This window comes from Pristis pectinata, chromosome 8 (assembly GCF_009764475.1).
Source record: "Pristis pectinata isolate sPriPec2 chromosome 8, sPriPec2.1.pri, whole genome shotgun sequence".
In the NCBI taxonomy this organism is placed as follows: Eukaryota; Metazoa; Chordata; class Chondrichthyes; order Rhinopristiformes; family Pristidae; genus Pristis; species Pristis pectinata.
Genome location: NC_067412.1, coordinates 30046737 through 30156477, shown reverse-complemented (window position 1 = coordinate 30156477; position 109741 = coordinate 30046737). Strand labels below are relative to the sequence as shown.

Genomic DNA, 109741 nt, shown 5'->3' with positions numbered 1-109741 from the left:
TACGAGCAAAAACTTGGCAGTTGTTTCTGAGAGACATGATAAGATGCTACAGAGATCCAAGTTTTTTTTTCTTTATCACCTCTTTGGAAAAGCAAAGATACAGTATATCAATGTGTTTCTTACTGGCATTGCATGGAAGTGCTCTTTTTGGAATGATCTTTCTTAACATTCATTGGTGTTATAAAATAAAAACAGTTTGAAGAGATTATTCACTTTAGTGACAAAATCCTGAAATGAAATTTGGCTCATTTAAAAATAAATCACATTTTTTACAATGCTTTTTATTTACGAAACTGGTTACCATCCAGCAGTACCAGAGTGCAGGAAGTTATATGCCTGGAAATTGGAATTCCCTCTCTTCTCATGCACTTAACATATGCTGCAGATATCACTAATGCCCACTTGGATCTCCTGAAAATATTTGTTAACTTGGGTAAAAATGTTAGAAATAGCATTATGGCTATTTACCCTTAGAAACATGTGCTAAAACAGGACTTGCGCAGTTCCCATCAGGAGTTGCATGAAGATGTTATGATTATTGCGTAACTGGAGTGCTGGTTACTGGCAGGTGGTCAGACCTTAAAGAATTCTCCTCATGACTGCATGGACCAGCTAGAGAAAGGACTGTGATGGAGGTGAGGGAACACCCGAGAGTGGAGGGTACAATGCAAGGTACTGTAATGTCTACCAGATTCATCACCCTGTACCTCACGACATGTGTGGCCACCCACCATGCCCTACTCTACTCCCAAACCATGAGAGGCCCCACGCATTGTGAGGTACACGCTGATGATTCTGGTAGACATTGCAGTGGCTCGCATTGAGTTGCACAGCATAGAGATGCTGGGCTCATTGTGGGAACACAAAATGAAGCACATGCATTTGAATTTACCATTGGAAAATTGAGTCTGGTAGAGATTGTAGGTAAAATAGAGGTCACATCAAGGATGCTTTAATTCACATCTCTTTGTCGATCTGCAATGGGGTTTGCTACAAGTTCTCTTGTGACTCATAAACAAAGGTCATAGGTCCCATCTTTGAAACCAATACAGTTCAGCAATTGAAGAAATGGCCACAATGCACATGACAACATCATTAGCTGCACGACTGATGTTAGGAATCATGCATGGTAGGATCTGGGCCAATTTCCTGATGGGTGCTTAGCAACCTGGAAGTAATTGTTATGTGGAAAATGTACACAAAAGGACCCAATTTCGAGGCAATAAATCTTTAAATTTTGGTGGCATTTGTTTTATAATGGGCCCCTGCCATGCATTGGTTACATGTGCACAGTGTCTACACAGTTGTTATTTCAGTTATCATATTGTTATCTTACAACTCTCTATCATTAATGTAATTTACAACCCAGTATTATTTACATGTTATTTTGCATTGTCAATTGTATTGATCGGAGTACAACTCACATAATTGATTACTTCATGTGCAATATATATTAATTCTCACCATTTATTCATCTGATGCAAGCCACAACAGGAAATACCAAAACTTTTATAATGCAAAACAAAAAATGCACTCAGTAGTTTTATTCAGATCTTTAACTAATTGCAACTTGAAATATTAACAAGTTTACAATTTTTTGTGAGTAGTTACATGATACAATAATTGTAAATTCTAATAGCTGCCAATGGCATTTCTAACTCAAATGGCTACAAAGTTAATTCAGTTCTTCCTGCACCAAAGATCCATTCATTGGTCAATGGTTCTCAAAGGAATTGCTCTTTAAGCAGTTTGGAATTCACACTCTTTCCTTGTACAGTCCATCCACGCTTGCATCCTCTTTCATCTGTCCAGCTCACCCAACCTCAATAATACTACTTGAATTCATTTGCACGATGGATTGAAGAACGCAGAAATTAATTTATCAGTGTATTTTTTTAAATGGAAAAATGTATCAAATTAATTCCTTTGGAGTTCAGCATCAGGTCAGGCAATGTCACATTCCTGGCTTAAATTCATTTGAGGTTTGTCCTTAATCCTTGCATTTTATTTCGTATATCAGCCATAATATTGTTCAAGTGCTTCCTACTTGTGATCACTTGTTGTATCTGCTACCTCCTCTAATACGTGGGTCTGCATCTGTCATCCTGTGGGTTCTGAGAGGCAAATTACTTCCTTTTTTGAAGTTTCCAGGATGTGTTCGCAGTTGTTGTGTATTGGCAACATTATTTGGTCCTGTAATAGTAGTTGGAAAAGAAGAAGTCTGATTTATATCCCCTTGCTTTCTTCTGCATTATCACTTGTAAAGCTAAAACAATACCCCACCATTAGGTCCTTTTAGAAAAGAGCGTTATATTCTAGAGTTGAAACAGAGGCTTTTTAAAAAGAGTAAATACGCTTTTTCTCAGTTGGCTGAACAAATACGATACCATAATCTCAGCTTTTCTTAAGTATGAATGTCGCCGAACATGGTGTGCACTGAAAGGATATCAGAGACGAACAGAAAGCTTCCCTGCGTGAACTCGGAAGCAAGAAGATGATAGTTTTGCGATCAACAGGCCAATCATTTTTGGGGAATTATGAAAACACTTTATTAATTATTGGAGAGAAATAACCGATGTATGGAAATGCACAACTGTTGGTATTACTGCAGGTGCTTGTCATACACTCCTCCTAATATTTAGCTCCATTGACATCAATGAAACTGAATAACAGGCATGGAGCACAAGAAAAGCTCCCTGCTATAATATTACATTTATGCTACCACCCAAGATAAATTACAACCCTTTATAATTTTAAATTTTAGATGTTGATTGGCTGTGTCAAGTACTTGATAATTAGGAAATTTGCACGTCTCATATTCAATGTTTTTCTAAATGCAAACAATTCATTGAAAACAAGGCGGCAAATAACAGGATCCCACTCATTTACAATTGCTGTATTTAGTTAATTCTGCTTAACCCTGTATAATGCAGGATCTATTTATAAAGAGGTACTAAAGAAGCAAAAACATCTTAACATACCTATAAAACAATGGATACATAGCCACACATAAAGGGTAGATAACCAAAAACTAGGCAAGAAACATATTGAAGAAGAAAGAGACAAATAATAGCAAAGAGAGTTGGGATGGAATTCCTGAGCTTGAGCCTTAACAACTAAAGATATTGCTGCCAATGGAGGAAGAATAATGTAAAGCTAAACTCAGAGAAGCACAGATTCTTAAGGCTACAGAGCTGCAGATGATTGCAGAGAGGATCAAGCCATGGAGAGAATGGAAAATCAGCTTGAGAATTTTAAAATTGAGACATTGCTTAGCTGGAAACCATTTTAGGTCAGGAAATGCAAGGATGATGGGTGAATGGGACTTGATGCTAAGTTTAGATGTGAGATTGTTCAAAACTTTGTTGCCCGTCTTTACAGGCATTAAAATGAGGAAGGCAAGCCAGAAATACTTTAGAATAGTCAAATCTAGATGTAATGAGAGTACAGATAAATACTTCAGTAGCAGATGAGCTGAGGTAGGGGACAAGATGCACGCAGGTAAGCTAAATTTTCCCAGAGACTTAAGAAGGTTTACTAACAATCAGAAATTCTTTACTCTTCCCTCCATCCATTTCATAAGCTATTTTTAAAATGTTATATATCAAGAGGGTAAATGGGCAAAATGTGCCAACACTCCCCTTAGCTGGGTGCTTACGTAGATAGAGGATGAGTGCTCTTCTTTCAAAAAAGTGCTCTGCCTCAAGTCCATCATTACTTCAAGGTGTAGCAGAAAACTCATTCCATAGCAACACCACTTAACCTACATTTAAGTATATCAAGCCGCTGCATCACTCAATGATCTATTCTCTGACTCTGTTACATTTTCATATGTTGTATGGTGTCTCTTGTTTGCCAGATGTTTGGGATGTTATCTTAATAAAGATTTCTCATGGATTAAATAAATACCAGAAACTTTGTTAAAATAGCAATTCATTTTACTATATCAATGTACTGTTGAAAACTACTAAATGAGTAACTTTCTGAATAAAATTTCAATGAGATCAAGTAACAAAATAAAGCTGAAAGGAACTATTAACTAAGGATTGGGCATGCCAAGGGAGTAGGAGTAAAAGAAATAATAACACCTTTATTCCTTTTCTGGTGACACCTATCCCCCACTGGGCTCATTGCACCTTTAAGCTGGAATGCTGCTTAGAGTCAGGCAGAGGACCTCTTGGCATAGATACTGCTCCATGTACAGACAGCATGAGACACAGCTCTGGAAAGCAGAGCTGGCCCTAATAATTTGCTCTCATTGCTGCACTGATACAAACATCAGAACCTGAAGCCCCAGATGGGACAGGAAAAACATATTTATTTGTGGTGAGGTTTGAGTTCTGCTCAGAAAGCCTTGGCTCCAATACACTGGCCGCTGCACCAGCTTGGGAAAGCAATTACCAAATAAAACTGCTCAAATGTTAACATGTCAAGTGGAGAACTGGCAAGTTACTGTTAAAATAAACAAATCAAATCAGAACTTATGGATTTAAGACATTCGGGTCATGAATTCTGCTTTTGTTTCAGAAGGTGTGACATCCCCCAGTCACTAAGACGGAATAAATTATTTCTATTTAACCTGTGGTTACCCTCTGCTGCATTGATTCAAAGTCGATTAGAATTCAGGTAATAAAAATGAATAAGGTAACAGCCAAGACTCATCAATAACACTGAGCCATTCTTGGTCTTTCATTTTCTGCACCAGTTCCTTTGCTTTATGTTTAATATGATCAATATTTCACATTTAAATTTGCGGTAATCTAAACATTAATCTAACTTCTGGGGTCATAAAAGATTCATGGCTGTCAGTTGCCATTTGGCTGCTGTAAAGGTTATTCTGTGCCTGTGCCTCATGAAGATCTCATTAACTGAAGGAATGAAATTGCAGCACTCCTTCATATGGGAAGAAGTTTGAATGTGTGTGGCTTAGACAATATTTATGAGTAAATCCTGACAAAGGTCTGTAGGTACCATATTAAAAAAATCAAATTAAAATTCATTATTCAGTCAAATTAATGTGAGCAACCAGAAACAAATTAAAATGTGCTTTGCTTGGTATCTATTACCAGCAAGTCTGATAGCAACAGATTAAACCCAATGTAAAACAACATGGAGCCAACCATTCAGTCCTCAATTCACCAGAGCCCATGCATTCAATAGGTAATAAAGTACTGCTGTCCAGGGACCCACAATATTTTACCCCAAATGTCATCACTGAGTGATTTCTTGTGCATGCACTTTATGTAAGGACTTGAGCTTATAAGAAGTGTCAATTCCAATCCTTTTCTCTCATTAGCACACTTTAACCATGAATAATTGCTGGAATCCAATGGACCAGTACCAACAGGGCTAATTCACATCACGTTAAAAGCAGCTGATCCTTGAGTCCAACTAGTGATGGACATCATTGCACAGCTTGGGGAGCTCCAGAGACAGAAACAGAAATACAGATACAGGTAAACTGCTTCACAGTCACAACCAGAAACTCTATTTCACAGACACCAAGTGGGCACCCTGCTTTACACACATGGACCAAAACACCTTGAGAAAGGACTCAGCAAAGGCTGCGAAGAAGAACCAGTAGGAAGGTGTGGCTCAGGTTCTGTCACCTTGCCCCTGCAGAGGTTAATTTAGATGCAAGATCTGAACATTGGCAGGGTTTTGGCAAACTCATATTTGGAGCATTTTGTAGAGTTTTGGTCTTCTTACCTAAGGAAGGATATATTTGTCTTACAGAAGGTGGGATGAAGGTTTGTTATACTAATTCCAAGGCAGGATTGTCCCTTGAGGAGAAATTCAGCGAGATGGATCCATAGTCTCTGAAGGTTAGGGGAATGAGAGGTGATCATGTTAGGGGGTCTGACAGGATAGAGGTTGAGAGACACAATCTGGAACTAAAAGATGCAAGTCTCAGAATAAGCAGTGATCACTTAAGACTACAGGGGTTCCTGATCCTTTGAAATTCTCCACCTCACAGTGTGGTGGGTACTCAGTTAATGAATATATATAAGACTGAAATGAATAGATATTTAAGCACAGAGGGAATTAATGGATGGATGGACTTGGAGATTCTTGGCCCTGATTTTGTTGAATGGCAGAGGAGGTTCAAGAGCTACACAGTCTACTCCAGTCTTGAAAGATTTGGAGGCCAACTGCCAGGAAAGTCATTCTGATTTGAGCTTCCACCTCATTTTTCTTTGCACCACTGCTGAAGAACGAGTAGGTTGGGTCTTTTGCTCCAAAGTGGGAGAAGATGAACTAATAGACATCTCTAAAATTATGCAAGGACTTGATAGGTAGATGGAGAGATGATATTTCCATTGTGGTGTGTTCAAAGTTGGAAGTCATCAATGGAAGATAATTAAACAGGGAATTTGTGAGAAGCTTATTTATTCCTACGGTGCTACCACAGGGCACATTCAATAGCATGAAAACACTTAAAGAGAAGTTAGAAAAGGCCACGGGAAACCAAGCAGACAAATAAGCTAATAGGTTAAGATGAAGTGAATGGGAGATTTTTGTGGAGCAAAAATGGCAGCATTGACACCACACTGTTTATTTTCAGTTATCTAGACAACTGTTGACCTTGCTGCATTCAATTCTACCTTCACTGATACTGTAGTTCAACAATGCATTGAAATGTTTCGAAGGGATAAAATAAGCAAGTCAAAGAAGCAGCCTAATCCCTTAAGTACATTGATGGAAATTGAGCATGATGCACCCACATCATGTTTGAATTTTACAGGTCCCTTTGGAGTTGAAGCACCAGCATTAAATCTGATTTTTACTGCTTTCAGGAAAATCCCAACTATTATACATTCATTTCAAAACAGTCACCAATCCCAAATCCATTTCCTACATCATCAACTTTCTTATTGTCCCTTGGTTAAGACTGTACTTTACTAACAAAGGAGAGCTGGATTTATACTCTCTGATAGCACACTTTGGTAGTACGGCTGGCATCACATCGGACTGGTGCTTCTGCAGCCGTAGACGTGAAGCCAGGATGGTGTGTCCCTCTCTGATGCAAGGATTAGGAATGTCACAGAACAGTTGCAGAGCGTCATAAAGGGGAAGGGTAAATATTCAGAAGTCATTGTTCACAATTGTACCAATGACACACGTAAAATGATGGATGAGGTCCTGCAACTTGAATTTAGGAAGCAGATTAAAATGCAGAACCTGCTAAAGTTGTAATCTCTGGATTAATTCCAATGCCATGTTCCAGCAGGTACAGCAATAGGAAGATAGGTCAGATGAATATGTGGCTGAAGAGATGGTGTAGGAGGGAGGGCTTTAGATTTCTGAATCAATGGGACTGTTTCTGAGAAGGTGGGTCCTGTATAAGATGGACAGGTTGCACCTGAACCAGAACAGGTCCAACATCCTTGCGGGGAGGTTTGTTAGGCGCTGTGGAGGAGGGTTTAAAGTAACTGGGCAAGACAATGAGGCACAGAGTAGATGCACAGTTGTGGGGGTATGTACAGTCAAATACAGAAGAAAAACTTGGAAAACAAAGGTGGTATATGGCAATCTTAGAGAATTGAAAACAAGTGAATCTCTATAGGAGTATAGAATGTGTAGGGGGAGTACTTAAAAAAGTAATTAGGAGGGTGAAAAGGGAGCACAAAATAACATTGGGGGACTAGATTAAGGAAAATAGCAAAGTATGTTATAAGTTTATTAAGGGCAATATTATAACCAGGGTAAGAGTACAGCCTATTAGGGAGCAAACTGGCAACCCGAGTGTGGAGGTTGAGAAATAGATGAGATCTTAAATTAATGCTTTTCCTTTGTATTCACTATGGTACAGGACATGATAGATGGAGAATTCAGGGAGGGGCATGGTGAAATTGTAGATCAAATTACCATCGAAAATGAGTAGATATTAGATGTCTTAGTAGGCTTAAAGGTGGATAAATCTCCTAGGCTTGATTAGATATACCCTAGGCTGCTGTGGGAGGCAAGGGAGGAGATGGCTTAAGTTTTCACATCTCTGGCTAAAGAAGATGTGGCAGCAAATGTAGTACCTTTATCAAGAAGGGCAGCAGGGATAAGCCAGGTAATTACAAACTGGTGAGTCTAACATCAAGGTTTGGGAAATTGTTGGAAATGTTTCTAAGGGGACAGGACTAATCTGCAATTTGAAGAGGCAAAGGATTCACCAAAGATAGTCCACATGGCTTCATTAAGGACAGTACAGTTAATATAGATTAGTGGATGTCAGTAAAGCCTTTGACAAGGTCCTACATGGGAGATTGGTCCAAAAGAATCCTGGCCCATGGGATCCAGGGCAATTTAACAAATTGGATCTGAAATTGACAAGACACAGAGAGTGTTGATTGAGGGTTGCTCTTACAATTGGAATCCTGTGATTAGTAGTGCACCACAGGGATCAGAGCTGGGACTTTGTGGCTTATATATATGGATATGCATGTAGGAGCTATGATTTGTAAGTTCACAGATGATATGAAGATTGTTGGCATTGTGGACAGTGAGAAGGGTAGTCTTCAGCTACAGAATGATGGGCAGAGAAATGGCAGATACAATTTAATCCTGAGAAGTGTGAGGGGTCACATTTTGGAAGGACTAGTAAGGCTAGGAAATGCACAATGAATATTAGGACCTTAGGAACTACAAGAAACAGAAAGATCTTATTGTATATGATCCAAGAATCCCAAAAGATAACAACATAGGTAGATAAGATAATTGAGATGATGTACAGGATACTTGCTTTCATTAGCCAGGGCATAAAATACAAAAGCAGGGAGATTATGGCACATCTATATAAAACACTACATAACAACTATGTTACACCACCAATGTTGCAGAGGGGATTCACCAGGAGAGTGGAGGTTACAATCAGATCAGTCATGATCTTATTGAATGATGGAGCAGGTTTGATGGGCTGAGAGGCCTACTCCTACTCCCAATTCATATATTTCTATGTTCTGTGGATATATATTGTGCACCTGTTATTACATACAAACATGAATATCTAACCTCTGACTTGCTTCTGCAACAGTAGCCCCTTATTCCCTTCTGCATTTGTTTGGTGAATGGTACTTGGCATGGTATTACTCACTTCAATCTTCTGCAATTGGCTCTCACCTGCAAATCATCAAAGATTATTGTTAGGTTCTTTTCATTTTTTTCCATTGTATCTATGTTAGCATCTGTTTCTTTTTTAATTGTTTCAAAGGAAGAGCTGCTGATGGAAGATGTGGGCAAAGTTCTCAATGATTATTTTGAAACAGTCTTCACAAAACAGGGAGGTGATGCTGACATTGTATTTAAGTTGAATCAGTGCAAAATATCAAATATCAAAAGAGGGATTTTAAGGGATTTATCAATTCTGAAAAAGAAAATCACAAATGGAGCAAATGACATGTATCCCAGGCTGTTAAGAGAAGCATGTAAGGAAATTGCAGAGGTGCCAACTACAAGTTTTCAGTCCACACTGGCTGCAGGAGTGGTGCCAGATGATTGGAGGACTTTTGACATTGTACCAGTGTTTAAGAAGGGAGGAAGGGATAAACCGTGTAAATATAGGCCAGTTGGTTTAACTTGGTAGTGGGAGAGTTATGAGATTCCATCCTAAGGAGCAGAACAGCATTTAGAAAGGCACAGATTAAACAAGGACAGTCAGCATGAACTTGTCAAAGGAAGGTTGCGAGATTCAGTTGTTTAAGGAGAGAACAAGGAAGGTTGATGATGGCAGTGCATTTCATATAATCTACACAGAGTTTAGCAAGGCTTTCAACAAAATTCCAGAGAGTTGTTAGAAAAAAACTCATGGGATCAAAGGAAGAGTGGCAAATTAGATTCAAAACTGTCTCAATGGCTGGAAGCCATTGGCTAACAGGTTTTTTTTAAACTCTTACTTGTGGGGTTCCACAGGATTCGGTGTTCCGCCCCTTGGTTTTTTAAACACATGTATATTAATGATTCTAACCTAAATGAAGGGGACATGATAAAGAAGCTTGCAGGAGATCCACATATTGGCTGTGTGATTGATTGTGACAAGGAAAACTTTAAACAAATAGCAATTCATACACAGAAGGATGAGGGAATGCACTTGGGGAGGTTTAGCATGGCAAGAGAATATATAGTAAATGGCAGGATATTGAATGGTGTGGAGGAACAGTGGGATCTTGTGTTGCACATCTAAAGACCCTTAAGTGAAGCAGGACAAGTCAATAAACTGGGTAAAAAAGGCAGGTGAAATGCTTTCCATTTTTAGCTGAGGCATGGAAGATGAGAGCAGGAAGGTCATGATGGAACTGCATACAATGCCTGCAAGGACACAGTTCGAGTATTGCATACCGTTCTGGTCACCGAATTGCAAGAAAGACATAATTGCACTGGAGATGCTGCAGGGGAGGTTTACAAGAATGTTGCCAGGACTGGAACATTGTAGCTGTGAGGAAAGATTGAATAAGCTATGGGATTGAATAAACTATGGTTGTTTTCTTTGAAAAGGCTGAGTAGCGAATTATTCAGTTGTATAAAATTGAGGCCATAGATGGAGTAAATGTGAGGACCTTTCTCCCTCGGAAGAGGGTCAAGTACCAGGTAATTCAAAGTAATTACTAGAAGGATTAGAGAGAAGATGAGGAGACTTTTCCATGGGTCTTCTACCGGTGTTACAGTAGAGATAGCATCCAGTAGGACTATCTTCAGCCATGCTATCATGCTTGGATTGATCTCTCCATGGAGGTCTAAGATATGGTGACTCACCTTCCTTGCCACTGGATTATTCCAGACAGCAGCAGCAGATTTATGCCAAATCTCTGAATTATCTGCTTGCTGTGGTATCAGAGAAGTTCTCTATTTGTTGAAGAATGAATTCATTTGTTTTGATTTCTGTAATGTGCTGAGATTTGCCAGTGTTTTGGCTTCCTACGAATGAAGGTACTCATTGTCTGCCTTCAGGTTCCTATTAGAGCTCCCATAAACTGAACCTTGTAATCCAGAACAGTTTCCATTCCTTTAATGTACAATTGCCCGATAATCATGAGAAGAGTTTCTTGATGGTCAACCCCATGTTTCCTGGCAGCACCCACAAGTCCTTCATTCTGAGGGAGTTCACATTGGCAGATACTTTCAATGGTCACTGCTTCCCAGAAGAATGGATCCCAGGAGACAAGTGCTACTCTTTACTTCCCTGGGTTCTCACACCAATTCAGATTTCAATTCACTGGTATGAAGATAATAGTGGAAAACGATGAGATGCGATTGGCTGCATCAGTCTGAAGTGTCACAGAGTATGTGCCAATCGGGTGCATAGCCTTGTGGTGTACGGTTTGCTGCATAACCTACACAATTCGAAGACGCAGCCAGTGCCGGAGGAAGAGCAGCATGTTCTGGGCCCAATATGCAGGGTGTGAAGACCTGCTGGAGCAAGAGGAGCAGGAGGATGAGGAGGGCTATTGGAGCAGCCTCATCTCCCAGGTTAGCCAAGAAGTGGAGCAGTGTCTACACATGGTATAAGGGACTTCCTCACAGAGAAATATTTTTCACAAGGTCCCTGCTAAGTTATAGTCCCAAGTGTAAACTAAGTGACACACTTCACCACCCAGTGCTTAACACCAATAATTAAGCAAGAGGGCCCAGACGATGTATAACTTTTCATCATATCCTTTTGGGTAGGAATACACTGATTACAACACATTAATAAATTAATCCCTGATCCAATTACTTAAATGGCTTGCAATAACATCTCTGAATTTCATGATGCATGGCACCTTGCTTCAACAACTATGATTCTGCAGAAGTAGTTCTGTAGGTTTGAACATTGGTCAAGATCTTGAACCGTTTGGACCGCTTCTCAAGTTGATGCTGTCAGTCAGCATCATAACCAATGCAATTAAGAGTAATACATATCAAAATATATTGATCAGATTACCACGCAATAGGTAGGAAGCAGATTAACAGCTCACATTTCAAGTCAATGAAGTTCACATTCATTCAATGCTGAGAAATCCCTTATGGAACTCACACGTTAGATTCACTTTAAGCCATTGCACCAAATGATCATTTCAAAGTATATAAAGCAATAGAACAGATGAATTATCAGTGGTAAAAGCATAACGTTTCACTCAGCTTACGATGACTGCATGTGGTCAGTGTTGTGTCATGCTTTCTGCACAAGCAATCTCTTTAGACTAACTCTCTCTCACCAATTCCTGCTGCGTTCAAACTCAAGCATAAAGGATGGCTCCTAGGAAATGAGCAACATAGACCTGGCGTTTCATCTCATCATGACACCTCCCCATATTTTACGTGCTGTCCTAGAAGTTCCCTCTCAGAGATTGCCATTATAATAGCAGACCAACAAAGGGAGAAAAATCAGAAGACAGCAATCAATTTTGCATTGGCGGTTATATACAATCATTGTTAGGAATAACATGGCAGATATGGCATTGATGAAGTTATTTTATAATCATGTGTTCCATTGCATTAAAGCCTTTTCCCTTAATGGAAGAGAATCCCTCATTGTCCAATATATGACATGCATGAGGTGAGCAATGTGATCACTGCAGGAATACAGCAATACCAACTGTGACATCCCTACACATTCATGGGAAGGTTGGTGCCACTGCCTTGCAGTTCCTGAAACCCAGGTTGCATGCTCACCTTGGGTCATGTCTCTGTGAAGTTAGCACATTCGCCCTGTGGCAGTATGGGTTTCCTTCATGTGTTGTCACATACCAAAAACACGCTGCTTAGTAGGTTAATTGGCCATTGTAAGTTACCTCTGGTAATTGGGTGGTAGGATAAATAAGGATGAGGAGGTGGTAAGTTAATGAGGATGGGAAAAGAAAAATGGCATTAATGTAGATGGGTGCTTAATGGTTGGTGCAGACATGATGGGCCAAATGTTTCTGTACTGTCTGACTCGGTGATGTTATGTGCCAAAAATTAGTATGCAATTGTTATTGACATTGTTAAAATTGTTTGTAACAAAGCAAATGGAAATACATAAGGAGAAAACTGTTACATTTGTCTCCCAAGTTACACACCCTAGAAGATAACAATCTCGTAGCTGGGTTTTCATCTCCCAACTCTATATCTCAGCGTCTCCTCCTGGGGCTGATATCAGACTGCTGGAAGGATGCTCCCTTTCACTTTACATCTGTAGATGTGTCCTTATGACTCATGAAAAGCTTTTCCTTTGATAGACTGTCGTCAGACATATATACGCGGCCAACTGAAGGCACAGTTTGGTTGTTGGTTATGGTAAATGGGGCAGCCTGATGCCTGAGTGGCTGTGGAGGGAGATGAACTGCTTCCTCAGGAAATCACCAATATCCTGAACCTGCACTCCAGATGACCCCCGAAAAGACTGGGTAGATGACGTTGCAATGACTGTTACATCAAGCCACCAGACCAGGAACAGACCGAGCTCACGGACCCCAATTCAAAGGTGTCTTTTTCTTGCTGCCTTCACTCTTCTCCCCAAAGTAAACTCTCTGCGCTCTCTGAATAGGACACTACTCTTGATGAAGTTGGGTGGGGAGCATATCTCTGCTCCTGCCATAGTGACTGGTGTCTCTCCCCATGACACATAAAACTAGTTAACTCATCCATTGTGGTGCCAGTCTCTTAGTTGTGTACTGTGGTCATCAACAACCTCCTCCTCTTCCTCTCCTGTCTCTCTTCCCTCCTGTTCCTCCTGTTGGTGCACTGGTGAAATTGGAGGCCTCTCCTAATATGCTACAAGGACACACCAGAAGATAGTCGCAATTGCAAGATTATGGTACTGCAGCAGCACATATGGTCTACTGTTGTACAAGTCAAAGGAGATGTCGTATTCCACATTAAACAAGGTTAGTGAACACAACAAGTGAAATTCAGTTTTTAGGTTTACGTATCCATGGTAAACATGAACACACGTGTGCTTGCAGGGACATCCGCAGAGAGATCATCAGCAGCAATTTTACACCTCAAACCAAGTACGCCGATGTTTGAAAATCAGTAATTTAATCTGGGACCAGGTTAGCCACTCATTGATTCAGGCATCAGGACACCTAGGATATTTTTAACTTAAATATTAAGGATTTTTTTTTAAAGAAGGTTTAGAATGATAATCAGACAATTTTAAATAAAAAACAACTGAGCAACATTCCACTATTAATCTTTAGAAGTTTCTTTTATATAATTCTGAAATTTCTGATTTGTGTTCCTTGGGTTCCTGTGCTGTGGAGCTTTGGAAAAGAGGGGAGAACAGTAGCAACTTCTTAAAACAGAGGCAGAAAATAGGAGCGAGAGGTAGCACTAAACAAATGGAGAGTCACCTGAATGATAGCTGAGCGGGAATTTGATCTTTGCTGCAGTTGGCACATTGGCATTTGACAGATTGGCAATCCTTACTGGCACAACATTTGGCTTGAGATTGGAGTTCTGGGAGAGGTGCGGAGCAACTGAAAACCTGTGATCAGATAGACTCTTGAGATTGTGCTGCCGTGAGGGGTTTGGCCTGAGCTTAGGAATCTATGAAAGAAAAGAAAAATATTTTTAGATACAAATGATACACTAACCATTGGGATATGAATTAAAGAGAAACACTGGAGTTAGGAGAATGGGGGTCAGGGAGTGACATGGTAGAGAGGCAACATAAGTGACATCACTTTGACCACCTGTTGTACACTCTGCCCCATTTTCAGTTTCATTGTTTTTAATAGAACCAAAAATTGCATGTATTGGATAACAGGCAGAAAATTAAATACACACAGCCAGTTTTACCTCAGAGTCCACAGAAACTTACAGGTGTAGAACTTTCAAAACAGATAGCAAAAGCCACAAAGAGCAGGTAGTCAGGTGCAAAGTGGCATCTTAAAAATGGACAATAGTGAAATTATAAATGATAAAATATTGGTATGTGGAAGTAGAGGATAGCTTTCAGGAAATCCTGAGTAAATGAATAATGAATTGGAGGTAGAGACCTGCCTAAATAATAGTGATAAAGAAAGCAATGGCAAACTAGATGACAAATCCCTAAGACCAGGTGGTTTTCACCCCAGGTTTTGAAAGGAAGAGGATGAGAAAGTTTCAAATGCTCTTACTATAACCTTTCACAGTTCTCCTGGTCGAGGGCTGTTCCTTTAGATTGAACATGCTACTCAGCTGTTTAGGGGTGGTGGAAAAGGGACATCAAGGAATTCAGTTTCAGGAAATTTGAATGTTTATAATCCAGATGAGAGTGACTTGAAAATGTTAACTTAATCAGAGAGAATCAGCATGGATTTGTAAAGCATTGGTCAAGTCCAATGAACATAATAGAACTGCTGAAGATGTAAGAAAAGTAATTAAAGATGTTCCATCATCCATTACGATTTCTATGTGCTTCCAGAAGTGAATTGATAAGACCTTTCATTACAGACTGTTTGTTGAATGTGAAGCTCATGGGACTGGTTGGAGTTGTTGACCTGTATAGGATATTGGCAGACTGGCAGGAGCTAGGGTGCAGGATAATGGTGAGATACTCAAATAGGCAGGATGTTAACAGGACCCCCTAAAGATCTGTTTTGGAGCCACACCATCCACCACATTTATAAATGACTCAGTTGATGGGATAGGAAGCTACATAGCCATGTATTCCAATGACACAAAGGCAAACAATGTAGATGGAAGCATTAATTTACAAAGTGGTATTAATAGATTGAGCAAAATTAGATGAAAGGAATTCAGAGTAGGATAATGTGAGGTCATTCTCTTTGGACCTGAAAAGGAAAGGACAGAATATTTTTTAAATAGCAAACAGCTGGAAGCAGTGGCAGATCAAAGAAATGTCAATGGACCTGAATTTGGACTTGGAGTACAATGAATAGCTGTTTCTATTTTTCACATTTAGCGCAAGCAACAAGACGTATTTCTACTGCAGGATTCAGATTCGGATAATCAGCACTTGATCGCAACAATTTTGCTCATTTAATTACACTCTTGCTACAGATCTGAATCAGATTATGGATTTCAAACTTCACACAAAGATGTTGGCATATAACCCAACAATTCAGCAGAGTGCTGAAGGAATGATGGATGTGTTATCTTTCAGCTGTGGTTTGAATCAAGAGTCAGTCTACCATTTTGGCTGGTTGTTAAGTAATCCATAATACTATTAAAAGAGTAGCAAGTTATTTAAAAAAATAAACACAGAGGCTAAAAGCTGGGGAAAGACAAATTTGTTCATCAAACCAGAGAGTTCTCTAAACTTGATACATTTGTACACACTATCAGCCTGTGCCACTTAAACACACTATTAGGTAAACAATCAAAAATAATCAAGGTTAGTAGGAAAAACACTAGGAAGCTTGTCCACTAACCCAAAAGACATCCTGACCAGCTTCCTACTGAGAGGTCAGTTGACAAACACTACACACTTAGATGGCCTGCTGCAGGGAGCAACTTCCAACCTAACTCCAGAATCTGTAGTCTTTTGTGGAACCTAATGATTTTCCTTTGTATTGTTCCATGGTATTTCCATCCCTTTCTATCTCAATTGACTTTCCCTAGAGTCAATTCATATGCTTGTGGTTAATGGTTTTCTTCATTGTCTGCTTTCATTTTAGATTTCCAGCAATTAGAGATTTTTATTTGAATACAATCCAATCCTTTTATCACATCTCCATCTCCACCAAGTCTTTATTTTTCTATTGAAAATGATTCCAATTCATTTAGTCTGTTGCGAATATTAAGAATTGAAAACTGGTAAAAGAATTGAAATTTGGTTACAAAATCAAAATAGTTCAGATGCTGCAAAACTGATATATAAAGAGAAAAATCTGAAAATACTCAGCAGGTCAGGCAGCACCTGTGGAGAGAGAAACAGAAGCAATGCTTCATGTTTATCAACTAGGTATAGATAGAAAGAAAGGGATTTTAAGATGCAGAGAAAGGGGAATGGAAGTGAAAATAAAAAGAAGGGAATTCCAAAACTGAAGACATGGCTTCTCGTGATGGAATGATTACATTTTTAGTTCATTTTTTGTGACCTGGGTGTCATTGGTAAGGCTCGCAGATCTTACTCATCGCAAATTGCTCTTGAGAAGGTAGTTGTGAACTATTTTCTTGAACTGAGTGGCTTGCTAGGTGATTTCAATGTGCAGTTAGGAGTCAACCACATTTTTGTACGCCTAGAGTCACATATAGGCCAAACCAGTTAGGAAGGTCAGATTTCCACCCATGAACAGCATTAGTAAACCATTAGTAAAGGCATTAGTGTTTTTTTTACAACAATCCAGTAGTATCATAGTTATTATTAAATAGATTAGTTGTTTTGTTTTATAAATTACAGATAATTAATGGATTTTAAATTCCACAGCCGCCAGGTGGAATTTGAAACCACGTCTCTGAATTACTAATCTAGTAACCTGCTCACCACTCCACTAATTAAATTTGGAGAGAAACACAGGGATAGGAGGAGTTGCTAAATTTGGGAAAATTGTAAAGCAGGAGGAGGTTGGTTAGGAAGGACTGATAATGGAGAAATTTAAAAATAAGGTTAAGAATTATAAATTCAAGGCATTGTTTAAGTGGGGGCCAATGCATGTCAGCAAGCAAAGGGTGTTAGTTGAGTGAGATTATGTGCAAATTAGGACACAGGCAATAGGGTTGTGAATGATCTCGTTTATGTAGCTAGGCAGCAATGTGTTGGAATAATCAGCTCTAGAGATAACAAAGGCAAGAGGTAGAGGATGAGGGTTTCAGCAGATGTGGAAAGAGGCTGTCTAAGTGATGTTTGAAACTCAGCTCAGGGTTATTATCAAATCAAAGTAGTTGTCAGCCTGGTACGGTGTCAGGCAATTGCCGTGGATAGGAATGGAGTCAGTCAGATAGGGAAATGGTTTGTGATGGGAACCAAATTTGGTCTTCCCAACATTTAGCTGGAGGTCTGCTCACCCATTGCTGGAAAACAGTCCGAAATTTCAGTCAGTAGAAGGCCAAAAGAGGCACTGGAAGGACGAAACCAGATATCATTGGCTCACATGTGGAAACTGATGGATATCCCCAAAGGGGAGCATGAAGATAAGAAATAGTAGGAAGATAGGAGAACACCAGAGGTAAAATTTAAGGTGCACAGAGAGGGACCTTTCCAGTGATTCCCTGGCTACAAAATCCAAACTGTTAATGAAGTTGACAGGTATCAATGTTTCCAGTCTATATCCCTGAGGAAACTCGGGACCCATGTGGGCCTATTCACATTTATAAGGCCAACTACTGATCACAATGCAAACAATTTTCTGTTCTCTGTAATATATAACCATCTCTGTCACACAAGAAAATCTGTCTTGATGGTCACTTACTGAAGCCTTTCTGAGTATCTGCATCTGCGGCAATGCCACTAAACATCAAAGAACTTAAATCAGATTGATGAAGCCCAAACCGATACAGAAGTTCCCCAACCTCAAATGAATACCAACCTCTCTTGTTGATTAGAAGTCACACTCCATGCTTTCCAGCCTCTTACCTTATATAATTGACATTAACCTAATAAGTTTTACTTATTAGGATTAAACTTAGACTCCTTAAATAACAACGGATAATGCTGGGAAGTTTTGAGCATGTCAGGCAGCATCAATGGAAGCAGAAACCAAGTGAACATTTCAGCTCATGATCTTAGATCAGAATAGATGAAAGGCTTTATATTCTAGTTTAGAATATTGACCCAAAGTGAAAGTTTTGTTTCCCTGAATTATTTCCAGCACCTTATAGACATATACGTCTCTCCACAAGTCTATTGGAACTGGTCCAAACCTAAAGGGCTGATTAAAAATATGAGCCAACAGCATTCTTTATCTCTTTCAGTTTTGCAAGTCCTCTTGTAAAACATTGCTTCCTTTTCCAGACCCACCCAAAAGAATACAGATTAATGTTTATTCACCTCTGTTGCTTGTGGCACTTTAGTGGAGTAGATTAGCCTACACAGTGTACTCAGATGAAAAATGTGTTTCATGTGTACGCTGATGTGTTTTGATAAAATCTTGTACAAGTATAAGAAGAATTTTACTTCTGTTTTTGTTGGAGCTGTGTGGAAGTGGGAGATGGTGCAGAGTTTAATTTCTCCATTCTGGAGAAGTGCTTTTGAAGTTTCATTTAATGTGGAATGATCAGCATGTTCAAGCCATTATCATTAGCATTTCTGATGTCTACCAGTCTTACCCCCTGGGAATTTATTTCAAACAATCTGGATCGTTTCTTCCTTTCTTTTATTTCAGCTGAATCTTCCCTTTGATCTGTCTTTCTCAATCCTTTCAATTTGGACCACGACACATATGAAGTTAGGGGAGAAGGACTGCTAAATTCTGGACTGTTTCCAAAGGCACTCCTTCCTACTTTTGGTGAGAGATTGTCGATTTTGACTACAGATTTTATTTCATTGTTTAATGAGTCTTCCTTTGACTGTACTTGACCCCAATTCTCCTTCTCAGTTTCCTCAGCAGAATGCATGGACTGAATCCTTCTCCCCTTTTCTCTTGAGGGTGCTAATGCAGAGTCTGCCACATTTGCTCGTGAGCGACGCTTTGCTGCTATAACCAAGATGCTCTTTGTGCCCATGGTAATTTCTTGCAAGCTCCCTGAGCCCTGCTGCTTGTTCACAGTGAAGAACTCTGATTTGCTGCTTCCTGCTTCGGATGGTGTGTTGGACTGTCGACTCTTGCTCCAATCCTTTATGCTGATCAGATTCTGTTTCTGATAAGGACAAACAAAAAAAACAGTGCACTAAAAGATAAAATTCACCCAGAAAGTCTGCTCATATTAAATTGAATGAAAGGTTACTTGTTAAGTTGTGAAAGTAGAACTAAGAAGTTTGTACCTTTACACACTATTATACTTAGCCAAAGAACTTGATTTATCTTATCTAAAGACTTGCTGCCATTAATTAGAATAGCATTCTGTATTGGTGAGAGCTCTGGATTAACGGTGACACTGATGACTGTAAATCAAACCCTGATTTATTGAACTCTATTGTGTACTGGAAGATGCATCTTAACCAAAGATTATTTAATGGAAGATGAGAGAAAGCATCCAATCAGAATGACTTGTCTCCAACATGAAATATGATGTCAATCTGATAAAATGAATGTACTGTACAGTTAAACCACACAATATGCCTTGGCATAGGTATAAATAATCAAGACAGTGGACCAAGAATGCAGAATATAGTGTTAATATTCTGCATTCTGTTATTGATTTTCCCTTGTACTAACTCAATGTACTGATGTGGTGAAATGATCAGTATGGATGGCATGCAAAACAAAGTTTTTTTACTGTAACTTTGTACATTTGACAAAAATAGAACAATCAGAATCAGGTTTATTATCACTGACACATGTCGTGAAATTTGTTGTTTTGCAGCAGCAGTAGAGTATGAGACATAAAGATATAAAAATTACTATAAGTTATAAAAATATATAAATAGTGCAAAAGAGGAATAATGAGGTAGTGTTCATAGGTTCATGGACCATTCAGAAACCTGATGGTGGAGGGGAAGAAGCTGTTCCTGAAACATTGAGTGTGGGTCTTCAGGCTCCTGTACCACTTCCTCGATGGTAGTAACGTGAAGAGAACATGTCCCAGGTGGTGAGGGTCCTTAATGATGGATGCTGTCTTCTTGAGGCACCATCTCTTGAAGATGTCCTCAATGGCGGCAAGGGTTGTGCCCGTGATGGAGCTGGCTGAGTCTACAACCCTCTGCAGCCTCTTTTGATCCTGCACATTGGAGCCTCCATACCAGGCGGTGATGCAACCAGTCAGAATGTTCTCCACTGTACATCTGTAGAAATTTGCAAGATTCTTTGGTAACATACCAAATCTCCTCAAACTCCTAATGAAGCAGAGCCACCCGCATGCCTTCTTCATGATTGCATCAATGTGTTGGGCCCAGGATAGATCCTCTGAGATATTGAGGCTCAGGAACTTGAAGCTGCTCAGCCTTTCCACTGCTGACCCCCCCAATGAAGACTGGTGTGTGTTCTCCCGACTTCTCCTTCCTGGTCCACAATCAATTCCTTGATCTTCCTGACATTGAGTGCGAGGTTGTTCTTGTGACACCACTCAACTAGTCAATCTATCTCACTTCTATATGCATCCTCATTGCCATCTAAGATTCTGCTGACAACAGTGGTGTCATCAGCAGATTTATAGATGGCATTTGAGCTGTGCCAAGCCGCACAGTCATAAGTGCAGAGGAAGTAGAACAGTGGGCTAAGCACACATCCTTGAAGTGAGCCTGTGTTGATTGTCAGCAAGGTGGAGATGTTACTACTGTTCTGCATTGACTGTGGTCTCCCGATAAGGAAGTCGAGGGTCCAGTTGCAGAGGGAGGTACAGAGGCCCAGGTTTTGAAGCTTGTTGATTAGCACAGAGGGGATAATGATGTTGAATGCTAAGCTCTAATCTTTTTTTTATTCCAAAATAAACTTTATTCTTGTAATCGATAAACAGCAGCCTGACTTATGTTTTGCTGTTGTCTAGGTGCTCCAAAGCCGAGTGGAGAGCCAGTGCGATTTCATCCACTGTAGGCTTGTTGTGGCAGTAGGCAAATTGCAGCGGGTCCAGGTCCTTGCTCAGGCAGGAGTTAATTCTAGCCAGGACCAACCTCTCAAAGTATTTCATCACAGTAGATGTGAGTGCTACCGGGTGATAGTCATTGAGGCAACTCACCCTGCTCTTCTTGGGCACCGGTATGATTGATACCCTTTTGAAGCAGGTGGGAACCTCCGACTGCAGCAGTGAGAGGTTGAAGATGTCCTTGAACTCAAGCCAGTTGGTCAGTATAGATTTTCAGTACCCTGCCAGGTACACCGTCAGGGCCTGAGCCCTTGCGAGAGTTCACCCTCTTGAAGGATGTTCTGACGTCAGCCTCCAAGACAGAGATCACAGGCTCACCAGATGCTGTGGGGATTCGCACAGGTGTAGTGTTATTCTCCCTTTTAAAGTGTGCATAGAAGTTGTTGAGCTCATCAGGGAGTGAGGCATCCCTGCCATTTATGTCATATATTTATCACATATTTATTTAACCAATAAGAAGTAGCACATTCTATTTTCCTTACTAACTGGTAAAGGTGGCTGCAAGTTTATTTTCTGTGGCTGCCTTGTGACTATCAGGGGAAAGAATGATTCTCTCCTACTATTAATTCCCTCCTGTACCGCAGAGGATGATTGTCTCAAAACCAAGCAGGCCTTAGGTTGAACCTCTGGGCTGACTGGCATTCTGACAGGAGACCTCTCAAAGTTGGATGTTTTTTGCCAAGTATCAGCCAGGGACAAATTAAAGAACATTTAATTATGATACATGGTATCCCTTGTGCAGTTGGGTGTCTGGTCATTTACAATCCTGGTTGACTTTCCTGATTCGCAATTATTTACAAAATTTTGGTCTACTTTCCAGCCTTTACCATAAATTCCAACTAGAATGGAGGCATAGTACTAAAGAAACAAAGCTTTGAGGTCTATCAGTGAGTAGGGTTGACAACATCTTCTGAACTGCTGGTTAAGTTATGTTGGAAAGTTTAAAACTGCTTACCAATGCTAACATAGGCAATTGTGCTGTGCTATATTACATCAGCTAGTTCCAGTTAACATATGGCCGCTCCCCAGGGCTCATCCTTCCACCACCCTCCCAGCCCCACCCCCCACGATCCCATGCTTCGTCCGTCCTGCCCGTCCAAGGTCCTGTGCATCCTTCCCTGCCCCAGACCCCATATTTCCCCTTCCTCCCCCTACCCCTATCTTTCTTCATCCTGCCCTTGATCCTGTCCTTCCTCCACAACTTCCATTCCCCTCTTCCCCTCCCCATGTTTCTTCAGCACCTTCACAGCCTGATTAGCCCCCACACTCCTGCCCTGTGTTCCTTCTGCATTTGCAGATTTCAGTGCCAAAGCCCTCTGCATTCCTCCAGCTCCCTCTCCCCAGTGGAGAAAGTGTGGCTGGCAACAGTGCAATATAAATTGCAATGTGCAAGACTGGAAGGAAATGCTGAAGTTGTAAAACTAAACAAAACTGTTTTTTAAAGTAATCCTCAGATAAAAGAAAGTAACTGCCAGTCAACTTGATATTGTGATTCATGGTAAAGTGCCGCTTAATATCACTTTACAAGTTTCACTCAATAGACAGAGTTCACTGGAAAATAATTGCAGGTTATTTCTTGCCGAAACTGAACTCACAACATCTCAATTGTTGCTCAGCTTGAGAGAACATGACCTTGTGCTAATAACACAGACAGAGGAAACATGGGCAACAGATCTCTCAGCAAACATGATCTACAAAACATTCTTAAAAAGGAGGAAAACAACATATACTTTCTGAGCAGCCATGTTTCTATGCAAACATTGAACATGAATGAATTATGGGCTAGAAATTCATTCATACAACTCCAAAAAATGGAAATGTGTTTTGAAAATTGGCTTTAACTGAAGCACAGCAATTTTCTGTACATTTCTGAATGTCTTGGAACCTATTGGGAGAATTGTCACCTTATTTCTCATCAGGACTTTTGTTCTCCCTCACATATTTCTTCCACTACACAAAATGCAAAATTCATCCTCAGTGAGATTTTCAATTCTAGTCCAGACATGACAGTTTTATTTACTGACAGAGCAACCAAGTTTTACTAATGTATTTCCCCTGAAACTGAGCTATTTAAAAGTCCAACACTTAAATTGCTTTCTTTGCCCTCACTAAGATCTGTGACCTCCTGAGACCTCAAACATAGCCGTACATGTGCCTTGTCCATCAACAACAGTTGAAGGAACAGGGTCTCTCTCCCTCCTCTGGAGCTCCTTGAGTGCTGCACCTGAGAACCCTATGAAACCTTATCACTCTGTCTCTGAGCAACCCTGAGACAAGTAGCAGTTTGTCATCCAGAATACTCCTCCTTACAAAATGGCGGCAAGGACGATGCACAGAGATTTTTGAGTAAAAACTGTGTCCAGTCAACACCTACAGAAAGCTTTAGGTTTAACATTTCCAGACAAATTGGAATTATGCTAATCAACAATTGGGACTACAAGAGGAGCCTGGTTGTGGCAGTGGTATCCAATAGAAGCCTTAATGTCACTTGCATAACTTCCAATCATATCATCTATAGGGAACTCATTGAGAAGCAGATCTTCACAGTGCTTTGACTTGCTGCATGAATTACAGTGGAATAGTCTGGTGAGGTTCTGGTGATAACCCACAACCAAATCTTCATATGTGCAACAACTCTGCCCCAGTCGCAATCTCCTAAAGCCCACCAATATTGTTCCCTTTCAACAGTCAACTCAGCCTGATCCCCATTGCTACCAGACTAACCCCAGCTGACTTCACCCACCCATGACAACAGGTCCAATCCCTGTTACCAAAATCCTACCCAAAATACTGTCCATTCCACCACCACCATCCCCACCTATTCCCCCTCCTGACTACTTATCTGTACCCACCTATCAACACCACTGCAGACTATAGATCTCCTCTCAAGTACCCCTCCCACCACTCTATCTGATCTTTCCACCCAGCTGGGTGACCTCCCCCTCCCAACCCTCATCCCGATCTCTCTATTTATGATCAATGCTGATTACCCTTTATTTTTATGTTGAAAGAATTAATTGCCTCATACCAACCTGCAGTAACAGAGGTCCAGTCAGGCGGATGGGAGGTGGTGTTAGATTCGGCAGCTGTTTCATGTAGCGTGACTGTGTAGTGGCTTTGAACACCTTATTGACATCACTGTGAAAAACATGCCAATGTTTTATTTCTCATCAACAACAGCAATAAGGCAACAACTTCTATTTATGCAGCAACTTCAACATCACAAAATATCATAGCATCATAGGACTGTTATCAAACAAAAATTAATGTCGAACTTTACACAGAGATACTAGGGCAGTTGGTCACATGTCTGATCAAAGTAGTAGGTTTCAAGAAGTAGCTCAAAGGTGAAAATAGAATTAGAAAGTTTTAGCACGTGAATTCCTGAGTTCCTTTGATAATTGTGATGACCTTAAGGCACTAGGACGCCATGAATAATCTGTGTCGTAATCCTATTGTAATCAAAGCTCTCTCATGGATGAGAGGGAAAATAAGATGGTTGTCCTCCATGGGGAGGACATGGTTGCTGGTCTTATAACCATCATTGTGCTTTATGTCATTTCTGCTTGGATCCATGGAAGAATGATGTTATAGTAATTGGTCATAAAGACAAACCAGGATTTTTTTTAAAAAAGGAGTGTTTCTCACCTTTGTGAAATATTGAGTTCTCTTTCTAGGTCCGTGCATCAGCATAGTTTAGTGGGCCCAAAGTGAATCTCATTGATTTAAACTTTTGTGTTTACATCCATTGTGCTGTGGTGGAGCCAAGTCAAGATGTCCACAATTGGTATATAGATTTTTCTAATAGTTCAATTAAACCTTGGATTAATTATATAGAAGGGATTGAATATTTTTTTTCATGCAAAAGGAAAAAAGTCATCCAAGCAGGAGCTAAGACAATGCAGGAGATGAGGCATTTGAAGAATTGATTAAACTAGATGAACAGCATAAGTGCCCCACTTCTATGGTTCAAAGATACAAGTTTTACAGATGGAATCAAGATCCATACAATTTCAGACTTGTGACACATTGCCAAACACTTTATAGTGAAAATTTGGAAGAGATATTGCAAGATTACATTGCCTGTGAAAATCAAGAAGTGTGCAAAACAAAAAGGAGGCTGCTATTGGGAAGAAACTGAATTTTATTGGTATTGGTTTATTATTGTCACTTATACCGAGGTTCAGTGAAAAGCTTGTCTTACAAACTGATCGTACAGGTCAATTCATTACACAGTGCAGTTACATTGAGTTAGTACAAAGTGCATTGACGTAGTACAGGTAAAAACAGTAACAGTACAGAGTAAAGTGTCACAGCTACAGAGAAAGTGCAGTGCAATAAGGTGCAAGGTCACAACAAGGTAGATTGTGAGGTCATAGTCCATCTCATTGTATAAGGGAACCGTTCAATAGTCTTATCACAGTGGGGTAGAAGCTGTCCTTAAGTCTGGTGGTACGTGCCCTCAGGCTCCTGTATCTTCTACCCGATGGAAGAGGAGAGAAGAGAGAATGTCCTGGGTGGGTGGGGTCTTTGATCATGCTGGCTGCTACACCAAGACAACGAGGTAAAGACAGGTCTAAGGAGGGGAGGCTGGTGTCCGTGATGTGCTGGGATGTGTCCACAACTCTCTGCAGCTTCTTGTGGTCCTGGGCAGAGCAGTTGCCGTACCAAGCCGTGATACATCCAGATAGGATGCTTTCTATGGTGCATCGGCAAAAGTTGGCGAGAGTCAAAGGGGACAAACCAAATTTCTTTAGCCTCCTGAGGAAGTAGAGGCGCTGGTGAGCTTTCTTGGCTGTGGCATCTACGTGATATGACCAGGACAGGCTGTTGGTGATGTTCACTGTCAGGAACTTGAAACTCTCAACCCTCTCGACCTCAGCACCATTGATGTAGACAGGTGCATGTACACCTTTAATTTTAAACAGGCATTTGATTTTGCCCAGGCAATAAAAACACTGATCAGGCAAGAAGAGGATCAGGCATCACCCAACAAAGGCTCAGAGTGTTAACAAGTTGGAGCCTGGCTCGACAGCAAAAATTGAAGAACCATCTGAGGGGGAGTTGTTATTGTGGTAATTGCAGTATTGGGCTAATGAATTCAGATACAGAGTCTGTTTGCCATAATTCTGGTATCCAGGGACAGTTGTCAAGTTTGATTGAAAGTGAAGTAAGAACATGACAAACTCAAGTAACTGAGTATCCCCAAGTCTATTGGGAAGAATGGTAATGTTTGATTATGGTAATGGGACACAGTTTTGTGGGCCAAAGATCCTGAATTGTGCTGTAATTGTTCTATGTTCTAATAGGCATCAGACGTGTGAACTGGGTGAAGAAGATAGGGATCTAGGTGGATCATAGAGACGATTCATGTTATCTCAAAAGATTACTGAATCTTTCTTTTTATCAGTACACATGGAAGAGAGTATTAATGGAAATTGATGCAGGTGCTGCAGTACTTGTGATGTGTGAGGAGGAATTTAATCACCGTTAGACAGATGGTACAAATGAAGCTCAAGGAATCATCTGCCTTTCCTTGAATTCACTCGAGGAAAAGATGCAAAGTGATAGCAATGTGTGAAGTTAGAATGAGAACTGGTGGAAGTGAAGGAAAGCTTCTTCTGATTAATATTTCAGGGCAGGGATCCAAATTGATCGATTGCAACTGACTACCAAAGATGAGGCTAGATTTAAGAGGGATCAAGAGCATGAAGAAACTGTCTGCATAATCTGTACCTAAGTATTCCAAGGTGTTTGTGATATAATTGGCAGCATTCAGTTTGTAGGAGGATGCTACACCTGGGTTCTTGAAAGCATATCTTGGACCTGGAACTTAGTCTGAAGTAAAAGGTCTGCTGAAGAGTTGAAGAGACTACAGGAAGGAGGAATCATTGAACTATTGGGATTTCTCCAGTCATTCCTCCAATAAAGTGATGGGATTATTACAATCTGTGGAGATTATAGGATAACGATCAACAGAGCATAATGTGTGATTGGACCAGGTGTGAATTAGGAGTGTGCAGCAAAGTTTTGCAATGACTTCAAGTTTACAGCATGCAGAACAGGAAGGCTGCCCTGGATTATACTGGAAATGTGAAGACCAAAGCTTGTCGGGGCAGAGAGGAGGGTTTCACCAGCAGATATCTGTCAGCATGCTTCAAAAATTGGAAATACTCTTTTTTTTTACACACAATTTAGCTTTTCCATACAGTTCTTTAGCTCTGGCCCTAGCATTACTCATGAGCTATTATATCAGCTCCAGAGGCTGTTTGGCCTACTCCAGCTCCTACTTCTTAAGCTTTTACAGTCCTATGATAGAAATGAATGGAATATTTTGTGATTGCTGAGGAATCTTTCCTGTTTGTACAACAGGGTAGAACATGCAGCAAAAGGCAAAAACACAGCCTCAAACATGGCTTTAAACTTAAGTCTTACAATTGACTTTGACAATATTGTGTTAAGTTCCACAATGACATTTCCAGCCTTAGTTGTGCACATGATTGGAAAGTTCATTGTGAAACCTCTCACTGTGATTTAGCCACCCCCACATAGTTATCATTGGCTGGTGCACTGCTCTCCCATGCCTTGTTACCTGATTGAATTAACTTTGATGTCAGTCAGGCTTCTCCTCCAATTGCCAATATCTTTATAATTAATTTTCAAACATTCATTTATTATGATAAAAATACACCATATTTCTATATGAAGACCTTTTTGGAGATTGGTCTTCAATTTGTGAGTCTTAGGGAAAATTCTGGAGTGCTGGCAAGCCTAGCCAATCGCTTAAGAACTGCACAGGAATCTGAGACCCATCACACTCACTCAGTGTGATGGATTTGACCTAGATGTTGCAACATGCCCTGTTGTTTCTCCTCTTATCAGCAATATTCAGCAGCCAGACCCCACAGTAACCCTGACTGATAAAAACATTAGTGGCCTCAGTCACATACTAATGTTGCAATTGTTTACTTAACAAAATGAACATAGAAGATAATCCTGTAACGTAACTGCAGCAAGAGTCTGAACAGCTTTTTCTCCTGGAACACAGGAGCAATTGATTTTATTCCTTTGAGCTCACTTACTGGGAAATGTGCCACAAGATAAATTATGCAGAAGGTGAACATGTGCGATCTGGGCTGTAACATCTGCAGTATGGGCGAAAGAAAAATCACTTAACGGGGGACAACTGCTTAAATTATTTAGTAAGAGTAAACAGAAAGGTGTAGATAGAATATAGCTTGTGATTTTGAAATTTGGTTTGCTTAGCAATCTTTTCTTCAACATATTTGACAACATCAGTTTTACAGAAAATGCACAAAGCTTTGATGAAAGAAATTGGATGAAGCATCAACTGCCTGGATCAATTATCCGTCAAAGTTTGCAATCAAGTTTCCAATGAAGTAAGTGTATCAGCAAGACTATTTCTCACATCTTCATTATATGTTGCCCCAGTGTCTGCTTTTTCTGAACAGAGTCTGGTGCCAATTATCATGGGGCACATCCTGCAAATGTTACCTCTCATGTTCAGGAAGTATTGGAGGCAGCGAGTCCTTAACCCGGGCGTGAAGCAGTTGTCTGTTTTCATGAACTGTCCTTGGCCTTGCATCATCTTTCCTTCCTTCCAAGGACAACACATAGTCTTCCAGGTTCAGCTGACGAGCGACATTCAGAATTGTGCGATCCTGGAAGAAACACATTAAGGAAGCGCAGAACCTTACTGGGAAATGCACAGCTGCAGATTTGTAAACGTCAATGTCATTTGATGCAGGTACAATACAATAAGTTGGGTGTTATTTTCATCGTTTCATAAGGCTGATGTGCAACCAACAACTACACGTCCTTTTTAAGGTCACTTAACCCATCTAAAGTTCTTGACGAGAGGGAGTTCATTGTTGAAGGTCACTGTTCAATTTTTTATATAGAGGGCAGAGTGGCTCACAGTTTGGTCGGAATCGTCACAGTCACATTTCTACATAATATATCACTTGTGCATGAAGTAACTGCAGCGGCTGTGTCCAGAGTGAATTGGATTTAGCACCTTCTATATTTTATGCACCAGGTTAAAATCAGGAGGCTTTGCTTTTGGATGTTACTCTGTCCAACGGAGTGAAAGTGGCTGGTCAGATTAGCAGCTACGATTGACAGTCATGGTGGGGAGTTTGACATGTGTTGGTTGGGGAGTCAGGTCAGATCCTGCAGCAGATTCATAGGCCAAGCGAGAGTTGCAGGCTTGGGGATTGGTGGCAAGGGTGATTGCGGATGCTGGACTTGGGAGGGTTGGGTAGGTAAGTTACCAAAAGGGAATTAACCCAAATTGTTTTCAAGGCACAGGCCTGGTACCTGCTGAGGGAAGGTGGTATTTAAGTCATGCAGAAATTCTGACTTTGGCTGGCCTGTGGACAGTGTGGGCTGTTCATATGCAACTGAAAGACAGAAAAGTGCAGTCTAGATCTGTGTTACATATCATGAACACTATTATATTACCCAGAGAACTCTTAGAGTCACCCTAACTCAAAGATCACAGACTTCTTAAAATATACGGTAAGTTCTCAATTTTCAATAACATTTTATTCTTCATAGAAATTGGATCATGAAGCACACAAAACTATAGTGATTCCATTTCTAAGTATCAATCTTTCAGACATCATCAGAAGTGATTAAGCTTGGTCTTGGCACATTTAGTGGCTTTATCCCACAGTAAGGATAAAAATGCACGGAGCAACAACACCAGGCCAGAAATAAAAACAAACAACCGTGGAAATACTCAGCAGGTGAGGCTGCATGTGTGGGAAAAGAAACAAGGTGAACCTTTCAGGTTGAAGACTCTTCATCAGAAGTGAGGAAGAAGAGAAAAAAGGTGGGGTGGGAGGGGTGTCTCTCATAGGGTTAAACCAGGGTGATCATGAGGATGAACTGTAAACAAGATTATCTGGTCAATGAGTGAATTTCTGTTTTTATTTTAGATTTCTAGCATCTGTTTCTTTTTAATTTTTCATTTACCAGAAATCATCAGCTCAATTAGTACATCAATGACAAGATATTTTTATTATATGACACTAATAGCATAAAAAAGTCCAAAGTGGCTTCACAACAAATGCAATCTATCAAAACTTAAAGTCAAGCTTAATAGATGCTATAATGGCTGACTAAAATTTAGTCAAAAAAGTGGACAGAGCGCCACTGGGAGGGAATTCCCAGAACTTAAGGCCCAGACAGCTGAAGCCATGCCGCCAATGATGGGAGTGAAGAGTCTGGGAGTGCATAAGAGATCAAATGTGCAAAATTGCAGAGCTCTAGAGTTGTTCATAGGGCTGGAGAAGGTTCCAGTGAAGGAGAGCCACAAAGATATTCAAACACATTGATGACATTTACCGATTTTGAAGCAGCAAGACATGGGAGACTATGCATCATGGCAGACGGGTGCGTGGAACTTGGCGTTGGGTTGGAACAAATCTATGAGTTTTAGATGAGGGAAAGATTATATTGTGTGATGCTGGGAGCCCATGCAGAGAGCCTAGGAAATATTGGGTTTGATGAGGCAGCAATGTTTAGGCTCAGGCAGTTTGAAGACAAGAATCGCTATGGATTTAGAAGTTGATCTTGTGACAAAGAGATTATGGGGTTGAAAATTTCTCCTTGTGTAATCACACCACAGAAGGATTACACCACACTGATGAATCATGTTATTTGACTAAGACAGAAAAGAGACCAGTATCTGTTCCCTACGGAATCCTGCATGAGTTTGCTGCACAACAACATTTTTACTTTGTGTACTTAATAAAGAGCCTGGAATTATAAAATAACTAAAAAAATGACAATTGATACATATAAAATGAGTATTTTAGAGCCAGAGAGGTTGTTAAGCAGTAGTAATAATTTAGGTAGGTTGTTACAATCTCAGAAATACCACATTACTTGAGATGGGACATTTTCAATGCCTTTTATAGCGGGAATAGTTTGTAAATAGTTGTTCTCATCAGATCACTGATAACACTACAATAAAACTGCAATATCTCCACCTATGGAGGAGCAGGGAAACACCGGCAGCTGTCTCTGGATTTCCTAATTTAGCCTGTACATTACTACGGAAGTTGCCATCAGGTTTGCTCCATTGTATCATGACTACTCAGAGCCTCAGTGTTATTGTTAGTGCAAATTATGTTTTTTTTTATGACCAACATTAAAATTAGATCAATTCTAAATTTCTTCTGGACAAATGGAGACAAAATGCAGTGATGTTAATCTTCCAGTCACATTTATCCTTCGGGGTGCTGCTTTTAGGGGCCAGAATTACCCCATGAATTCCACACCATGGAGAACACCAGGTTTTTGCAGCAGCTTTCTTGCGGGTTGTGTTTCCTTTCGGGTGCTGAGAGAGCAAGAAATGAGCAAGTTTGCTCTACTCTGAATCAAATGCATATATAAAACTGCACAGAGATTTTTTTCAGCATTATAAAAACAAATTCTTCAGCTGCTATATTAATGTTATTGTTTTGGTTCTTGTAAATCTGTCCCATGAAGCTGTGGTTGCCATACCAGTTACATAATCATGCTATCGGTACAATTGATAATTTATTACTTGGAAACCTTATTAGTATCAATCACTGCAGGGTAAATGGTCAAGTACAGAATGATATAAATAAATCAGTAGGCTCTGTTACCCTCAGCGTGTTGGAGGTGACGGTATGAAGGGTGATCAGATTATCTAGCATCCCCTCCTCTGTCTCTTGCCTATAGGTGGTGTAGAGATTCTGTAGTTGCTGTGGAACTTCGATGTTGTGATCTAGGGGAGAAAAGAAGAAGCATCAGTAGCTGTGTATAGCTGTAAAGCCACAAGTAAGCTCTTAGAATCTAAACTTTGCTGAAAACCTGATTCAGATTTATTCTACTGTAAGGATCCCAGGGCATCACTTCTGTGAGGCAGTTATAATATTATGAACTGGTAAAATTCCTTCAAGAAAACCAAAGGTACTTGTCTAAGTAAATGAAGGTGTGGCCATGGTCTTTGTCATTTACAGTCTCCTGATCAATCATAGTGATAGTGATTTTGAGATGGAAAAGTTTAAATCCGGGCACCATATGCAGTTCTCACATCATCACAACATAAAGAGCAAAATCTCCTCCCATCAAATGCAATGAACAGACTGAATGAACCATAACTCACCCAACATAGGTGGCCATCAAATACATTCAGTATGTTACTTTCTGTTAAACCTATCCATTACCATTCACCAGTTCTTTACCTGATATGACCTGAACAATACATTCACCCTCAGGTTTATCAGTGCCAATGAGTTTCCATTTTTCTGCACCAAGCCACATAGGAGCAAAAGGGAGCCTACAAATTGCAATGGATCCTGTTGGGTGTGCAAATGGTTGTAGCAGCAGCATGCTGATAACAATTTCCATTGCTGGTCTGCTTTTTAAGCTTCAGTGGTGTCTAAGACCAAGGCCCGGTCTCTCAGGGTGTCAGGGGAGAGGGGGCCATTGGTCACATGTGTGATCAGGGCCTGGGGTCACATGACAAGCAAGATAAGTAGGAAAACAGGAGGAGAAGGTGTTGGTGAAGAAGATCAGGATTAGGGTCTCTGTCATGGGCCTTGGCCAACTGGGGTGCAGTGGGTCTTTGTCAATCAGAACAGGGGATATACAAGAAAGGGAGAAGTCAGAGAAAAGTGAAGGGTGGCAGAAGAGATTTGAGCATTAGTAGAGATCAGTGGGTTTTGGTGAGATTGGAGGGTATTGAAGGATCGGTGGGATTGAAAGGTGGAGGGGGTAGAGCTGCTGTGACAGAGCAAAGTTTTGCTCTTCCCTCTATTGGTGGTACAGTGATGCAGTTAGTGGAGCTGCTGCCTCACAGGATCTACTCTCCCGGGTTCAATTCTGACCTCGGGTGCTGTCTGTGTGGAGTTTGCACATTCTCCCTGTGATCATACAAGTTTCCTTTAGGTGCTCTGAGTTCCTCCCATATCCCAAAGACCTGTGGGTTGGTAGATTAACTGGACACTGCAAATTTGCCCTGGTGTGAAAATATATGGTAGAATCTGGGGGGAGTTGATGAGAATGTAGGGAGAATAAAGTGGGATTAATGTAGGATGTGTAGATGGATGCTTGGTGGTCAGTGCAGACCCGTGGGCCAAAGCCTGTTTCCATGACTTCATTTTTGGGAGTTCATGAGAGGTATCAAAATCACAATCAGCCATTGGCGGTAGTTCAGGGACACCTTCACGCTGCAGTCTGGTGGTGATGGGGCCAGAAAATACCACTATACATATGGATTCTCTACACATAAGCATGTTATATGATTGGAGAACTCAGAACCAATTTGGCATCCCATGAGAACTGTACAATACATAGAGATATTCCTTGATTTATAAATATTTGCTATAATATCATTGACTCTTTAGGGAATGTCTCCTCAACTTACAGATCTATTTCTCATGATAACAAATAGCTTGCCACTCTCCACCCACAGAAGCTCATTGCCCCAAAATAACCATAATAGATTTGGCACAGCCTTTAGTAACAATGAAATTTTGCTCACCAAAGCATTTCCAAGAAAGCACCCTTTTGCAACTCAAAGAAAACCCTGTCCAACATTATGTTTGGCAGTGATGTTTTTAAATTCCTTCACACAGCACATAAAAACACTGCTGTGGCAAAGAATTTCCAAGCCTGTGACTTCACTAGAGGAAATTGTTTTACTGTGTTTACTCTATCATATCCTTTAATCCTATTAAACACCTCAATTAAATTATCCCCCTACTTTCAAGGGAGATGAGCAATTTGTCCTCAATACTTTTGCTTTTTTTCTGCCATTTGTCATCTACTGCTCCACCTTTGCAAAGTAAAATACTTGCTGTTATATTTTTGATTACTGACTTTTATTGGCTCTGGCTACTAATATAACATATCCTAAATGACTGTCAAACCTCAGTCATAAAAGACTGAGTTAATGTCTTTGGCAGTTTTAGACAAAGGAATTTCATTTGAGTGCGTTAAGCCTCTGTCCTGTAAACCTACAGCACAGCTTAACTCAATATGCAACATACTGTCCCTGGGCCCCTGTTTTAAAGCTATTAATATCTAAAAGTTTCCCATTAACTTAATGCCTCTATTAGAAATGAAAGAATTTTAAAGAAGCAGCTATTATTTCAGTTTGTTAAAATTCTTTGAGTTGTAAATATGACACTGATGGTGAGGTTTCATGCATCAAGATCTCCTTAATTACTGTGGGCAAACTTTAGGTTTTGAATTGGGCACCCCCTCCCTGATGCCAATGCAGAACTGGGCCTTACTGTCAATGTAAAATGGCAGCAGCTCCATTCCTTTTCCCCAATCCCCCAACCCATAATCTACTCCTTCTTTACATTTTCCATCCACAGTTCCTTGCTCTAACCTTACCATCAGCTAATTATGGTTGAAAATAGAATTTATAAACAATTAATGATTAAGTATTTAAAATAATGCATGAACTAATGTGTACATACATGTAGAATTAATGCACATACAACTTATTTCGACACCATCAGTGTGAAAATGGTACAACTCTGTGGGATAACTAATGAGCCTAGGTTAGGGTGGATCTTTTCAACAAATAATGTTTCCTGCTGCACTTAATTATTAGTGGAGGAATTATAGCATCCAGGTAGTGACCCCCTTGAATCTGTGCTTACCAGATAAACAACATTGGGCATGAACCTTGCAAACACAGCCTTTTGTCTTCATTGGCCTGGTTGCTGAATCTAACACTTCTACGGGGACATTTCTGTGAAAGCAGTGCATGAGTTGGAAAGCACTGACCATCCTTGGCTTTGAAAGGAAGGCAGAATAAGCAGCACAGAATGCATACTCGAAGATATCTATCCAGCAGCAATTCTCTTCACTTCCTTTCTGATTTCTTTACTGATTTTTTTTTTGCAATGTTTTTGCAATTGCCAAGTGCCCTGCAACAACTCACCCAAACCCATGACCTCCACCACCAACACAGATGAGGGCAGCAGGCATAAGGAGACACCACCACCTATGAGTTCTCCTCTAAGTCAAGGACCATTTGGATCTGAAAATATATCGCGATTCCTTCATGGTCACTGGGTCAAAGTCCCAGGACCCCATACCCAACAGCACTCTGGCAGGACTTCAGCAGTTCAAGAAGGTTGCTCCCCACCACCGTCTCATGGGTAATTAGGGAAAGCCATTCAAATGCTGGTCTCCCTGTGACTCCCATATCCCATGTAGGAAGAGGAAAAGCTCCCACATTGTAACAGTGTGTTAACATTTTCTTTCCAATTTCAAGTAATAGGATCCTTGAATTATTTAAGTTGTTAAATACTCAGAAATGAAGTGTTACTGCCCAGAAATCTTGCCTCTTATTATTTAAAGACTTGAGACAGAAGTTACTCTAACTGTACAAACAAATTGATTTATTTGTTTTCTGAAATAATGATATTCTTACCACCAGCCAGACAACTTCGACTTGGCCAACCTCAACGCAGCATACCGCTTTGCCGAGCACCTGTGCTCCATCTGCCATGGCCTCTGGAGCTCCCAGTTGCAAGCCATTTGAATTCCCCTGCCCATTCCCACATAGACCTGTCTGTCCTCAGCCTCCTCCACTGTCAGGGTGAGGCCAAATGCAAACTAGAGGAACAGCACCTCATATTCCACCTGGGTAGCCTACAACCCAACGGCATGAACATTGAATCCCCCAATTTCAGGTAACCTGCTCCCCCTCTGGCCCTTTCTCTCTCCTCCTGGTCTACCCAGTTCCTCCTGAACACACCCAACCACTGCCACCCCGAGGCCCCTATCACTCATTTTCTCTCCCCTCTCCCACCCGTCAACACCACACACTCCTCCCACTGGGTCCCCCTGCCCCTACTGTTCCCATCTGCCCACCCCACCTCCCTTCATTTGGTTCCATGCTCCACCTTCCTTTCCTATCAGATTCCATTATATGCCGCCCTTTGTCGCCTCCACCTATCACCTCCCAGCCTCGTCACTATTTTCATCCTTCCCTTCTCCATCTGTCAATCACCCCTCCTCGCCTGGATCCACCTATCGTTTATCACCTTTTGCCCCACCCCTTCCTCTCACTTCCTTATACCGGCTATTCCCCCCATCCCCCCGCTCTTTCAGTCCAGATGACGGGTCTTGACCCGAAACATAAACTGTCCATTTCCCTCCACAGATGCTGCCTGATCCACTGATTTTGCTCAAGATTCCAGCATGTGCAGCAGTCTCTTGTGTCTCTGTGGTATTAACCCACTGGGTTTGATAACTTACTGTCCCTTTGGCACCAAATGCTCCTGAAAGTTATAGTGACAGGCCGCTGACTGAAGCAAACAAGCAGAATGCAATAGCTGTCCAGCACACCCATTTGGGTAAAGAGAATTTCTAACCAGGTATGTTTAAAATTTCTGCTGTTGGACCAAGAGGAGCAGGAACAGCTGTCTGAACCCAACTAAAATAATCTGGGTCACTTTCCCACTGCAATCTCCCTCTATGCCATAATCACAACAAACCCTGAAGGCTAGATAGCCCACTTTTTTAGTCTGCTAAAACTTAATGCTCTCTCAATATACTTAAAGGAAAATGACTGCTCCACAGGAAAAAGCCCATTCGGAAAGATTATTCCCACTCAACCCCTCCTCTGGGAAATGAAGCTCAGACTTTCAAAGAAAATATCATTGACTTTATAATTTATACATAGAAGGGCACTTCTCACATCTTCTTCACTTATTCAACATTGGCTTTTATTTATTTTCTCTTTTTCTCATCTGCCCATCCAAACAAACAATGGCTTTGCTGAGGAAGTAAATATAATTCTTTCATCCTGAATGACATGTTCGGTAGCAATAAGCCTTAATTTATAACAAGTGCAGAAAATGCTGGAGATATTCAGCAGATCAGGCAATACCTGTCAAGACCCAGAGATAAAGTTTCAGATCAATGACCCTTCAAGACCTCTGATGAAGCGACTTGAACCATTAACTCTGTTTCTCTTTCCAGAGGTGCTACCTGAGCTGCTGTGTCTCCAACATTTTCAGCTTTTATTTTGGATTTCCAGGATCTGCAGTTTTTTGCTTTTAACTTACAAGTACTTGCTTTTATATGATGCCCTTCATTTGGTGAAATGGCCCATGGTGCTACACAGGAGCATTATCAGATCAGACAAAATTTCTTGCCAAGCCTCTAAAAAAATCTTAGGCCATAGCACCAAAACACTTATTCAAAGAATGGATTCTTAGGAATGCTTTACAGGAGAAGTGATAGCAACAACATCAACAAATTTAGAGAGAAAATTACTGGGCCTTGACAACTGAAAACTGGCTGCCAATGGCAGAATGATGGCATTGGGATTAACCTGACTGAAAGGAGATGGACTAACACATAATGATTTCACATTATCGTTTTCTTTCCTAAAAGCTGAATCTTAACCACTGCAAACAATGGATAGCTAATATATTGCCCAATAATATTCTTCCACATTCTCACCTCTGGAAATTTTTAATCACCAAACAAGTAAGGATATCAAAAGTAAGATATTTATGAGCGTGTACTTTAATTAACACAGTTGTCTCTTGAATTTCACACAGGAGATTTAAACATCATTATAAAATCACACCAAGGATTTAAGAACTGCAGCTGTGGGACACAATTTCACAAGCAAGGACCTTAAAAAGTATAATTAGAGCCAATTAGGATCTATCAAATATGCACACTCGGAACAGCAATGGGCAAGGCAGCATCAAGATTACCAACACCAAATGATGGATTCGTTTACTAGGAAGTCTTACATTTACACTTTGCTTCTTGAAACCTCAGGATATCTCAGAGCATTTATGGCTAATTAAGTAATTTTGAAGGTAGTCACTGTTGTAAAGTAGCAAACAGGACAGCCAAGGTGTCTATATCAAGTCCCCACAAGGTGATAATAAATAGCTGTTAAGGCTGATTGAGCAAAAAAAAATGCTTGCTAGCACATTAGGCTGAAATCCTGGCTCTACTTCAAAATAGTACCAAAGGATCCATACATCCACCCGAGTCTTGGTTTAACATTTTGTCTAAAAGACAGTGCTATACTTCCCTTGGTACTTAACTGGAGTGTCTGCCTAGGTAGTGTGCTCAACTGGGACAAAAGCACATAACTTAAAAGCAACAGTGCCAATTTACTGAACCACAGCTGGCACTTTTTAGGAAAGTTTAAAGAAAAATTTAAGAGAAGCAAATAGTGATTATGTAGAATGTTCAAGGGATGTCAGCTTACAGCAAAAATTTCAATGCTTCCTTTAATGTAACATTATCACTAAATAACTCAAGAAAATACAAAACTCTGCCCAGACTTCCAGATGGCTGCGGCAACATTCAGTAACAGAAGGGTAATAAGGAGGGTCACAGACTCACTCTGCAGGCTGTTCTTTCAGAGCTGATCGCAATCCAGCCCCAATTACAATGAATTAGGAAAAGGGAAACAATCTGAGCATGATTTGCAGTGTGATTGCCATTAATACTCGTATCAGAATATGAGCTTACCAAAGAAGCGAACAAGTGTTAGTGCATTCACAAGGCACCAATTCATAAATTATCAGGGCATAGGATGGACCACTGCTGCAAGTAGATTAATCAGGAAGTCATAAAATTAATGGGCAGGATCACACTTATTATGGCTCACACCTTGCACTTTCACCCCTCCACCCCGAGTGGGCTCCATGGCTACACCATGGATAGGCCGCACTGGAGGCCTACACAGCACAGGCTGTGAATGGTGACCCAGGGCTCAGGTGGTAAAACCTGAAGGCCTGCTCTCAGCACTGCCTTGATGGCCTTTGATAAATCACTACCATCAAAAGAATCTTTCACTGTATTACTTGTCTACAATATTAGGAGACATATCTTAATCCATTTCAACTGTTTTATAAGAAAACAAAATACTTAAACAAAAAGATAATAAATGTGGTTAAAGTACATTGCACAACTGCTAATAATTATAAACATATATTTACAGAGAAGTAAACAAGAGTAAAGAAAGCTCAGGGATACCATTCAAACAAATGGAGTTGCTGTTTGTCCACAAGCCATGGCTGGCATAGAGGTGAGTGCCAAGCATCAGAGGGTAGATGGGCAGTGGTTCCCATAGAATGGCCACTAAAATCAAGTGCTATGTGCCCAATATCCTGCAGATCTGCTGTGTAATGCAAGATATCATCAGACCTATTAACATTGCATTTCATAACTGTGGTGTTCTGACTGGGTAATTAGGACTTATAATTGTAACCTTTTTGCACAGAATTTATAAGGCGCCATGTGCTGTGAACCAAGCTATTTTCTGCAGGAATATATAATCAAAACAGTTCCCAGAGGGCAATGTAGTGTGACATAGGATAGAAAATTGAAGCAACTGCTCAGTACACTGAAGTGATTTATACTGCAAGGTTTCTTTCTTTTCCCCCTGCAAATAAATATGTATAAAGGAAAACAAGATGCTAGATTTAAAAAAGTATTGTTTGACCAAAGAACCACTTAATATATTACACACGTATAAATAACTCTTATGGGTAACACACTTTAAGGAAGTATATGGTACAATTTTCCTAAAATATGATGGCCTACAAATTAGATCGCACAACGCTGTTTACTTCACTGCTACATGATTGAATATGTACTTGCCATGGAGTGAAGTGGGATAACAACCACCTCCTTGTTATTTTGAATTACTGGAAATTCAACCAGGAATTTCCTTTTATGAGTTACACTTGCACATCTGACACTCACTAAATTACATAATCCTCCTTCTGAAGAATTTTATGGAAAATTAGATACATTGTCCAAAGAATAACCAATGTCAGGTACTTCCAGAACAACTAGGTCTTCGTAGCACCTTAGTGAGATCCCAATAGTGCAAGTCCTTGCTTAGTTTTTATACTCTGGGCAGCACCATACCCTCAGCCCTACAATACTGACCCTCCCACGCCTACCCCACGTCACAGCAGCTCCACAATAACTCCAGGCGCACTCTCTCTCTTCGTCTCCCAAACAGTGTGAAGAACCCTGTAGGAGGAAAAGGGAAAGCAACACATGCTGGGAGAAAAGGATTTCATATCAGTTCGCAATATCTGGTTTTGTATAATGCCTTGTTACTGACAGATTTGGTCCTTCTCACTGAGAGCTAGGTTCTCCTTTGTACTGAGGCCAATCAATTGAATTAGTTTTGCTTTTGGTCTTATTTTTAATTTTATAGCTGACCTGGTATTGAAATCAGAAATTATCCTCTTTGAAACTAGAATATTTTTGAGGTGATAATCATTTCTGAACTTCAACAGGGATATGTCTGCTCAATGGAAGCCTTGTTTCTTCTAAAGTTGATATATACCTTTTTGACATCTTAACAGCCAAATTTGGTGGTAAAAGTTGGTACTGACTGCTTCTCTGTCCCTGGTAAGTTCATTCCTATTCTTGGCTTTCAATGCATTTGGACTATAAGCTGACCTTCATAGCACAGAAGAACCCACACATATCATGGCCATCCGCAAATTGGTGGGCTTCTGCACTCCTTCCATCCAACATTGTGGCCAAGTTTGCAGACAATACAAAGATAAGTGGAGGGACAGGTACTGTTGTGGAAGCAAGGGGTTTGCAGAAGGACTTGGACAGGTTGGGATAATAGGCAAAGATGGAGTACAGTGTAGGGAAGTGTGGGGTTATGCACTTTGGTAGGAAGAATAGAGGTGTAGACTATATTCTAAATGGGGAGAGAATTCAGAAATTGAAGGTGTAAAGGGACTTGGGAGCCCAAGCTCTTAAGGTTAATGTGCAGGTTGAATCGGTAGTAAGGGAGGCAAATGCAATGCTAGCATTCATTTCAAGAGGAGCATTCATTTCAAGGGAGCGGCACAGTAGTGTAGCAGTTAGCGCGATGCTCTTACAGCGCCAGCGATCGGGGTTCGATTCCCATCGCTGTCTGTAAGGAGTTTATGCGTTCTCCCGTGTCTGCGTGGGTTTCCTCCAAGTGCTCCGGTTTCCTCCTACATTCCAAAGACGTACAGGTAGGTTAATTTGGGTTTAAAATGGGCGGTGCGGACTCGTTGGGCCAGAAGGGCCTGTTACCACGCTGTAAATAAAATTTAAATTTATAAGGACTAGAAAATAAAAACAAGGACGTACTGCTGAGGCTTTATAAGGCATTGGTCAGGCTGCATTTTGAACATTGTGAGCAATTTTGGGCCCTGTATCTAAGGAAAGATACGCTGGCCCTGGAGAGGGTCCAGAGGAGGTTCACAAGAATGATCCCAGGAATAAAAGGCTTAACGTACAAGGAGTATTTGGTGTCCTTGGGTCTGTACTCAATGGAGTTCTCATTGAAACTTACTGAATACTGAAAGGCCTGGATAGAGTGAATGTGGAGAGGATGTTTCCATTAGTAGGAGAGTCTAGGATCCAAGGGCACAGGCAGAGAATAAAGGGACGTCCCTTTAAAACTGAGCTGAGGAGGAATTTTTTTCGGCCAGAGGATGGTCAATTTGTGGAATTTGTTGCCACAGAGGGTTGTGGAGGTTGAGTCATTAGGTGTATTTAAGGCAGAGATTGATAGGTTCTTGATTGGTAGAAGGGTTAAGGGGAGGAGGCAGGAGAATGTGGGTTGAAAAAAAATCCGCCGTTATTGAATGGCGGACAGATGCAATGGGCCAAATAGCCTAATTCTGCTCCTATATCCTATGGTCTTATGGGCTAACATCTGTTTGTTTACTGTCATAGACTCGCAGAGAGATACAGCATGGAAATCGGCCCCGAGACTCACCAAGTCCGCGCTGATCATTAACCATTAATCCTACATTAATCTCATATTTTTATTCTCCCACATTCTCATTATCTTCCCCCAGATTCTACCACTCGCCTTCATACTAGGGGCTATTTACAGTGGCCAACTATCCCACTAACCAAGTCTAACAACCCGGGTCAATGGTTTAACTGTTGGACTGCAGCTTTCAGTCACCCATAGTGCTGTTGCATTTCACTTGAGGTATGGTGGAACTTCCTATATAGGAACACCTTAAATCTGCAGTTAACTACCTCCTGGATCTCCTGGTCATTCTCATTAAACCAGTCTTGGTTCTTCTTGATGGAAAAGCCACAAGTCTCCTCACAGGTGCTAATTCAGGGCAGTCCATAGACTACAGAACTCTGTGGCTCCTGTTGGCTAAAAGCTGACAGGTTGTTTGTGAGGTGCTGCCCGAGAAGATTTGCCTTTGACGTTCTTGTAACAACATTTTTCAGTTGACCCTGGTGTTTTGGAGCCAGGCTGATGAAGATGACAGAGAGGATTGGGCAGTGATCAGTCTAGCTGTCATATGAGTAATGCTGATATTCTTGGTTGATAATCTAACAGGAGCCAGTGCCTGGACTGGGCACCTTGCCATGATACCCTGTGCTTGTCTCTTTGATGTAACAGGTCACAGAAGATTTTCACAAATCCACAATTGCCTTATTCACATCTGGAAGAGGAAGGTGTGCCAGAGGTCCTTAGCGTGACCATAAGAATTGACAATCTTTCAGAAACCAATCCAACTGCAGTAACTACAGAAGGGTCTCCCCGGTATCTAACACAGGGAAAGTCGTCTCCAGGGTTCTCCTCAACAACCTCCTCACCGTGGCCATGTGTATCATCTCCACCCCAGGACCAAGATCATCCCAACCACAGTAGAGAAGCTGTGGTACACAGATAAATTTCACATTTCCCCATGTTCAGAAACCAAACTCCTCCAAGTCATCAATGACTTATTCACTGAAGCATACAAGAGGATGAACTTTACACTCAACATCCACAAGACAAACTCTACAACACCACCCTATGATATTAAAGGTTCATGACGAGACCTGAGAGAACTCCCACAGCTCAAGAGCAGACACTGATGATGAAACCTACCATCCCCTTAAGTGCACCAGCACAGTCTTTGGCTGCCTGAGGAAAAGAATGTTTGAAGATCAAGAACCTCAAATCCAGCACAAAGCTTAGGGTCTACCTACAGCAGACACTTCAAGCCACTGGAAGGCTACCATCAATGCTGCCTCTGCAAAACCTTACAAATCCACTGGAAGGATAAGCATCAATGTTCTCTCTCAGGCCAACATCCCCATCATTGAGGCCCCATCACACTCAGTCAGTTCCATTGGAGAGGCCACGTTATTAGCATGCCTGACATTACACTCCCCAAAACAGAGCCTATTCCAAGCTCTGTCATGGGAAGAAATTACCAGGCGGATACAGGAAAATATTCAGGTCTCCATGAAAAAAAATCACATCCCCACCAACTCCTGGTAATCTCTAGCCCAATGGCCACTCAAAGTGAATAAGGAACATTCAAAATGGCATGGGGAAATCCATGCATTGGCAGTACATAGAAATCCAATGTAAACAGCAGAAGGAGTGCACTACCTCATAAAATACCTACCCATCGAGCACCTCCTGCGGCAGATGTCTGTGGTTTACACCTTGGCATCATCAGTCACACAAAACTAGGGGGAAGAATGTCATCCTCAGTCCCAAGGGATACGCAAGAAAATTTAGGAACAGTGAACCCCCAGAGAAGTACAGTAGTCCAAGAATATAAGGCATTAAAAGTCAATGAGTACACACAAAAAAATTGAAAAAGTTAATGGAATGTTGACCTTTACTGAAAGGGAGCTAGAATATGTAAGTGGTGGAAACTATTTTACAGTTCTAGTTAGGCCTTGTTTTGAGAACTTCATCAGCCCTGGGTTCTGAACTTTGGGAAAAATATTGAGGTTCATCTAACCAGGGCAGTCAGGGTGACGTGGCTATGTAAAATGAGCCAGAATGGATTCAATTCTGCATTCATCCACTGCAGCTCCTGTGAGCTGGACATAATGATTAATATGCCTCATATTCTATCCATTATTCTAACTGATCTGTTACCGTACCATTTATCAGCTGTTGCTGCTGCTGTATAATCTCACTGCAGAGCGATCGATGTTGTTCATAACGCTGCACAACAAAGTCTTTTTGTTGTAGGAGATTCTCTTTCCTCAGCAGAGCTGACTGGATCTCTGTATTCTCCACCTCCAGCTCGTGAACTTTACAGAGCAAACTCATGATCTCTTGCTGCTCCTTATTACTGATGCACTTTGGTAGCAAGTCCTCCATCTTTGAAACTTTAGCCTTGATTTCCTCCAACTTCTGTTCTAACTCACACTAAGAAACAGAGCAAACAAAGACATTTATTGGCTTGACTTTTCACTCCGAAACAAACTTTCTGTCCAAATGAAGTAATCAGAAAGTATATATATGAATAATTGATTGCCAATGAACTGATTGTTGAACACATAGGTTTATTTCTGGATGTCCCATCAACATCACTGTGAATTACTTTCAACAACTAAGTTGGGCAATTTCTCAGTACTTTAGTCTCTGAACCCAGTGGAAGTAAACCTTCATCTTTACTTCTGCAATGGTGACTGGGCAGAGCAGATTGCCCATCCACTGAAGGACCCATTGAGCCAAGGTGATAGAAGCTTGTTGTTCCAAGCTGCACTCCTGAGACTTGAGCACATCCTCTTCGCTGCCTCTCTGCTGCACTGCCATAGGTTTTGTTTTTCAAAGAAGATGTTAAACAAAGGTCCCATACACCTAGCCAGTAAAACAAAATATCCCATGCCACCAGTCAAAGAAGACCAGGATAATTCTCCCAATGTCTTTGCTCACTCAACATTTAGAAAAGTGGAAATGAGCAAAATATGATATATTTAAACACGTTCTGGTGTGATTTTTCACTATAGTTAGAAAGTAGACGGCAATACAGCCCTAAGACACTTTGTATTTCCTAATGCTAAATGTTTATCATTGTCTTTAGCCTAATGATATTTTGATATAAGTGCAATATTCTGGTGTTTCTTTCAGCTCCTTTCATTACAGTTATTGTCAACTTTTCCAAATGTAAGCATTTATTTACCTTCTAGGGTTGGGATGCTCCTGACATAACAGATCCTGTCCCATGAGATCTGCTGCTATACTCTTTAATGACCTTCTCACCATCAGTGAAACAAATGGCACAGTACCCATTGTGGTTATATTACTGGAATGGCAATCCAGAGGCCTGGACTAATCATCCAGAGATACGAGGACAAATCTTGCATAGCAGGTGGGGAATTTAAATTCTGTTTTTAAATAAATGAGGAATAAAAACCAGAGATCAATAATGGCCAGCATGAAGCTCTGGCCTTAAAAGCTCATCTGGAAGCCAGCCATCCTTGCCTGTCATCTGGTCTAAATGTGACTGCAGACCCACGGCAATGTGTTTGACTGTTAACTTACCTCTGAAAAAGCCTGGCAAACCATTCAATTTCCTAAACCACTATAAAATACAAGAGGAACGAAACTGGATGGACCACTCAGCATTGACTCAGGCAGTAGATTCAAACATGACAGAAGCACACTCAGCAATGCTCTTCATTAATACCTGGGGAATGGGTCTAAATCAGGAGAGTGGCATGCAGATTGACCAACACTCTAATGTGGTCATCATCACAGAATCATACTTTACATCTAACATCCTGGACACATTCATGACCATTTATACCTATGTCCGGTTACCCAACAGGACAGAAACACCAACCATGATGGGATTTTGGCAAAGAGTGGCTATGGCAGTCCTCAACACTCGACTTTGAATCTCATAAAATTTCATACCACCTCACAGGTCATGGGCAAGGAAACCTCTGGCTGATTACCATCTACTAACAAAACTCCTTTTGGTGAATCAGTTCTCCTCCATGTTGAATATCAGTTAGAAAAGGCAACATAGGACTAAGAGGCACAGAATGTACTTTGATGGGAGACTTCAACATCCATCAGTAGCACATCTATTAACTGAGCTGGCCAAGTACTGAAGGACTTGCAGCCAGACAGGGCCTAGGACAAATGGTGAGAGAACCAATATAAAAGTAAAAATGTATCATTGTCTACACTAACCTATCTGTCAGAGATACAATTGTCTATGACAGGGCCAGAAGGAGAGCACAATTCTGTCAGAAGCTACATTCTACCTTCATACAGATGACAGCCTCTAACATGTTGTATACCACTTCCACAGATTGACCTGGAGATCTATTGCAGGCATTCAGAATCAGCAAAATTACATTCCTCAACAACAGTGGTGGCACAGTGGCAGAAATAGTAGAGGTGCTGCCTCATAGTTTCAGTGAGCCGGGTTCAGTCCTGACCTCCCTTGTTGTCTGTATGAAAAACACGATGATGCTGGAAGAACTCAGCAGGCTAGGCAGCATCCGTGGAGAAAAGCTGTGGTCAACGTTTCGGGTCAGGACCCTTCTTCAGGACTGTAGATAGGAAAAGGGGAAGCCCAATATATAGGAAGGAAAAGCAGAGCAGTGATAGGTGGACAAAAGAGGGGAGGTGGGGTGGGCACAAGGTGGTGATAGGTAGATGCAGGTAAGAGATAGTGATAGGCAGATGTGGGGGAGGAGGGGAGAGCAGATCCCCCGGAGGATGGGTCAAAGGTAAGGAGAGAGAGGAAAAAAAAGACGCTAGGAAAGGGAAGAAGAGAAGAAGCATGGTGGGTGGAGGGAGGGGTGCTGTGGGGAAGTGGGGTGGGGATTACCTAAAGTGGGAGAATTCAATGCTCATGCCGTTAGGCTGCATGCTTCCAAGACGGAAAATGAGGTGCCGTTCCTCCAGTTTGCACTTGGAATTCTCCAGGCAGTGGAGGAGGCCGAGGACTATCATATCAGTGGTAGTGTGGGAGGGGGAGTTGAAGTGACTGGCAACGGGGAGTTACCATCTGCATCCCCTTTGCCAGTCACTTCAACTCCCCCTCCCACACTATCACTGATATGACAGTCCTCGGCCTCCTCCACTGCCAGGAGAATTCCAAGTGCAAACTGGAGGAACGGCACTTCATTTTCCACCTTGGAACCTTGCAGCCTAAAGGCATGAACATTGAATTCTCCCACTTTAAGTAATTCCCCCCCTTTCCTGACAACCGCACCCCCCCCCAACCATGCTGCTTCTCTTCTTCCTTTTCTTAGCCTCTTTTATTCTACCTTTTTTTCCTCTCTCTCCTTACCTTTGACCCATCCCCCAGTGGATCTGCTTTCCCCTCCTCCCCCGCACCTGCCTATCACTATCTCTTACCTGCATCTACCTATCACCACCTTGTGCCCACCCCGCCTCCCCTCTTTTGTCCACCGACCACTGCTCTGCATTTCCCTCCTATATATTGAGCTTCCCATCTTCAGATCTGAAGAAGGGTCCTGACCCAAAACGTTGACCACAGCTTTTCTCCACGGATGCTGCCTGGCCTGCTGAGTTCCTCCAGCATCATCGTGTTTTTCATCTAGATACCGGCATCTGCAGTCCTTTGTTTCTCTAGCTGCCTGCATGAAGTTTGCTTGTTCTCCCTGTGACCTCATAGGTTTCCTCTGGATGCTCTGACTTCCTCCCACACTCCAAAGACATGCAGCAGGTTGGTAGTTGGCCACTGTCAGTTGCCGCTAGTGTGTGGGTGAGTGGTAGAATCTGGGAGGAGTTGATGGGAATGTGAAGGGAATACCACATGATCAACATAAATGGGTGCTTATTGATCAGCATGGACTCAGTGTGCCGAAGAGCCAGTTTCTGTGCTGTATGACTCCAAGTGAAGGAGTGCATGGACCACAGATACTGATTCCAGGCAGCACTATCTAGTCCAGTGTTTTTTGCAAACCTGGGATTTAATATCTTGTACATGTTTTAATCACCATTCTGCCACACAGAATTCCCTTGTGCTTTGTTGTAATTCAGTACATTTAAACTGTGTGGTTAAAAGTTACTCCCATCATCCACCATTGCAGGTGGTTCCTCAGATATTTCCCTCCTCACCTTGAGTGCTGCAGTTTTTCGTTGCTCAGTTAGCAGCATGCCGATTTCCTCCCGCGCCACCGTAACCTCCAGTGGTTCAGTCACATCCGGCTCATCCGCTAGTCTGGCTTCCCACTCCTTCCCGTCATGTTCCTTGTCAGGCCTCCCGCTCCATTTCTCTTCCCACCATTTCCCAGAACGGTTTGCTTTCTCCCTTTCCCAGCTAAATAAAACACAATATTGATTAGCTTCTACAGGCATTCCTAGATTTACCTAGAAAGTGTCTCAGTGATTAAAATGTTGTTAATCAAAAAGGCTGGGCAGAATGCTTTATGGGTATCTTGGTACAATGTATTCCTGTGGGCAGAGAGTGGGACACTATTTATTTTAGTAAAAAATAAACTCATGAATTAAAGACACAAGCTCCAAGAATCAATGGCATTTTAGTGAAAATTTGTAAATCACACATTTGTAAAGTTGAGGATTACTTGTATTGAAATAAATTACCTGCGAAGCAGGTCACCTTTAGCCAACCATGGCCTGGGAATTCAGTCACGCAGAAAACATTTTTTTTAGCCTCCTAAATGATTGACTTGTAACACAAATGTGATTGGACCTTTTGGTGAGAACAATCAATAATCGCACACTCCCATGCACAGAATGTGTGCAAAAACCAACTGTGTGGAGCACACAGTGCTGACATCAATCCAAGTCATGCCTACACTACGAAACTAATTCACATATCTTCCTTAGTTCCCCTTTCAATAACTTTCCAACTTAGAGGAACGGAGTTTACAACATAATATTGCTCTGTTTCTACTGAGAAATTTTAGTCTAGTCTTTTTTTTTGAAATTTTTCTGTTTAGTTTATATTGTTTATAATTTTTCTTATTGACTTGGGTTTTTTTTCCTCTTTCTTTTTTTAAATTTATATAATTAATCTTTTTCTTTCCTTTCTTTTATATTATATTCATTTACTAAGAGATCGTCGGATCTACAGTTTTTTTATATCTTATTGTTCTTTTATGATTATCCATGCCATGATTGTTATCCAGATCTCTTTGTATTACATAGATAAACATTGATGCTATATATCAATCTGTATTAATTTGAAAACTAATAAAAAGATTGAAAAAGAAAGAACATATCTTCCTTAGTGTGGGCCATGCAGGGGTAGGCAGGTCTGATGAGCCCTGCACCTGTACACTTCCAATAACTTGCAGGTTTGCTAGTGACTAAATAGGAGGAGGGCTCATTGCATTATAAAGAGCTGAGGGCTGGAGTTACAGGTCTTGGTGTGAGTTTGGCTGAGTGCTGAATTTGGCTTTTCTTGCTGCAGATTTGGGAACCTTTATCAGGGGTTCCACCAAAATTCCAGTCTGACCAGAAACTGGAGGTGAAGGGGGCAAAGGGAAAGTTACCTTTACAGAAATGGCTGAAGGGGGAGAGGCAGAAGGCTGTAAGCCTGGGGGCAGGGAAGAGGGAAGGGTAGTGAACAGGGCCACATCTCTATCCCCATCTGTATGAGGTTCTGTAAGTCACTTTTGAAAGGGATTGGTAACCTTCTACACGCAGACATCAAAACATTCACCTGTGCCTTTAGAGGTGAAGGTACCTGACACCTTGAATTTCACATTCCAGATGGCTGGAGCACAATCTGCAGTCACGGATGTTCCCCATTCACGAACAGGGGAATTTACAAACAGTACACAGGAACAGAGGGACATGAGAGTATGTGTGCACTAATCCTTGAAAATGGAAGGACATATTGAGAAAAGCATAGGGAACCTGGTGATGATAAATAGAAGTATAGAGAACAAAAGCAGGGAAGTTATGTATTGAGTATTGCTTTCAACTTTGGTTGCCAGAAAGGATGTAAAGATTCAAGAGACGTTACAGTAAAGATTTACTAGAAAGGTTCTAGAGGTGAGGGACTAAAGCTGCAAGGAAAGCCTAGAGAGGTTGGGATTGTTGTCCTTTCAATAATGAAAGTTGAGAGAAGGCTTAATAGAGGTGTACAAAGGGTAAATAAGAGAAGGGGCAGTTTGTGATGGTTGAAGGACTAGGGAACATAAATTAAACATTTTCGGCACAAGACACAAGGGGCACACGAGGAAAACCTCTTGCTCAGACAGCAGTCATGATCTAGCCTTCACTCTCTGCGGGTGCCCACGTGAACCTTCTGAATTTTCATTCTAATCCAATACTAACGTGATCCTCACAGTGTGCACTGTTTTTCAGCTGAATCACTCCATGAAGAGAATCCTCTCAGAGACATGGTTCCTATGTTGGCATTCCTCTGTTACTGCTAATCTCAGTATCACCTCTTGCACAGAAACAAGCAAGCCAACATGTTGAACATTGTTAAACCACCAGTCATCCAAAACCACTCAATCGTTGATAAAACATCTGAATGCATCTCTTCAGTGCCTCCCTTTCACGTGCCTCTGTCTGCCCTATCATTTCAAACCTGTGTTCTCTCCACAGTGAAAAGGTGTTTCTCTGGAGTTGAGTCCACAAGGGCAGAAATGAGTAACTCTGGGTACAGGCTAACCAGCTTCAGCATGCACCACGGACAGTAATGATCTGGGCAACAAGTCTGGCAACAGCAAGGGCAGTATTAGAAGTACATAAAAACTGTCTCCCTGAGAAAGGGCACTGCATTTGTACTCCACAGAGGCAAGGGCAGGCATGATCTGGCCAAGCAATCTGCTGTCAGGCAGATTGCTCTCCTTTGAACATTGGAGTCAAGAGTTGTGATTATAGCAGTCTGACTTATCACGGCAACTGTCAGAGCTTCCAATGCACAACTCTTACTAGGACAGTCTCCGCCTCCCCTACAATGGAAGGTATGATCTCTGCCATCAGATATTACCCTATGGTCAAATCTCCCACTGGTTAAAGGGAGCTGCCCACCACTTCCATGCTGGACAACAATGGGCTCCAGTCTTCTCATAAAGCTCTGTGCAATGTTGGAGACGGACTGTCCCACAGTCAGAGGCAACTCGAAGGCAAACTGGCAAAGCCCCAACCATCACTCAATGCACACATTATTGTCGTCCTCCCCTGACCTCTGGAACAAGACCACCTGTGATTTCACCCTCTAGGGAGTTGCCACAAGCTACCCATTCCCCTAGCCAGCTGCAGTTCACTTGTGTCTTTTGAAGCAGAACAAGCAAATCTCACCACTGATCTATCTGGCCACCTCCTGCCATTAGCACTTCAGCACTCAGCTGCTTCCTATGTCCCTTAGTGTGCAAGATCTCTGTTCCAGTATCCACCAGAATGTCAAGGTCAGTATCATTGAAACAGGTGTGTCCGTGCTACTCAAGGTACCCCAAGCCACATAATGACATCAGCTATGCTTGGATTCTGTGGGCACCTTCTTATTAATCGATGTAAGCTCAATGCCAACCAACACTGGTTAGATTTAGCAGGAAAAAGGTCCTCCAGAATTACCTCCACCTGACATGCAGAAATGGAGACCGCATTGTGATTGACATCTTCCAATCGTTCAAGTCCTTGCATGAAGTGTGTGCACAAAAATTTTATCTGAACAGCACTAGCACAAGGGTACAGGAGCCCCCAGATACATAGCACCATTTTAGCATGTGTTTTTGTGCACAGATTAATTTCTAATCAATGCAGCCTGGATGAAAAACAAAACCAAGCACATTTTTAAAAATATATTCCAATCCTCTCTGTATTCTGCGTCAATTTGGTTAATTATACTCAAATTCAGTTACCTTCAATTAGCACAGATTACAGTGCTCAATGAATATTCAACAGAACTTGAATTGCATTAGGTCAACATCTGTTGGTAACACCAGCTGTCAGGGTCCTGTGCCAATATAGATTTTGGAACAGGACCCTGTTGCATTTGGTCACATCATTATCATTGCTATTTTCATTACAAAAATATGTACAATAATATTTTGCACAGCAATAATACAGGAAAAGCTACTCTCCTTCCGAAATGTCAGAAGCCTTTTAACTAGAGGGCCACAATTACAATTTACATCTGCAATAAAATGGGAATCAATGGGAGCAATCAAAGGACACAGTCCTGTCAATGACAAACATAATGACTATGATGTATCCATACACTTCTGCATTTACCTCCCCTGTAGGGCATATCGATTTCATATTCTGGAAGCCACATAAGATTGCAATGAGGAACGTATTTCATAGATAACAGCAAAGATGACTATTCAGAGAGCAGTAATAGTTAATAAAGCTATAATGGGCCCTCATGTCAGAGTCAGCTTTTATAGACAGGGAAGACCTGTGTGACTTGTCAGCCTGTGACAATATTCTAAGTATCCTTCAGGAAAAATATATTCATTAATTATAATGCAATTCTGCAATCTGCAAAGACTGCTGATGCTCCCAATTCACCTGCCTGCATTGCATGGCAGATGCAGAACACTAAAAAAGCTGCACGAAATAAACTAAGCTGCTCATTTGTTAGATCACGTCGCAACAATAGGCTATTCAGCCCTTTGAACCCATTCTTAGAATAAGGCGGGGTCAATATCCTATCACCAGTGTGTTTTAGCTTCATCTCTCTTCATGCCCTTGTTTAATTTTTAAAAAACCGATTGAGCTAAACTCAAAATCTTTTTGGTAAAGACTTACAAAATTTTAGTTCTTATGTGTGAAGAAGTGCTTCCTGCCCTCAGCCCTGCATAGCATATTTCTAATCATATAGATATAAGCATGGTTCAAGGGTCAAAACTGTGTTTTTGAAACAACCGTCGGAAAAGTGCAACTTTGACGGTGTTTCTTTACCTCCTGAAACCCCAACAAGCAAGTGGGCCTCCATGTTCTTAAAGCATGCACACTTCCCCCTACATATTATAGTGGCACATAGGCAGGTACACTATTTTATCGAAAACACCAAAATGCTCTTTCAGAAGAGAATCCCAGTCATTTGAGATAATTGTAAAAGTTACAAACTGATGTGCTTACTAATTGGAATTCACCTTCTTCTGGTACACCAAACACATGCTACATAGCGCCAACATTTACTCTGATCTTGACATGGAAAGGATCCCAAGGTTAGACCACTCCCCAGTTCTGTAGGGTTGTGGCCTGGGCCAGGAATCAGGGTTAGTCCTGGTTAGTCCAAGACAGGCAATGTCTCAGTGGATGGATGAATCAAAAAGCACCACATCTTTAAAAGGGAAAACTGGATAAAAGGTTAAAGCAGAAAATACAGGCAAAGCTGGCAAAAGGTTGGCTCAGTCTTTGGAAACTGCAGCTTCGCTTCACTGTAAACCTCTGTAAGACTTTAAATGAGAACCCTCCTGCACCATTACAAACTAAGGGAAGTTCTCCTGATATCACCAATTTCTATTCCTACAAGTCTTATTTTATCCCCACAGATACGATCAGAGTATTCCTAAACACAAATCTGCTGGTTTGCTTCATTGTAATTGAATCTTCAAAGTCAATTTCAAACAATGCTTGGTGTATCACACATATCTATTGGTTCAGTTGGCTGTATAAGTCTATGATATATATTGCAAATAGTAAACTATACTTCCAACACAAATCTATATGAAATCAAAACATTGTTAAATACCTTTGTTGGTTAATTTAAAGATTAATCTTGAACAGGATTTCATACAAGTTCTGTACTTTATTTTATGTCTTTTTAGGGAAAAAAAAACTTTTCTATTTTGGTGTCATTTTTTAATTAGAATGGTTTGAGTTTGCATTTAGTTAGCCTATTTAGAAAAAAGCATTGAGGTATTTTCTAGTTACGATTGTTCCTGAGCAGACAATGGGTGTTGCTGTGGGTCTCTTGGTATGAGGTTAGAGCAAGTGGGAGGTGGGCAGAGGTTGGTGTTAAGGGGGTGAGAAAAAGATGTAGCAACAAAGGGTTTAGCGACGAGCTTCAGAGCGTGTCAGGAAGACGCTGAAGGTTCTGCCCACAAGGGAAGAGCAAGAGGAGAGGCAGTAAGCAGATCACAGGGCAAATGCAAGGAGAAGCAAGGCTATTGCTCCACACACCAACAGCAAGATTTAACTTTAAAATGCAAGAAAATTGGATGACAGGCACCAACTAATACCCTATAAATTCCGAATATTCATAGAAAAAAGGACTTGTTTTCTGCTGTGTGTGTGACCTTCAGACAAAGAATGCAAATAATTTTTAGCTCTTTCTGGGGTAGAAATTCATCCTGGACAGTAAGGCAATACAAGTAACATTGCTTGACTTGGCCATGATACACCATTAGATTATCACTGCATTGAAGCCAAGCAAGATTACAGGCAACCAATTTTATAACATCAATTTAGAAACAGCACCCAAAATAAATTTTTACCGTCTTCTGTAAATACGTCATGTTGAAGGTAATGGACATTGTGGAACTAATGTTCCACTTGATTTGCAGGTAAAATGTTATTTCCTGCAAAATACAGATTCAGTGTTAGAACTGAAATAATCAGGAAAGCAACATCCACAATGTTTGAATAGAGGCAGAAACAGCACTCTTGAAAAAGACTGTGTAATCATAATCAGCGTACACTGTGGGTTGAGGTTTCTACTGCTGTGACTTCAACTGCCTTCCTGCTAAATAGGCTGCCCACGCAGCTCATCGAATACTTCCACTGCAGGGGAATAATGCACTTTCAATTCATCTTCCATATTGACAGCAAAATTATCCCAATCAGCAGGCACAGCTTTCTGTGGGTTTGAAACACAGCTGAGCTTTTGACTGGAAGTTAGTCATCGTCACAGATTGTTCTCACAGCCCTAATGTCACTCAGACATAAAATAAAACTCAAAAGAATAAAAGCTCCATCATGGACTTTGTGTGAAGCTGTAGGGTTTAGGAGAGCTTTAAAGCTGTTTAATGGTGATAAGCTGGAGTATGGGACTCCATGCAGCAAACACAGCAGACAATATAAAGGATTTGAACACTCAGCAACTGACACATTGTATGCCTTTGAAAGAAGAGGTAGAGAAGGCAGCAGCTACAAGTGCCTTTTTTTGAAGGGTCATCCCACAGTTTCTTCTATCAAAGACAACAGAGATAGAAGGTGGATTCAGTGTTTGTTAATCAAAAGTTTAAAAGATATTGAGAGAAGACAGATATGTGGAGTTAATCATCAATCAGCAAAGATCTTATTGATTAGCGCAACAGGCTCCTACAACTAAATAGCCTAATGATATTTAGTGTTTTATGTTCCAGTGGGCCTCCCAGCCGATAGGAAAATCAGCAGTGGGATAGGATAATTTAACTTGGTGATGTCATACACATAAGATCACTAATCACACAAGACAAATAAACACATTTTTTTCTTAATGTGCTGTGAAATTAAAACGATTGGCACAGTTTAAGTCTTTATGATATTATTAAGATGTCAGTGGAACTCACTCAGCTATGGTTAGCAAATGTCTGGAGGTGTCAATGTGAAGCTCCATGCTGGTATTTTCAAGCTCCATGAGGTTGTGACGGATCTCCATTTGTTGTCTAAAAGCAACCATCAATTGATCCCTCAGTCTGCCCATTTCCCCTCGCTTGTATTCCACTGAGTGCTGCTGAACTTCAGCTGAAAGCACATCACAAAACGACTTAATAAGCAAAACTATTTCCCCCTCTGTTTTTCCCAGTTCTGTTCGTTTTGTTCCATTGAATATTTTCCCCAGTTCTTTTCAACTCCATTACTTGTTCAGTTGTGAGAATTGTCAGATGAGGTGAAAATCTCCCAGACCTGCACAACTCCAGTGACCCTGATTCGATCCTGAGCTCCGGTGCTGTCTGTGTGGAGTTTGTACATTCTCACTGTGAGCCATGGTTTTCCCAGGGTGCTCTGGCTTCCTCCTACATACCAAAGACGTGTTGGCTGGTAGGTTAATTAGCCATTGTAAATTTCTCCTTGTGTAAGTGGTGGGTAGAAGGTTGTGCATCCCAGAATTTCATTAAATAACATAGCAGCATCAATCTCAGATTTCAATACCAAGCAGCAGTCAATTTTCGGCATTTTGGCACTGGTGTAAACCAAATACCCTGGGCCAGAATAATCTGGGGAACTGCTCACAGGCAACCTTGCATTGTTGTTTCCCTCAGCAGGGGTTCAACGAGGAAAACTGCTTTCCAGATTTTTCCAAAGAATTTATGTACCGATAAAAATGAGGCTTCCCAGCATTGGGTACTAAAGCAATTTTCCACAATGTGTATTGAGTGCACAGTAAGCATTCTCTGGTTCCCTATAGGGATCAGATGTTATTTAGAATTCTTTCCATATTACCCCTACAGGTCATCACAGAAAACGACTACTAGCTTTTGCACAGGCCACCATTCAGTAAGATTGCCAGTTTAGGGTCGACTTGTTAAGAGGTGCCTCATTTCCTGGTCTATTCTCACAACAAAAAGTGGGGCCGGACCACTTGAACTTATTCCATGTCAACCCAAAGGTTCTTTTAGGTATCCAAGGATTTAAACCCAAGGACTGGGGGAGAACAACACATAGGAAGGGCATGAAAAAAGAGTAAGTCTAAATGTCCTTATCAAATAGAAAGAAGCAGAAGTAAATGTATCCTACTGTTATTATTTAAAAGAAGACTTTACATAAACTTGTTAGTGCAATCTGCATGTTAACATTTTTAAATCAGCTGCTGCCACTGAACATTGCCAAACATTTAGCTTGAAAAATTATGCAGGCTGAATCTGTCAGAACCTAATATGATTTTAGTACGATACTTATCTGAGCAGCCTAGAACCAATCACTGACATAATATGGGAACTGACTGATTCTTTCTGTAAATACTGAAAGTGACTGTAATGCTCTCGCCTCAGATGGCAAGCATCATTAGGATTGAGTTGATAACTATGATTGGTCTGATACTTAAGCCAAGGATGCCCACACAATTGTAGAGCACTGCGGATCACTGCTCAGCCAACCTGACTCACAGCAAAATTTTGCCCATTGCACCTATGCTGGATCATTGAAAGAATGATCCAAATTGATCAAACTCTCCTGATCTTTCTCTGTATATCACTGCACCCTAGTCACTGGATGATTCGATTCAGTTAACCAATAAGGCAAAGCTATTAAAAAGCCCTAGTTACATCACATTTGGATTAATTTGTATGGGTCTGAACTCCTCATCATAGAAAGGACATCTTGGACTTGGAAAGACTTTATTGTAGCATTACCAGAATATTACCAGGGCTTCAACAGTTAAATCAAAAGGAGAAATTACAAAATTTATTGATGTATCCCTTGGAATACAAGAGGGTATTTTATTGAGGTTCCATGATTTTTGGAAGGAATTGACAGTGTGGAGAGAAAGAAACTTTTGTCTGCTGGTAAGGGAATCTATGACAAGGGGAAGCAACTTTGACATCAGAGCTAACTGATATACCAACAGATCTCGTGAAGTTGTAAGATCCAGCTTAACTTACGTTATGGAAGGAGCTGCTCAAAAGTCAGTGAACTAAATATTGAAGCACTTCTCGACTGAGAAATGCGAGGCAATCATAAAATGTGGTAGGTATTTACATTATTATTAAATTATTGAACAAGGAAATGTGACATGCACCAGATGGAAGAGTATCGCATTATCAACATTTGTATGGCACTGTTCATGGCAAGTCAAAGGATATGCTGTTTTATGAAGGCAGAACTTTACATTGGGTAATTATCCTGTTGCTCAGTGTCCCTTTAACAAGGTTGAATTGCTATAAATGGGGTCAATTAAAAGATATTGTTTCACTGCAGAATGGCAAGTGGTTGGAAATTCCTGGCTCCACACCAAGACCAGAAAAAAATGGATGTTTTTGCTCGTCTTATTTTACAACAGGCACAAAATGGAACAAAATGGTAGAAGAGCTCTAATGGCCTTGGGTCCTGATGGCAAATTTTAATCTCACGCAGCAGTTCAAAAATATACTCCCCAGGACAGGGGTTGGGGTTGGGTGATGAAAGAAAGACAGTTGAGGGTTGGAGAATGATGATCAAGGCCTTGGATCTGGGATAGGATTGTTTAAGGGTTCAGAGCCCTTCAAGGGTTGGTCAAGGTTGTGCAGGAGGCATAATCAGGTAGGTTTGGGACCAGCAGTCAAGGAGAGTCTGGAAGGATTGGAGCCCAAGGTCAAGGGGTGAGTCTGGAAGGATCGGGGTTCATGCCAAGGTGAGAGTCTCAAACGATAGGGGTCTGTGGTTTGAGCCAATGATTGCCTAAATGGCTGGTGTGAGGTGTTGTGAATTAGTGATCTGGGCCTCAGTAGGGGGTCCCAAACAGCTGCAGGAATCAGGAGAATACAGAGACCCTCAGAGGAATTGGGACGGGTCTGGGCCTTTGTTGATGGATAGGGCAAAAAAATCAGAGGGTTTAGCTATGGGGTCCCAAGCCCATGCTGCATTACTAAAACATGGTTGCGTCAGGAGTATATAGTGTCCAACAAGGCTCTTTCCCAGAATAACTTTGCCTAATTTTCCCCACATGCAGAATTGGTCACATCAGATTGACTCTCACCCTGAAGTTGCCCATCCAATTACCAGAGTGACATGTAAAAACCCTGGACTAGTCATTATCACATTTCACTTTAGAACAAATCAGAGTGAAAAATCAGTGATGATCACCCATTTTCACATCACAAATTGCTTACAAAATTGAAGCAACCATTAAGAAGTGCTATTATAAATAACCTTTTCGGACTTTGTGTCTCATGTGAGGTAATGATTATACCTTTGATTCTCCTGTTCACACAGAATCTTAGGACATCTGAATGCCCTAACCTACCTTGAATATCCCTGATGTTGGCCTTTTCTGATTTTCTCTGTTCTGGTCCCTGCTGGTCAATCTTCAGTTTGAGTCGCTCAATCTCTTTCTTGAGATCAGCTATGATGTTGGTGTACTGAGTAATGTGGTACGAGATATTCAGCAGATTTTGTTTCACCTGAAGTGCAATAATTCTGCAATTAGAAACATGCAAAGTAAAGGAAACACAGCCAGAAATAAGCTGAGACAATGCGGGCTGATTGACATCTGCAAGGGAAATTGAATTAGCTGGAACCTGGAGTACATTGTGCCAGAACAATGTGTACCAGCTAACATGGAGAAATGACAACGATGCTATCTGCTGATTTGTAGTGCCTATTAGTAATGAATAATTGTCATGTTACCTAATTATTCTTCTTTAGATGCTGTTACCATGGCTATGAACTTCCAACATTTTCTATTTTCTCAAATTTCTTTTGCCTCCACTAAAATACAAGGTCTGTGCTGTCCAAAATAAACTCAAAACTCACTCCAAAAGCTTGAGAACAAAACCTAGTCTTACACTTTACTACTGTAGTGAGGGAGTGCTGCATTGTCAAAGATAACATCTTTCGGGTAAGGTGTTAAGTGGAGACCTGTCTGCACACTCAGATGATCATAGCAATTTGATGGAGAGCAAGGAAGTTCTCTCTGGCAGACTCACGAATTATTAATGCTCAGCTAACATTAGTACATCATGTTACTTGGTCATTATCATGACCTATTGTGGGATCTTGCTCTGCTAAGATAGGTTGTCATGTTTCCCCGAGTCACAACAGTGACAATGCTTCAAAAGTATTCCATTACCGTTGTGTTCTAACTTGAAAAAAGATCCTATGTAAGCACAGACAGGTCTCCATACATTATTAATAAAGAACATGGCTTGTAGAAAAGTTTACAGTTAGGTTTCCATCTTAATTAGAGTGGACTACTTTATTGCTCCTCTTAATCTCTCTGAAGAATGACAATCATACAATATCAAATTGTGAGTGTGCCAGTTCAGATGTATGAGGTTGTAACAGAGTTTCTGCAGTGATGAGATAGGTATCCTGCATTTCTCACTCTCTAGTAGCCTCTATGTATGAGCAATAGGTGCACTTGGCTGTGAGTCTACTCCAACCAAATAGCCTCCTGACACTCACCTGTCACAACAAAAATGGCCCCTTGATTGAAAGTCTGTTTCTGCGTGCCTGTCTGATGGGCCTCTCTCTCAATGCATAGGATATCCTTGATTTGATCTCTTTAACTTTCAGTTTTTGCACTAATCCAATTGTATAACGCCACATTCTTTGTCCACTGTGCAATCCAATTTCTTAACAAGAGACTCCTACTAATGGAAAATTAGGTGTGCGGAATCCCACTCTATACCACAAGCACACTCACACTCCCATTCCTCTTGTAATGGCCAGATAGAACAACAGCTGTGAGAACATTATTCTCCACATGAGGTCACCTCTACAGCTAAATCACAGCTAAAAGAGTAGGATTTGATTTATCCTTCTTCCCTCGTACCCTGGTTTTAATATTTTTAGCACGGTCTGCGTATATCAAGGTATTCCTGGACTCCTCAAATGAACTACTGGCAGGGCTGATGTGAGCAATCATGACTGTTCTGCTGTTTCCACCCAATGAGTCCTGCAATAAAACAAAGAAAATTATTCTTTACTTAAATGCAATCCATTGATAGTGAACACAAGGATTATATAAAAAGCCAGAGTTGACATCCAATGCTGAGTTACAGGAGACACATTTCATGAGTTACCATACCTGGCATGAATAAACAGCTGGGCAGTTTGAACAATTGGACAGAGTACAGCAGCTGATCCATCCTTCTTCTAATTCAACTTATTATAACTGGATAACCTCAGCTGCAAGAATTGTACTTACTTTCACAACTGACCCCTTTTTCTATTGATGAATTTATCTTGTTCACATGAAACTGAAGGGGGGAGTTGCAGGGAGCCCACAGAAGAACTTGGACAGCTTGGGAGAGTCAGAATCAGAATCAGGTTTATCATCACTGCCAAATGTCATGAAATTTGTTGTTTTGTGGCAGCAGTACGGTGCAAGACATAATAATTACTATAAGCTACAAAAATAAATAAATAGTGCAAAAGAGGAACAAGGGTCCAAAGAAGTGGCAGATGGAACACAGCATAGGGAAGTGTGGGGTTATGCACTTTGGTAGGAAGAATAAAGGTGTACACTATTTTCTAAATAGGGAGAAAATTCAGAAATCAGAGGTGTAAAGGGACTTGGGAGTCCTAGTTCAGGATTCCTTCGAGGTTAACTTGCAGGTTGAGATGGTAGTAAAGAAGGCACATTCAATGCTAGCATTCATTTTGAAAGGACTAGAATATAAAAGCAAGGATGTACTGCTGAGGCTTTATAAGGCATTGGTCAGACTGCATTTGGAAGTATCATGAGCAATTTTGAGCCCCATATCTAATAAAGGATGTGCTGGCCCTGGAGATAGTCCAGAGGAGGTTCACAAGAATGATACCAGGAATTAAAGGCTTAACAGATGAAGAGCATTTGATGGCTGTACTCGGTGAAGTTCAGAAGGATGAGAGGGGGGGATCTCACTGAAACCAACTGGATACTGAAAGGCCTGGATAGCTTGGACATGGAGAGGATGTTTCCATTAGTAGGAGAGTCTAGGATCTGAGGCCACAGCCTCAGAATAAAGGGATATCCCTTTAAAACTGAGATGAGGAGGAATTTCTTCAGCCAGAAGATGATGAATCTGTGGAATTCGTTGCCACAGAGGGCTGTGGAGGCCAAGTTATTGGGTGCATTTAAGGCAGAGATTGATAGGTTCCTGATTGGTAAGGGGGTTAAGGGTTACGGGGAGAAGGTGGGAGAATGGGGTTAAAAGAATCAACCATGATTGAATGGCAGAGCAGACTTGATGGGCCGAATGGTCTAATTCTGCCCCTGTATCTTATGGTCTTATGGTCCAAAACTAAATGGGGAGGAGGCAACATAATGCTACAGGTAGGATTGGCCAAAGTTTATGTGAGTATGGATCAAGGTAAAGTTCCTGGATCAGGGTCACATCATCTAGTGAGAAGTCAGTGTTAAGTTTGTATATACTGCTTGTGATTCTAGAGTTGAAAGCTTCTTGGTACCTTTAATAGACGGGTCAGTTTACTGTCCCTGAAGTTGACATATTGGGAACGATTCGCTCCTTTTTCACTCAGTGCATTGATACAGTTTCCCAGAGCAAGTAGGGATCGATTAATGTGGGCTCCTTCTTTCATCCGTTTGCCAGTGTTCTGAGTCTATTGGGACAAAAATTGATGAGATATTTCTCCATCTCTCCCCTTTCATTATTTAGGTGCTAGGCTGCTACATGGAACTCCATCGCTACCGGATTAGGAGAAAGCACTCTCATGTTTACTCATTTCCCTCTAATTTGTATCCTCCCTAAAACTGCTCCCATTCTGAAGATCTATCCCAGTGTCAATTCCATGACACACCCTCAACCAGTTTTACCAACACTAATTTGATCACTTCACACTTGAGTCACCATCAGCACCCTTATCAAAACCTCTTGTCTTTCTTTCCATCTTTAAATTTCACCGTTGATTCACTTCATCTTGACCCTGATGGTTTGGCTGTTGGACAACTGTCCTTAAAATTTGTTATCACTATGAAATTTTACTGTGCTCTACAAAGTATGTGGTCTCCTTGCTTTCTTCTACTCATTGTAAATTTACCCCTTCAGGCAACATTTCTATGCATTTCAAGAATTCAAAAAATATAGAAGAGGGAAGAATGCCACAAAGTCATTAATTATTAATCAAGTAGAATGGGAGGAAGGAAGGAAACTACTCTAGGAAATAAAGCTGGAATCCTCCTTTTTGGCAAGCAAAGTTATCCACATTTTAGGCCAGTGGCTTGCTATGCCTAACTAATGAATCCATCGTTTACATGATAATGTCAGATGTTTGATATGTCATTCATCCCTCCACATCCTTGTTTCCCTGTGGTCATTGATATCAGAATTCTAAAAGCATGGGTGGCTTTCCTACCTCTTGGTCTCCACCAACATCCAATCAAATCATTCAGGAGGAGAAGAGATCAAAGATCAGAAATGACTAGAGGGCAATTATCTTTCTCCCAAAAATAATGCAATAGATACTGGGATCTTGGTGTAGATCACATCTCTCTTATTTCCATCTCCCCACTCCAACAATAACAACAACACTTTCCACCAGACCTCTCCCCCATATAGGCGGACAAAATGACTGAAAGTAAGGGTCAAGTAGACAATGACAAATATGATAGAATACATAGTGTGTTTTTTTTAGTGTCTTGAAACGACTGAACATTTCCAAATGATTTACACAACAGCAATTCAACTTTGAAATATGTCTAAAACAAATTGAGGTAACCAAGGAAGTTGTAGGCTGATTCATGATTACCTGAGATGCTCTCTCAGACCCAGCAAGGTCAATCATAAAAAGACGGCCAATTCGGACTTCCTCTGTAATGTCTTTTACTCGACTCCTCTGTTTGACAGTAACCTGCAGCACTGCATGGGAACGAGATGAGGTTTTGTTGGCTGCTGTTGGCTCTTGTGTCCGTTGTCTGTTTCCCTTTGTCAACAACTGCATGATCTGAGAAATATGTAAATAAATGGTCACTTATAATTCGATCTAAATTTACTGGATGGCTTGGAGGTAAATTATTGCTGCCGCTGCCCAGGCAATAAACCAGCAGCAAGAATCAACAGGCTAACACCGAAGACACATGTGATTTCAAAGCAAACTGTTCTACAATGAGTGGGCGATGCATTTTGATAGCTTACCACCATGGGCAAGGAAGGTGAAACTTACTCTATGTACTTCAAAGGAAAAAGCATTTGACTAGCCAAGTTCATGGCCGAGAATCTCATTGGATCAGAGCTAACGGAAACAGAACAAATAAGAAATGAAGCCACCATCACTTGTATTGGCTTAATTCCATGGGCTCCTGCAGTCCTTCACTTCTTCACCCAAATGCTCACAGAGAAGGTGCAGAGCAGGTACAAGAGGATGAACGCCTACTCATGCTCCAATTTCTTATATTCTTATTTATTGGCATGGTGCTTGAATATGAGCTCACGCCATCCTTTCCAGTGGGTTTGGAACAGTAACCCTGCACTTTATATTTTCTTCTCATTTGACAGTATCAGGGAGTGTGCAGCAATCCCACAGGCAGAAGCAAGACCACATTTATAAAGCACTTTCCACAATTTCAGAATATTACAGTCGATAAAGTACTTTTCAAGGGTCGTCTTTGTCTTAATAAGGTCAAATGCAGCAGCCAATTTGCATGAAAAAACAATGAGAGACATGGGCAGATCAGCTGCCTTACTAATATTGGGCAGGGCAGCACAACATGGGGAAAGTGGACGAAGGAACGGCAGATGTAAATTTAACTCAGATAAGTGTGAAGTGATGCATTTTGGGAAGTTAAACCAGGACTGGACATACACAGTGAATGGCAGGGCCCAGGGAAAGTTATTGAACAGAGAGACCTAGGGGTACAAGTACATAGTTCCCTGAAAGAGACAACACAAGTAGACAGGATGGTGAAGAAGGCAAATGACATGCTTACCTACATTGGCTGAGGCATTGAGTACAAGAGTTGAGATACCATGTTACAGTTGTAAAAAAAAGTTCGTTAGACCACATTTGGAGTATTTTGTGCAGTTCTGGTCACCACACTACAGGAAGGATGTGATTAAGCCAGAGAGGATGCAGAAAAAATTCATAAGGATGTTGCCTGGATTGGAGAGCTTGAGCTAAAGGAGAGATTGGATAGGCTGGGACTGTTTTTCCTAGAGCAAAGGAGGCTGAGAGATGACACGATAGAGGTATGTAGAATCATAAGAGGCGTAGATAGGGTAGATAACCAGAGTCTGTTTCCCATGAGGGCATTTGTTTAAGGTGAGAGGGAGGAGGTTTAAAGTGTATCTGAGGGGTAATTGGTATCTGGAATGAGCTGCCAGAGGTGGTGGTGGAGGCAGTAACACCATTTAAGAGGCTAACAGACAGGTAGTTGAATGAGCAGGGCATAGAGGAATTAATGCAGGCAAGATGGATTACTATAGATAGGTATGATGGTTGGCAGAGATACAATGGGCTGAAGGGCCTTTTTCTATGTTTTTTTATAAGATAAGACATCTTTATTAGACACATGTACATCGAAACACACAGTGAAATGCATCTTTTTGTGTAGAGTGTCTGGGGGCAAGCCACAAGTATCGCCACACTTCCGGCACCAACATAGCATGCCCAGAACTTCCTAACCTGTACATCTTTGGAATGCCGGAGGAAACCAGAGCACCCAGAGGAAACCCACGCAGACACGGGGAGAACGTACAAACTCCTTACAGACAGCGGCAGGAATTGAACCTGGGTCGCTGGCGCTGTAATAGTGTTAGACTAACCATTACACTACCGTGCCTGCCCCTATACTACCGTGCCTGCTATAACTCTATGAATCTAACACCTCTTCCTTGAATGGAATACTTTCTATGTCCTTCTGACCGGAGCCTTAGTTTGATGTCTCCTCTGAAAGACACTGGTTATCTGTTTCCTCTCTCAGCTCAGGGCACTAATTATGGCAGTCCTACCAGCACAGGAAAGAATGAGCTACCTCAACATAGGCAGGGAACAGACCTCGATTTTCTGCTCAGGGCTTAGTAAGTTGTTTTCTCACATGTAATATGCATGGGTAATTTGCCAGTTCTGCCCTTTGCTCTGCTGAACACTTCAACCAAGAATGATAAAATTCAAGTAATCTGTTGAAACTCTGCAGCACTTTCATTCAGTGCAGCTCCATACTCTCCAGACTAATGAGCCACTTGTCGACTAGAATATGCAGGTAAGCATGGCCTAAAGACTATTGTTTAGTAGTGTATTGCTGGGCGCTCAGATTCACTGATTTACAATAATTCAAGGACTTTATTCAGCAGTAAATAATAATCACAGGGCTATTATATGGATATGCTACTGTCACACTGAATTCAAGGTAGATTCAGCATCTTTTGAAAATGAAGACATTCCACGATGTGAAAAACAAGAATGGTTAAAAAAAAATCATGTCACAACCTGACAGAAAGCTGCACTGAGGGAATTTTATATTCTGATTAAAGTCAGCAGAGCAAAATATTGGTTCTTTGAAATAAGCAATAGATCGGTTTCTCCTCTGATAAAAGACAAACTAGCAGAGACCAACATGTTCTTTATGTAAGGAAAAGCAACTGTAATGCAATGGTTGAAACTGCTCACATAAGGTCCAAAGGCCATTCCTACAGAAGGGAAAGGGCGTGCAACATGGTTTCATTATATACATCCAACACATAGTTCACAATCATTAGCCATGCTTTCATTGGGTAATCTTGCTGCCCAGTAGCCAGTCCTTGTTTTATCATGATGGTTAAAATACAGCTGGCACACCATTGCCATACGAAGGCATCATGACAGGCAGGGTACCGGGCATCGAACCATTCGGTTCAATGTGTTTGTTCATACAACAGCGCATTAGGAAAGTGGTATCAGTGCCAGTATATGCCAAAATTGACATGTGGCACCCACATAACCTGTTGGGGAGAAGCCACTGGGCCAATGATTGCACCATGGAAAAGCCTGCAGTTCTATCAAAGCTGTCTTTTCTCTCTGACAATTCACCTCTGGCATAAAAGAATGAAAAATCTGAATAGAGAGTCTCAGAGATCTCCTTTCAGTCAAGGGCAAATGATGATAGACTGCAAATATCTTCAGCTCCAGCCAAACTTACATATATTATTTGCTACAGTAATTTTAGCAGCCACTGACAATGCAGTCCCTGCTCCACTGACTTTTCAGCTGTTGGCATATTTCAATAAGGACATCCTTATTGAAGTGCAGATATCCCATCGTTGCTCCTCACTAAGGTTTCAGTAGGAGAGTAACTCCCTGAACATGCTGGGCAGACATGACCTTCTGCTAAATACCCTCCATTCATTCCATCCAGCAGCATCCCCCCATGCTCTCCCCCAGTCCTGCTCTATTCCAAGGGGACGTTTTATGCGGAAATATTGAAGTCAGGACAAAGTCCTTCAGCACTTGGCACACTACTCCCTAAAGACGTTGGCAAATAGAAACAACTGTTGAAAATAGCAGATGGATGCAATTGCACCTACAACCAGAGGATTCAACCAACAACTACACAATAAGTAATTGTGGACAATGCATTTAAATAGCACTGGCTGGGGAACTTCCTGCTGCTTAACAGATATTCAGCAAGGTCATAAGACAAGCTCCAAAATGGCAGGCTGGCCGTAAATCAGAGGCAAACTGTAATTAACATTATTTACCTGCTCTCTGCATAGTTCTGGCAGACATTAGCTGTGTACTCCCTAACACCTGCATCAATATGGCTTCTGGCATGAAGTGTGGCAGAAGTGTCAACGCAAGCTTCCTAATCAGCATCTGTGGCACCAATGCCAACAGTGGTAGGTGCTAGGCATATACCATTAATAATCTGAATGTCAGCAATGGCAACCAATGACACGGGCATGGGTTAGATGAGACACTAATTTGCTCTGTATTTAAAACCTTGGCATCACACAGGTGCTGCCTAACTTTGAATCAATCAATCAATAAAATGTTTTTACTGGAAAGCCAATTTCAAGCTTAGCTACGTGTTATTGCTTTCCATTCTGGCTTCTCTAACCCAAAGGCTTGTTGAAGTTGGTGAAAGTCTACTGAGGTTGGTACTTTTTCGGCTCTGTTTGTCTTTGCGCCTGTTGCAATTATGACTTTAGAGCCGTACCTCCATCGCATTGCTGGTTGAGAATTCTGTGATTCCAGCTATCTGGATCTCACCCCTGGAGTCTTCCCTCAAATCCAGAAACCCTGAGGAAGGGTTCAAGAGGTCACGGATCATTTCATTATAAATCTGAAATGAAAAAGAAAATTGGGAAACTGTGTAATTCGTCAACACCATTACTAATTGCACATTCTTAACCACTTATTATTGTCCTGCTTTGAATTCAACACAGCAGGTGTTTTGAGATAAGAGAATGGATTAAATTTTAAACTTCATTCCAGAGCGACACAGATCCCTTTGGACTGAACTGTAAAAACTGGAAGGTACTAGGTTTGATCCATAATGGGTGCAGTATTAGTTGATAGTGGAAGTGTTACCTGAGCTAGGGAAGGTCCAGTCAACCAGGCCCACCTCCTGACAGGTATCCAGTAATGCACATCAGCATTGGAAGGAGATGATCTCCTTCCTCCTCTCCCATACTGAGCAAAATAACTCTCCAAAACTCATGGTCTAATAAAATGTAAACGTAATTTTAAAAACCTATTTAAAATACACCTGCTGATTTTGAAATTAAGATGCTTGTAAAGTTAATGAATTCAGCTACCACTAAAAATAAAGTGAACTGAAAACATAAAACCAAAATAACCTGCTCACTAAATCCAATCTATAGTTAGAAATTACAAGTTCAGATTGTGTTAACTTTTATTTCCTGGCCAGATTTTATTTCCCTTCACAATTTTACTAACATTTTTGATGAGCAGAACATCTGAGTAGTGGTTTCTTCTTAGGGCTCAGTTGGTGATTTGGCTGCAAACTGTGCTCAAAATTGCCCTAGTTGCAACTCAAGCTCATTTGCATATCACCTATTCCATGAACCAGTGGTATCAGCTAGCATTTTGGGGAATGCATTATATATTTAAAACACACTGAGCAATAAACTCAGTGCAAGGTTAAAGGAATGGTGAATTGTTAGAGTCATGTTCCTCAAGAGTTTATCTTGAGCTTGATCTGTACTAGTATAAAAAAATTCCCATACCATCATGAAAAGAAAAGTACTGAATTCTGCCAGAATATTGTTCAACATTATCCTTGAACCTAAAACATCAAATTTATCTGCTCATTTATAAATTCAATATTTATGGGACCATAATGTATCAGTAGGTTGCTGCACATACCTACACAATACTAACTGCATTCCAAGTTAATTCATTTGTTATAAGGCACTTCAATTTGAAGGGGTGATATGTTGCCATATATATATACAAATTTGTTTTTCTTTCTAGCCAGAGAATGAAACTAGCAGGAATAAAACAACAGAATATCAGTTGTTTGATAATCGTATCTGAAAAGACATTAATCCTTGCCTGCTTGTGCTAAGCATGCAAATGCGATAGAAATTGAAGTCAATGGAAGCAAATATTGAAATCAGAGTACCAAGTACGGATGCTAATATATGCTATTAAGTGCAAGCAACCATGAACAAATTTGTACACTAATATTTAATGACAAGTGCTGAGAGTAAAAAAATCTTCATTTCAATAAGCGCCTGTCTCCCTTTCTAAATCCCAGAAAGTACTAGCTACCACTGCTGCAATGAACCATTGCTGTTGGCCAGCATTTTCAAATGTATTGAACTTTTCAACCACACTGAGCAATAAACTCACATTTCAGTGCAAATTTCAAGGTGCTTTTCTTCATGTATTAGCTCAGACAATGTATTCTGCCTGGGGGGGTACTGCAGTTAGTCCTCATCCTGCAGTCAGTCCTCATCCTGCAGTCATCCAGCTTGTACACGTACAGTAGGAGGGGCAATCCCAGCTTCCCTCAACTAGGTGGTGCTCAGGACAAATGCAGCAGCTGGCTAACACAGAAATCAAACATGGGACCTACCTTCTCTGCCTGAGAAATGCATTTACATTTAATAAAAGTGTCACTGACGTTCTCCTATCCACCAAAAAATTCTGATTAATTTACTTTAGATTTACCTCCAAGTAAGATATAGAAACATTATAAAGCATGTTTTCACTCGTGGCTTCGATTGCCTTGAATAGATCATTTAGAGTTTGGACATAGATTCCAGGTTTGCAGTCCATCCCAAGCATGGTGTAGGTTTTACCAGCTCCTGTATGAAATAAAGGCTTGTATAAATTTCCATCATTTGCCACCAGTTCACTTGCCTGTAATAATAAACTGTCCAGATCTTCAGGCAGCAACCTTGTCCATAATGTAAGCACCAAACATGATTGGTGAACACCAGGATCAAATGGAAGACAGATTTCTTATAAGATGGGTAAGACCTAGTCTCTTAAAGGGATAAATGAATTTCAAGGTTCCAAAGATGGACTAGAGTGCATTTTCCCAAAAGACTAGAGGTATATTTTGTTCTTATGTTCTTTGACAGATGAAAGGATGACTTCAACTATGTTTTCAGGAAACTACGTTCTCATTGTTCCCCTACATGGATGCCAGATTTCCTATTAATTAACATCTTCTTCTAATTAGTCTTACTTTCCCAAGCATTCAAAAGTGTGGGGCTGGAGATTCAATGGTCCTACCAGCCTGACCCATGTAGTCATGTTGTTTCATGCATCAGGATAAACGATCCCAAACTGACCAAAGCCATCAAGTCTCCTTTTACATTCTAATGATCTAGCACTTGTGATTTAATTTTCCCTCTCACAGCCTCCCTGTATCATTTTGGTTCAGCTTGCTTATCTGAGTCATAGGTTCTAAACCCACTCCAGGGCTTGAATAGATGGTCCAGGCTAACATTTTATTTGATTCATTCTCAGAGATGCTGCCCTTAGATAAGAAGGAGGTTGGATTTCAAAGACCCCACAATATTATTCTAGAGTTCTATATATTACTCTTTCTTCAAACAAAAATAATTTGGTATGTGAAAACATAACACAATAGAACTGAACTTCAAATAAATTATGAGCCTAAATTATGTTTTAAAATGAGTTGTCACACCACCTGTAGGTCCATACGCAAACACCGTGGCATTGTATCCAGAAATGACACCTTTAATCAGATCCTTTGTAGTGGCCAAATAAACATCCTCCTAAAAACAATGGACAAAAGAGTTTTCATATCTGCAATAACAAAGAAATCAGTTTTTATGACAACCAGACTTTAAAGGTTCTTGAAATTTTTAGGGCATTTTGGAAAAAATGGAAATGATCTCACTGGGCTCTCAATATCGTCATCAAGCACACCAAGGAGCAATGATGCAGTCTGAAAACATTAGAATACTTATTTTCACTCATTAAAAGTATAGCAATACAAATCTATCATCTTTGAGATGTAAATACAAATATATGTTTGAATATTTTCCCTATCATGGAATTTTAGTTTGTTTTATTCAATAAATATATAAATCTAATACTGCTTATCAAAGGAAGGGATTTCATGATGAAATGATAAAACCCTCGTCATCACTTTCGCCTCCGCCTGTTCAATGACATGCTTGCATTAAAGGCTTTCAATACATAGCCCCTGCATCTCAACTTTTGCCTTTCCTGCAACCTTCTCCACATTCTGATATTACACATGAACTGGTGACTCATCACTTCCAACATGTTCCAAGACCATCATCCATCTGTTCTCAGGCCTTTATCAAGGTGTGAAGAATGTTCTGACTGGATACTGGTCTTGTGCAGTCTCCTATTTACATACACAGATAGTTCACTCTCTTTCCCAGAATGGTTCACTGATAATATCTAGGAGGACAAGTTCATCAGCTCTCTAGCAAAGATTATGTCATGGGCACATGGAAAAATGTGGAAATATAAAGCACAGTTAAAGACAGCAGGGACTTGGAGAGAAGAGCTGGAAGTGATGGATGGCTTCATATCCACCCAAGGGATTTCAGTGCAGAAAATGGAAAATTATTCCACTGGGCACTCAGTATCAGCAGGAGGGTGTTCCTTAGCTCATTGTTAGCAGCCCTGCCCTCCACTGCTGAGCCCCTAACCTCCACAATTCTAAATCTCTCCACATCTCTAATATTAATGAGCAAGTTTAAAACCTACAGCTTTCTTCATCTGGTTCAATGTCAAATGTTGTGAAGCAACTTTGGATGTTTACTTTACTAAAGACATTATTTTAATGCATTATTAAAATACAATCTTAAAGTGTATTACACTGATGCAATGTTAAACTCTTAACCCATATTAAGGTCACTCTTACAAGAGAACTTCAAACTTTGCAGTTATGTTTTTTTTCATTGATCACGTTAGTGAGATTGCCAAATTATTGGTAAATAGAGTTGAATAAGTAAAGCTTTAAAATAGCACTGACAGCTAGAAACTATCCTTACAACAGGTGATTAAACTTATTGTCACCCTTCCAATTGTAGTTGAAGAGAGAGACAGATTGACCTTGTCTCCAGTGTAAACACCAATAAAACAAACTATTTTGTTGCAGATATACCAGATTATGGTTTAGATCTTGTTTTCTTGATCAGAACCAGGCAATCCTTCAGTTCAGCATAGATTTAGTGAAGCTATTAAGTGGATCCAGAACCGAGATATGCAATTCTAACCTGTTGCTCAATAACCATATGCAAGGCGGCCTAAGGGACTGAATTAGAAATCTAATGCAGACTGCTGGAATTGAAAGTCTCGGTTTTGATGGATGTCTGGGTCACAAGAGCAATAAGTTCGAGCCTTAGTCCCAGTTCTAATGGACACTAGACCGCCAACGTCAGCACTAATTGACAGCCTATCACAAAGAGGCCATCAAGATCCATGGTGTGTAATTACAAGCATGGCTCTGTTGCAATAGGACTTTGGAACAAAGAAGCGTTGTTGCATTGAAATTTATCTGACAAAGAGTGCAAACATTTCACGTTGCCAGGTGCTGACATCCATGATCTCAAATTAATTTCTGAAGAAAATTAATTCAATGAAACTGCTTCAGCACCAATTTGCAATTATTTTTAACATGATCTTGGAAACCAAGGGCAATAACTGTCTAAAAGGTTATCCTTTGATTAACAATTTTATGTTGAAGTAACAAAGGAAAAGCTGTTCGTTTCTTCTAGGCCACAGCTTAAGAACTGCAAAGTTTTGGCAATGTAACAGCTAACATTTGTTTCAAAATTGCAGGTAGAATACCTGGGTGGAAGTGTCATCAAACACCATGTCAAACATAAATGTTCTTTCACGGGACCGATTAGCTCGCAAGATGTCGTCTGGATCTTCCGTTGGATCCATCAAAACTATCATCTACAGAAGAAAACACAGAAAAGAATGGATCCAAAAAACAATGGATTTTTAGACAGGAAAATTATCGGGTGCAGTCACAACCCTAGGGCAGCCCATTCATAAAGATGCCACCTTCATAAGACATATGACTTCTTTTTCCTTTTGTTCTGGTTAAAATGGTGCATCATGGTGGAGCTTCAGAAATGCAATCTGACCTATAACCTTAATCCCACTAAGCCACTCCACCCCAATCCCCGCAGATACACTAAGCACACACAGCTCATTTTATTATCACCCCTGATTTGATATTGGCCTTTGTATAGGAAGCATTTGCTCTGCTCTCTATTTTATTGCAGGTGTGGCGACTCACCGTCTAGTCGGGCGAACCGGCTCGGCAGTCGGGTCGCGTGGCGTCAGAGCGACGAGGCCCAAGATGGCGGCGGGCCTCGTCTTTCCGAGCGACGGGGAGAACCCGCGCGCGGGGAAGTCCTGATGACGTAGGACTTACGTCATTGCCGGTTGTTTTGGGCGGGAACATTCTCCCTTAAAGGGCCCGCGCAAGGCGGGAAAATAAACCAGTTCTGTTTGGCAATCCTCCGAGTAGAGTCTTGTTTTATTCCGCGGTAGCAACCGCTACACAGGCAATGCAATTTTACACTAAAGGCTGAGGGCACATTTCCATTTAGTTGATTGATCCATGTTCCCAGTGATGTTAAATCTAACTTGATTTGTAATGCTTCTTTTATAACCCTTTCAGCCTTCGAAGGTTGTTAAGTCTGCATGTGGACAGAGAAATAAGACAGCCAGAATCACATTCATTGACTGCTATACAACAAGGCTGATCATCAATTCTACTGAAGTCATTGTATTGTAACTGTATCCAAGTTGGAATACAGTGCAAAAGTCCCATTCTATCCTTGCTCTCCTGAATCTCAACAACCCTCCTCAAAACGTATTTCATTGACCATGCTGTTAGTCACCCTCAGTCTGTCCTTCTTGGCGTAATGCCAATTTATGTCTAACTCCAACAATGCTCCTTGTTTTCCGTGTTAAAAGAGTTGCATAAATACAACTTCTTGTTGTTGATTCTGAGTCCCAGTCAATACCCAACAGTTGTTTCTTTAAAAAAAAGTAATTTAATTAAGACAGGTTGTTTTAACTTCAACAAAGTACATAAACAAAATGCTCTTGGGATATCATGAACCATCTGACTCATACACCTTCAGAGACATCAACAGATTATCAAGACAGATGATCTTAACTTCCTGAGCAATATGGAGAGCTATGAGTTATGAACAAACAATGCAAGGAGGAGAGAAAGAGTCACTGAAGTAATGCTAAAACTGTTAATGAGAGAGAATTAATGCCACAAGCAATATTTGTAAATGAGATGATCTCAGCATCATTATTTGGGTTAATGTAGTGATTTCCTTTGAAACAACATTTAATAGAGGGAATTCCTAAATCATTTGCTTTGATGGGTGTCTCAGTCATTCAAGATTTATTCCTGGTTTGATAAGTAATTCAATTTTTTTGCTTTAAGCTGAATAAAAGGCAGGATAAATGAGTAACCACTTTCCCTGAAAACATTGCAATTAATCTACATCAAAGCAATGACTGTAATATTGACAGGATCAGTTAACAATGAAGATAAATAAAAACAATTGCCTCTGTTATGTAATGAATTGTCATTTTCAAAGAGAGCTGCTGAGAAATTAGATGATATCACGCTTTGTGCTCTACATGATCCAATATCTACAAAACATAAATAAAGATTTACAGCATGGATCAGGAAGTCCACAATATTCATTCCAGGGTCCTCCATACACTTCCGCATAAATCACAAAAGATCCTGAACAAATGCAGTGGCATCCAAGGACACCTAGATACATTCCCAGGACATTCACTCACATTCTACAGGCCACTCTTGCAAATGTAGAATCCACAGCACCGGAAGCTTCTACATGACTTGAAGGTGACCATCCTCAGCAGTTTCCAGCCCAATGTTAGGAACCATTAAGGTTGGTCCCTTTAAGTTATTTACCAATCAGCTCTCCTTCACCCTTACCTCCCCTATCACTCCAATGATACCACCCAGGACATTCTCTCTTCTCTCCTCTTCCATCAGGTAGAAGATACAGGAGCCTGAGGGCACGTACCACCAGACTTGAAGACAGCTTCTACCCCACTGTGATAAGACTATTGAATGGTTCCCTTATACAATGAATGGACTATGACCTCATGATCTACCTTGTTGTGACCTTGCACCTTATTGCACTGCACTTTCTCTGTAGCTGTGACACTTTACTCTGTACTGTAATTGTTTTTACCTGTACTACATCTATGCACTCTGTACTAACTGAATGTAACTGCATTGTGTAATGAATTGACCTGTACGATCAGTTTGCAAGACAAGTTTTTCACTCTACCTCGGTACAAGTGACAATAATAAACCAATACCAACCCCAACTCTAATCTTGCAATCTTCATCCAACCTAACACCACCCCCCTCACCATTATTCCCAACCCTGAGGATCACATGCTCCACTCCCCCATCACCGATTGCCAGCAACCAGTCCTCATCCGAACCATTCCTCGCATTGCCCTCCCCCTGCCCAACCATCCACCCTCCAACACCTGGACCTCAATCCACCATGACCATTTGGACATGGCCACAACCCCAGGACACATTTGATGTCTTTTTCACACTGTTCTGGTACTGTGTGTAAAGGATCTCCTCTTGTGAAAGCCCCATTCAGTAGCACCCAGTGCCTTCACCCTAGACACTAATGAGTTTCCAAACAGCAGACCCACAAATAAAATTACTACTGGTGTGCTGCACAGGGACCAATTAACACCCCACTGCAGGTGCTGGGGACATTTAAGCCAAATTACCCTTTAATGACTACCATGGCAGTTCCATATTGTCCAATCTCCCCGGGGTTCTACATTTAACCAAATTAAAAACCAAATTAGGTCCAGCAGGGCAAGCGTCATGCCTTGCTGAACAACGAATTGGGCCAAGTGACTTCACCCACTGTATTGCCACAATGCTTAATGGATCTCAATTAAACTGTCTCTCCCTGTCAATCTTTGTTCTTTTCTGATTCCTTCCAATTTGAGATATGTTTGTTTGTTGCTACATATAGAGTTGCTACATCTCAACTATATTGATGTGATTCAACATTTGAAATGACATTTTTTATGTGGACTATTTTTCCCTTTTATGGATTACTTTGCATCAGTCCCTCCACTGGTAATTTACAATATTTATATTTTGCATTGCCAGAACCTCTGAGGTTTGGTCTGGACTTGGTTTTAAAACTCTTGTGGCTTGGCAGCTTTTGGAACAGTTCCAAAGCCACACTGCGGATTCACGACAGCAAGAATTATATAGTCTGCCTGCCCTCTAGCCGAGGAACGATGCATGGAACCAGGGAGCCTTGCAAGGGACGACGGTGGCTTGAATTAAGAAGCTTGAGCTCATAATTTAACTCCAAAAGTTCCATAACATCTGATTATATATTGAGGTTCAAACAACGGTAAAATTCATAGGCTTTACACATTGAAAAATTAAACGAGATGTTGTTCAATCACTGAGGACAGATGAACAACAGAATAATAATGAAGGCTCATGTTTGTGCAAAGGTAATAAAGCTTCATAAATTACTTTGAAGAAACCTATTTATAATTCATTGCCTTATTACTTCAGTGTATGATTAGTTTTAGCTGTAAAATCAAAAGGAGGGCAAGCTTAAACATGCTAAAACCAGAGTAATCAAACACCCACTATCCAATAAACACAATCACTGGCATTCAGTGAAATGTTTTTAAAGTCAGAGAGATTACTGGTAGAATTAAATGCTGGGGCAAAGTGATGAATGAAAGGATAATAAAGTGTTCATTATTTTAAACCATATGCCCTTTTAGATGTAATCAGCACACCCGTTGAAATTGAGAACTGATTCCAGTGAACACACATTCAAATACATTTTTGCGTCACTGGAATCCATACTACAGCAATAGGTTTGCATGATGAAAAGTGCAAATTTTGGCAAGCCAGGAGTAAGGTTTTAGTGTGAAAGGAGATTAGATAAGCCTGTCTCACAAACTTATTGACAAATCTAATCAAAGTTGTTTCAAGTCATTGTGACTCAGACTGAATGCTACTGCATTAGGCTGAAAGGAGGAATGGAAGAACACAGTAACCTTTCATTTATTTTTAACAATAGATACTTTCTGTTTGGAGTCACAGAATTTTGAAACACACGAGGAGGCCACTGCGTCATCTCTCGAAACAACATTCTCACTTAGTCCTATTCTACTTGTTTCCTCCATAACTAGTACAATTATACAGTTCCAAGTATTTTTCCCATTTCCATTAAGATTCCATTTCCATCACTTGTTCCGTTAGGGCATTGATGGCCCCTTAACTCCTTCTGTAGGAAAAGGAAATTCCCTAAAGCACCCCATCAGTTCTTTAACTGTAATCTTCAGTTCATGACTATTAATTCATTGCCTGAGTCACAATTACCTAAAACAACTTTGATTAAATTTGTGTGCAAGTCTGTGAGACAGCCTTGCAACCAATAATTTATTTTCAAGTTACTTTACTGCATCTTTTATAGCCTGAATATCAGAATCATCTCACTTAACTTCTTAAATCAAGTATAAAAAGATCTACTCTGTGCCACGTTTCCATTGTTTAAATAACATCAACAACTTCCCTAATGCTATTTTGAAGAGCTCTACAAAGATTGCAAAAATCATTATTGCAACACTATTTTGTTTCAGGAATTATTAGTAGGATTTCTCATGCTGCTAGCATGTATCCTCACAGCTATGACCTCGCAAAGTAGCCCTTAAAGGGTCATACCACAGTACAAGCTGCAATCTTCATACTACAGGGGAATGTTGATAAGGAACGAATGCAAGCTCGAGTAATGGGACGTGAATGAAAGGTCCTTCCAGGAGCTGCAAAACCTGCTCAGGCTGCTGAAGGTCAGTGTGTGCAGACTGCATCTTCTTGTGCAAGGGCATTTCTGGCTGGAAGTTGCCGGGGGTATTTAGTGCCCTCTCTGACTGCCTCCATTTTTGGAGAACGCTGCAAAGCAGCAAAGTACCCTGCCAGTCCTGAAGACTACAGTTGCATTAACCAAAAGTGCCAGGAAAATTGAGATTTTCTTGACTTCTGCAATGCAGCAGTCAGCAGTTGTGTGTCACGTGGAGCATTTATCAACAGGTGCAACCCAGAAGGGTCCTGGGTAAGAAAGCAGCGCAGGCACCTCTGTGAGCCTGAGGTCACAGACGTGAATGAGGACTACCTTGCAGTCAGGTTAGGAGATTAGATCCCTGTGAAGGCTAATTGGAAAAGGTGTTGGATACCATCTCTTTTGTCAGTGGGGGAGGAATTTGCAATAAGTTCAGGATTGGGACAGAGATCAGAGGGTTCTTGGGAGGCTCAGTGTTGGATTGGGGTGGGGTTTTGCAGGGAACAGTATAGTAAACATGAATGCGTCGATGAGTTTTGCTGATTGGGGTTGTACATTTCAGTGGAACTATCAAGATGCAGCAACAGATCAGTACTTTGCCTTTTACTTTAGATTTTCCCAACTCTGCTATCTGTCCTACAGAGCTTGTAGCTAGTTAGTCCTCCTGATGAGAGCTCCCCAACAAAGAGTTAATATCCACATTGTGTTTTAGTTGGCTGCAAATTAACAATGGAAATTACAGTAACTTTAGGTTAAACTTCCCTGAATTTATGGTAAACTACACTGAAAGCTGAACATAAACACTTTCAAGGAAGAACTATACAAACAAAGTTAGAACAATGGCTGGAAAAACATTTATCTGTATTTATTGTTGCTAAGGATGTGTCTTCCTGTTCACAACATTCCTCAGCACAGCTGCTTTCTGTTTTGACGGGACAACGTTTGTAGAGTGAGTACTGAAAATCACACCAGGATGGTCTATGAAGAGATAATTGTGGCTGTGAAACTGATTTCAATATCTTCAAAGGAGCTTCATGTTTATGTACTCTACAGGGCAAGATGAATAAAATGAAAGTAAAGAAAAATGTGTACTGTACACAATATACTGTATTTCCTGTACTTACATTTTTATCAGTGAAGTATACTTTTGAAATTAAAAAATGGGCAGGCTTTTTCAAATACTCTGAACAAGAGCACAGATCTGGACTGTTCCTATGTTTTCCAAGGAGGTACTTCAAAAGCATCTGAAATTAAGTGATTTGTGGATCAACCTGGAATAGTTATATTCTTTTACACGAATGATAAAGCTATCAAAATGTTCATTACTAGGGATGAGCTGAAGTTTTGGATTTGTACTGTTCAAACTAGTAAGCGTCTTTTCAGTGTTTCATGATTATTACCACAAGCCTGATTATTATAATTAAGGGACTTGAGTTTAATTTACAGAAAGATGAATACAGAAATTTCAGCAGTTAAAGTTGCAGAACATCAACAGCAACGATGTGCATTTATGCACTTGATCTTCTAAAGCACCCCAAGGTAATCAAACAAAATTTGACACTAAATCACATAACAAGATACTAAGGCATGCCAGTAAAAGTTTGGTTAAAGAGTTTGATTTTGAGGTACATTTTAAAGGAGGCAAAAGTGGAGCGTTTTAGAGAGGAAATCCCAAAGTGAGGCACGGACACCAGTGACAGAAGCAGTCAAAATCATGAAAGTATCAGAATTGAAGGAACATGGATATTTCAAAAGGTTGTAGCTCTGGAGGTTACAGGGAGCTTATATCCAAATAGAAGTTCTTTTTCACAAAAATCAGCCTAATATTAAGAAAGAGCCACCATTGTTCTCCTTATGGGAAGGTCAAAAAACTACTGAGAATTATCTTCACTTCCAGGTAAGCTAGAAAGTTTCTTTCTCACATACAAGTGAATTTTCTATTTCAAAATGTTGCAGTTTTATATCCATGTATATGAATGAAAAATGGCCTGGCAGTCACCAAAATGTGACTGTCACAGGCATCAAGTGGGTGAGGATGGTTCAAAAGTAAACACTCCAATTCCACATATAAATCATGTATTTTTGCCATCAATTCACAATGAGGAGAGTTAATATGCTTTGGCAACCTGGTCAACACAAATTATTGGATTGAACAATTTTCACTCTTCCTAATTCTCCTTCCAATGTCTTCGCATCCTTGTTCTCTTCTTCTCCAACTGATGTTTAATACTGTTGTCTGAATTTAGGTAACTACCCTCTTCTATTTAGTCTAACTCTGTGTGTGTAAGTCTGGCCAATTTGGATTGAGAATTTCCTCTGAGTAGTGGCTAAGTAGGGGATAACAGTGTCTGTACATGTGCATTTCAATGGATCAACATAAATCAAGCCTCCCTAATTTAGAAATGTTGAGGTCCACTGTTGTGTACCAACCCCAGCCTACTGAAATCATCTTAATAAGTACAACAAATGGTTTCTCATTATCATTCTGCATCATCAAGTTTCTGCAACCCACCCCTCCACCACCACCCCAACTTCAATCAAACCCCTATCCCAAATTTTGTACTTCCCCCACCCATCCCCAGAGTGTACAGATTCTGACTGGAGGAGGGTTCCTTAAGTAAAGGTAGCCCTCAGTATACAATACCCAAGCATTATCATCTTGGATGTGTTAGACGATGCTTAAATAATCTGTTGACCAATAGCCAAGATTAACATAAATTTATTGATTATAAATTTTATAGAAAAAAATCCAGTTTATTGTATTATATTTCTACTGTTGTTATATTTCTGCATTTATTGTAATAGTTGAATAAGAGGAATGTGGCATCAGGCTATTCACACCTTTAAACCTATGCTGCTATTCAATTAGATCTGCCGTGTAACTACATCTATCCTATTTAGTTTCAGTTCATTTAATATCCTGGCCTAACAAAAATCTGTCAGTTCCAGTTTTGATATGTTTAATTAAGCTCGACTCAGCAACCCTTTGAGAGGTGGACCGAGTTGGATGGAGAGAGGTTCATGGATCTTCGTTACCTATCGGAACAGTACAGCTCCAATTTTGGCGTGAACATCCTCATCTCACTGCACTCCCACAATTGAGTGTTTCTTTCTGGCAGCTCCTTTACTCATTTTAAAAACCTTTATTCAATCAACTCTTCACCTTCTAGTCAAGAGAATGCAAGTATAATCTATGTGATATGTTGTCTCAATTTGATCCTTTGAAGCCCAGGAAGCACATATTACTCAATTTCATTATGAACCAAAACCCACTTTAAATAAGTTTCTGGTTCCTTTTGCAGAACCTCATTTATTTAATTGTTTTATTAAAATAGGATACTAGTCTGAAATTACGAGCCATTTTCCTATGCTCGCCCAAAGATGACAGAGGGTGGTAGATGGAGTGTATTCTGCCTGGAGGTCGGTGGCCAGTAGTGTTCTGCAGGGATCTGTTCTAGAACACCTGCTCTTTGTGATTTCTATAAATGACTTGGATGAGGATGTGGAAGGGTGTGTTACTAAGTTTGCTGATGACACAAAGGTTGGCAGTGTTGTGGATTACAAAAGAAGGTTGCTGTAGATTACAACAGGACATTGATAGGATGCAGAGCTGGGCTGAGAAGTGGCAAATGGAGTTCAACCTGGAAAAGTGTGATATGATACACTTTGGAAGATCAAATTTGAAGGCAGAGTACAAAATTAATGGCAGGACTCTTAGAAGTGCGGAGGAACAGAGGGATCTTGGGGTCCACATCCATTGATCCCTCAGGGTTGCTGCACAAGTCAATAGGGTAGTTAAGAAGGCGTATGGTGTGTTGGCCTTCTTTAGTTGGGGTATTGATTTCAAGAGCCTTGAGGTAATGTTGCAGCTCTGTAAAACTCTGGTTAGACCACACTTAAAGTACTGTGTTCAGTTCTGATTGTCTCATTATAGGAATGATGTGGAAGCTTTAGAGAAGGTGCAGAAGAGATTTACCAAGATGCTGCCTGGATCGGAGAGCATGTCTTATGAGGACAGGTTGAGGGAGCTAGGGCTTTTCTCTTTGGAGAGAAGGAGGATGAGAGGTGACTTGATAGAGGTGTACAAGATGATAAGAGGCAATAGATGGAGTGGACAGCCAGAGACTTTTTCCAAGGGTGAAAATAGCTAAGACAAGGGAGCATAATTTTAAGGTGATTGGAGGAAGGTATAAGGGGGATGTCAGGGGTAAGGTTTTTTTTAAAAAGCACAGAGTGGTGGGTGCGTGGAACACACTGCCAGCAGAGGTTGTGGGAACAAATACATTAGGGACTCTTAGATAGCCACATAAATGATAGAAAAATAGGGGGCTACATGGGAGGGAAGGGTTAGATAGACCTTAGAGCAGGATAAAATGTCAACACAACATTTTGGGCCGAAGGGCCTGTACTGTGCTGTTATGTTTTATGTTCTATTTTGACTGAAACCAAATTATGACTTAAACTAATTCAACCATTAAGCTTTGCATGAAAATTATTTTCTCCTTCAAGATATAGTAGCACAAATCAAAGAGATTCAAAAGCAGAATCAACATATTTACAAATACTTCGACTGAACTAAAAGTGATGCACAATCCCTTGCAAGTACACAAATGGATCTTGTTTTCATGGACTGAAACAAACTGATTGTGAGGCTATTTGAGTGTATCTATGGGGAGCATTATTTGCTCAGGGCTTCACACAATTGCTCAGTTTCTATTGGAAGACTTAATGAAAGAAAACTGTTGACAGACTGCGAATGCACATCCACAGCCAGCTTGGACAGACTGATAAAGAAAGAAGGCAATGCCTGGGAATCAGTCACAAAATGCAGCAGCAATGTAATGGCAGCACTGTCACAGCAGAGCCATTGTTTCACTGCCAATAAGGTGAACTAAGAAACAAAAGGGGGCTTTTACATGATTTAAATCATTAATTGGTAGATCATGGTAAAACACTAATTACTATGAGATATACTGTGCTTTGATTAGAACAATGTGCTCTCAGGCCAAATTATAGTTGATTATTTATTTTTAGTACTACATACCGGCAGAACTGGGAATCTTTGGACTGGACCGAACTGGAAATTATCATCTAATTAGGGGACCTCTCACACCCCCTTCCCAGTGCTGCTGTCACATTCTCAGACTCTTACCTCCACCTCTCTCAGTTATTCTGCTATTGTCACTTTATTATTTTTTGCACCACTTCAGATTGTACTACAATCTTTGCACCTTTCTGCTGTGTTGTGCTTGCTGTTGTATTTAATGCTACATTTATTATTACCATGTATATTGTTTACTCTGTGAGCTACATGCTAACAAGGAATTTCATTACCCCCTGGTGTATAATAAACTAATCTAATCTCGATTGAGAATTAGTATTTCAGATCAAGACTATCATTGAATTCTGGGATCACTCTTAGTCTTGAAGTCATTCACCAATATCCATACATTTTCATCCTGTTTCCATTAGCTCCTCACTCCTGCCCATAGGATAAGAAATATCCACAATACAAGGACAACAAGCTGGCATTCCCATCCATGCTCTGCATTATCCACAAGTACTCACATCCACTAACCTTCTTTAGGCATTTCTTGTGATACAATATAACCAAGAAAGGTACTTTTTTGCAGATTGCAGCATTGTATATTTAATTAGGTTTAGACTAACATTAATAGAATTTAGCCAAAATAATAAGTATTTTGGCAGAATTGAAACTGAAACTTATGCCTAAAGGTTCACCCCAAATTAGTGACAGCTATTTGACTCAACCACCAAAGGTTCATTCTGTTGACTTCAAAGGAATGAATTTCAGGTGAAGAGTAGTGTACTGATGGATGGTGTGTTCAGCACTACCAACCAAGGATGAATTTTTGGTCATTTATATTGTTATAAAAGAAAGAAGAAAGATTGTATTTCTGTGACATCTTTCACAATCCCAGAATGTTCCAAGATGTCTTGCAACCAATTAAAGACTTTACAAGTACAATCACTGTAGGAATATAGGCAATATAGCAGCCAATTTGTATATAGCAAGCTCCAACATAATGACAAGATATTCTGCTCCAGTGATATTAGTCAAGGAATGAGCATTGGCCATTGCTTCCTGGGTAATGTCAAAATTTTGCTTTAGGAGCCTTTATGTCCACCTGATTAAGCACCTGTGACTTTAGTTTAACACCTCAAAGAGAACTAACCAACCTTATGAAGCCAGTGTGGTTCACTTTGTGGCATTCTCACTTCGGAGGTAAAAAGATCAGGCATTTGTCCCAGTTAAACACGTAAACGAGAAATGTGTTAATTGGCTGTTATAAAATACAAATCAGTCCTTGCAGAGTGGGCCAACCACTCCAGTCTCCTCCACTGAAACTCAACAGATGAACAATTACAAGCTGCAGGCTCAAGAACTTCCATCTCTGTTGTGGATCAGTGCTTGAGGTCAAACCAGCTTCGTTGCCAGCTGTTCTTCAGGTAAGGTGTTAAATCAAGCTTCTGTAGTAAACCAATAATCCCACAGCACTCTTACGCAAAGAACTTCTAGTCCCATTGTTGATGATGTGCAATATTACACACAGGAGGGTACTGTGGAGTGAAAATTTATCTTTAGTTGCTGGATTATGCTGTGGATATGTCTCCTGAACACATTCTCCTTCCAATGTTTAATTCCATTGGTCACCATTTGAGTTAATGGAATTATGGAAAACACGGGGGAGAAGAAGCAAGTGGTAGTGATAGGGGATTCATTGGTAGCGTAGCAGACAGGAGGTTCTGTGGACAGGAGCGAGACTCTCGGATGGTATGTTGCCTCCCAGATGCCAGGGTCAGAGATGTCTCGGATCAAGTCCATAGCATTCTTAAGGGGGAGGGTGAGCAGGCAGAGGTCATGGTACACATTAGTACCAATGACATAGGCAAGAAAAGTGACGAAGTCCAGCAAAGTGAATTCAGGGAGTTAGGTGCTAAGTTAAAAGACAGGACCTCCAGGGTGATCTCAGGACTGCTACCTGAGACAAGATGTCATAGCCATTAGTGAGACTTGGTTACAGGAGGGGCAGGACTGGCAGCGCAATGTTCCAGGGTTCTGATGTTTTAGACATGATAAAGAGGTAGGTAATAAAGGGGGAGGGGTGGCATTACTCATCAGGGAAAATGTCACAGCAGTGCTCAGAGGATATACTAGAGGGCTTGACTACCAAGGCAATTTGGGTGAAACTGAGGAATAAAAAATGGGATGACCACATTAATGGGACTATAGACCTCCCAATAGTCAGTGGGATTTAGAGGAGCAAATTTGTAGACAGATAGCAGACAGTTAGGGTGAAGTAGTCAATTGGATTCAATGTTGCCTTAGTGGATGAAGCTAGAGAGTGGTAGTAGATGGTTGCCTCTCTGACTGGAGGCTTGTGACTAGTGGTGTGCTGCAGGGATCGGGGCTAGTGGTGACTAGTGATGTGCCACAGGGATGCTGCCTGTTGTCGTTTATCACCTATATTAATGATTTAAATGTGGTAACCTGGATCAGCAAATTTGCAGATGACACAAAGATTGGGAGTGTAGTGGACAGCGAGGAAGGCTATCAACACTTGCAAAGTGATCTGAACCAGCTGGGAAAGATGGGTTGAAAAATGGCAGATGGAAGTTAATGTAGACAAGTGTGAGGAGATGCACTTTAGGAGGACAAACCAGGGTAAGACTTACACAGTGAATGGTAGGGCACTGAGGTGTGCAGTAGAACAAAGGAACCTGGGAACACGGATCCATAATTCCTTGAAAGTAGCATCACAGGTAGACAGGGTCGTAAAGTTGCCACATCAACCTTCATAAATCAGGACATTGAGTACAGGAGTTGGGACGTTATGTTGAAGTTGTATAAGACATTGGTGAGGCCTAAACTTAGAGCATTCTGTGCAGTTCTGGTCATCTACCTACAGGAAAGCTTGAAAGAGTGCAGAGGAAATTTACACGGATGTTGCCGGGACTTGAGGACCTGAGTTATAGGGAAAGGTTGAATAGGTTAGGACTTTATTCCCTGGAGTGCAGGAGAGTGAGAGGAAACCTTATATTGTACAAAATTAAAGTAGGGTGAATACATACAGGCTTTTTCCTCTCAGGTTGGGTGAGATTAGAACTAGAGGTCATAGGTTTAGGGTGAAAGGTTGAATATTTAAGGGGAATCTGAGGGGGAACTACTTCACTCAGGGTGCAGGTAGATGGGACTAGGCAGAAAACCAGGCCGGCATGGACGAGTTGGGCCAAAGGGGGCTGGTTCTGTGCTGTGGTGCTCTATGACATCAGCCAATTTTCACAGAACAAGATCCCTTTGTTGGGACAGCAAGATCCTTGCATTTACCATTCGCTTAACTGTTACTCCCACACTTACCTGGAGTGGATCTTCCAGTAGCAACTCCCTGCAGTTGGCTCTGACCTGACTGGTGAGACCCAGCACAGCACAGCGCCCTCTACCCACAGATCCCTCAATGCCATGACAACTAGTTAAGCCGCACCCTCAGGCTGAATCGACTGTCAATCAGAATGGATATTTTTGAATACCTGACTTCCAAAAGTTATTATAAACTAAAAATACTCCAAACTCTTCAAAAATTAAAATAAAAATAAGCATATTGACAGACATTTAAAATAAAGACTTTTATATTCATTTTATTTGAAGCACTATAAATTGTCTAAAACATTTCTCTGTCCACTGCAGCCATTCCACTCCAATGAAGGGAATAGAAACACTGAAGATGTACCTGATATAATGTGCATAAGTGCTGACAAACAGCAGGCATTTGGCTCTCTACTGTGAGGAGTCAAGCTATAGACGACAGTCAAGAATTCAGTGGTGAGAACCTGTCACGCATGCATGCTGACATGGAAGTCCTGAACTTCACACAGTTACTTGAGGAAATCCCACAGTTACACACAGAACTGCCAGCATCTCTTTGGGAAAATATGGAAAAACAAGTACTTCATCTAAGAGATGGCATCCTTAACAATGAAATTATACCTTGATACACACTGAAATGTCAGCTTAAGTGTACATCCACAATCCCTCAACTGAGCTCAAAACCACAACCTTCTCAATTATAGATGAGATTGCTACAATGAAACAACTAACCCTGTTTCTGACAGACTGCTCATGAAATAGTTATAGGCATCTGTTACGTTTTGCCTCTCCCAAGATGTGGAAGAAGTTAGATTGCAACCAGCTAAAGGATGGCCTAATACATATGGGCCTGATAGCCTAATCTTGTTTAGGGTGTATTAATGTGGCAATACAAAGTAATTCACCATGTGTGAAATGCTTTGAGGCATCTTCTGCAGAGATGTGATAAGGTGTGCTGAAAATGAAAGTGTTTATCTACTACACAACACTTTATCAGGACACAGCAAGCGCTATAGTGTTGTGTTTTTGGACAGTGTAGCAGCAACAAAAGTGCACAATGGTTACTGCTAAAAAAGCAGAAGACGATTCAGACAATTTGTTGTAGTAACTCGCTCAAAATGTGGGTGGATTTGTCTATGCCAATCCAGTAAGTCTGAACTGGGATTGTGTGTGTCAATTTGAATGCAAGAGTAGAGATCTCTCGCTCTAGTTATACTGGGACCTAGTAAGACTGCATCTGGGATATTGTGTGCAGATCTACAAAGGAAAGATAGACATGTAATGAAGGGAGTTCAGTGAAGGTTCATTAAATTGATTCATTGTATGGCATATTTGTCATATGAGGAATTATTAAGAAAACTGGATCTTCTCTGTCTTGAGTTTAGAAGAATGAGGTGATCTCATTGAAATACACAATATTCTCAAGCATTTGACAGGGTAGATGTGGAGCTGCTGTTTCACCTGGCTGGGATATCTAGAAAGAAGGGTCACAGTCTCAGAGTAAAGGGTCTGATACTCAGAACAGAAGCGAGGAGAAATTTCTTCACCCGGGGGATGGTGAATCTTTGGAATTCTCTTCCCAAGAGTGCTCGGTTACCATGTAGATTAAAATCAGAAATCAATAGACTTTTAGAGACTAAGAGAATCAATAGATTTGCAGTTAATGGGGGAAAAGAGGTGTTGAGTAAAAGATCAGCCATGAACTTATTGATGGCAGAGCAGGCGTGAGGGGCCAAATGGCCTATTCCTGCTCTTATTTCTTATGTTCTCATTGGGATGATACAAGAGAGGCATTTAAATCTATGGTGCACTTTTGGGAAGATAAAATGTCCTAGTGTGCTCATAGAAATTTTACAAAATAAATTTCATCAAGCCGCACAATGAGTTTTTGAGAAGTTTTAAAGGATCAACTTCTTTCCTGCAGCTCCAGTTAGCTCAGCACATCCAGCAACTATTTCGGAAGCACCTTCGGCAAAGATTTAATAAATAGAGAAAACACAGTGTATCTGAACAGAAGTAGCAGAGACATTCATACCCCAACTCCCTTCAATTTTCTGTATAACAAAGTGAAAAGTGGCTGAGTATCCCTTCAAATAATCCAACTGTTGTCCATCTGGCGCTATTAGAGGCTTGTTCCCTGTGAGTACCCCATAATTTTTCTCAGGCAGGAAAACATGATCTGATTTCAGTTGGAAATGCTCCAAAGCAGCTTTGCAGGAGAAACAGATGTTTGGGACATGCACAGATGATGTCAAAGGTCCAGTGTACTTGCGAAAGCTGTGCACAGAAGCGTCAGGTACAATTCAGTGGGCTGAGCCGATCACAGTTTCACTGTGTTTGCATGATTTACACAGAAATAGTACTGAAATTCACACACCAAAACCTATGCTATGCCGATTGAATTCTTGCCCCTTTTGTATACTCTGGAATTGGTCCTGGTGAGACTCCCACTGGGCCTGTGTCATCAATCACCACCACATTAAAATTCAGTTTTAATGGTGATTTTAAAGTATGTCCAAGAGAATTGAAGTAGCAGCACCAGTACATTTACTGCAATTAATTGTACTCAATATATAAATGTAATATTAACCCTTTAAAGTAAATTGTTGGAACCTGCCCATCGGAAGTCAATCTCAATAGGTCTTCAAATCTTTGGATTTAATTCAGTGAAACTTAATATTTAATGCCTTCAGTTTAAAATCCAAAATTCATGTTAAACCTACTGTGGACTAAACCTGAAAGCCCCTGAAAATGGGTACGGATATCATGACACACGACTAACCTGTGCCCCTTGTTGCGCTGCAGGAACCTGCCTGCATTATTTTGCCTGCTCATTATGATGTGCTCAGCATGCATTCATCGCTAACAGCACTGGTCATTGGCTGACCAAGCAGCAGAAGGTCAGTATCATCAGATACTAGTACCAGCTAAAGTCTGCACTGGTTAACGAAACTGTGCTGCACCTTTTACAAAGAACTTGCAACATGACTGTAGCAAACCTTCCAAAGCATAAGTGGCAATGACCCATCACTCCTGGATGAGCTCAATGCCCCTTATGCACAATTTGATAGGGAGAACTATGACACACCCACATGAGCCGCCACATGTCTGGATGACCCTGTAATTTCAGTCTCTGAGGCCAACATCTGGGCATCCTTCAAGAGGGTGAATCCATGAAAGGCATCTGGTCCATACAGCGTACTTGGCCAAGTACTAAAGATATGAAGATTAACTGGCTGGAGTATTCAACCTCTCGATTCTGCAGTCTGAGGTTACCACCTGCTTCAAAAAGGCATCTATTGTACCGTTGCCCAAGATGACCTGCGTCAATGACTACCATGCAGTAGTATTTACATCAACTGTAATGAAGTGCTTCGAGAGGTTGGTTATGGCACAAATCAACTCCTGCCTCAGAGATTACCTGGATCCCCTTCAATGTGCCTACTGCCACAACAGGTCAACAGCAGATGCAATTTCTCTGGCTCTTCTGGAGAACAGGAACTTGTACATCAGGCTGCTATTCATTGACTACAGTTCAAAGTTCAACACAATCATCCCATCTAAGCTCATCATCAAGCTTCAAGACCTGGACCTCTGTTCCTCCCTCTGCAACTGGATACTTGACTTTCTCATTGGCAGACCTCAGTCAGTGAGGATTGGAAACAACATCTCCACCTCGCCGATCATCAGGTGCACCTCAAGGCTGTGTGCTGAGCCCCCTGCTCTACTGCCTATATACATGACTGTGTGGCTAAGCACAGTTCCAATGCCGTCTTTAACTTCGCTGATGACACTACTGTTGTCGGACAAATCACAGGTGGCGATGAGTCATCTTACCGGAGCGAGGTAGGTCACCTAGTTGAGTGGTGTTGCAACAACAACCTCTCGCTCAACATCAGCAAAACTAAAGAGCTGATTGTTGACTTCAGGAAGGGGAAGGAGGGTGAACATTCACCAGTCTACACTGGAGGAAACTGTGGTGGAGATAGTCAGCTGCTTTAAATTCACAGGTGTTAAGATATCAGATGACTTGTCCTGGGTCCAGCACATATATACAATCATAAGGAAAACACGCCAGCATCTTTACTTTCTTAGGAGGTTAAGGAGGTTTGGCTTGTCACCAAACATTCTAACAAACTTCTGCAGATGTACTGTTGAAAGTATCCTGACTAGTTGCATCATGGTGTGGTATGGCATTTCGAATGCACAGCAATGCAAGAAGCTGCAGAGAGTAGTGGACTCTGCCCAATACATCACGGGGACATCCCTCCCCACCATCAGATGTATCTATAGGCAACATCCATCAATCATCAAAGGTACCCACCATCTGGACCATGCCATCTTTTCTCAGTGACCATCAGGCAGGAAGTACAGAAGCCTGAAGTCCCACACCACCAGTTTCAAGAACAGCTACTTCCCTTCAACCATTTGGCTCTTGAACCAACTGGCAAAACCCTAATCACTACAGTTTAGCAACACTATGATCACTTTGCAATAAAATGGACTTGGTGTTTTTTGTTCTAATTGTGTTCTTTCTTATAAAAATTGTGTTTAATTTATGTTTTTCTTGTGAATGCTGCTTATATGATGCCATATGCTTGTGATGCTGCTGCAAGTGAGTTTTTCATTGCACCTGTGCATACATGTACTTGTGCACATGACAATAAAGTCAACAATGACTGCGTGTCTGCATACATGCGTGTACTATGTTTGTGCAGGAGACCCTGGTCTCCACCTTACCGCTGATCTGACATCTTGCTCTGTCAAGACCATGACAGGACGCCTGTGTGCTGTGGCGATCCCACAATTAAAGAGTTCACACACAGGCATCCTGCCCTTCTCAGGACTGGAGTGGAAGTAACACTGAGCGACTGCATAAGAAAAAGGAGAAGACTTGCCAGAGTAAATAAAACTGAGAAGAACAGAAGCAAAAAAACCACTTACATCTCCATAAATTTTATGCAATGAAATGGTCTTGAATATTCAGTTTGGTGACAGATTTCCAATGGTCAATGGGAGAAAGTGGAGCCAATATGTAGGCATAAGAGTAAAAGGGTTATAGCTTCAACTTCCCCAATATATATATTTTATATTTCTTTATTAGTCACGTGTACATCGAAACACACAGTGAAATACATCTTTTTTTGCAGGAGAGTGTTCTGGGGGCAGCCCACAAGTGTCGCCATGCTTCCAGCACCAACATAGCATGCTCACAACTTCCTAACCCGTACATTCTTTGGAATGTGGGAGGCAACCCGAGCACCCGGAGGAAACCCACTGGAGAATGTACATACTGGAATTGAACCCAGGTCGCTGGTGCTCTAGTAGCGTTACGCTAACTGTTACACTACCGTGCCTGCCTCAATATTTAAAAGGATCATCTTAGTATGAAACACAGAGAAGGTAAAGTTTTTAAAATGCATTCAGAAGGGCTTTTGAGCCAGTACATACAGTCCTACTAGAGAAGGGGCAGTACTAGGCATGATCTTAGGGAATGTAGCCAGGCAAGTGGTTGGAGTGTCAGAAGGAGGGCATTTTGGAGAAAGTGACAATAACTCTGTAAGATTCAAGGTAGTTAATGAAAGGGATAAACATAGTCTGAAATGATGGTGCTGAATTGGGGGAAGGCCAATTTCAATATCATAAGACAGGGATTGACAAAATAGACTGGGAGTAGCTATTTAAAAAGTAAGTATACATCTGACAAATAGCAGGCATTTAAAAGTGAAATAATGAGAGTAGTGCACCGATTTATGAAAGATAAGGACAGCAAGTCCAAGGAACCTTGGATGTCAAAAGATATCAAAGGTTGGATAAGGGAGCAAAAGTAGCACATGGTAGATATAGAGAACTAAAAATGGGAGAGGCTTTCAAGGGTATAGGAAGTGAAGGGAAGTACCTAAATAAGAAATTAGGGGGGTAAAAAGGGACAGAAGATATTATTGGCAGACAGTATGGCCTTAGACTTGTCCAAAAGATTAGAACCCACAAAATCCAAGGCAGGTTGGCAAATTAACTTGGAAATAGGAGGCAGAAGTTGATGGCTGAAAGATGTTTTTGTGATTGGAAGATTGTGACCTGTGATATACCACAGGGATCTACTTGGATATGAATGTGGGAGGTTTGATGAGTAAGTTCGCAGATGATGTGAGAAGTGATGTGGTTTTTGAGGGTATTCTAAAGCTACAGGGTGATGTTGATCAGCTGGTAAGATGGACAGAGCAATGGCAGTTGGAACTTAATCCTGGTAAGGGTGAAGTGAAGAACATCGAGAGGACAAATAAGGGCAGGTCATACACAATGAATGTTAGGTCCCTAGAGAGTACTGAGAAACAGTGGGACATTAGTATGGAAGTCCAAGAATCCCTGAAGGTAGCACTATTGGTAGAAGAGATGGCGAAGATGACATATAGGAAGTTCACATTCACTAGCCTCAGCACAGAATATTAAAACAGTGAGGTTATGGTTATGCCACATCTGGAATACCATAGGAAGGACATGATTGCACTGGTGAGGGTGCAGAGGAGATTCACGAAAATGATGCCTGAGATGGAGCACTTCACTTATGAAGAGAGATTGGACTGGCTGGGTTTGTTTTCCTTGGAGTGGAGGCTGCAGGGGGTCCTGATACGGGTGTTCAAAATTATCAGCAGCATAGATAGAGTACATAGTGGGAAATCTTTCCCTAAGGCAAAGGGGTTTAAAACTAGTGGACATAGATTTAGCGTAAGTAAAAGGGTTAGAGGGAATCTGAGGGAGAACTTTTTCACCCAGAAGATGGTTAGAATCTGGAACTCACTGGCTAAATGGGTGGTGCAGGTAGTTACTGTCACAACATTTAAGAAGTACCTGAATGAGCAATTGAATCGCCAAAACATAGACGGCTACGGACCAAGTGCTGGTGAATGGAATTAGTAATAGATGGGTCAGATTGGATGTAGTGGGCCAAAGGGTCTGTTTCTGTGCTGTGTGACTCTATGACTCCATAGGAGTATCCACTGAAAGTAACAGCAACTTTCTGCATGAGAAAAAAATCAATAGTCTTTAGTAAAGTGTTTGGCTCACTGAGCATGCTTTTAAGAAGGTGAAAGACATTTGCAGCATTTACCTCTTACTTGACATCCATGCCTCATTTGTTAATTAATTAATTTTTAAAATTGCTCAGCTCTAAGTGGCAATGTTAGTATCTTTTCACATTTTGGGGTATTTGCGAAAGATAATTTTTGCTTGCCTTTTTTTTAAAATGAAGCTGACTAGATCTACACAGCAAGGAGAGTGATTTTATTTTAAGATCCAACATTAAAGCTGGTGACTTCTGTGTAGTAAGTTTGTAGTATTTACTTAGCTCTGTGTTGAAAAATATATATTGTTTTGAAAGGTCTGATCTTTTTTGGACTACACAGCAGTATTTCATGGCAAGATGTTGTCTAAATGCCACTGACAGAATAGGAAATACAAATTCAAAATTGTGAAGCCAGGAGCAATTGACAATATTAACCTGTTCTTTGCTGGCTTATTTAAGACTTTGATATTTTTCTTCTTTTGGAAGCAAAATCAAAATGCAGAATCTTCAAACCTTCTTTTGAAAGTGGAACATTAGCCTGTCCTGACCACCCCTTTCAAAATGTAATAAATAATAGACTTGAAGGAAAGTTAAATGGCTGAGGGAGAAGGGGCAGAATGGAGATGGGGTGCTCCAGCCAATGTTCTTTCAATATCCTTCAAATGTATACATCATGAACATTCACAAATATAACATGTTATCAATATGTTTTCACTTTAACAAAGTGGTGAAATTCTGTGCTGTCAGAAACAGGAGAGCTACATACCTGATCATCCACTTTATGTGCTATGATGGTGGCTTCTTCATCAAGTTCCAACTCATTGATGGGGCGAATTCGGAGAGCCACCTGAAAGTATACAAGTAAAAGTAGATCGTACTAATCATATCATAATAATACATAGCTGGACCACCATACAGAAGTTGTGTGTCATTGTATCTAGTTTATAGAGAAGGCAGCATCTTACAGAATTACATTTACAGCAGTTTTATTTCAAATGCATAAATCTGGTTTCACTGACAACAGGCCATCACACCTGTGAGGAAACTTTGGTTTTAATAAACACAGTGTTTATCACTCTGTAATTATCTAAAAATAGCTAAGTAGCAAGATAACATAATGAATCCTCTCCAATGCTCTGGATATAGTAATTACAGAACTTAGTAAACGATGACCAAATCAAACCAAATATTAAATATGAAAGAAAAATTAAGCAACCACAGAAGCAAACATCCTGTTAACTTGGCAAATTCACTTATCAGCATGATTTCCTTTAAACCTGATAACTGAAATAAGCAAATCAACTTTTACAGGGATAAGGGGAAAACAGTAACCAAAAGGTACATAACAAAGAATGCTAATTGCTTCACATCTACTTATTCTTCTTATTAATACGTATCTGAGTACTTAGTAATATAAGCACTCCTCTTTGCCTTGGAATAGAAACTGCAGTGCAAAGTGCTTTTTCTCTATTTATTTATAACATGGTTATTGAGTAAAATGGTCAGTTTAATCACAATCTGTAATGCATTCTGCTTTTTTTCCCCATTTTAAGTATTGGTTGTGCATCCGATAGTTCAAGCTCCTTGGGATTAAATTATCACAACAGCACCATTGAGGGTATCCAAACATTGAATTAAAAACAACACACACACACCAGTTTTGACCATGCATTATGTGCAAAACCATTTTATCTTGTGTTGTTATCCAACCATTAGAGGGGGGTGGTAACAATAGAATAGCAACATCTCTTAAAGGAACTTCTCACAAACCAGGATTATTACATCTTTTCCCCCTTAATGAAAATGAAAACAGACATAATTAAAAATACAATCAAACACATACAGCATAATAACAAAAGTGGGCATCTAGCAATTCCTTACTTGAAAACTCAGTCTATCTGGTAATTCCCTCACTTATTGCAAATGACAGGCAGCACAGTAGTGCAACAGACAATGCTACTGCCTCACAGCTCCAGCCATCTGCATTGGATCCTGACCTCTGGAGTTGTCTGTGTGGAATTTGCACATTCTCCCTGTGCCTGTATGGGTATCCTCCCGGTGCTCCAGATTCCCCCACCTCCCAAAGGTGGGCGGGTAGACGAACTGTCTACTATAAATTGCCCCTGGTGGAGGTGGGTGGTAGGAGAATCAGGGGTGTATTGATGGGTATGTGATAGAGAATAGGTTACATGGAATGAAGTTGAGGAATGGAACAGGGGAGATAGCACTGAGAGCCAGCATACACTCAGTGAGCCAAATGACCCCTTTCTATATTGAAAGAAAATATGACAAGTACAAGGCACAGCCTGGTTTGCAAAGGTAGGTCATCAGTGGATGGTAAATCTGAGGTGTGTCCTCCTTCCTATAATAGTTTCAGTAACAGGTGAGGAAACCTTCAGTTTCGGCAAATCCCTATCTGGTACATTTGACGACTGAGCCAAGACCATGAAGATACTTTCAACCAGCCATCATTCAAAGAAACAATAGATGAAACTGGTCCAGTCTAGTCAATGATGTTTCTCGATAACCAGCCTTCACATATGATGTCTCGTACAAAACAGTGATCACAAGCAATATGTTGTTCCTTCTGCTTTGCTAGGAACTCGCAGTAGTGCTAAGCTCTGGTTTCACCAAATCCAAATGCACTCTGATACATCTGCCCATCTGTCCAATTGTTCTCTCTGGTTCATTTGGCAGTGAAATAAGAAATGTATAATTTTGCCTCGATTTTTTTCAGTCCACCTTTCACCATCTGATTTCCCCTTTTCACCAAGCTATCTGAGGCCAGATGTTATAGAAACAGGTGATCCATGTTTCTGCGATTTGGACTATCAACACCAGGCTCCTTCAGGCACTGAAAAGATATGATGCTTTTTTTTGTAAAATCTTCCAAATTTACAGAAAGATAAGTGAACCAAAGACCTTCATTCCCAGCACTGAAGCCTTAATTACTCTGAGCTCTGCCAGTCAAGCCAAATTCTCTGCGTGTCTGTTATCAGACTTCTGAAAAAGACATTCTATTCTGAACTTTGACAGCACTGTTCAGTGTAGGAGGACATTGAGTAAAGACAACCCTCACAATTCTGCAGTTTCCACAATATTTCTCCATGAGCAAAGTCATTTTATTTTGTGCTGTTAGAGCTATTAGAGGAAGTTGATAACAAAATAAAATCACAACACCCCTTAAAAGGGACTCCTCACAAACCCTGGATAACTACATTTATACTGAACAAAAGGGAGGAGGTTTCACCTGTCAATTTCAGGATCACACACATAAGTGCAATGGAAAATGGTTCTGACCCATTTCCATGGCTTTAGTCGACATAGAGGAAACCCAGAAAAAGCCATAATCCTGGAAAGAGTCTGATCCTTAAGAAAACAAATAGCACATTGAATTTTACTTTCCAGAATTTAAATACAAGATTGCTACTATACTCACTAGTAATAGAATTTTTATTTTTAAAAGACATAGCACAAACGAGGGCCAGAACAATACATTGTTGACTGTCCCTGTTTTACACCAGTTAGTCATGAGCCTGGGTTTTTCTGGCACTCCCGCAGAGTATGGAAATTCACTCCCAAGGAAATAAGTTTAGAACTGTCTTGCAAATACTAAAGTTATGGTCATACTGGGTGAGCTCCACTCTTAAGGCGGGGAGCCAGGAGAGCATTGAAATAGCCAAGGCTGCAAGTAGAAAAGGCAGAGATGGGTTGAGGAAAGGTAGAGACAGGCAATGCCATGGTGCTTGAAGTTATCAGTCTGAGTGACGGAGAGGATATGGATCTGAAAGCTCAGTTCAAACCAAATAGGTAGCCAACATTCAGAATGAGGACAAATTAGTGAAATCAGATTACTGTGTTAAGAAGAAATAGCCAGTTCTACATTTTATAAAATCCTACCTTTATTTTTTCAGAAAGATTCATACTGCATATTTGGTCCCATATTTGTTGTGTACACAAAGAATTTAAAACAAACAATAAAAGAAATAGAATTCTAAAGCTTCAAGCTATGGTTCTAACACTGTGACCCAGTCCAGATTATGATGTCAATTAATATGTTCTTTTTTTTAAAAGAATTATCTTATTTTAGAACTAGGTTCTTTGGGTTCTTCAACCGAGATGTACAGAAAGCCAAATACCAGACATTAAGCAAGGTAACAACAAAATGCCTCAGGCAACCTTATCTTCATCACTATTTGTTCCTGGAGCTGAGAGAGTGCAGGTAGAGGAAAAAGAGAACTGGTCATGTCCCCTGCAACCAGCCTTACCCTGCCCATGGCACAATGTGACAGGTTTCTAGAGCACTGCACCAGAACACTGACATAATTCCCAGTAACTCAGAACTTTAACCAGCACAACATGAAACATTTCCACTTCCACATGAACAATCTGGACTTTCCTTTCCAATTTGACAATCAGTTGCATCCCAATTCACATCCTGCCTACCCATTGTGACATTTGTTCTTTTTACTTCACTTAATCTTAAAAAGCTTCTCACTGTTTTGTTTTCATAATAAATGTATCCATAGCAATAAAACAGCATTCCATGATGTAACTACTTCCTTTATAGAAAATAATGGGGCTTCTGAACACTGTGAATGAAGGAAGATGTGTGTATTTGTATAGCACCTTTTACAGCCTCAGCATGTCACAACTCAGTTTAGAGTTGAAGAAATATTTTTGAGATATCACCATGGAAATGTATGAAATGCGGCAACCAATCTGGAAACAAGTCCTAGGAACGCCAATGAAATAATAATCAGATAATTCATTTCACTTTATGATCTTGGTTGAAGTCAAAACATTGTCCATAACTTGAGGGATCTCGGAGCAAAGAAACTGCAGATGTTGGAAATCTGAAACAACAAGAAGTGCTGGAAGCGTTCAGCAAATTAAGCAGTGTCAGTGAATGGAGAAACAGATTACATTTTGGATCAAGTAGTCTTCATCAGAAAACTAAGACGTGTGGTTTAAGTTACAGAGAGAGGGAGGATAGAGGGAATGGAAGGAATGTCTGGTAGGGTGCAAATCAAAGTTGTTAAGGTAACCATTATTTTTAAAAGTAGCACTTAAAGACAGAAAAGAAAAAAAATATTAATTGGAACAGAAAGTACAGCTACAGCTTTGGAGAAAAAGATAAAGTAAGTTACCTGAAATTGTTAAATTCAATATTAAGTTCTGATCATTGTAAGATACCCAAATGAAAGAGGAGGTGCTGTTCCTTAAGCTTATGTTGGGCATCACTGGAGGAATGAAGGCCTAAGACAGAAAGGTCATAGTGCAAGTGTGGTGGAGAATAAAAGTGACAGGTGAATGGAGGTTCAGGATCATCCCTGCGAATTGAACAGAAGTAGTCTGCAAAGTGAGTTATGATTATGACAATAAAAAAAAACAATGCTGGAAGAACTCAGCAGGACAAGCAGCAACTATGGAGGCAAAATGTGTAAGTCGATGTGTTGGGTTTGAGACCCTGCATCAGAACTGCTTGACCTGCTGGGTTCTCCGGCATTCTGTTTTTGTTCTAGATTCCAGCATCTGCAGGCTCTTTTGTCTTATGTTAATGACTACCTTGTGCAAGGGCAACCCTGATCTTCCAGCCTCCTATAATTTTATTTCTCTTCCCCAATGCCACTCTGATCTGCCTTCAATCTCCTACATTGTTGCATTGGTGCCCAACATAAGCTCTAGAACAACCCTTATCTTTTGTCTGGATATTACAGACCTTGGGACTTTAATAGAATTTAACAATTCGGTTGACGTTTTTATCTGCTCAGATGTAACAAATCCTTCTATTTCAATTTTTTTTAAACTTTTTTTTTCCATTTGTGTCTTCAACTACTGGTTTTTCTATCAGTTGTTACCTTGACAACTTTGGTCTGCACCAACGACACTCACTGTTTTCTCCACCCTCCTCCTCTCTACAAATTAAAACATGCTTGTCTTCTCACTTTTCCAGTTCTGATGTAGGATCATTGACCCGAAACGTCAAGTCTGTTTCTTTCTCCACTGATGCTCCTTAACCTGCAGGGTGCTTCCAGCAATTTTGTTTCTGTTACCGGGGAGACCTCCTTTTGCTATCCTTTGAAATACTGCCAGGGGATCTTTACACCCACCCTGGGTCAACAAAGCTTCATCCTTGAGCAGTGCAACTCTGGAAGGTCAGCCTGGATTAAGAGTTCAAGTCTCTGGAGGGGGACTTGAATTCACAACCTGCTGACTCAGAGGCAAGAGAGCTCCCTACTGAGTTACAGCTGCCATCGTCAGGACATCTCTCAAGTCCATTATCAGTCTCAGCAATCTGCCTTAGGAACAGTGTGTAATCATAAGTATGATTAAAGTGTTAAGCAATTCCTTCACTCCAGTTTTTTTTAATATAAATCATTCACATTCAATGCTTTATATCTTTGCAGATAATTCAAATACGATCATTGAAAGTATTTTCATGTTTATCCTTAATGGAACTGAAATTAATCTACACTGTACCTCAGTGTGTAGAATGCACTCCCAGGAATGAGAACACTAATGGAATCAGCACTAAAGGAAATCACTGAGTTATCATATAAAGGGAGATGAGTTACTGACAGCTCTGGCATGAACCCCCACCCTCCCTCCTGCTGCGTACTGTTCTGCCAGGAATCTGGCACATCCAGCACTGAATTATCCATGGCTTGGCGTGGAGAGGCCGCCTTGTTACCATACAGGAATTGCTGGGCTGGGATAGCCATCCAGGCAAAGAGAGGGAGAGACAGCAGCTTCCATCACATACAACGAGGTGATGAAAGAGATGGTAGGATCTGTGGGGTCTGTCCACACAAGGAGTAGCTGCCAATCCCCAGCAAATGTCCCCACTCACTGTGCTGAGCAGCTTGTAGCCCGAGCCTTGCAGGGCAGCGCTGAGCAGCCCTACCACCTGCTCCAGATTGCCCAACACCAGCTCTCACAGGCAGCCCCTCCATGCCAAGCTGTGGGGTGATTTATTGTTGGGGAAGCACCAGCAGAGGGCAAGGATTCCCTGAACAGCAGCGTGTTGCCTGAATGGGTATCTTCCAACAAGAACAGATGTGTAGGTACCTGTGTGTGTTGAGACTGAAGGACAAAGACTATTGGTCAGCAGCATAGCACTAGTGTAATTCAAAATGCAAAAGGAGCTTTACCTTTTAACTCATGCCTAAATGAAGTAAATCCAATAGTCAATATAAGTTTTGAAATAGAAATTAGTGTTTTGTGAAAAGATTGCTAAACCAATGGCTTGATCCTTGGTTATGAAGCATTCAGTTTTCAACTATCAGTTCAAATCTGAGATTTCATAGTGTAATTGCACGATTGAGATTAAAATCAAATCTAATGTAACTTCTGAGAACACAGTGACCATAGCAGGAACACAAAGACAAATTAGCTGATCAATTTAAATTATTGTATTGCATTAGCGGTATTTGTACCCTTAAAATAATTAGGGCAAGAATGTTCTTGCATCATCAATTTAATGGACACTGATAAACATTAAATGATGAAAAACTAGGAACAATGGAGATCCAAAAGAGATTTACAGTTCTAAGTACACAAATCACTAAGAGTGGTCAGGAACAAAAAAATATTAGCCTTTATAAGTAGGGGATTAGGACATAAATGGAAGTAAGAGATGCTAAACTAGTATAAAGCACAGGTTAGAGCTCATTTGGTATACTTTATTGTTTGTAGTACCATACCTTAAAAAGCAAATGGTGAGCTTGCACAGAGAGCAGAAAATATCACCAGGTCTCCAAGGGTTAGATCATGTGCAAGCATTATATAAAATAGGCAAGAATTTCTGTGAAGAAGGAAAGTGAAAGGATGATCTGATGGGTTTCTTGGAGTTTGAAAATAACTGATGGAGTGGATGGAGAGAAACATCTTCCTGCTGGTTGGGGGACCTTGGAGACATAAATATTAATACTGGAGCTGGGTTATTCGAGGGAGAAGTTATGAAACACTAATTATGGAACCACTGAGTGCAATAGATGCTAACTCAATAAATTTGTACTTTTTCTGGATGGTTATGTAAAAGAAAGATGATCTAAGTAGGTATAGACAGACAGAGTTCAGCCATAATTTCACTGAATAATAGACAATCTTTGAATGTATTTTTTCCTGTTCCTGTCATTTCATTTCTTTAGAAGATGAAGGAAATTTCAATCCTCATTATATCTCAGTATAATTATAAAACCGTACGACTTCCCCTTTCTCTAGGCAATCAAGACCTTACTCTGGCAATTCACATTTAAATATTATTAGCTAAATAGAGAATATTCAAACAATCTAACTGAAAATAATGTTATAAGATAACAACCCAACCAGAGGTGGCAGATGTAAGAAATCTGGCAGTGGAATCAGAAGCAACATTAACCATCAAGAAGTTATTGATTATCACCAACCTGTTCTGTTTGATATCAAATTTACAAATCACAGAAATAATTGATAAGTGCAAACAAAAATGTAATTTTTGTCTAATCAGTCTATTTTGGTAACTATTTGGCCTTAAGTCAGTTACTTCAAATTCAGAAGACGCAAATCCTACACCAGAGACTCAAAATAAAATTCAGCTGACACTCTGGGAGGGAGCGGTGAGAGTGCCACACTGGAGAAGGTGATCTCCTTTGGGTGAAGTGTTAAAATTGTCTTCATCGCTTCAGCTGTGTATATATAAAAAGATCACTTAGCACTAAGATATTTTCAAGATATTTATTTATTAGTCACACGTACATCGAAACAGACAGTGAAATGCGCCTTTTTGCATTACTGAGAATGTGCTGGGGGCAGCCCGAAAGTGTCACCACTCTTCCAGCGCCAACATAGCATGCCCACAACTCTTCACTGTGGGAGGAAACCAGAGCACCCGGAGGAAACCCACGCAGACATGGGGAGAACGTACAAACTCCTTACAGATAGCGGTGGGAATTGAACCTGGGTTGCTGGTGCTGTAATAACGTTACATTTACTGCTACACCACCATACCGCCGCTATATGCAAAGCGACGGAGGCAATATCCCTGCTATCCTGGCCAATATTTATCTTCCCATTAACATTACTTAAACAGAACACCAGGTCAATATTACATTACAGTCTGTAGGAGTTTGCTGTGTACAAATTGGCTGCTGCCTTTCAAACAGCGCTGCACTGGCTGTAAAGCATTTTGGAATGTTTAGTGTCAAGAAGAGTGATTTTTAAATGCATGTGTCTTTTCTCCCCCCCTACTTTTAGATTGGACTTCTGGCCGTCTCATATAAGTGGAGAATACAATGACCCATAGGGTTGAAAATACTCTACTGCGCTCTCAAAAATGTCATCAGCACCAAACAAAGTTTTTTTTAACTCAATCATACATTGACATGGAACAGTGAATTCAACTTGGCAAGAGGAACATGGTGCATTTTTGTTAAGGGGTGAATCACCATAGATATCATAGTTACAGAGGAAAATTCTTAGAATGATATAAATAATTTATTTGTTGCAAGTGTAAAAGTTAATTTGGCTGTGGTTGTTGAGAAATGAAGAGTCACTTTATTTTAGAATGGAGAGAGTATTCATTGAAAACTGTGTGACCTGTTAGGGACATGGTCATGATGTTAATGGTGACTATTCAGCTTTGTGTGTCAACAACAAGCTGTAAAGATCACCTCTGATGGGTCTATTGTTACCAGTCCCAATTTCTAAGCTTTCCCCTTCTTGTGGCAAGCAACTAAGTTGCTCCCATTGCAATGCCAAAACCATACTGATCAATCCACTGGGAGCTCTGAAAATATCCTGTGACAAGCCTCTCTTGAATTTTCAATACCTGCTGTGCAGAGACACCATGATTCTTTTCAGCACCTTCCCTGAACAATGCAGCTGGGTTTCGCAAATCAATAGCTTGGAAAATTGATCTGTATCCCCCAGGGTCAACATTACCCATTTGTGCTTCATTCGCCATGCCACTCAGTGCCAAACAAATAAAGAATGCATCACGCAAGTGTCTACAACAATATGATGGATAATGTAACACTGCAATCTAAATTCTGACTTCAGATCTTTCAATTAAAACGTAGCATTGACACCTTAATTGAATTACTGCTTTGAAACTCTCTTTCACATACATTTTGTTAAAAACTATTAATTAAATGTGAAATTTAATCCCAATAACAAATTCCAGAACTTTATGCAGAAAAGCAAAACCCCTTTATGTGAAATATTATACCTCAGTAAGGATGTCTTGGAAACTTTGTTTAAAATGTTTATCACATGAATCAAAAGTTACAAATAAAATGCAAAGTTATAAGTGGCACCATATCCAAGCATTCTAACTTTTATTGAATATGTTGTTCACCTGCTTCATTTCATGGTTTCAAATTTGATCAACATTTGGCAGGAATTTTACAGAACATTTGCATCCATCAAAAAAAAACATTGCTTTTGAATAATGAGATGAGAAACATAGTGCTATTAACACTGTAAAACTTCTAGTTTACTTCACAAAAGTGATTCTGAATAAAAGTTGAAAATGTACCATATAAAGAGATGGTAGAACTGATGACAAATACTTGGTGTAGGGGAGAGAGAGAGACAGACTGTGTGTGTGGGTGTGGGTGGGTGTTTAAGGGTAGAATCCCAAGTCAAAGGGGCCTGGCTGCTTAAGATATTGACACCAAAATTAAAATAACAAAGAATTGGGCCTACATTTCACATGCATTTGGCTGCCTCTCTCATTCTGCTGGCCATAAAACTGAGATCTGCTATCCGTATCTTAAATTGCATTAAGTCATAGAGCATGGAAACAGGTCCTGCAATCCATTGTGTTTAGTACTGGCCATTAAGTATCCACCTAAACTAATCCCAGCACTTGGCCTGTAGCTTTCTATGCCATGACATTTCAAGTTTTCATTTAAATACCATTTAATATTATGGGTGTACCTGCCTCTACCATCCCCTCAGGAAATGTTTTCCAGTTTTCAACCACCCTCTGGGTGAAAAGGTCCTTCCCCCAAATCCCTTCTATATCTCCTCCCACTTACCTTAAACCAATGCCCACTGGGTATAGACATCTGTTAAAGGGAAATATTTCCCACCATCTACACCCTCATAATTTTGCATACTTCAATCAACCCCTTTCTTCCACCACCACACCCCCCCACCCCCATTAAGCCTCCGCCACAAAGAAAACAAACCCAGCTGATCAATTCTCTGCTCATAGTTAAACACTCAATCTCAGGCATTCAACATCTACTGGGAGCCGCTGAAGATATCCTGCGACAAGCCTCTCAACATTCTGGTGAATCTCCTTTATACCTCCTCTGGTGCAATCATGTCCTTCCCATAGTCTTGACCAGAACTGCACACCATTACTCCAGCTGTGACCCAGTTAGTGCTTTCTGCAGTTGTACCATAACCTTCCTGCTTTTATAATTCTACGCTCCAGCTAATGAAGGCAAGTGTCCCACCTGCCACCTTATCTACCTGTGCTGTTGTCTTCAGTGATCATTGGACATATACACCAAGACTACACTGCTCCTCAATGCTTCCTAAGTTCAACCATTCATCATTTGTTTCTTAGTCTCATTACTCCTCCAAAAACTCATCATGTCACAGTTTACAGAATTAAATTTACATCTGCCATTGCCCTGCCAATCTTACCAGCTCATGAACATCACTTTATAGAACATAGAACTGTACAGCACAATACAGGACCTCCGGCCCACAACGTTGTGCTGACCTTTAAACCTCGCCTAAGACTATCTAACCCCTTCCTCCCACATATCCCTCTATTTTAAATTCCTCCATATGCCTATCTAGTAATCTCTTTAATTTGACCAATGTACCTGCCTCCACCACCGCCCCAGGCAGTGCATTCCATACCCAATCACTTTCTGGGTAAAAAGCCTTCCTCTGATATCTCCCTTGAACTTTCCACCCATTACTTTAAAGCCATGCCCTCTTGTATTGAGCATTGGTGCCCTGGGAAAGAGGCGCTGGCTGTCTACTCTATCTATTCCTCTTAATATATTGTATACCTCTATCACGTCTCCTCTCATCCTCCTTCTCGCCAAAGAGTAAAGCCCTAGCTCCCTTAGTCTCTCATCATAATGCATATTGTCTAAACCAGGCAGCATCCTGGTAAATCTCCTCTGCACCCTTTCCAATGCTTCCACATCCTTCCTATAATGAGGTGACCAGAACTGGACAGTACTCCAAATGTGGTCTAACCAGAGTTTTGTAGAGCTGCATCATTACCTCACGGCTCTTAAACTCAATCCCTCAATTTATGAAAGCTGACATCGCATAAGCTTTCTTAACTACCCTATCCATCTGAGGCAACTTTCAGGGATCGGTGGATATGGACCCCCAGATCCCTCTGCTCCTCCACACTACCAAGAATCCTGCCATTACCTTCGTACTCTGCCTTGGAGTCTGTCCTTCCAAAGTGTAACACCTAGCACTTCTCCGGATTGAACTCCATCTGCCACTTCTCAGCCCAGCTCTGCATCCTATCAATGCCCCTCTTCAATCTTCAACAATCCTCCACACTATCCACAACACCACCAACCTTTGTGTTGTCTGCAAACTTGCCAACCCACCCTTCTACCCCCTCATCCAAGTCATTAATAAAAATCACAAAAAGCAGAGGTCCCAGAACTGATCCTTGTGGGACACCACTAGTCACATCCCTCCAATCTGAATGCACTCCCTCCACCACAACCCTTTGCTTTCTACAGGCAAGCCAATTCTGAATTCACATGGCCAAGCTTCTCTGGATCCCATGCCTTTTGACCTTCTGAAGAAGCCTACCATGTGGAACCTTGTCAAATGCCTTACTAAAATCCATGTAGACCACATCTACTGCACTACCCTCAATCTGTCTCATCACCTCCTTAAAGAACCCTATCAGGCTTGTGAGACATAATCTGCCCTTCACAAAGCCATGCTGGCTGTCCCTGATCAGACCATGGTTCTCTAAATGCTCGTAGATCCTATCTCTAAGAATCCTTTCCAACAGCTTGCCCACCACAGACGCAAGGCTCACTGGTCTATAATTCCCTGGACTATCCCTACTACCTTTTGTGAATAAGGGGACAACATTTGCCACCCTCCAATCCTCTGGTACCATTCCTGTGGACAACGAGGACTCAAAGATCCTAGCCAAAGGCTCAGCAATCTCCTCCCTCGTCTCACAGAGAAGCCTGGGAGAATGGCAGAAGACTATGCTCCTCACTATCAACCATACCACCAATTTTCATGTGACTTGTGGAAATACTAATTACACCTCCCACATTCAGATTGTTAATATACGTATATAATGAACAGCAATGGTTTCACCATTGATCCACTGATCACAGGCTTCCAATCGGGATACAGCCCTCAACCATCACCCTCTGCTTCGTATCACCAAGCCTACATTGAACATTCACCCATCAGTCCCATGCTTGCTGTCCAATCTTCGCTTCCATTTAATGCCTCAGTTTTGGCATTATCATCCTTTTAAAAATTCATCTATATTCTTGTCTTTCCCTATCGCTAATCAATTCCAGCCCTCCACCCTTTGAGACCGCTGCATTACTCAAATTTTGGCTTCTTCACCATCCCAGAATATAATTCCCCACCATTTATTGGCAAGACCTTTTAGTTGCCAAAGACCTACATTCTGGATTTCTCTCCATCAAACCAACTGCTTCACTCCCCTAATATTCTTTAAAACCAGTCTCTCTGGTCACGTTAACTGCTTTAATATGTCATGTGGTTTACTGTCAAATTTTGTTTATTAATTCTCCTGTAACGTGTCTTAGATTTTGCTGTGAGAGGCAGTACATAAACACAAGTTGTTGACTGCTGCGTCTCTTTAGTCTCACTACTTTAAAAAAAAGAGAGAATACGAGGACTTATCAAGCAGTTGACCTGACATCAGTCGTGGGAAAAATGCCAGAGTCCATTATTAAAGATTTAATAACCAAGTGTTTGGAAAACAGTGGCTGGATTGGTTAAAGTCAGCATACTTTTACAGAAGGGAAATCATGCTTGACGAACTTACTGGAATTTTTTTTTTGAGTATGTAACTTGAAGAGTGGAAGGGAAAGAACTAGTAGATGTGGTTGGTGTTTTTGGACTTTTTAAAAGGCTTTTGACAAGGCCCCACATAAGAGATCAGTGCACAGAATTAAAGCTGTGGGATTGGGGTTGACATCGATAGGAAGTGGATTGACAGCCAGAAAACAAAGAGCAGGAATAAACATGTTCTTTTCTGAGTGGCAGGCAGTGACAAGTGGAGTAACATGAACTTCAGTGCTGAGGTCATAACTATTCACAATTTATACTAATGAGTTAGATGAGGGAATTAAATTTAACATCTCCAGATATGCAAATGACACAAAGCTGGGTAGAAGTGTGAGCGTTGAGGAGGATGCAGAGAAGCTCCATTGTGACATGGACAGGTTGAGTAAGTAGGCATTGGATGTCAGATGAGGTATAATGTGGATAAATGTGAGGTTATCTACTTTGGTGACAAAACAGGAGGCAAATTATGAATCTGATACGATAGGACAAGGGAAGGTACAAGAGCAGGTTGTACACAAATTGATGAAATTAAGCATGAATGTGTAACAAATGATTAAGGCAGCAATTGGCTCATAGTGAGAGAATGAGAGTATACGGGCAAGGATGTCTTCCTGCAATTATACAAGGCTTTATTCAGACCAGGCCTAGAGTACTACATGCAGTTTTGGTCTCCTTCTGAGGAAGGATGTTCTTTCTATGGGGGGAGCCCAGCAAAGGTTAACCAGACTGACTTTTAAGATGGCAAGACTGAATCGTGAAGAGAAATCAGAATGATCACTTGGGTTAAGAAAAATGAGAAGGATCTTTATTGAAACTTATCATAAACTGATGGGACTCATAGACGAGGTGCAGGAAGGATGTTCCTGATGGTGAGATGAGGAGAAATTTCTTCAAAGAAAGAGAATTTCATAGATTCACCAATCACAGAAAGCAGTTGAGGGCAAATCATTAGATATGTTCAAGGACGTGTGAAGTGAGTTGTAGTTCTAAAGACTAAAGAGGTCATAGGAGATGGGGAGAAAGCAGGAACAGGCTACTGAATTTGGATGACCAGCCATGATTATTTTGAATGGTAGAGCAGGTTTGAAGAGCAAAAATGGCCCACTCCTACTTTCCATATTTCACTTTACCATCTTCCCAGTAGTTCAAAATCCTCTTTTGCACATGATTTTTTCCTGTACAATCTCCCTGTACTTATTCTGCTGACTTTCCATTCCCTTCTTCATGAAGCATATCAAATTACCCTCGACTCCAACCCAAATGCCAACTTTTCACCTCAGGCTTATTTTGTTTGGCAACAACATGTTGAAACCAGGTAGCTCAATGACAAGGTAGCTTTCAGTTTTTACCTGAACAAATGAAAACCTAGAAACAAGGACGGCTTTCAACAACAAGAGTTTAACTTTGATTCTGTCCAATCCCACAGGTTATTGCTCACCGTGAGCTGGTGATAAATCCGGGACTCTCTTCCCAGCTCCTTCATAGCTGCAGAGATTTACTTCCCCACGCTACTTCCAGCAGATATTATCCATTGCTTTTGGTCAGGACTTCAATTCTCAGACTCCCCACTTACTAGTCGCGAACATTACCACGAATGCTTGAAACATTTTCCCAGGTTACATTCCATTCGTTTCCTGATACCATTGCTTGCTGCAGGTTTCGTGTTCCCGGGAATTTTTGAGCGACCATTGACACGTCCCGGAACATCTCGGCGCTGTCAGTGGAATTAACCCGCCAACTATTCTTAGGACATAAGTGTCAAAAGCGAAAGCCGCTCAGAAGCAGCAGCACCAATCGATTGAAGCCGGCGTTAGAACTCGGGAAATAATTATCCTAAGGCACTAACAGCCGTGTGGTAGCTATAGAAACCCAGGAAACAAATCTCCATCAGTCAATGTTTATGATGGAGGAGGAGCCATACTACACCCAACAACTCGCCAGGTGAAGCGCGCTTAGCAAAGTACAATAGAACAAATAGGACCAATCGCAGGAGATGGGAGTTAAATAGT

General features: G+C 40.8%; 1 protein-coding gene and 1 long non-coding RNA gene across 3 annotated transcripts; one reads left to right on the top strand and one right to left on the bottom strand.

Annotated features, from left to right (window-relative positions):
• Positions 1-1793: 1793 nt before the first annotated feature.
• si:dkey-26i13.8 (kinesin-like protein KIF19) lies at positions 1794-109523 on the bottom strand. 2 transcript variants are annotated; one of them, XM_052020910.1, is made up of 19 exons: positions 109171-109523; positions 94444-94524; positions 73148-73258; positions 71004-71091; positions 70013-70149; positions 68031-68156; positions 63650-63844; positions 62351-62503; positions 60732-60854; positions 59202-59358; positions 55831-56005; positions 48464-48665; positions 44512-44782; positions 32235-32356; positions 29089-29255; positions 24606-24711; positions 14301-14496; positions 9004-9111; positions 1794-2193 (listed from the first exon to the last, which is right to left on the bottom strand). In XM_052020910.1, exons 1-19 carry the CDS (start codon positions 109213-109215, stop codon positions 2054-2056), a joined length of 2703 nt encoding a protein of 900 aa, XP_051876870.1. In that variant the 5' UTR covers positions 109216-109523; the 3' UTR covers positions 1794-2053. The 2 variants fall into 2 exon arrangements, with proteins under 2 accessions (XP_051876870.1, XP_051876871.1); XM_052020911.1 differs by lacking the exon at positions 9004-9111.
• On the top strand, positions 39613-45635 carry LOC127573077 (uncharacterized). Its single transcript, XR_007956748.1, has 3 exons — positions 39613-39667; positions 40896-41010; positions 45547-45635. It is a non-coding gene; the product is annotated as an uncharacterized LOC127573077 (long non-coding RNA).
• Positions 109524-109741: the final 218 nt, after the last annotated feature.

What these genes read in the sequence shown, in the direction of transcription:
- si:dkey-26i13.8 (XM_052020910.1), bottom strand. Translation starts at nt 109,215, where the DNA reads ATGAAGGAGCTGGGAAGAGAGTCCCGGATTTATCACCAGCTCACG. An exon ending in GGTCTGAGAGAGCATCTCAG is followed by an intron (nt 62,504 to 63,649) that starts GTAATCATGAAT and finishes TTGTCCCAATAG; the next exon opens with ACTCAGAACACTGGCAAACG. An exon ending in CCCGCTCAGCTATCATTCAG is followed by an intron (nt 9,112 to 14,300) that starts GTGACTCTCCAT and finishes GATGATTTGCAG; the next exon opens with GTGAGAGCCAATTGCAGAAG.